General features: G+C 33.1%; 6 protein-coding genes, 1 non-coding gene and 1 pseudogene across 11 annotated transcripts in view; 4 read left to right on the top strand and 4 right to left on the bottom strand.

The window, feature by feature from the left end:
• The first annotated feature begins 3,680 nt into the window (after positions 1–3,680).
• Positions 3,681–24,055, top strand: LOC124354956 (cohesin subunit SA-1-like). Its single transcript, XM_046805784.1, has 8 exons — positions 3,681–6,576; positions 11,086–11,219; positions 11,795–11,971; positions 12,184–12,392; positions 13,766–13,926; positions 16,483–16,534; positions 17,986–18,054; positions 22,768–24,055. The coding sequence occupies exons 1-8, from the start codon at positions 6,549–6,551 to the stop codon at positions 22,916–22,918; spliced, it is 981 nt and encodes a 326-aa protein (XP_046661740.1). The 5' UTR covers positions 3,681–6,548; the 3' UTR covers positions 22,919–24,055.
• Positions 24,056–29,722: 5,667 nt separating this feature from the next.
• Positions 29,723–72,302, bottom strand: LOC124354957 (arrestin domain-containing protein 4). The gene is made up of 6 exons (XM_046805785.1): positions 72,110–72,302; positions 43,632–43,748; positions 39,572–39,789; positions 39,041–39,223; positions 35,452–35,637; positions 29,723–31,453 (listed from the first exon to the last, which is right to left on the bottom strand). The coding sequence occupies exons 1-6, from the start codon at positions 72,228–72,230 to the stop codon at positions 31,280–31,282; spliced, it is 999 nt and encodes a 332-aa protein (XP_046661741.1). The 5' UTR covers positions 72,231–72,302; the 3' UTR covers positions 29,723–31,279.
• A 1,297-nt stretch (positions 72,303–73,599) lies between these two features.
• On the bottom strand, positions 73,600–85,305 carry LOC124354958 (UDP-glycosyltransferase UGT5-like). The gene is made up of 5 exons (XM_046805787.1): positions 83,861–85,305; positions 77,129–77,938; positions 76,433–76,652; positions 75,401–75,620; positions 73,600–73,903 (listed from the first exon to the last, which is right to left on the bottom strand). The coding sequence occupies exons 2-5, from the start codon at positions 77,936–77,938 to the stop codon at positions 73,609–73,611; spliced, it is 1,545 nt and encodes a 514-aa protein (XP_046661743.1). The 5' UTR covers positions 83,861–85,305; the 3' UTR covers positions 73,600–73,608.
• A 1,742-nt stretch (positions 85,306–87,047) lies between these two features.
• Positions 87,048–108,445, bottom strand: LOC124354959 (UDP-glucosyltransferase 2-like). Of its 5 annotated transcripts, none has more exons than XM_046805788.1 (5): positions 108,192–108,445; positions 94,989–95,798; positions 94,242–94,461; positions 88,890–89,109; positions 87,048–87,428 (listed from the first exon to the last, which is right to left on the bottom strand). In XM_046805788.1, the coding sequence occupies exons 1-5, from the start codon at positions 108,219–108,221 to the stop codon at positions 87,134–87,136; spliced, it is 1,575 nt and encodes a 524-aa protein (XP_046661744.1). In that variant the 5' UTR covers positions 108,222–108,445; the 3' UTR covers positions 87,048–87,133. The 5 variants fall into 5 exon arrangements, with proteins under 5 accessions (XP_046661744.1, XP_046661747.1, XP_046661746.1 ...); XM_046805791.1 differs by having other exon boundaries at positions 108,185–108,445; XM_046805790.1 differs by lacking the exon at positions 108,192–108,445 and adding an exon at positions 103,380–103,489.
• Positions 108,446–109,139: 694 nt separating this feature from the next.
• Positions 109,140–117,264, bottom strand: LOC124356362 (UDP-glucosyltransferase 2-like). The gene is made up of 5 exons (XM_046807547.1): positions 117,238–117,264; positions 114,491–115,300; positions 113,822–114,041; positions 110,487–110,706; positions 109,140–109,427 (listed from the first exon to the last, which is right to left on the bottom strand). Exons 2-5 carry the CDS (start codon positions 115,298–115,300, stop codon positions 109,175–109,177), a joined length of 1,503 nt encoding a protein of 500 aa, XP_046663503.1. The 5' UTR covers positions 117,238–117,264; the 3' UTR covers positions 109,140–109,174.
• Positions 117,265–130,769: 13,505 nt separating this feature from the next.
• On the top strand, positions 130,770–132,227 carry LOC124355881 (annotated as a pseudogene).
• An 8,299-nt stretch (positions 132,228–140,526) lies between these two features.
• The window catches only part of LOC124354960 (UDP-glucosyltransferase 2-like), a 20,745-nt gene continuing 17,092 nt past the window's right edge, over positions 140,527–144,179 (top strand). The window contains exon 1 of the mRNA XM_046805793.1: positions 140,527–140,930. Within this exon, the coding sequence (XP_046661749.1) occupies positions 140,871–140,930 (60 nt within the window). The 5' untranslated portion in view covers positions 140,527–140,870. The remainder of the gene's footprint in view (positions 140,931–144,179) is intronic.
• Trnat-ggu lies at positions 142,385–142,455 on the top strand. Its single transcript has one exon. It is a non-coding gene; the product is annotated as a tRNA-Thr (tRNA).

Raw genomic sequence — 144,179 nt, forward strand, 5'->3', positions numbered from 1 at the left:
TTACGTACTTAAACATAAAACCCTCATTTACAGATTAATAGTTTTAGGTTTATATGTAATATAATTGTTCTATATACGAGTAGAATGAGTTCTACCGATGTATGCATTTAATTAGCGCTGTTTTAAATTCGCTCCACAAAACCATTGGCGTTGAAGTAGAAATTATATTTATACCATACCTACATACATTTATACCTACAGCACATCTGATTATTACTTTAAACTTTTCTATTTGTAAATTGTTTATTTTTAAAATATAACAAACGAAGACAAGGCTCAGTACGGTGCCACTACATGGAAGATAATAATTATAATATGTTTTTTTGCTGTAAGACAATTACATGAATTGTATAGCAAAGGTCAATTATTATTTTAAAAATAATTTAAAAATATATATTTAACGCATTTACAAAATATCTATGAAAGTCTCAGTAAGGTGCCACCACATGGGAAATATTTGTAACGAGTATTCAACAAACGAAGGCAAGGCTCAGTGCGGTGCTACTACATGGTAAGATAAGTGTAACGAGTATACAACAACGAAGACAATGCTCAGTACAGTCCTACCACATGGTAAGGTACATGTATTTTCAAGTGACTACTTCTTTTGAAGGGCTATGTAAGTTTTTCCACGGAGAAAAAAAATTTCGTTTTGTGTCACGGAATGAAGCGTTCGCTGGTTTGCTCTGTAGCCGCTAACAACAAGCGGCATTTTGGTGCATTTTGATGTCAGACAAGGCGTTTTTCTCCGTTCAGTACCTATCCAGACGTGCTAGTGAGAGTTTACTGTCGCTCCTTATTGAAGTGACTACTTATTTTGGCGGACTAGAGATTTGTTTGAATAAATCTATGAACTAATTTATTTATGAATGAATCCAGCGTAAAATTGATTAAGTCACTGCATCATTTAATAACAGTATTTAAAGCTCATCGGATTATAAATCGAACTTCAGCACGGTTAATAAATTCCTATTCCAGTTTACTACTAGTTTCGTCCTGACGTAATTTAAAAAAGGATTAAAAATAAATTGATTAGATTTTTTCAAGCTAAAAAGCCGTAGTGTAATTTAATCCTGGAAGAAAATAAGTCTTTCTGTTGATTAAAATTATTATAACCTTTACACAATTACATTTACCTTACATTCACTTAAAAAATAAATTACGTGAAAATAGTTTGTTAATACAAAATTTTACTGAAGAAACGTCAAAACCATTAGGAGACTTTTTAAAAGATAAATTATAATTCCCCCCCCACCCCCCCCCCCCCCCACCCCCCCCCCCCCCCACCCCCCCCCCCCCCCACCCCCCCCCCCCCCCACCCCCCCCCCCCCCCACCCCCCCCCCATCAATATTCAATTGTCCCTGTCAACTTCACTTGAATGTTCTTCTAGGTTTGAGTCACCCATTATTTACAAAATAAAATAATATTTCATACTGAAAGTACCGAAACAATAATATAACTGTCTACTCACACAAATGTAACAAACATCAAAGTGTAACAACACAACACAGTCTACTAATCGTAAACAATGACTCAGCAGATGCAGATGTTGTTCTTAGTAACAGCTGATCTTTTTACTCTTTCTTTAGGAGTAGTGTAAATGTTATTTAGTAACCTTTGACCATGTAATCATATTGTATATGTATGAAAATAACATTATAAGTTCTAAAACCACTGGTGTCGCTAAAATTAAACACTTAAGAGCCATTTATAATAGCTTATATCATGCCGATGACATATCGTCGGCTGGGGTTTCTCGCACTATTTTTACTGCCGGAATATCGTCGGCCTGGGGTTTTTAGACAGTGAAATTTACCGACGATATACCGGAGGCTGGGGCTCAAAGGGTTAAAGGTACACTTGCACAAGCTGGGAAACAATAAACATGTCTCAGTTGAGAGGCATCAAATTTTGATTACTTGTAAATCCCATAAGAATTTTTGTATCAACAAGAATTTGCAAAAGAAATGCTGTAACAAATCCAAATTTGGATGAAAATTATTTTATAAATATCTTGGCTATTGGCCAGTTTTGTTGTTTCAAACTTAAAATAATTCACAACTCATTTATGAGCCAAGAGAAAAACGGTTTCTGTACAAATATGGTTGGAATCCTGTATTTCTAAATTAAATCATATTAACTCTTATAGCTCTGCATACAGATGTGTCCGTACCATCAGAATTGCACTAAACATGGCATACATATTGTCTTATTTTACTTTATTGTGTACATTATAATTCACTAAAATACTGCAAGTGTGTAGGAATACGTAAATGTATTGATTTATGACCATCAGGAACCAAATTAATAAACGTGTCATGTAAAAAAATCAATAAAAATCCAGTGCCATTCATTTATTGACTTTTCATATTACGATGCAAGGTGTGACAAGCAGATTTAACCATACGATGCAGCCACTTATTATAGTGCATCGTTACACTTGCATATAGTGCAAGTGTAAAACTATTAGAACTTAAAAAAAGTTGTTTGCTATTTCTCTTTTCAAGAAATAGAAAGTATATTAATTGGTTATTATTTGAGATATTTGTAAAGTGTTAGTGACAATCTTATTCATGACCTCTTTACCAATTTTAGATATTTTATATCACTTTTGGATAGAGGGGTTTCTGGAAGTGGTCAAAAAATAAATTTTAAACTGAAAATAGTCTAAATGAGAAATATATATATATATATATATATATATATATATATATATATATATATTTGTGTGTATATATTTGAAAAAATGTCTGAATGGAAACTGATTACTGTAACAATCTGAAATGTAAGCAAATTGATAGAACAAACTAAACATATTTAACATTTGTCTGTGTAAAAGTTTAAATTTCATTTGTAGTTTTAGATTATTTTTGTATTTTATGTCATTATTTTAAAGTTATATAATGAGCAATTTTAAAAATCAAAAGTTAAGTTTGAAAATTACATTTTAACACTAGCACTACAAATCCTAAATAATTACAGTTTATGAATCTTAAAGAAAATAAAGACAGCTCAGAGGAGAGTATAAATATTTTGAAATTAAGATTTGGAATAATAATATTTTAGAAAAACTTGCCTTGTAAAGCCATTAAAACGAAAAAATAAAAACTAACTGTTACTAACGATTTTGTTGCTTGCATAAAGGCAATCCCTTGGATGTCCAGTGGTGGTACACCATAAACCACAAATTTCAAGATACTGGTTTGAAGTAGTTGATCAATAGGTGTAGTTTACTACAGAAAATAACTGTTGGTAGTGGGTGTGATTCTTAGTGTTGAAGGTTTTTGCAACTTTTAAACATTAGGAAGTACAATGACCTGCCTACTTGGAGTGAAAAAGGCTGGTTCAGAGCTGAAATATAGTGGCCACTACCTTCACTCATACTGGATGTAACAACAAGAGTTAGTCCCTACCCACAATCCTACACGTTTTTTCTCTCTGGAAGGAGGTAAAGGTTCTTTTGGGACTATGTACAAAGAACGTTTTACTCAGCTAGGGACTATGTACAAATAGAGTTTTAATCAGCTAAAAAAATGATTATTTAATAATGAAAACATAATTGTGTCATTAAATTCTAAATCCTGTTGCAACTTTAAAACGACCTGGTTGCACACTGTTTAATAGGAAATGACAAAATAGTAACACATAAACATATTAATAAAATATTACTTAAAACATTATTGTATTTTATTATTATTTTTAATATACTCTTAGAACATTATACACATATTATTGGAGTTGTATTGAGTCAATTGCTGCAGTAACAAAAAATATCCAATACTTAATTCATCAAAGTGATGTAATTTTACTAGAAGATTCAAGTGGACTACAAATCATAAGCAAAATATACAGCATGATAGTACTACCTGAAAATCACCTCACACAAATAGCTTTAGCACTAAAAATTTCAGTTTCACAATCTCCGTACGGTTGTAAATTCTATTCTCTTGCATGGTCAAAGCCAACACCCAAGTTTATAAAAAGGTAATCAATGTAACACTAACAGTAGCAGTTACATGTTTTCTGGATGGCAAGCCATTAACCCTAGAACTGGTCATTGATTTTTCCTGTGCTGGCAGGCTTATTTTGGCTGATTTGTAAAAGTTTTTTAATCTACTTTGTTGTTTTTACTCAAAAATATATTTGTTAATAAATAATTAGTAAGGAATTGTAAAACATGTAATAAGAATAAAATAATAGTATGCTAAAACTAAAAAAAACAAGACTTTTATTGGCCAATAAAAATAGAGTTTTACGTATTACCTCAGCATTATTCATAATAAAAGTATGACATGTTAATGTTTTACTGGAAAAGTCATTTATATTTATTAATTATTACTAATTTTTCTAACCCCGAGTCTGTATTTGGTGATGCGTAACCAGATATATCATTCTGACTCGGATTCACATAGCAGTATTTGTGATGTAACCTTTGAAATTGCTGGATTGTAATGTAATTTTTTAATACCAATGTTTACTGGCTTTGTTTGATCCTACATCTGTCACATCGGCACTTGTGTTTCGATGGTTACAGTACTGGGATCTGTTGCATTTTCACCTAAAAATTTTACCGCAACACATAAATAATAAATGATTCATAGGGAAAGTTTCTTCCTCATATTTACAAAATTAATCATTTATATCTCTATATTCCTTATGAAATTGAGCAACTTTTGTATATTTTGGATTTTTTTCAAAACATTTATGATACTAGAATAATGCTAGAAAGAAAAATGTTTATGTAAAATTTTAAAACAAGATTTATTGTTGCGTAAACAATTTTTTTAAGTTCATATTTATTATTTTATTCAACATCATCCTAATCCACATTTCCTGAGAAATTCTATGTGTAACAATGTATAATGGGAACTAATCATGTACGTGTGGCGATTTAAAATAAGTGAGCTTGTAAAGTACTGAAAATTGGGAGACCATTTTGAACATTTAACATTGCACAGATCTAGGGTTAACTTTTTTTTCTATAAATTTAAAAATATTTAACAGCATATAAACTAATTGTTAGTTCCACCTAATTCACTAAGAGAGTTGTAAAACCACCACAGCGATATGTCTTGGGATCTCTGGGTTAGAAAGGTCGTTTTTACAAAAACACTAAGTGAGGTTCAAATCTCAAAGTGTTTGAGAAGTTGTGAAGAATGCCAAAAAGTTTGTGGTACATGACCTGAAACAAAGAGCCAGGATCAAGAGTAAAAATGGTGATTTTTATCTCAATGAATGTGACCATGAGTTGAATGAAGAGAGGACTCATTATAGCTCCGTCTCTGTAAATAAAGACCTTTTCATGACATCAGATATACAAATATTGTTTTATAGAAGTAGATGAAATCATAACCTATTTTAGAGTTCTTTTCCATATAGTTTAATTACTGTATTTTAAATAACCTAGTCATATAAATATAATATGTCAAAAGATATATTTTTAATTAGTTTGAATACTCCAATAATTTTGTTGATCATAGCACCAGAAATTCTTTTGTAAATTTTAAGTTCAGTAGTTGGAAATGCCCAGTGTCTTGAGAAAGTAAACTTTCCATCCTTTAAACTTGAGTGGACCACAGGTGAGGATGGACGAATTGTCCTTAGTTATGCTGCCTCTTCAAAATAAATGTTTAGACTTCCTGTAGGAAACCTTTTATTTACATGGTTATTTGACATTTCCAACGAGAAGATGGAATGTCTACTTATTTAAACTTAAGGAGAAAACTCTTCTCTCTAGCTACTCTTCTAGAAGCTTAGCAACCAATTACTAGTATAAAATTTAAATATAGGTCTACACAGAGGAAAGACATTTTGAAAATACATTAATATCCTTGGCAAAATTACAATACAAAAAGTATTTTATAATTTGTCTTATTCAGTTTCCATGGACATTCTGTTTGTTTAGAAGAAGAATATGGCTTTTGGATTGCGCAAAAGAGTAGAATGGAGTACAAATCTTATTATAATTGATTACATACTTAGTGTAAAACACATTAATGAATATGTATACCATTTTTGACTCAAATATGTTTTAAGTGGACAAACTGTTTGATCTCTTACAGAACTTGCAGCCCTATAATTAGTATATTTGACAGATTGAAAAACTCAGGTCATGGTATTCTTTAAGGAACTAGATGTGGGACCAAAATTTATTGAAAACTGTGCTTTAAAAGAACCAAATTGTACATAAAATGATGAAAATTCAATGTTACTAGCAAAAAATTATGTTTATATGAAAACACAAAACTTCCTATAAAAATACCTTTTTGTAATAAAGTTTAATTTTTTATTATTTTTATTATTGATTTTGGTGTTATCTTTATTTTGTTATTTTTCAAATATAATTTTAATGTTTCTTTAATTTGACAAACTCACTAAAATTTAGATTTTTAATTCACGGTTTGCCAAGTGCTTCTGACAACTTAATTAAATTTCACTGAAATCTATATACAGTTTAAATTTTTCACCTACTACTTATTTGCGTGTACATAATAATGCTATTGATAGTACATCTGGAGCCTGTGATATTCTCACTTGTTACTGTTTCATGCTGCGGACCACATGTCGCCCAAATGGTATGTCTTTCCGTACGTTGCCATTCGTTACTTATAAAGTAAGAACACTCACTATCTACTGTTTGTGTGGTGTATGCATGATTCAAGTCTGGTTAGGACTTGCTTCCCCCTATTGTCATCATTAATACAAATTTGCGTAAAGAAATTAATGTCAGCTAGGGCTAGCTTCTAAAACTTATGAAAGGATAATCACCTAAATGAATTGTTCTGAGGCTCCTTAAATTTTAGTTTTTGGCTTCAAATAAAAATTAGTTATTTTAATTTGACTTGTTTTATTGACTTTTATTAATTCATTATTTCTAGTATAAATATTAAGTTTTTAATTTAATTTCAGATTTTATTATTTTTTTGTTAAATAACACCAATATTATGTTAGCTAAATCTGTAAAGAAACATAAAAAGGATGAAAAATTTTTCTGGAAATATTTTTTATTTTTATTTTATGTTTAATTATCATTTGGTTCAGTATCTGTAAGTAATGCTAAGAAATTATAATGGTCACATCTATATGAAAAAAATAAAAAGAATGAAAATATTCTTATGTAAATGTGCCTTAGTTAATTAAAAAAATTAACAGAAGTACATTTTTTCGATCTGCAATGAATTAAATATTCTCAGTTGAAAGAAATCTCTCACGAACATTTTGTAAGCAATTATAGTATCTCCACTATAATGTGGATTATGGTCACACTTCAAATCCATATAATTAAGTTTCATATGTGCATCATTTGACAAATGACAAATAACCATAAAATTATCAGATATGATGATTACTATTCTTTTAGTCCTTCGTTGTTATTAACGTAAAACAGAGAATATTGAGATGTATAATATTTACTCAAAGCATGTCCTTTGATTTTTTTGTCTGCTGTCAGAATAGTTCCTTGTAAACTGTATTCAATAGCAGAAATCATATTTTTTGTGTAAAATTAATTTTTAATAGTAAGAAATTTAAAATTTGAAAGGCTCTGATGAAAAAATGCTAAATTGCCCAAGATCTACAAAATGATTTATTTTTTAGGTGGATGAAAAACCAACATATTTTAACAATATAATTAAAGTTAAATAAACAAATGATAACATATCATTGTAACATGAGAATTCAATGCTTACAATAACGAAAATGTAAAGGACATGCTAACAAAATTATAAGCAATACAATTGGATGTCCATATTTATTACAATAATAAAAAATTACAACTGAAAATCATACTTTTAATAGAAATAAATTGTATTAAAACTTTTTATAAACTTATTTTACTGTGGCTTTATTTCTTTTTATTTCTAGGTAGATAAATTAATAAAAGTAGAAAAAAACTATATTGGAGAGAACATATTACGTTATATCATTTTGTTAGCCACAAAATTGCAAATTTTGATGAAACACGTTACAAATAATTACAAAATGATAAATACCACCAATTTATTGATTTTGTTGTGGAAAAAAAATGTCTTAAAACAATATTTTTCTATTGAAATGTATTAAAATGTTATATAAATGTTCTGGTAACTGTATTGTTTATTATAATAAATGTATATCAAACCGCAGTTATTTTTAAAGAAGAATCACAGCTCAACAGTAAACTGCTGCTTGGTTGTTTGGTTTAATATTTCTTTTAAACCTTCAAAATAATCTTCTAGTATTAGCAATAAATTATTAATATCTTACTAAGCAATTGATTATCTAAACTTTATTCAGAAGTTTTAATGATATGTCTTTGAAGAAAACTCTTTCTTATGAATTGATTATATTGACTTCGTTCCCAATCATATTTGTTAAATGGACTATATCTAAAATAAATTAGATATCCGGTCAGTAGATGATTCTGTCAGTGAGCAGCGCACATTTTATTAGTACTTTACCTGCTCTCCCCCTTATTGTGTTTTGATACTATCCTTGCACACGACAGTGAGTGCCTCATGAGGACGGGCAGAATAGGGCTAAAGAGAGGATTGGCATTTAAAAAATGTAATGTTTACATGCAGATTACGAGTGAAAGTCATTCATTATTGAGCAGTTTATAATTTTGTTTCTATTGTTAATGTTTTGGCTTGATATCTGAAAATACTGAAGCAAAAATACACATATGAGAGCAAAAATTTATATTTTTTGGTAGTAAACCTTTTATTGCTGATTAACTTAAGCTTGTCAGAAGTGAAAAATGAAGAGCATCTAATCTGCTCTTCCACCTTTAAATTTTAAAATGTACTTAAATTGAAAAATGCTGAATTGGAATTAAAGTTATATGTTTATGTTAGTTGTCAATAATGTTTTCTAGTTAATGTATAATTTATGTTTCTGTAATTAAAACTAGGAATATATATTATTAACTGTAACTCTGACATATTCAAGGTATTACAAACAGTTTAGCCATCTGTCCAAGATTTTTTTCAGATTAGTTAAGTTATAATCCGCCATTTTGCAAATATAAAAAACCGTTCAATATTTTTACGAAACTTTGCAGTTGTTTTACTAACTTGAATATTTAAAATGTTCAAATATACTTTTGATTTATTTTGTCAAATTTCAAAATGGCAAACTTTTAAACATCTTAAAGGAAATAAACTGATAAACTAAATATTTCCTTGCCTCATTTGTTCTTGAGTCTTTTTGATAAATATATTTTACTAGTTCCTAAGAATTTACATACTTTGCATCAGTGTAGTCAGAAAAAACAAGCTGGTATATTAAGTCGAAGTTGTCACATAAAGCTATTTGATACGTTCTCAAATATTATTTAAAATAATAAATATAAATGTGTTAAACTTTGTCTTCTTTTTTTCCTACTACTGAAAATATACTTGGCTGATTGAGATGAAATGTTGAAATATATAACTGTCTATTAGGTCACTTTAGTATATTTAATCATCCGTAGTTTAAATATTTTTTTTCTCAGAAAGTCTTAAAAATGTTGCTTTTGAAAAGAACTTTGAAAGTCGAAATTTTAAACGAGTCGTATAAACATACTAATGTTATATTATAGACCTATTTGTGTGTGAAAACAACTATGTTAGGAAAACATAACCGATATGAATGAATATGGTAAAATTTTGTTCAGAGTTAAATAGCTATTTTTTGCAACAATATTTATTAGACAACTTAAGTAGAGGAGTAATTATTTAATTATAATCTATTTCTTATTGGTACTGTGGTTAGCATGTCAGTTTTGTGGCATAGGTTCTGTCAGTGGAAACACTCAACATTTGATTACTCATATAAAAGATTCTTAATTGACCAATCTTGATGAGGTAAGTGGGGCCAAAGTTAGAAATCAACAATTGAAAGTTGAAGTTAAAGATGTTTTTTTTTTATTAATAAGATGACCGTCTGATACAAAAGTAAACTAAAAATTGTAAAATTACAAAAATTATTCTTTATTATATATTAACATTTATTAATAAATATATACACTTACTACCTTTAACCCATCAACTGTCAATGAGATAACTTGTATTCTTTTGTAATTTTTCTGATTTTTCATGTAACTAAAAACATTTAATAGTATTCAAATTTAGTGCCATGTATTAATATATTTTATAATTCAATATCTTTATAAAATACATTTTATGATAAAAAACAATTTTGTAATAATAGTAGGCAAAAACCTTTTATTTTATGGTGAAAACATGAAAAATTTATTTAAAACACTTTAAACTAAAAAATTTAAAACAATTACTTTAATTCATTCATTTACTTTCATTCAATACACTTTAAATTCATTATGTATTCCAGTACCCAGTAACATGTAATAATGGAATAATTATATTTTTCATGCATTTGAAATGTTTTTTTTGACATTAGTATGTCATACATTTGCCTAAAAATAGCATAACATGACCAAAAATCAAATTATGTAAGAAAAATACACTATAGGTTTCAATCTAGAAAGATTAAATTTTTTTGGTGACAAATATTACATTCAAAAAATTAGAAACAATGTCAAATTATATTTTGCTTTCCACAAATATTTTACTCCATTTTACCAAATAATAATACTGCAAATAATATTTATTTACTTGCAACAAACAATCTACCAATCACCATAACTTTCATCAATAAAAATAATTGTTTATTATATGAAGTAGCTATTTTATGGCAATGCTAGACTATCAAATTTGTTATCGTCACCAGTTGTTGAGAAGATAAAATAGAACAAAAGCAAAATTCATCAGTTCTTGGGTTAAATAAATTTACTAACAAATAGATTACGTTAAGGAGAAAGTTAAGGAGAAAAGAGTATAGTAATTAAACCTTTTTTTGTCTTCTTAAGTATACCAATTCGTGTTACATTTTATTATACTTACTAAAAGGTATAAAAGTAAGTACCTATTATTGTTTTTTTACAATAGTCAAATTAAACATATGTCCTTGTTCAACTAGGTTGAATGGTGACAATTGGTGGTTTAAGCTTTTTCTAACTGCCTAACTGTCATTTTAGTATGTTTATTCTGATTAGGTCTGTAATTTGATAGCTAATTTCTCTAGCTTGTGGACTTTGTGCTGTTTAGATGAACAAGATGAACATTCTAAGATAGAGGAGCTGCACAAAAGACGCAACTTCCTGGCCTCCTACTGCAAGCTCATCGTGTACAGTATGATGCCAACGTCATGTGCCGCAGATGTCTTCAAGCATTATGTTAAGGTGAGGTTTTGTTTTTGTTGTAAATGCACACATTTTTATGTATCAAGCATGGGTTTAGTATTATTAAGAATATGCCTGCTGTTGGTATTAGTAATGGTATTTTAAAATTATGGAATATTAAATTTTTTTGCATATTCTTGCGTTTTATATAATTTTCAATGAATTTAAGAAAGGTGGAACTACTAGGATGTACTGTTGTTATTTAGTTCCAGAACAGCTATATAAAATGTACTGGATACATAGTGTTGATAAACACCACTTACACATTTTGAATTATACTCCTTAATCGAGAAGACAAAAATACGATTTCCTAGCAAAATCATCTACTTCCAATAGTAGTAAACTTGTAGTGTCTTGGTCACTGATCCACACAGTGTCTCTAACGTCTCAATTTTAATGGTGTTGGACATTAATTAAAAACGTTTCATGCGAGTTTTGAATACAGAAGTGATCAATAAAAAAATTTGCTTAGACTAAAACAATCGAAATATGCAATATTAACTTACTATTTTTGACAGAATAGAATCTTAAGGAATATGTACCGACATTATAACAAGTATAAAATTGTGTTTTAGTCCTATAATGATTATGGGGACATAATCAAGACAACACTGGGCAAGGCCAGAGAGATCAACAAGACCAATTGTGCACGCACCATGCTGACCAGTCTGACATCACTGTTCCGGGAGCTGCAGAAGGAGGTGGGCCACCTACGCATCAATCGCCAGCTGGAGGAGTTTAGTAGTCTAAAGGTTAGAAATACAAACAAGCTAACTCTATACTATAAACTCACTTCAAAATTAGGTATAGCTCAACACACTCTGCAATTTTAATTTTTTTGCTCACCAACAAATTTTGGAGAGCCTGGACCGATGTAAACAATGTTTCTTGTCTCAATGATGACTTTGGTGACTAAATGTTATGAACGATATTGCGAGTGGTATTAAACATGACCTGTCTGCAGGAATTGGCCAAGAGGTTCGCTCTGTCATTTGGACTGGATGCTATCAAGAACCGGGAGGCCATCACAGCGCTGCATCGTGAGGGAATACTGTTTGCTGTAGAGAGAGCCGAATATGTGGAGGACCCCACTGGCCCCCCACACAATCTGGCCTTCCTGGAGATTCTCACAGAGTTTACCAACAAGCTGCTCAAGCAGGATAAACGCATCGTGTAAGCATCTTTATGTCATTTAGTAAAATCTTTACATGGCCAGCAAATAAGTTTAGCCTTTTTATAGCATTCAAATGTGTGATTTTTACATTAGAAGAGAAGTACAAGTAGCAAAATGAACTGAGAAGTGAAGCAAGATGATCATCAAAGCTGGAGGTAGGATGATAGTGTGGTAGGTTTGTCGTAGGTTGAATTGTAATTGGTCTGATACCGACAGATTTTTTTACTTCTATTGCTTCTAGTTTTCTTCTATATCACTTCAGTGTCTAGTTTTGAATAAGTAAAATAGTTTACAGGATAAACACAGAAGGAAAATCTAATAGATCAAATATAGTAGAAAATTAACAGTATAGAGTAGGAGTCTCCAAACTTATTTTTCTAAGGGCCAAAATAAAAGATATTTGTAGGCAGGTGGGTCAAAACTTTCACATGTATTTTATTGAAAGATAATGTGGTTATGGGTATGCATACTAACCACCAAGAACTGTAAGTTCAACAGTAACTGAGACAATGTACTGTGATTCTGAAGAAAACTATCAAAGATTTTCAGATAAAATACATTTATGTTGTTTTTACTAAAATTGATATTCTTTGCAATTCTGGACACACCATAAGTAAAAACTGTTATATTGAGTTACCCTTTGTCTTCTGTATGTAAGAGATATATACAGTAATCTTTGGTCAACAGTGCCATTCTATCTTGGCTTTAACTTTGACTCCCCTATTACCAAAATATATTTAAGGTTTTAATAAGAAAGCTTTGCTCTATAATTGGATTTCAAAAAAGTAAGTTTTGAGAAGTTTGTCTACAAATATAATATGTTGATAAAAAAATAAATATCTTTTCTTCTCTTGAAACCATCACTCGAAGACCTGCAACGAAAAATATAAAACCGTTGAGGTGTAACAATTTACTGATCGGCTATTATTACATCATCAATGAATGTAATTAATTAATTAACCTAGGCTTCAAAGTACATTTGAAATCCTACTTGTAAAATTGAAGAAGAATTGCATTATTGTAGCACTCCCATGGAAATGGGGTAGTTTGTGTTAGTCATGTAAACATCCCCTGAATTAATACTCTAGGTGGAACTTCTAACAATGCCTTTATGTTTTTACTTTGCTAGAAACAAAAATGGTAAAGTGGTAAAAGGAACTGTAATAGGGACAAAATAACAATATATAAAAGGCACTAGTGATCTTACAATATTTACCCCCTTTTAATTCACCCCACAATATGTGGTATGGGTGGATTTACTGCTTAACCCAGTACGGGCTCTCAGCTTTAGTCCACACTCCTTTTGTATGTTTTTTCTGTTATTGGAATACTTTAAGAGAATAATTTGACATTTTGTATTGATTTGAAATAGACTGAACTACTTGGACCGTAGACTGACAGCTGGGATGCCCTCCAGTAGAGGAGAGGATTGGCAACCGCTGCTGCTTTACAGGAACAGTCTCGTACACGGTGAGACTGACCAACCTCTTGTCACGTCCAAGCGGGCGTACTACCGCAAGAAGAAAGAAGCAGGTATGTTTCATTGTTCATTGTAGAAGCTCAGTAAAAAATGAGAAATGGGTGTGTTACAAAAAATTAAGAAAACAAGCAAGATTATGATTTTTATATAGTAAGTGAGCAGAGTAATACATACATGTAATTTTCATTTGCAACAACTTTTTTTACCGACAATAAAACGTACACTAGAGAATCAATTATTTGAAGTTGACACCAAACCTATTTTGGATGATAGAAATTTTTGATAAGACCATTAAAGCTTGAACAGCAGCATCATACAAACTCGCGTCTACACCAGGGATTGGTGTTGGCTATTCCAGCCTTAGAGTGTAATCAATTTCTAACAATAAGAATTTAGTAGCACAATAGTGTAGCATTCACTGGGTTTATTTTTTACACATAGGAAAGTTTACAAAGTAACCCACATTTATTTATGAAAACGTGACAGTGTTCTGACATGTGCACAGAAACAGTGCTACGAGTAACAACGCTATCGGGTTTCTAACACCATTAATTTATGACTTTTTAACTGTTTTTATGCACACTAAAGTACTTTGTAGTCTGACTAGTGATGGGTTTAAACTGAATCCCAACATTCGATTCTGCAGAGATCCGACATGTTATTAATTATCAGCTGATCAACAGTAAACAAATTACTGAATACCAAGATGGTATTTTTAATATGTATATTTGCCCAGCATCTGCACAGCAATAATATAAATAAATAAATAAATAATATAATAAATTTGCAGACAACAGCTGATCGGTATTACGCAAACTATCAATCGGGAGAACGTGTTTTCATTGTATTTTGTGAAAACCTGTAAAGAGATGACCTAACTAAACAAATGATCATTTTGTAAATAATACTTTGTTTGCAGTTAATATTTTCTATATTTTTTGTGTGTATTGCCGTTAGTCAGGTGTGTCTTTTTGCAGACGATTGCTGATTGGTAGTATGCAAATTATTTATCACTACAACATGTTTTTGATGTATTTTGTTCATGTACAACCGTAAATTTATAACCTAATTAACAAATTTTTGTGCTTTTAAAATAATATTTCGCTTGCAATTTTTATTTTCTCTTCCTGTTTATGCAATATCATGTGTCTGTTGCATGTATTCAGCAGCAAATCTTTGTTCTCTTCACAATTTTTTGGTTGTGTAAATATTTTCTCCATGAAATATATTATACAGTAGAACCCCTCATATCCGGCCTCGGTTTTACCGCACCTCGGTTTATCCGGCCACTTCCCGCAAGCCAATATCGAAATTTATTTACCACGGCTTGCAGACGCGCAGTTGCACGCACTAGTCTCCCACGACTCTTGCGTTATTTTGATGTATCTATTTGTTTACATTTTCCTGCGTTGTCCTCAGTTGAGCTAATAGGTTTAACCTGTAAACAGTTCGTTGATTATTTCCAGTGCGGTTAGTACAGTACAGTGTTTCGTCAAGTGCTGTGTACTGTAGGTTGGTTTATCCGGCCGAATCGTTATCCGGCCAGGGGCTCGGTCCCGTGGTGGCCGGATATGAGGGGTTCTACTGTATTAATATTTTTATCATAACTAGGGTTGGTTTACATTTTTTCAAACATTTTAGATTTAAAATATATTTAATAAGTGATAAAAATTTAAATCTATATTTTTGGCAGAGTAAAGGGATATAATGCATTAAATAACCATATTATAATCTATCAAATTAAAGTAGAAGATAGAGAATATGACTTTGTTAATATGTAGCTATTTCTCTGAACCTCAGTAAATCCCTATGCAGTAAAGTTGTTATTCTTATATTACTTTTTATATAATCAGATAGTCTCCAAAGGTTTAAGAATGACATAATTTGGATTAGTAGTGATTTTGTTTAAATCATACTTAAGTTAAAAAAAAGCTATTAGGATTTGAAATTTGAGAATCAAGAACCAATTTATTAAGATTCAGAATCAGATCGAGATTTGAAAATTCTGGATTGCCCATAACTAAGTCAGACAGTATGATTTTCGTGGTGTAGTAATAAACAATTTATAAAAAGTTTTAGTTCAGTAAAATGTGTTATTAAATGGATTTATTTCAATAAGGAAGGGATTATGTACAAAATGTAATTCCTGTAATGTGCTTTATAACCACATTCAAGAATCATGCCTGTAGTGTATTAAGTTTTTTGGGACAAGTTGTTTCTCTATAATATTTCATGGCTCACATTTTTTTTGATTTCCAAAAACTGTTAAGTTATATTTATGAACAAAAATAAATTTTTAAATATGGTATTGTTACAATTCATAAAATTGTTTTTCTCAACTTGATTTTTAAATCAAATGATCCATTATTAGTGTTGTACATAGATTCTACTAGCATTTGATATTGTATAAGGAAATTTATTAAAGGAAAACATTCCACTTTACTCACAATTCCTGAACCAAAGCTTGATTTTGGAGTAGGTTGTCACCAGTGATAGAGCTGCACTGAAGTTTGTGCTAAATAGTTTTGGTTTTCAATTAAAGTTTTATAATTTGGGTGCATAGCTTGTGTACTTTATGCCAGTGTTGAGTGCACTGTTTACTGTTTCAGATGATGAAATGGACGAGATAGATGATATGTCAGACCAGGAATTCAGTATGGGGTGAGTATCTCAGTGACTACAGAGTTACTACTGATGTATTCTCCATAAACATTAGAACTAATTTGTTGAAGTGTAAAATTGTTCAGTATGGGGTGAGTATCTCAGTTACTACAGAGTTACTACTGATGTATTCTCCATAAACATTAGAACTAATTTGTTGAAGTGTAAAATTGTTCAGTATGGGGTGAGTATCTCAGTTACTACAGAGTTACTACTGACGTATTCTCCATAAACATTAGAACTAATTTGTTGAAGTGTAAAATTGTTCAGTATATGGAGTGAGTATCTCAGTTACTACAGAGTTACTACTGATGTATTCTCCATAAACATTAGAACTAATTTGTTGAAGTGTAAAATTGTTCAGTATGGGGTGAGTATCTCAGTTACTACAGAGTTACTACTGACATATTCTCCATAAACATTAGAACTAATTTGTTGAAGTGTAAAATTGTTCAGAATATTTAATGGTTCGAAATTTATATCTGTAGAATGTAGTCGTGGTTGTTAAAAGTTTCAATTTGATTTTTAATGTGTTTAATAATTAGGCAGCCACAGATATTACCAAACAGATCCCAATGATTTGCTAAGCACAAAACTGTTAAATAAAACAAGAAATAAGAAATGAGTGCATATATTTTGAGCATTGTTTGGGTTTTAAATAGGCTTTGTTATCCAATCAATATAAATGTCACATGTTCTAAACCCAACTGAATCTGGAAATCTACCCATAGGTAATTTTATTCCTCAAAAACAAACATCTGGAAATTAAAGTACCTCATCCCAAAGTGAATGTGGGAGCTGAAACTTCTTAATTTTGACAGACGGGACAAGACACAAGACACTACCTTGGCCTTACACTACCTGCTTTATCTAAATTATAGCAACTAAGTAATGTTTGTTAGGAAAAGCCTAAGAGTTTACATATTGGCTTTCAATCTTGGTGCTAAGTTATAGGGGTATGATCCATAAAACAACACGCATCCATAATATACTGTAGATCATGGAGGAAAAAGAGAGACATCATTGTGAATTATTTGAGACTCATTATTTTGCTATTGGATTAGCTTTCATGCAAAATTAACTTCTTTGATAAACTAATACAAAATCAGTTTTATATTTTAGGAAAACTATTGTAAAAATATGTTTTGGAAATTTTTAAAAACATTTTGTATCAGTAGACAATAGTACATAAATAGTGGGATAAAAGTATTATTTATTACCAAGAGAATGTTTTTTCTAGTTGTATTTTACAAAATACAAAGTAAGTGTTGTGTTTCACCATTAATGTTTTTTTATGGTATTTAAGAAAGTAATGGTATTATGTTCAAATACATACTACAAACGTCACATATTACAAATAAGAATTAATCCTAGGCACGAAAAGGATTAATAATAAATTGTCAAATAGATTTTCACAATTCACTGGTTAACCAGTTTTACTTGTTTTCCAGACACCTGCCGCCGCTACTGGAAGACAGTACAAAACCCACAAAGAAGCGAAGGAGAGGACCAATGCCAAGGTGATATTATAATGCTTATGGTTGAATATCTTGAACATTGATGATGGCACTTTTCAATCCCCATATTGTCTAAAATTATTAGTACTAGATAATTGTGAGAAACATCAAAATTGTAATTAAACGTTACCTTCTGCTTCCATAATATATATAAATTTTGAAATTCAATAATTTTTTGGTTCTGGTGAGACTAATAATATATTAGTACAGTGTTTATTTTGTACAAATTTTTTGTGTATTTGTAAATATATTAATTCAATAACGAAATGAGTAAGTAGTTAAATTTAAGGATGAGCAAATAAAATACTTGGGTTTTCTGATCAACAAAATCCTGCTTTAAATTTGACTCTAATAGTTTTTGATCCAGCAAAACTTACAGGTCTTATTGTGGGTGTAAAATATAGTATTGCAAATGTTTGTACCTTATCATGTTTTATCATAGTTTGTTTTTATCTATTAATGGCTCTGTGTGTGACCAATCATCTGTGTTTCAGTTAGTTACATATCTATTTTGTTAAAAAAAACACCATATATATTACTGTTTATATCATGTAAAGCTTACCTTGGTTAGTTCTACAATTGTGTATTCCATGTTTATGAAGAAGAGTATTTTGTTCACTCTTTTTCGAATTGCACGTGTTTTTGGACCTGCTAATATTTATACCAGCACAAGCTGTTCTTGTTCATACCATCTTAAGTTTTGCCTTTTAGAGTTACACATTTATTTTTTACCATTATTGTTACCTTTTTGAGTAGCATGTTGGATTATAACTTACAGTAATTTTTATGGCACATAAAATGTTATGTTTTGTTCACACTGCCACTTGTTTTTAACTTTTATATTTACACTTATTTCTGCATTTGAGAACAATAAAGTTGCTGAGGTTAGTTCGAAGTTATTAGGATTATCAACCAGGAGGAAGTCGGGAGTTTTAAAATGGTTTATCTGGCCCATCCTGGCTGGGGGGAAAGATTAATTTAAGCATTGCAGTACAGGTCTGGGCCAAAAGATTAATGAGAATGAGGAAAGATGTCAGAAAGTTTGATATTCTTATTCAAAGGTTCAAGCATCTAATCCTGGACAGATCCAAAAATGTCTGGTAATACAGTACGCGCGCTGAAGGTTCGGCCCTGTCGTTGCCCTACTAACGAAATAAAAACATTGACTCTCCAATGATCCGTCACGGACGGCAATGTTTAATTCTCGCTCGACAATCAACTTATGGTTAGACCAACGTCCTGTACAAATAAAATTCTGAAACTTCGCAGATCTGTTTTCCTGTTTATGCCAATGCTAATGGATGTATTAAGTTTCAATGTCTTATTACTTTTCTTCAATAAAATATATTTTAAAATTAACTGTGCCAAAATTGTAATACAAAAAAGTTTGTATGTGAGGATTTTTTTTATTATTTGGTCAGGAAACTTTCACCAGCAGGAAAGTTTTTCTGAATGAACTGAAGTTATTTTTAGATTTAACTTTTTTCAGATACATAGTTTAGGTTAGCCGTAACTTAGTCTGAAGTGGAATGTATCACCGACACCGCTGCCCTACAGTTTATGGTCCATTCACGTAAATGCAACACGGCAATACCATTTGAAAGTTTAACATTGAATCACTTTGCAATAGTTTATTTCTGAAAAAAAAAAAACACTTTAAGCCATAGTGGTGATCTGTGATAACTAAAAGTTTTAAACTAATTATGTTTTCAATTATGTTGAATTTCATTGTATTATATTCAAATAGAAAGGGTTTTGGGGTGTATTGTTTATAAACTAATTTTATGACAGATGAATGAATACGAAACACTGTTGTATAAAGAATCCTGTTTATGAAAAACTTAATTATTAATTATGTGGCATGACAATAAATTATTTTTTTAGCATTTCTACGAATACACTATACATAGAGGCATTGGTTATATATGGATTAAACCGTATTACATTAGAGCATTCAATTAAAAATTCGAATACTACCTTAGCAATACATTGTATATTAATTGACTTTCTGACAGATAAGAAATAAAATGTCATAAATCTATTAGTGATTAAAAATCGTAAAATTACTAAACGTCTAACAATACAAATTAAGAATTTAAATTCTCAACGCATAAATGTAGAATCCGTTATTTTAAAATCGGCGTGGTGAACAGTATTTTCCCTAGATTTTACTTTGTTTACAAAGCTATTCTTACCTATAACAGAGTTGCCAATGGCGAGTTATTTCCATCCTCACCACCCGTTTCCGATTCTTCGCTGGCATTCTGTTCACTGTTGCTGCCGTTAGATGAGTCATTCAAACTAATAATAAATCTCTCTGTTGTGTCATCAATTAAATGTTCCTTTTTATAATATTCATCTTCAAATTTTACAACTTTCTTCTTTTGTTATTGAGTCTATCTTCTCTTTGCGTAACGCTATGGTATTTTTAATGTTATTTACAACATTTTTTTGACCTACATAATTTTTTATTATTCCCCAAATATTCTCAATCGGATTTAGATCTGGATGGTACGGAGGAAGGCGAATAACGCTGTGTCCGTGGTTTTCTAACAAATCGTCAAATGCAAATCTTTTAAATAGATCCTTATGTTGTTTTACCAAACTGTACAATTCGGGCTTAAGTGACATTGTATCAAACTGCAGTCCATGATCTTGTAGCCACTTGATCATTTCTGCTTTTTTGAACCTGAATTAGGTGCTTTATTAACTTGGACGTTATGATAGGCGGCATTATCAATAATTATTAGAGAGTTAACTGGTAAGTTTGGAATGAGCTGAGTTCTTGTCCATGTCATGAAGTTCGCATGGTTCATCTGATCATGATAATCTCCTTCGCTCGTTCCCGCTTTCCAGATTAAGCAAGCACCAAGAATAAACCCCATTTCACCCCCTGCGTGCAGTATTATGGCCCTCTCGCCTTTACTTATTTTCTTTTTAAAACCTTGAAGGCTGCGCCCATCCCTTTTCAGTCACATGAGATGATAGATAATATATACGATTCATCAATGTAAACAATAGGAGAGTTCTATGATCACGCTTGTTTTATACTTCGTAAATAGTTTATACGTTTCATTCTTATGTCACTAGCTTCAATCAAAATTTGCCTATTATTTTCAATTTTTTCCACCGAAATCCTAATGATGCTAATATTTTTCTGAGGCTAGTCAAACCCCCTTCATAGTTAATTTTTTCATTCAGCTTGTTTTTTAACAATTGAAGAGTTGGCAGGCAACTATCAGTTTTATAAAATTCATGGACGGTTCTTCGAACAACACATTTATCAAAGTCGTCTAGTTCTACTATTTTCTTTTGTATTTTTAGGGGTTGTGAACGAACACTCCCCTTCAGTGGAAGAATCCATAATTTGTTTTTAACGGCGAATCTCCTTAATCAGTGCCTTTGAAACACCACAAGCCGCGGCAGTTCTTTCTAAACTTTTTATTTATATTCGTTCATCATTAGATAGTTTCAACTCATTTGCCATGAACTCATTAACCCTCCATATAATTTCTCGAGCCTGGCTTCTCGTAGTTTTTCCTCGAGCCACTTTGGAAATGTATTTGGTGGGCCATTATACCGACTGAGATGATGAATCAAAACAAAACTACTAAAACTTGTAATATAACCTTAATAGCAAGGATAATATTAAATAATTTGTAACGCCCTACAACTACCAAAATTCACTAACATCACTACTAACTAAACTAATGAATTGTGTATAACGCACTTAAACCATTTGTCCACTTCTAACAACAGTGAATACTCGACTGTGAGGGAGAACAGGGACAATAAATATTCAGACTGCAGCGGGCCAAACATTGGCGGATGTCTACAGAACAGTTGTTATATCGGGCAATCCACCCATCCCCCGCCACAGTCCGCTCGGTTGACTCGGAGCCGAACCTTCAGCGCGCGTACTGTACCAAGATTGTCTAAATTAGTTGTATAGAATTTAACTCATGAGGCAAGAATCAAAAGAACACCATCCAGTATGATGATTCAGTAATTATGCAAACAGCTGAATCATCATATTTTTTTCAAAGAAATTCATGAAATCAATTGCAGATCAAATTCCAGTAAGTATCAAAGTGATTTAAAGAAAATTATTTACCCTTGTATGCACAATTATCTGCTGTGATTTTTAAATTTTGGTTGTTTCTAGAAATGCAAAACATTAATATAACAACAATTAAACCTTAGGTTTGCATATAAGTATTTTTCAACATAACCTACTAATCTTGTAACACTCAACATTATGCTTCTACCTACTATAAACAGTATTAATACTTTTACTTTATGATATTGTCAGTTTTCACCAATAAGATGTTAATTATTTAATAGAAGGGTCAATCCACAATGATTTCTCTATTTTTTAAATGCCTGGCTTTTTCTAATTTCATAGTTCAGGTAACACTTTCCTTCAATAATCACCCCTAGACAGCTCTTGAAATAGATGAACTTAGTTTTATACAGAGTTGTTTAGATGGGGTTTAGGAGGTAGATAACACATATGAGGGTGTAGGAAGAGATATTAATTATACTCATTAACAACCTATTACCATTTAAAGTTAAATGTTTAGATGTAAATGTGAATATAGTATTTTACAACGTAACAGCTGAATGCTGTAGTTGACTGCTGGGAAGACTGGTTAAAGATATCAAAAATTAAAACTGTTTTTCTGCAAACTAACAACTGTCTGTGTTGTTTTCCAGACTGGACTTTGCGGGTGTGCTGAAGGATGCCGACTCTGAGGAGCAGCATCACCACATGACAATTACATCGTCACGGCCCCAGCGCCAGTGCGCTCGATTCGCCTTCAGCTATGTGGAGCGTGATGATGATGAAGAGAGCATCATAATGTAAACATAAATATGACTCAATCGATCCATTCAAGTTTTGAGAATTGATCTAAAACATTAATTGTGTCCATACTGTGAAGATTATCTTTGTATAATAAGTATCTTTGAATAGTTCAAGTGAAAGAAAAACCTTGTTTTTATGTTACAACTCTTGTAGTTTTGGTATTTATATGTTATCCATTGTACTTAGTTATTTTACATCTTGAGTGCCTTAGTACTAACAACTGACATTCCGAATAATTGGAAATGAGTAGAACAGTGTGTTAGGACTGTTTGTACAATGGAAGTTAAAAGTTGGTTTTATTCTCCAACAAAAAACAGTTGATTGTATTTTATTTTGAATTTAAAATACGAATACAATCTTTAATGCACATTAAAGTAATGTACTATATTTTTCTATAAAATGAGTAGAAACAAAGAAGGAATAAGGACATTTTTCTGTTAATATTGATTTTGAATTTAATGTTTACAATAGATATTTAAAAATAAAAAAAACAAATATCTACACGTTGCTAATAAAATTTGGTAAGTTTAAGTGTATGAAAAGAATTATGATATTCAGCCTACTTCATTGAGTACTTATATAGGGCATACCTAGCTGCTTACTTAACCTCCTTAGTTCTACAGTTGACACACAGTGAGAGGTCTAGTAGCACAACACACTGAACACTGAGCTGATGAGGTTAAAAAGGTCAGAAAAGTTACCTTTTACAGAGTAATTAGAATTTCATGTTTATATGAATATTAACAGTTTTATTGGTAGAAAACACCAACAATTTTCTACTACATATCCATTTTTTAGCTTATAAACATTTAATAGTAATTGTAATTCTACTTAATATTAACAGAAAAATCACATTCTAAACTGTAATTCATGGCTTTCTCAATAATTGTCAACTATTTTAATTTACTTAGTGTAGATTTTGTTGATTCCATTCAACAATAAATAACTAGAACTTTAAGGTTTTTTACAATGTTTGTGAAATGTATTAAAATAAGTTACTTGTTTTGTTGTAATAAATTGTAAATAATAATTTTAATATAAACATATTTTTATTGAAATTGTTTATATAGACTTATTTATCCCCAGTATTGTGTACTATGTATGATTTATGAGAATATTAATATATTTGTTTGAAGATTTCTGCCTTTTTGGAGTGGTTATACTTGGCATATATGGTTTTATTATTATTAATCTTTATCAAGTGAAGGACGTGTGTAGAAATCATGCAGTGTGTAAAACTAACAATAACTGTAGAAGCAAATTAAAAATTAACCCTTGTAGCTCAAGTTGAATGTATGTAATTGTCCTCTCAGCTCAGAGTGCCACTATGGGTGCCCATAAGTGTTCTATCTTATAGGTAGGAGTTTTATGACCATGTCCTGTACCATCTTGTCCAGGCCACTCATAATCACCCAACCTTGCCGTTTTGTCCGTTCAGCTCATCAGGCCACTATATGTGGCCCACGGTATTGCACAGTTATAACAATCAATCTTTATCCAGTTGTGGCTGGAAAGTGCTGCAATCTCTCACCCAAATAAGTAACTGAATGAATATTTCTCTATTTGCATTATATATCATAGTAATCGTCATTTTGAATTGTTTATATCTGTGTCACCATAGCTGCTATAGAGTATCCTATCAATTTATTAAAATACTAGTGCCTTTAGTGGAGATGAACCTCAAAATATGGAAATGAGTATATTCTGTTGATACTAGAAACCTACTTGAGATTTATAGTATTTTTATCCTGTAAACAAAAATACTTTTAAGTACTTACAAATGACTTTTGGTTTGTTTAAAAACAAATGAAAAGTAACCAATTGATAAAGTTTCAAACTTGAAGCTAATAAACCTTGCATATTTTTTGAAAATTTTATTTTAATGTCATAATTTTTTAAAGAGCTGAAGGTCAAATACTACTATTTAATTACGAGTAGAAGTGATGTACATGGTTACGCAAGCGCCAAGTTGTGATGCAGATTCTAGCCAGGCCACTAGCTATGGTACAGCAAGCTAAGAAGAACTATCTGTATTCTACCTAAGTTGAGTGATAGATAAGTATGGACAACACTTAATGGCCTGTCTAGTGCAAAGGGTTAAGAAATCTTAATGTGCAACAAACACCTCACACTACTGTAGTACTGTAATCACCTCAACTTGTGTTTAGCACTGTAATCTAGTATTAGAAGTGATGTACATGGTTACACAAGCGCCAAGTTGTGATGCAGATTCTAGCCAGGCCACTAGCTATGGTACAGCAAGCTAAGAAGAACTATCTGTATTCTACCTAAGTTGAGTGATAGATAAGTATGGACAACACTTAATGGCCTGTCTAGTGCAAAGGGTTAAGAAATCTTAATGTGCAACAAACACCTCACACTACTGTAGTACTGTAATCACCTCAACTTGCGTTTAGCACTGTAATCTAGTATTAGAAGTGATGTACATGGTTACACAAGCGCCAAGTTGTGATGCAGATTCTAGCCAGGCCACTAGCTATGGTACAGCAAGCTAAGAAGAACTATCTGTATTCTACCTAAGTTGAGTGATAGATAAGTATGGACAACACTTAATGGCCTGTCTAGTGCAAAGGGTTAAGAAATCTTAATGTGCAACAAACACCTCACACTACTGTAGTACTGTAATCACCTCAACTTGTGTTTAGCACTGTAATCTAGTATTAGAAGTGATGTACATGGTTACGCTAGCGCCAAGTTGTGATGCAGATTCTAGCCAGGCCACTAGCTATGGTACAGCAAGCTAAGAAGAACTATCTGTATTCTACCTAAGTTGAGTGATAGATAAGTATGGACAACACTTAATGGCCTGTCTAGTGCAAAGGGTTAAGAAATCTTAATGTGCAACAAACACCTCACACTACTCTAGTACTGTAATCACCTCAACTTGTGTTTAGCACTGTAATCTAGTATTAGAAGTGATGTACATGGTTACGCAAGCGCCAAGTTGTGATGCAGATTCTAGCCAGGCCACTAGCTATGGTACAGCAAGCTAAGAAGAACTATCTGTATTCTACCTAAGTTGAGTGATAGATAAGTATGGACAACACTTAATGGCCTGTCTAGTGCAAAGGGTTAAGAAATCTTAATGTGCAACAAACACCTCACACTACTCTAGTACTGCAATCACCTCAACTTGTGTTTAGCACTGTAATCTAGTATTAGAAGTGATGTACATGGTTACGCAAGCGCCAAGTTGTGATGCAGATTCTAGCCAGGCCACTAGCTATGGTACAGCAAGCTAAGAAGAACTATCTGTATTCTACCTAAGTTGAGTGATAGATAAGTATGGACAACACTTAATGGCCTGTCTAGTGCAAAGGGTTAAGAAATCTTAATGTGCAACAAACACCTCACACTACTGTAGTACTGTAATCACCTCAACTTGTGTTTAGCACTGTAATCTAGTATTAGAAGATTTAGAATGAGAAAGTTTGACAGGGGCATTTACACATTGTTTATCTTCATACCGGTATTATTGAATTTTGTTTCTACTAGAGAAACGTACTTGTCCCGGTTGACTAGAATAAGGGAATTCAAGAGGGCTTGTCGATTAGCCTTTACAATCAGACTAATGGCTAAATGTTAAAGTGTATATTAAACACAGTTTCCCTGTTCACAGAGGTTTACCTTTGATAATCCATCATTTATTAAAAGAAAGGTTTTCATAATTTGAAATTGACAACCTTTTCCAAAAATCGGTTAAGATAGCAGTAGGACTACACAGACACTCACACCATACATCTCACAAACAGTCTTAACTCTATGTTCGGTATCTTAAAAATAATAATGTGCATAGAACCATAAATTAAGTTGTTAGCAAGACCTTAGACCCTTTGTGAATGCTACATTCACTTTGATGGTGACCATCTTTTTATTTACCAGATTCTATCATGTCTAAAACATAACGTTCTCAGTAAATAGGACATGTTATGCCCACTTCACATTATGTCAACCATAGAGAGGGTGGAGATGAGTGTCTGTGGATCTAATAAAGTACCCAGAGAGCACAAATATTCCATTTATTTGTGTGTTTATTTTAACATCTATGTTAAGAAGAAGAGAAACAAACTATCTGTGAATGGCTGTCTTTTCTGCTCAGTTGTCTTTTTAAGCTCGGGTATCGCGCATTGTATTCAAACTAATTGTTCAACATTTTAAAACTCCACATTATTTGTGATTTTATACCAGTTTTTCTAAAAATAAGCATAAAAGTTATTGTTCCTAAACCAAAGACTGCAATAATAAACCAGAATATCAATTGCTAACAACATTTATTAATAGAACTTAGAAACAACACACACTATAAAAGATTGCCATTGTAAGATCTGCCAACATACGCTCAGTTGACCAACAATGCTCAGCTGTTTATGCATCTATCTTGATTCGTTCTAGAACAGGGATTACTGATTACATATCAAAACATTAAGTTTTGGGATGTTATCCAAATAATAATGTACCTATGTCAATATCCCCCCTATAACACCCAAACTTAGTGAATGAATACACACAATATAATAATACATTAAATAATTACAGTATTTAACTCAAGTCTATTTATATTTAGTTCACTTCATCCTTGGTCAGAGACTGTATCTAGGAGATTTTACATCAGACTTTCCATCTTCCTCTTCACCATCCATGTTGCTGACTGAGTGGGAAGGCTTTTTCTACAGATTTCAAATCGCTTGCATGGGATCCTTGATTGGTGGAGTCACTTCTGACATGTATTACGTCGTAAGACCAAGTTACCAGGGTTGGAAGGTATATTCCTCAGCAATATAATCCTGTACTACATGTACACCTCTAGCTCATGCTTGTTCTTGTCTCCGTTGATATTCTTCCTGCTTGGCTCTCTGCCAATCCACTACGTTAACGTCTTCATCCTTATTTTGTGTGTTAATTCTCCAATCAACAGCTTGGCAGAGTTGACACCCAAGGAACAGCTTGGCAGGAGAGTAACCAGTTATGTGATTTACTTATTGGCGGAGAGCGAACAGTGACTGGGAAAGTTATTGTGTCCCAGGTTTTATGTTCTTTGTCTATTAGAAGAATTCACAATTAATTCTTAAGTTCTAGATTTCTTCATTCAGTTGGATTCACCTGAGGATGATAGATAGGAGGTGGTCCAGTGTTTTACCTTCCATTCTCCAAGTGTTTTCTGCCATAACCTGGAATTGAATTGGGGTACCATTATCTGTTAACAGGTAATCAAGGATACTTGTAAGGACTGAAGATCTTTGCTTTCAAAATTGACAGAATTCAAGCTGTTGTTGCTTCTGGGATAGCAAAAACTTCTACCTAACGGCTGAACAAATCAGTTATCACCAGAAAATATTTCCCCTCGTGAACTCCTTGGATATGATCCCACAAGCTTGAGTGCGACTACTTGCCAAGGTTGATAACATTGTCTCGCTTGCAATGATTAGTTAGCTTTCTGGTTACTGGGTTTTGTGTAGTTACATACTAGACATGTTTTGGATATAGTTTAGCTATGTCTTGACTCATATGGACCCAGAAAAAACGTCACCTATCTCCATAACTCCTGAATGACAAGCTTCTACAATTCATCAAAATATTTTTGAATTAATTCTTTAGTGCAACATTTTGGAATTACTGAACAGAAGTGTTTAGACGAGACGAATATTTTAAAATTTCGTTATCTACTCTATAACACATTTGAAAGTGTTTTGGAACTCCTTCAATATTTGTTGTTCTTTTAGCCATTCCATACCTTCATTTGTATACAGCCTTGATCATTCTCTTGACATGTTCTTATTTTATTCATGTATGATCCATCAAGAAATCGTTATCCAGACAACAGGAACGCTAAACATGTCAATTTCGACTTATTACCTTGAACACTATAAAACCATTGAAGGGGAGAGTTATCAGTGTAAAACTTGAACTTCCTACCATCAAAATATCCTTGATATTTCCCAGCTCAAATCACAGGTAAGGCTTCCTTTTCGGCTGTACAGTAGCGGTTTTCTGCTGGTTGAATTTTGGGGTTGGACTATTATATTATATATTTTCCACCATCAATCCCTTTCTGAAACAAAACTGCTCCTAATCAGATATTGTTTGTATCAGATTGAAGGCAAAGTTTTCTGTTTGGATCAATATAGGCCTAATCGTCGTGGTACCTGACAGATTACCTCCTTTATAGATTTAAGACTTCTCTTCTTTTTGTGACCTCTTAAATGGTTGATCTTATTGTAACAAGTTGGTTAAAGGATCGGCTTTAGACTCTAGAGTGTGGAACAAAACTGCTATAACAACTAGAGTCCATGAAATTGTTTAGTTTGCTGTTTTGTCTTTCGGCCTCCTTGATTGCTTTACTTTTCTCCAGCTGTCTGTCTAAACCTTCTGGTGTTAAAACATGTCCTTGAAACTTAACTCTTGGTGACATGAAACAGCATTTCCTTTACTGACATGTAAGACAATGCAATTTTAGTCTCTCGAGTACTCGAGTTAAGTGACACATGTATTCTACATTCTTGCTGTAAATTAAAATGTTGTTTAATTAAACCTGGCAAAATTGTCCAATACCATACGGTACTTTATCCATTAGCTGTACAAAAATTGCTGGTGCATTCTTCAAACCGAATGGCATGACTTTAAACTGATATAGATCTTCTAGAGTAGTGAACACAGTCAATGGTCTTGAACTCTCTTCTACTTCCACCTGCCAGTATCCAGAATTTAAGTCGAGAGTACTGAACACACACTTTTCCTTGAGGAAGACAAGTTAAAACCTATTGGGTGATCAATAACACTGGCAGAAAATCTTGAAAAATAAATTTATTTCATCTGCTTAATATTTTAACAGTTATATGTATTATGGTATTTATTACGTGACAACTAATATATGCTTATACTTATTGAATATGTCTGTATATTTTAAAATTAAACTTTATAATTATAGATAACTAAAAATAATATTATTATGATTGATCTAATTGCTCCTAGGGAAAGTCATTCAAAGCCTTATTAGATTTTGAACAAGTTAACAGCCTAGAAGATATTAGACATGATGTGGCTGAGTTAACATTAAAGAGTACAGTAGTAATTAGTCCTGTTTCATTTTGTGAAATAAAACAAAAAAAATTAAATAGGAAGATGCAGCCAAACCTCAGTATTGACAAGCATGGCACCAATATGCTATGGAACAATCGGGTTTTTCTTGCTATCAGCAACTTGTAATAAAAAGTTAAGTAAATAAAACAATTTTGAATTAAGAAAAAAATAGGTTAGTAAGATTACTATTTGTTCATTGAAAAATAAACATATGAAATAAATTATACACTGAAGAGAATAATATACTTCCCAAAGCTTTTTATTTGAAGTAGTAACAAGGTTTTCAAATGACCTTATCTTCTGCACCATTTTGTGATCCGTAACTGGACATATGCTTGACCTATTCAGTTATTCAACAAAAGAAATAGCTTCGCTCATTATTAGAAATAAGCTTTTTCATGTTTTTTAATTACTCTTCTGATTTACTATTAAAACAACTGAGAAAAGGTGCATGTTGCCTTCATAAATAGAGGTTAGTAGCAGTAAAGTATACTTTAATGCTCAGTGGCATAACCAAAAGGGTTTATAAAGGTTACATGGCCTCCATGAATTGTCATTATGAGGATCTCAGAATAATAACGTAGAGACAAGAAATTACAAATAATCAATTCACTCTATATCAATGTAACAATTGCCAACTAGCTATTTATTCTTGATTTGAGACAACAATCATGATATTATGCTAGGAATGTTCCTGGTAAACTCCCCTTGAAAATCCTGGTTATGCCACTGATAATGGTATGTACAAAATAAATAAACATTACAATAAAAGTAGTACTGTAATAACAATGTATAAAATAGCTAAGCCTATGGAACATACTAAGCAAAATTAGTATATGCTATTAATTTTTTCACACTTCTACTTTTGTCAGCTGTACAGGATAAAAAAATTCTTTTCTTTATTAGGGTTGTGAAAAATGTATTTAATGTATATGAAGCAGCATACTTATTAATATTTTCTTGGTCATGTTTTAGAGAAAACTTCACTAAAGTAGGCTTGTTATCGAATTATTTTGCTTTGTAAGTATAACATACACAATGTGCTTTTGACAAGGCTTGAAACTATGATATTCCTGTAGGTAATTGAACTGATAATCACCTGATTATAGTAAGTTAGCTGTATATTTGATCATACTAAATAATATAGTTTAATTTTAAATTGAAGAATTACATATCTAATTCAATATAAGTCTCTGATGCAACCAAATGGTTGAAAATTAATTAAGTGTTATCTAACTACAAAACATAATTTTGTAGTCATAATCACTGGAAGGTTTTCTCGTCGAGCCAGGGGCGAAAGATGGGTAGTGTGGAGGGATAGTGGGTTCCTTGTTTCCTCCGCAACGTTCCCTCTGATCCCCTCAGAGGATAAGTGGCCATCATGATCGGCAACTGCAGCTTCACCTCCTTCTCGAAACTCTTCGGGTCGATGATGAACTGTTAAGAATACATTTCATCAGTTGTGTGTCAAAAAGAGTACAACTTAAGAATTTGGAGGAAATGGGAGTCTCTGACTGGATAAGGTGGTAGAATGACATATATAGAAAGATAAAAATGAGAGCACATATCGTGCAAAAGAGTTTAAAAAATGTTAGACAGGTCACTCTTAAATTGTTAAATTTGAACTAATTAGCCAGTTTTACCTTGTTGCCTGATTTTGAGCATGGAGTTAGATTTTTCAAAGAAACGTGGTTTTCTGAAGTTAACATGGAAAAAAAGAGCTGCAGATTGAGAGTGAGTATCTCTAGATCATAATTGTCCTCGTATTACCCACAAAACTTCAAATATGACACCCAGAGGCTAAAACCACCCCATCCCTTCAAACATTTATATATACTTGCAATAGATTGTTTTTGTATATAAAATCTACTTGAGATAAGGTGGATGTGTCTAAGTTCCCAAAAATATCATAAAATATATTAGACTATTTTTTGTTCAAAATTGTTGTAAATTTGTATGAGATGATATTGTTTTTTTCTCTGCACCGCTTACCTCTTCCCCCAATCATCAACGATTGGATTAAATGCCTTCTTTGCTGCGTTTATCTATAACTTGTGCATGTGAAGGAGGTGGTGGGGTAGGGCGGCAAATTCTTGTATGGCCTAAGGGCGGCTTGAAGCTAAATATGGCCCTGCTCTTTCTGGATAATCTCTGAGTGAGTGTCCCAGAACATAGCAAGGAGATACTCACAGCCAATAAGATATCATAGTTGAGGAAATAAAACAAGCAGAAGTCGTTAACACCCAGAGTTAGCAAGTTGACTGGGGCTAAATCAGTATAAAAGGTTTTTCTTTTTAAATTGTAGCAGAATAAATGAAATGAAAAATTCTTTATTTATACAGGCAAAGTTAGGAATAGGCATAGATACAACATGGTGATGTGGACTCTGTCCTCACTAGCACAGCTGTTTGATCATATCTGCATAGGGTAAGGAAGGGGAGTTTGTTGCCTGAGTTTTTGCCTAGATTGTGGAACACACTTTCAGATACAGAGAGTTGACAGAAAATTAAGAAATTTTACCGTGTATTTGTGTACAGATTCAGACTCAGACAGCCAGAATATTGACAGGATATATCGTTAGAACTTTGTTTCAAGGTCTGGTGAACCATGGCAGCTAGTTCATGGTGAGCATTGAAAAGGTAAAAAGGGTGAGTCTAGTGAAAAAATTATTAAAAAAAAAAAAAACAAAATGCATGAGAACTTAAATAAGCTGTAATAAAAGCTTAGCCATTAGTATTGCAATTCTTGTTCTAGTAGTGGTAAACCGAACTTACTACCTGTGTTTTTCTCACTGTTCTTTTGAATAATAGGTGGACTTTTAACCACGATTCAGTTGAGAACAGCTCTTTATAGTGATTAGTCTGACACCACTCATTGCTGAACTGAACTGAAGGATGTTGTACCTCAATCCTCACTGCACCATTGCTGAACTGAACTGAACAATGCCATACTTCAATCCTCACTGCTGGCTGTAGAGCGGTCTGTTACACTACTGAATCTGATTCTGAGACATTTTCTGTTATCTGACAACCACTGTATTGAATTTGTGCTGTGAATTAATTTATACTTTCTATCATATACTAAAATAGATCCTCTCTGGAGGTTTTTTACTGCTATTAATGATATCTTTGTTTATTAGTAATATATTTAAAGCTTATTCCTACCAAAGATTTTTTTGATCCCTCGTTAAGTTATTTATTTTAAAAAGATAAAGATTTAAGAAATAAAGAATAATAATAATAACAGTACTGAAATAACACTTTTAAGTTGTTATGCCAACAAGCAAAAACATGATATTAAGGATAGGTAAATTGTTTGTTAAAAATGTAATTACAAATTGAAAACCTTGCTTAAGAATTCAAAGTAACATTTATTTTAATATTAGAAATTTTATAATTTTATATTCAGCTAATACAATTTCCATAATAAAACAGAATTGATACATCATATTATTATTCATTAGCTAAAGTTATAACAAATACCACATTTTCCACTTTAAAAAACACACCAGCTCATAGTAATACCAGCCTGTTACAGTGAGCAAATATTTTTTTAACTGTCAAAGCAGAAAGGATGGGAAGATTTTAACATGTTATATCCATTGCAAAGAAATCATAAAAGACTAAAAATATATGTAATTTTTAATAATTTACAACAAATTTACAAAATTTATTTAATTTAGTTTTTAAGTAAAGTTTTAATAACAATAATAAAATGAAAGGAGTAGTATAATTATTGTGGAGTGTGGCATTTCTTGTAGTAAAATAAAAAAATAACTTTCCCAGTCCCTGGCAGCTATGATATGTAACGGAAACAGCACATACTCTACAACCTGGTGGCCTTAACTGTAACTGACTATTCCAGCCTAAGACAGTTTGAAAATGAATATAATTTCATTGATGTTTCGTGAATTGATGATCTGTGATCAGTTGGTTGTATTTCATTAGCAGTCTCTTGAGCTCACAGAATAACTCAAGACTTTCTTTTTTACTTTGGTATACTAATAAATTAATTCTCTCTGTACACTACTTACACCATGTATACATCTCTATACGTTTGAACTGGTAAATATAAAACTTTGAAACTTTATTGTAAGTATTAAATAATGATGGTAAAAAATATTTAAATTAGTACCAGATAACAAGAGCCGCAAATACTCTTTGTATTCTTATAGGGAGGGTTGTATTCTGTACTGACTAAGCTCCTGCATCTTTGGATAAATATTAGGTGATGTCCTTGATTAGACAAGGATAAGTAGGTTCTAACGTATCATTTGTTTTTTTCTACTTTTAGCCTTAATTTTCTCCTCACTTTCTCCTTTGTTTTTGTTTAGGTCAATGGTAATATAAGACAATCTTGATATGGTTATAGGTTTATTCGGAGGGGAGGGGGAGATCTGGGGGTTGTACACTTCCCTCCATTGGTACATATATTCAAGATATATTTGAACTTGTGTTAAACTGAAAGTATACTCGTAGTCAAACAATGTATCATAGTTCAGTTTTATTTTAACTTGTTTTGATATTTTAACTATAACAGTTGACATTTAGTAAAACACAAGACTCATGCTTCGTATTTTTGGAATGATGAGTCCATCTGCGACTCGTGGGAGTTGACAGATATAATACAGACCTCACTTCGAGCGCTTCGGGCTAGAGAGACAGTGAGCAATGGCTATGAATGCCTACCTGCCATTTCTTTGAATGTCTAATTAATTGTCTTAATGTAGTTCTCATCGCTTTCTTTGTTGGCACTAGTTGTGTATTAGTGACTTCTGTTAATAGTGAATACCAATAATTGTAATACTACCTAATAAAAATAAAAAAGTACAAAGACCTGATATTGCTAATTTTATCATTTAGAAATATTATAATTCTTGTAAAAATGATTAAATTTTACTCGCTGTTACCACTACACTACTCCGGTATTGTTTCAACTAACATTTTGTAAGATATATACAAAATTAGATGCTTACCAAAATGTGTTTTATAATATTGACCTACCTATAAAAATAAAATAATGAACTTTCAGCCCTTAGGTGGTGGACTTGTAATATACGAGGTGAGGTATACATATCGTATCTGAGGTTATGGAATAACCCATTTAATTTGTGTTATAACATACAGTATTTTAATAAAATATTCACAAAAACTCTACAATCAAAGTAAAGAAATATTGTGGTCATTTATATAATATCTAACTTAAAGTTCTTAATTTCTTAATGTTTAATTTTACACTCTAGAACATGTTTTGTTTTCATCAATTTCTGGAATAAAATGTAAACAGTTAGGCTTCTGGCATAGTTAATTTTACTCTTTCCATAAGTTTCATGTTCAAACTTCTTTAATTTATAAAAACTATAAATTCTGGTGGGGCATTTATATGTAAAATATAAGCACCCTGTAGTTGTCGTCTTGAGAACAGAAAATACTTACATAGACATCGTACTGTATTTTAATGAGATGGCAGCCACGGAGATTGGTAGGAGGGAGGGGAGGGACATAGAGCTGTTCGTTGCTCCACTCGTCACTCTCCCCTGGTCGTATCTTTCCTCTTGAGAGTGACGCTAGCTCTCGTGTCTCTGACTGCAGCAGTTTACCTCTTGCCTTGTACTGGATTGTCTACAGACAATAACAGCATGAAAAGTTTATTTCTTACCCTTTATCATATTTTCAGCTATATGTGCATCCATTTGTTATTGTGGTTTAGCACTACAGGGAATGGTAATGTTTCTTCTTCTAAGAAACTGCACATTGGACGCATTTAAGTTTCAAGGAACTATTGCACACCGATGCTCATACTAATATATCATATAGCTGCAATGTACTCGAAATTACAGTGAAGGTTATCTATCATATAATCAATCCAAGAGATGCCATAATGCAGAACCAAACTCTAATTAATGCTTAAAGAGTTAAAAAGTTCTGCCACAATTAAGTGTGAGGAAGATCACATGTAAGCAACGAGAAATTGTACAATAGTGCTGTAGTTTCGCACTACAGCTAACGTTACTGTGAGAACAGTTTATTTGCCATTTTACAATATTGAAATATAAACAGTTTTATTAAAATAATTATGAGGATGCACTTTTACCAATATTCAGTGAATAAATTTCGCTAATTACAAATGCAAATCTAGTTTTTTGGTATTTATGATTTTTTAAATAAATGCTATATCCTAAATTTAACTATTAATAAATGAAGAACGTAATATAGGAATGAAGATGGGCTAGGAATTGGATCCTAATAACCTTGAATAAGACTGGACTGAATAAGATAAATGACATTGAACTTTCATCTCATTACATGAAGGTTCTCTGTTTCAAGACCTTCATTCTATCTGTAGGCTACAGTGTATATAGTACTAACAGTTACCTACGGCTTTGGACATGATTTCCTATTGAGTAACAAGCACGTCAAAGTCATGACCTTTTTAGGGGTCTATTAAACACTCTTGAAAGTAAGTGATTGTCACTCTAGAATATATATCCTAGTCTCCTGATCCACTTCTCGTTCAATTATTGAGTATTGTATGTATGGGCTGTGCTGCTACCTACCAGCAGTGTTTTGTGTTATAATGCGGCAATGTTGACTAATTTGGCATTTATGCGAATGTTGAGTTTAGACATCAGAGACACCCAGACAACAAAAAAATGGTGAGACAATGAGAATACTTCTTCACCTATAATACTTCACTACTTTTTTTAAGTCTGGGTGTCTCTGATCTAGAAACGATGCCGGGGGTTTCGATTTGAGCTTCATTCTAAGTCGCTGACTGTTTTTAGATCCCATTAGAAGAACATGACTTCAGATTTCAGGAGTCAAGTCTGCAACAGCTCAAGATCTCAGATGCTGCATGTTTTTAAGAGTAAGGTGAACTGGAGCTAAACTCAACATTTGCATTGAATCAATCCTTTCCTCCCTAGCTGCATTATGTGTAGGCATTTATATTGTTGAATAAAATAATGAACCATCAATTGGGGTTGTAGCCCCTGGTTCATACAGAGGTGAATGCAGCAGTAGGCTATGTATTTTTAAGGTCTTTTAATTTTTTAATGTAAAAACTGTCTATGATACATATAATATATTATTTACAACACAGGAACTTAATCTTTTCAATCACCCTGATTGCTGTCACAATCTCAGGCAGCAACTGGGTGGCCAAAAGTTTATGTACGTTTTCATTTTCATTATTGCATGTGTTGGAAAAACAAAAGTACACAAGCAACATTATCACATACATAAGTGTATTTATTATTTTAATAACTTAAGATATGAATAGTTATTAAGTTGCGTCAAGAACATCATATTATTTTGTGAATAAATCGATATTTCATTTCATAATTATCAAATATAGGTGTAGATGGAAACATGTTTGTAAAGAATAAACGATTTTTGGTTGAAGTTTAACATTAAGAGCTACCTTATGAATGTTAGTCCAATACTACTGCTACATTGGTATATAAGTACTATATAACAAATTTACGCCGTTTTTTATAACGTTTACAGCTAAATTCTAATATGTTAGTACCGGTACTGTTACTGACTCTTAAAAACATACATATATTTAAACGCTGTGGCTATAGCCATATATGGCCGGCTACCGTCTGTAGATTAGACAGACGGGCGATGAGTGGTGACGTCAACCGTGATGTAACGAAAGGGCAGCCATAACTGTCACCTTTACACCACTGCCTTAGAAATATAAAAAACACAATTTGTAGACTATTTTATTAATTACATATTATGCATTGGTAATGTATTGAACGGTAATGTAATAAAAGTGTACGCTTAAATAAATTAAAAAGAAGAAATATACAACTAAAAATTAACCATGTACCAGAATCTACACTTCGTAGTTTATTAAGATATAGTTTTGTTTCTTTCAATTTTACTGGAATGTTTCAATTAATAGTCATTAAGAGAAATCATAATTAATTACAAATAATTTTTTTTCATATTAAATATGTATGTCATTTAATAGCATATTTAAAATAAACTGGAAAATAAAATAACTGGAACATTTGTTTTATTTACTAATAACACTCAAATGGTTATGATTTCATTGTATATTGTATGTAAGTGGTAAGAGGGAAATTAGTCTCTGACGAGAGTCTTGAGATATTTGAAAATAAATTCTTCCATTATTTACCGATTAAAAATACTTTTATTATTAATCACTTATGTATTATCGGACTTTAGCAGGACTATAAGTTCTTATAGAAGGGATATTGGTACAGTTTAAAGTATATAGCATATCTCGAATCACTTATTCTTAATTGAATATGGTCCGTATTTTCTTTATTATTGATAAAAATTTTCAACTGGTCAAAAGAACTAAACTTTCTACAACCCGCCATTTTAATAACAATGCACAGTGCTAGAGCTACTTCAAAACCTTTCGCGTCACAGTCTGTGACGTCATAGTCTTTCCCGTTCTTTGAAACCAAGACCGGTGACCGGGCATATAGCCACTCCGATATCTAAAATATAATTTATTCTGTACATCATATTAAACTAGGTTTAAAATATAAAGTACCTATTTATTTTTCTTGTTTTTGAAGTTTATAGCAATATTAAGGCATTGTACATTTAACAGACAGCAATTTAATAATAAGTTTTCCATCCTTTTGAATAAATAAAACTCAGATTTGCCTGAGACATCCATCGGTAGTATTGTGTTGCACGTTTTGCCTGTTGCTGAATTAAATATATTTAGAATGTCCTTTGGGATTAAGCGTTGAGAAAACCTATATAAACTACGTATTTACTATGTTACCATTATTTCAAGAAATGTTCATTATATATCTCAAGATTCTCCAGCATATTATTCCTCCCTCCCTCAATATGCTTTCGAAGTTTCTGAAACTGTTTTTTTGGCGATAACATGAGTATAAACTACCAGGCAAAAATCCTAACATTTAAAAGAAACTTTTTTGCACCACTTTAAGTAGACGTGAAACTAGGACAAAAAAGGAAGTGTCTACAAAAGTAGATCAGAGAAAGTTTCAAAACAAAATGTTACCTCTGTCAGTGAAGCCTTGGTGAATTTAATGGTAACTTTACTGTGGTTCTCGACGGTTGCAGAGATGCCGATGGTCTCGCCGGGGACATAGCCTCCCCGATCCAGCGACACGCGACAGACCACAGGTCCAGAGTTTACACAACTCACGCCCAGCTTGTGCTCTATCTCGCACCGGAACGGTTGCTGGAATGTACAACAAATTATTGAACCTGCAGCACAAATCAGATATCTAAAATGATGACTGAAATTTAATATAAACCAAATGCACAGAAGTTCATTTCATAGAACTACAAAAATGTATGAGTGAGACTTGTGGAAAAATTAAAAAATGCAGTGTTATTAGAAAGAATATTTCAAAAGCAAAATACCCTTGTGTCAATAAAGCGTCTGCTCGTTATACACGATCAGGATACAATATAACGTAGGTAGTCTACAGTATTACTAGATATATAATTTAAATTCTATTATTATAAACAATTAAATTGAAAATTGTGACTCAACCCACACATTATTGTGAAATAATCAACTTACCGCTAGAATGCTGGGCTCCAGGTTGAGATCTATGGGGTTCATGACTATGAAGACCTGCTGGTTCTTGTGAGTAAGACCGTTGGGCTCCCTGAGAGCTGCCTTACAGAAGTACTGGACCCATCCGTGTTTGCCAAGAAAGGTGGACGGTAATCCCAATGGCAGTCCCAGTTTAAATGGGAAACTATGAATCCCCGGGGATAACAGGACAGGACCTTGCCCTGCAAAACACGCAGCATTTTATAATTGTGTTGATTGGGAATCGTACATCGTACTCTAGCAGCAAAAGTTGAAAATATGGATCTAACAAATTAATTGCGACTTAAATCCATATTAAATGACAATTAAGCAATAAAACTTTGCCTAATGGGCATTGACAATGCGTTTTATCCGTAAAACATAAAATTAAAAATGTAAGGTAAATTTACTTTTTATTGAAATTTTTGTATCTTCAGAGGAAATTTCTTATATAAGAAAATAGTTTTTGAAAAAGTTATGAAGGATCATATAAAATCTTTAAGGCAAGGAATCTGCTTATTGCAACCATGGCGTAATTCGCACTTACGCCGCTCTTGTCATGATCCCAGCACCTTAAAACCTGTGTATGTATCAATTCAATATTCATTAAATTTGTGTGAACAACAATAGTTTGGTTTAATTTCAATAAAGATTGAATTACAAAAAGTACTTGTTCTGCCGTGACTCGAACTCGCATTTCTCATTTGCCAGGCGAGCATGCTACCAGTACACTACAGAGCCCTTACTGTTTAAGATTTAGTTACTTTTTTATCGTTTCTGTCATATATGTATAATTACACAACAATGATGTATCGGTTTGATCCTCTGGTATAACTGAATTGTAACAAGTAAGGGGTCTGTAGTATAGTGGTAGTATGCTTGCCCAGGAATGAGAGTTTCGAGTTCGAGCCCCAGATTGAAATAAAATAAGGCTATTGCCTTTTATAAAAATGTATTTAATGTAAAAAGTTATTCGATAGGTATTTGGTCTTCCAATCATATGTTAGTTTTGTTTATTACAACATATATGTGACAAAAACGGCCAAATACAAAATATTTTAATCGCAAAAATTAAGGGCTTTGTGGTGTAGTGGTAGCATTCTCGTCTGGCACGTGAGAGACGTGTTCGAGTCCCGGTGGAGTAAGTACTTTTTGTGATTCAATCTTTATAAAAAAAACCCACACACACGTATATTGTTATATAAAATTATGCTATAGAATGCAGGCTTGTGAACATGATAATAACTGCTGTAATTTGTATTTAATTTATACTAAACTTAATACTTGCTAAATGTTTATGTGAGCTATTGAAGAACCTAACAGTAATACTATTAGGTTTAATTTTTACAACCTTAAATAATTTCAATAAAACTTCATTAAGAATTCAAAATTGCTGCATTTTAAAGTTTTCACAAGTTATGGGTACATCTCAGCTATTAGGCACTGTAAGAACATAATTAAAAGTAAAATAAGGTTCTCTAGTACTTTGAAATAACTTTTGTTCTTAAAAAGTGTTTTATATCTCGGTTTCCAGACAGTTGCCACAAAAAAAGGTTGAGAAATATTTAGTAACATCGCAGGATACGAATTAAACATGTCTACAAACATGGTTTAAGATTGTAAGTAAACCTGGGATGATAATACTTAATTTGCCCTGAAGACTGTCTATTCAATTAGGCCTACAAGTCTTTGCACGACAGCCTTATACACTAAATCTGAAAAATGTTTTCTCGGTAATAACTTAATATAGATAAAAAGATCTATTACTATAAACGTTCAAGATCATACACAATTTTTATACACGATATGACAAATAAAAAACAATATAGTCTAGGAAAAAACATTTATATATATATATATATATATAAATGTTATATTTATGTGTATATATATATATATATATATATATATATATATATATATATATATATATATATATTCTTAATGATTCTTAATGATTCTTGATGATTCTTAAATTATTGGTACGTTTATATTACTTTCAAAACTCAAAGAAGGGTTTTAATAGTAATAAATACTGTATTTAAGAATCATGTTATCAGCATTGTAATTATTTTTATCATAGTTAAATAAATATTTAACTATGGAATAACTGCCACAGGCCCATAAACATATTTCATTATATCACTTTATCAATCCAAGGAACAATGCTACAAAGCGTGGCTAGAAAGTTATATACTTTCTATGAGTTCCAGCTGCTATAGGTTTTATCTTTTTTAGTCATATTTAATTCATAGTTTTGTGTCAGTTAATACTATAATAGTCGATGTCAAGGACGTTGCCAGAGAGGGAGTCCAAGGGGTCCGGACCCCAAATTTCCAATCACTTTTTTAGAAAACGATTATTATTATTTAAATAATTCAGTACTATTGATATGTACTGCTGAAAGATCGTTCTCAACAAAGAAACGGATTAAGAACTTTTTAAGGAAGCCATCTAAAGGCTTTAATGTCTTGACCCCCCAAATTTCTTCCTGGCTACGTTCTTGGTCGATGTTGACTACTTTATACAAGACATAGACAATAATGGTAACGTTAAGTTTGATAAATTATGATTTAGACTGTTTTCCTTGTGTCTTTACTCGTTATGATCAACTATATTTCAAATGAAGATATCATGATACAGAATTAGGTAAAAGGCTACCGAATCTTCCAAGTGGTACATATCTTACAGCTCAGATATGAATTATAATACTCAACATAGAACGAACTATTTAAATTGTAGATTTGCATAATGACCGAACGAATGTGAGAAAGAAATGACCTACAGAACATGCAGAACAGTTAGATGATCGGGCCTCCAGCTATGCATTCGACTTTCACTGGCATCTACTAACAATGTACCGCAAGCATATAAGGCAAGAGCAAACAGGTTCCGTCGGTCTTTGCCGCGAGTGCATTCTTCTTCGTGCCATCTTGGGTCACCGCAAGGCAAAAAGCGAGATCTAGTCCGTGTGATAAAACTCTTGTTACCATAACATCCTTGATAGGTTCAGTACATAGTGAAGTGCTATTGGTTGAAGGTGGAGTGCCACCTGCATCATCCACCGCGTTGAGAATGTGACGATAACACGGTTAGTGTTGTAAAATAGGATATTACACTGACACTTCAGTGGACCTACGCAGTGTTCAAATTTGGTACTTCAGTGTGGAAACACTCAGTTGGCAAGACCAATACACTTGCCACGAGGTGGAGGGTGCAACTAACACAAGCGTGTAATAACCGTTTCTTCTCTTCAGACAAGGGGAAATCGAATCGTTTAATTAAATATTCATTTTGAGTTGACCAATTTGATATAATCTTTGTGACTTTGCCACCTTTGTAAGTGGCCTATATACGTTATGAAAATGTTTAATGGGTTTATCTAAGGAATTCAACAAACAAGGAGATTTGCCTTTGAAGCCTTTAGATGGTGAATTGAAAATGAATAGATGATTGTTCTTAGTTAACTGTGATGTGTGTGTGTGTGTGTGTGTGTGTGTGTGTGTGTGTGTGTGTGTGTGTGTGTGTGTGTGTGTGTGTGTGTGTGTGTGTGTGTGTGTGTGTGTGTGTGTGTTGTATTAGCTGCCCTAAAAGTTTGATTAAAAGCGTCTAAAAATAATATAACAAGGTAATAATCAAATGACAAAGTACTTAAAAGATATGTAGGTTAAATATGATATGACATAAAAGGCATTTCTTTCCAAACTATAAAGTGAAAATATATTCGATTTGCTTGAAATAAAGAAACATTATGAAAATTGAAAAATATTAAATACCTTTAATAGGTAGTATAGTTGATCATAGTATGATAATTAACAACAGAACACACTGTGAAATTATTCACTTTACTGAGCACAGTTGTCCGTTACCATGTACGCATATGAGCGAACTACAATAGCTCAAAACGGAACCAAAATAAATAAGTTTTTCTGGTTTCGTTATAGCTCAGTGAAATTTAAACCAATTGCAATACTTCCAATAAAAATTATACTACTAGCTCAAATACGGATAGAGACAGATATGGGATGGAATTTATTCAGCTTACCAGGCTCTCCCAGGAGTCTCATCCTGAAGTCGATGTAATTCTCCCGGTCGTATATCCTCTCCTGTCTCTGACTGTGTAGCCGCACCACACCCTCCCCCACAACGTGGAAATGGAGCCCTGAAATAGATAAATTGAGAACAGTGGTAACAAAATGAAAAGTATTAACTGATTGGTGTGCTAGAAAAAACATAGATACATTTAAAAAGATACATTTAGAGATGAAAGAAAATTTAAGTTTGGAAAGCACCATCATTAAACGCATTAAGTTTTTTAGGTAAATTCTTCTCAAGCATAAATGAAATATTTACTATTACTCTCAGACACCCCTCTAAGAGCTTTCTAATTCAAGTGAACACAATACTATATAAGTTACATGATATATTCTTTCATGGCAGTAATAGTTACAATTCATTACATTTAATATTCTGCGGGAACACTAACTGACAGATTCAGAACATGTTTTGAATCCACGAACAACAATGGGATGGGTCTCGTGGTGGAAGTGTGACATGGAGGATCACAATGTGCGGTGTCATGTCTTTAGACGATTCGAACAAGGCCTCGGCATTCATCTTGGCCTGGTTCACAGTAACAGTTAGCCTACCGCAGCGCTTTGTTCATGCTGGTCTGTGGCCACTGTCATTGTCACTCATTGTCTACTGGCTACACGAAACCTGTCCTGCCTCAACAACTATGGACTATGATGTACGTGTATTTTTGTTACTAAAGTTGTATCAAGATAAACTTATGTCGGCTCAGGTTGTTGTCATAGTATTTATTGTTCAGGCTGGTCTGATCCCATTTTGTTGCTACTGCAAGTCACTCTTTATATATTGGCTACACGAAAACTGCCCTGCCTCAACAATGTAGACTATGACGTGATGCATATGTTTACTACTAGTTGTATGAAATTGACACTAATTGACACTAATTGAAAACGAAAAAAAATATAAATGATAACGAATATTTAAAATGGTTTGTGTTAATATAACGATAAAACATCATACACAGCGCCTCGCAGAATTATGAAATTACCGTAAAATAAAATTTGACATTTGAATAAAGCATTGACTTGGCCACAACCTACAAGATGTTCAGGCTCACTTAAAAAAATCTTTAAATTTTATGAAATTGAAAATTTATTTCATCTCAATGAATAGTAAACACTTAGAGATCAATAAATCAATCACATATTTAGATAGCACTGTTAAAGAATGCGGTTACTCTGTTATTAATTTTTAAAGAACGCTCAGTGTAGAGCGTACAAAGTACTTCAAGTACTAGCAGATATTTCACCAAGACGCAGGTGTGCCCATTACCACAACGATGAGCGAGATTTCCCAAACGGACATTTTCTGATCGTAGGGTTGGTAGAGGATAGTTCATTGCATTATTTTAAATCTTATCCCTCTCCTCTTTTCATGAGGATCTGTCAAATATTTCTTATAACAAGTAACTGCCGTATATACGGGAAGTTAGTCTACACGGCAGTAGTTTCCTTCAAATTCGGCACAAACCCTCCTTTCTGAATTATTTAAAATTTCGTTTACAGGACTTTTCGATACAGGAAAGAGGTTTCTGATAATATAACCACAAAAAATCAGTTCTGAGGTATTTTATTATGTAACAACTTTTTTCGCTGTGGTAAACAATACAAATTATATAGGTTCTGTGCACACAATTTTTAAACATTTAATGTTTAAATGAACTGTACCTGCATAGTTAATAAAAATAATGATTTCAAAAGATTTTGTTAAACTATTTTATGTATTATTTATTTTGTAAATATATTGCTTATACAATATCGGAAAGAAGAGCTCTGAAAATAGTATTTGCTTCTTTTTACTCAGATGCCATAAGCAACGAATAAAAAAACTAATTCAGTTTATTCATCAAATCTAAATGATGACATTTTAGAAACTGTTGAAATAAATTCCTTGGAAATTATGAAGGACATTCATGTTACCTCATAAGTAGCCGAAGGCATTGATCGTTCTTGACTTCACACGTTCTGTTACTGATCTTTAATACTTGGTATTTATTTACAATACCGTGACCATGAAAAATGGACTTTTTTTCATGGGTTGGGCATTTATAGCCAAGTATTATTATCACAGGTGCATATAAACTGGGGGGAAAGTATATCATTGTATTATATTGATGCCTTTCGGGCATTATTGTATTAAGGATGGAAAATAACCGACAAAATTTTGTCGAACAACACTTGGAGGGTTAAGGATCAGGGGCATCACGTGATCTGGGATTCGACTTTTGCAAGCTCGAGTTAATTTTTTTTTCTAAAAGAGCAAGCACTGCGCAGCGGGCAGGCATCGTTGACAGGATTAACGTCATCATTTCAGTAAAATTGCCAGAGGTACTGTCAAAAACAGAGTTTTCAGAGGATTTAAAAAAATCGTAACTCCTTTGATTTTCGTTGCCGACGAATTTTTTCTTCACTATTGTTTTCAGGAAAAATTGTAGTTTTTCAGGAAAAAAAATGAACATACCTTTCCATGGTCACGTTATTGTAAATTGATACCTAATACTTTAATAGCGAGTTCTGAAATCTAAAAAACTATCGTAATAAAATTTGCCAAAATTCATGTCACTTCATGGTGTTATCAGTTAGAAATGAGTGAGCTTCATGATCTAGAGGCTTCACGATGTATTGTTCCTTTTTAAAAGTTAATTCTTACTAGAATAGCGTGAAGTAGTAAATAAACACTGTGAAATATTAGACAGATATTTCAGCTACCCTGTTATCCACTAACAAACTGCTATGATCTCATAATTCAGGAATTCAAGTGGTGATTCATCTTTAATCCCCAGGTGGGTTCATTTCTGTCTGGTTTATACCTGCCAGTAGAGTCTATGATGCGTACAGCAGAAATCGGCGTGTCACTTAATCTGGGCAACTCAATGGGTGTTAGTACAGCAGAAACCGGCGTGTCACTTAATCTGGGCAACTCAATGGGTGTTAGTACAGCAGAAACCGGCGTGTCACTTAATCTGGGCAACTCAATGGGTGTAAAGGAGCGGCACACCACTAACCGCGAATGTCGAGTTATTGGAGTGACAAGGGCTTGTCGTTAGGTCTGGTTTACTGGAATGAATTTTGGAGTTGGTGTAACTCCGTTAACGGGGGGTTTGAAGTGAATGTAACGTAACGTCCATCTTTCATCCACTCAAATCTTAGAAATAAATGTTGCATATTACCTGATATGTGTGCATAATAATTAGTAGTCATAATTAGGAGATAATTCTGGAGATTGATTCATTTTCCGATGGGATACCATGTATAAAATGCGATATATATGAAGACTTAGGTGTAGGCTACTGTGATGAGATAAGTTACTCTACAAGTATGGAAATAATAACTCAGCGCTTCAGAATTGCAAAAATGATCAATTTCGAATGATCTAATCGGACGTAAATGTTAATGTACGATTAGTAGTTAATTTTCATAGATAATTTGGATAGCCAGAACTAATAATTATTAGTGGTGATATAAATAATTCTTAATTTTCCCAAAATTTAATATCCTCCGTTTTGTTTACTGCCAGTTTCAATTCATATTGCACCGACTTATTATATTGGTCTGCACAACAAAAATCTTAAGATAACAATACGAAACAGTTTGTAAGACCTTGCCAACTTTATCAATTTGGTCTATTGACTCAATATGTCATATTTGTGTAGGCAGATAAACTAATGAACTGCAGCTTCTCAACTGTAAAAGGGTAGGATGAACTGGCTCAGCCCACAGCAGACTACAATCGAGACAAATTATCTACGGTGTTCTCCTTCCATCAAAAGAAGTCTTATAATTGACCAATTCTTTCGAGATAGAGATAATTACGTCTTTTGTTAAGCTAGACGTAATTTTCTTCGTTTTTTCCAAACGAGGAGCTGTCCATGTTCTGTGGAGTTGTACCATACAGTAAAATGAAGAAATGTTGTTATACACATAATAATATTTTGATATTTACATTTACATTTGTGGTGCATTGGAATCAATTTACTGTACTTACAAACACACAACTGTACGGAAGCAATTTGGATTTCAAAATTGCCTTTCAAAAGACCTTGTTAATCTGGCCCAAGCCGGACCGTCCAGTTACAGCATCAAACCGTGAGGATCACGACCGGGGAAGAGAAGAGCAGCAAGTGATCGTGAAATGCCAAACGGCAGTAAAACATCGTCATTATAGCGGTCATCCCCCAGGCTTACGCAAGTGCAGGTCCTTGGTAGCGCTGTGTGTCCTACATAACGATACGATGTAATGTTCTACCGTGTTCCCTCTAATGACCGTAGCCAATCATTGTGACTATTTCATTACAGTTTGGTATGTACACTAACACTGATTTATTTAGAATATATTCAGACACCAAGAAGGTCACAATACAAGACTTGAGGTTAGAAATTATAAAATAATACTCTAGCTACCACTTTTATTAATGTTTCACGTTTCAATACACTAATTTCATTGCACAGTATTTATAAATGGAAATGATCAAAATAATAAGTAAATTCTGTCACATATACGCTTTGATGGGTGAAACTTCTATTCAAATCGTATGTACCTTAGTATGAAACTTCTATTCAAGATGTACTCTCCAGTAAAAGTTCTACACCGATTGGTCTGAAAGTGATTTTATATAATTTTAAAATAAACCCACATTTGGCCGCATTATCTGAAGAACTTTAGTTTCATCTAGTTTTTTATTGTTCCGATATATGATAAAAATGTATTGATTTTTCATTATCTTGTCGATTGGTTGAAAATGATACGAAAAAGGCGTGGTTACATGGTTTTTTTAATCCTAAAGTCAATATTTAGAAGTTTGTAAATAGAACTTAAAATCACAGTTTTACAATAAAAATCTAAAGCAATAAAAGTGACCCTTTGTTCACCATTCTTTGGTTTGTTACTCGCCAATGATATTGCACCGACACGACTACGGGTGGAACAGGCTTGCCAACGCAAGGCATGTGTTGCATCAACTGTTACCTGGGCTTAGCCGGAGTGGCAGTATGGCGAGTGAGTGAGGTTAGGCGACCTACTCATCAGGTGACGTAACAATATGGCTGCCCGCCACCAACCGTACCTACACTTCTGTCAGTGGCGGGTTGGCGGCAGGCGGCTGCGGTGAGGCGGTCGTCCTCGGACCCTGGTGCGGTCGAGGTGAAAGTTGCTGCCCTAGGTAGACTGCTCGTGTGCGTCTCGAGTTACCACGTTTTCTCGTGCGAAACCAAAACAAAAGACAAAAATAGCTGCCTGACATTGCGCACTTGAAGCACTAATAGACTTCAATTTAGCTTTGCAAACCTCAAATAATGAGAGCAAAAGGCATTTCAGTAATATAAGTTGAAAGTTTACATATTGTGCAGAACTATTCCATGATTATCGCCTATTTCGATTATGCTCTTCTTTTTTAAAAGACCGACTTTATATACACTTAAATAAGTACAATTTGTTTATGATAGTTACTGTGAAGATTTATCTAAGGTACATGCAGTATTAACAAATATAAGGAGTGCCTATCATAATGTTATCGTTCAGTCCTTAATAGAATGATCGGAATAGTTTTATGCGATTTTTGTTCCTTCAATCCCATCCTAAATGATAATCTTTGTGTTATTAAACCATTAAGAAAATCGACTTTAAACCTTCCCATAAATAACTAAATAAACGGTGTAAATTGTGTAATAGGAAAGAACTGTACAGTGGTTTGAACAGTAAATGTTAAAACTAATATAAGAATAACAATGAAGTAGAATGCCCGGCTCACCTAAGCTGTCAAATACTCTGGCCTACCCACCGTTTAAATTTCCATATTTTGGCGCAAAAATCCTCCAACCCAGAACGCAAATGATTAATAAACAGTTACTAAACACTTCCAGAGTATTTTAAAATATAATGAAAGAGATACATATTTACTTCAAACAAGTTATGAGGGATTAAAGAAACGCATCAGGGATTTGTTTTAAAGTAGATATCGATTGCCTAACTCTGTCCATTACTCATAGACCATGGATTGCGCGTTAAACAGAGTAAGAGGATTGGGAGCTGCACAGTGTAAGATGGGCTGAATGTAAGTACAGTAGTACAGATAGATACAGTAAGCACTCCGTACACCGGCATTTTTGCTGTATTAGATGTTGGTCTCCATACAGAACCCACGTGTGAATATTGGTTTGGCATAGCTTTGATTAGGGATGTCTCCTCATGATTCAAGGCAGCCATAAGTCTTTTGACTTAAGGGTAGTTCTAACACAGGCACCGAGTCTAGCATGTTTAACTAAGCATATCCAACCTTCCATAACATATGGGATAATTTCTATGTTATACTATACATCTACTATGAATGAGAATTTGGGTGAATGAAAAACTGTAAGTCTGAATGAGAGCCACTGTAGTGATGAATGCAAAATTTTAGCTTTAAAATGTTATGACGATTGCGATGCAATTTGTATTGTTTTTATGCAATAAAACATTGAATTGAATTGAATTGAACTATACTGGTGAACATTTACACGGAATCATGAGCCCACAGCAAAATACGGATTCTGGTAAAACAGGTGAACATTTAGCCGGAAACATAAGCCTACACCAAACTACGGATTCTGGTAAAACTGGTGAACATTTACATACTGATTAAAAAAAAAACTAATTTGCTTTGGAGGTGTGAAATTGATGTAACCTCAAGATTAAATTTAAATAGAGTTAAACAACCATCAGTCAATACAAGGCGACTATTAAATGTTGTAGAATTATTATTATTTTATTTGAGTTAGATACTAGGGATGCGAAAACATCAGAATACTTAGCTCAGTCTCACCATCTGTGAGGAAGTGATAAACAAACAGAACCGTTACACTCCACAGGTCGGACCCGCTATAATAGCAGTAAGTGGTTGGCGGACAGGCGGCGAAAATAGGCCCTATGCGTGAATTGAAACACGGACACTGTATTTCACAGCGCGGCATTCTTTACTGGTCGGCGGCGGCTCTGTGTAGCGTTAGTGTGACCCACTAACACATGGGATCACTCAGACTGGTCATGGGGGTTCGGGGTAATTTCGTGAATACACAGTTGGCATCTCCACAAATGAAATGTTTCTAAGAACTAGAATATCACGAGTGACCTGGTTAGAATATAGACGAACAGCACCGCAGATGCCTCTCTCACTATCAGTACACTTAAAGCTGTTATCAGGTCCAGCTCACACGACCTGACGACCAGGGTCAAGCTCGCACTCTCGCCGCACCAGCCGCACCTTGGAACCGCTATGGACAACCTGGTCACTGGTCAGGTAACATTCTTGTCCGAGTCTTCGTGGGTGCTTCGTATAAGTGCTGATAAGTACGTCTGATTGAGGGCTAAGAGATCGCCTGTATGGCAATTATACGTCACATTTTCCGAGAAAGAGTAATTTTCAGGATGAATATACACTATAGCAACAATCCTAAAGGTTATATAAATAATGTATCATATTTGAAGAGATTGGACATATGTATGTACGTAATCAGCCATTGTAAAAGTACGAGTATATTTTGGAAAGCATTGTGTAAAACGTGTTTAATTGATATTGATTTGTGATTTGAAACAAAAGCTATTCTTGGATTCATCCTGATAATCCGTGCTTGCTTTGTGTCATGTATACTACATCTTGCTTTGACTTTCTATGAAAAGTGGTTTTGTGGTATACATCCATGTTCCTCAGGTTCCCGGTAAGCCGTGCTTGCTTGGTGTCATGCATACAACATCTTGCTTTGACTTTCTATGATAAGTGGTTTTGTGGTATACATCCATGTTCCTCAGGTTCCCGGTAAGCCGTGCTTGCTTGGTGTCATGCATACAACATCTTGCTTTGACTTTCTATGATAAGTGGTTTTGTGGTATACATCCATGTTCATTACGTTCCCGGTAAGCCGTGCTTGCTTGGTGTCATGCATACTACATCTTGCTTTGACTTTCTATGATAAGTGGTTTTGTGGTATACATCCATGTTCATTACGTTCCCGGTAAGCCGTGCTTGCTTGGTGTCATGCATACTACATCTTGCTTTGACTTTCTATGATAAGTGGTTTTGTGGTATACATCCATGTTCCTCAGGTTCCCGGTAAGCCGTGCTTGCTTGGTGTCATGCATACAACATCTTGCTTTGACTTTCTATGATAAGTGGTTTTGTGGTATACATCCATGTTCCTCAGGTTCCCGGTAAGCCGTGCTTGCTTGGTGTCATGCATACAACATCTTGCTTTGACTTTCTATGATAAGTGGTTTTGTGGTATACATCCATGTTCATTACGTTCCCGGTAAGCCGTGCTTGCTTGGTGTCATGCATACTACATCTTGCTTTGACTTTCTATGATAAGTGGTTTTGTGGTACACATCCATGTACCTTAGGTTCCTCAATAAAGCCACTAAACGCCAGTGAGCGCTGAAGATGTCCTCAGTGATTTCGCAAGTTCTTCATTAATGGCCGTAATTTAACAATAATGGAGTCCTTGAACAGAAACATAACGGATGTGAAGGACGACGCCGTCTTGCAGCAACCTTGTCGCCGTCACGGTGGCTTGGTAGACCGTGAGCAACAATAAATACGAAACAGAAGTTCAACGCCAACAGTAACTGTTGTCTTATTCGTACGGTTACTGCTACGCTTTAGAGTAAATTTCCAGTGGTTTATCCAATAACTTGCGTCAAAAACGTAAACGATACTACAGCCAAGGTTATAGTAAATGGTGTTTATAAATACGTTCACTTCAGTTTAATCCGATATAAATTAAAAGTAGTAATAGATATAAAAAACTACTGTACGAAATGTAAAAAAATATGTAAGATAAGAGAGTCAAAAGATACACGTCTCTAAAGAACTAAGTTCTTTGTAGAACAGAGGTTTCAAAAACTCAGACCAAACCCCCTTCAGGTTTGGGGGGGGGGGAAGAGGTCTTCATGGGCCATTTGATCCGTCGGTCAGACAGCCCGCCATTTGGCTACGGTCCGCAGCACAGGCCATAGTCGGCAGACATAACTGTGTGTTTCGAGTGACAAAAAATAAGGAATAGGCGGTAAAGCCATCTCAAATGAACCGAGAAGCGGTCGAACCCGAGACGAAAGTGGAACACGGTCCTGCCGGTATTGGGACCTGGAGAGTACAGGTCGGCTTCAGGAATACAAGAATTATAACTGTGTTCTCAGTGAACGTTATGTAGTAAAACGTCAAATGCAAACTGAGGGAAGTTTTTACTACCCAGACAAAGAACTAGTGTTATAACGCTTGCCTGGGACAAATCCAACAATTTTTATCAAATAGTTAGGTTATTTGAATCGAGTAATCTGAAAATGATAGCAATATACTCAAAAGGACTTGCAATTTGGCCAGGAGGCTCAAAGTCTTCAAGTGACCAAATAACCTGCAGGTTCATTGCAAATACAGTAATGAAATTACAAATAAACATTGTTTGCATTTTTATGTGGGTCAAATAATTGTGAGCTGAATGTGACGTTTCTAAACCCATTTAAAATCTCTAGAAAGTATATTTTTTATACATAAAACTATTTCTTCTTTCCAGAATTATAGTGCATCAAAGTTAGGCTATACAAATAAGTTACAGCAACAAAATAAGCAAGTTTTCTTAATCAACAATTAGTATTGGTTAAAACAGTAGTCTTTTATACGCTCAATCTTGTTTTATAAAATTATACTTACGTGGATTAATTGTGTACCGTTGTGTACGGTCTCGTTATGCGCTCCTCAGGCCACCCTCCTTTTCTTCATGAGAGCAAAAGTTTGTCTTAGTAGAATGAACATGAAGATATGAAGTTATCTATTTCGTTTTCGTTTCAACCAAAGTTTCTTCGTTTCAAAATTAACATCAAAATAAAAAAACCCTCTTCATCAAATCAAATCAAAAAGAAATTAGGCTTCGAGAATTCATATATTTGGCAAATATTTAGTATTATACTTAAAACATAAGGTACCAGATTTTGTAATGATTAAATAATTCTTTTGGTATCATCAATGAAATAGTAATTTTTGCTGTTTAACTTTGTGACCCTATATCCTTAAAAGATATTATTTGTGGACCCATGTTCACCATTAACAACATTTTATTTCAAGTTTTAGAATATCCTCCTGAATATTTTAAATGTAACTCTAGACCGGTCATAAGCCAAGAAACTTAATTAAAATTAATAAAACAAATTCTTTCCTGATATAATAATTAAAGATCAATCTATATTGATTGATTGTTTTAATTAATTTTTAACCACTTTTCTATTATACAAATTACATGCAGTCCTCTGAAGAGGGGAAAGGAATTCTGAGAAAAATGACATTACAAAACAGCACGATTCTATATGAAGATAATGTTACTTTAACTTATTTCAAAAGAATAAATTTTCAATGCAGTCTGAAACAAGATATATACATCGCTGCCTATAAATGAGTCTCTTCGTCTTAGGTGAAATCCCACGTTTAGCCAATCCGTTATTATTCATCTTAATACATCTTTCCATCAAAGTATGTTTCTTACGACACTGAAAGAGCTGTAGTAACTCAGTGTTTAAGAAACAAGATGCATTGAAAGCAAATAATTATCGGCCAATCTCAATCCTACAAGTGGCGAGTACAACCTTTCTTGCGTAGGATGCTAAACTTTCATATATTCTCAACAAATCAGTTTGGTTTTAGACATCGTAAATCCACAATCAATGTAATCACGCACTTAATTGAGCTGCTTGTTGATAACTTGGTCAAGAAAACAATAACTCTCAGAATTAGACTTGACCAAGGCTTTCGATTACGTGGATCACAACATGCTCCTCAATAAATTGCACAGTACGGTATTAGATAATTGCCGCTGAAGTGGCTTCAGCCATACCTCGCTGACAGAATACTACAAGTGTCAGTGCAAAATTCACTGTCACGTACAACTAGCCTTAGATATAAAGTCCATCAGGGTTTCATCCTCGGACTAGTTTTGTTCTTGGTGTACTTGAAAGATTTGAATTTAAAGCTTCATTAAGGATATATAGTCCAATATGCAAACGGCAAGACTCTCTCTTCCATTGTCAAATGAAAATATGAAGTTTAAGTTAAAGCTTATAGAGAATTAAATGTTTGTACTTTAAAAAACATAAATTGAAACTTAAACATTCGAAGATAAATTACATTGTTTTGGTCGAATCACTGCACCATCTTAGTAAAGTCCTGCAACTGAAATGGACGAGATGGTCGTGGATGGAGTTTACAACGAAACTCCTGTGACTACTTCTGGATAGAGGGTTGACTTAGAGAAACCATGTGGATAGTTTTTGTGCGAGACAATCAAGTTATATCTATTTCGAGAGAGGTCTTGCGAAACACTATTTATATCACATAATGCAGACTACATATTACGGTTTGGTCTACCCACAAGTGTCCCATATTGTGATTGGTTATTCAAATAGTGATTTCCATAGAGCATTTGTCTTGCAGATGAGGACTATCAGAAAGTGAGTCGTGTAGGAATTCAATAAGGAAGCTCAAAATATTAATTGCCGTGTTTGTATATACTGAAAACTAGTATAGCCTACACCGTCGGTTTAAGTGCCAAATGGTTCGAAGGCGGGGCATTCACAATTACGATGCAATGTATCGTTAAAATCTCAAACCTGCTCATCACAGGTTGATAAGATACGAGCAGCTTCCTTCACTAGCCCATAACATTTCTAAAAGGGCTCTCTGAAGAAATAAAATTAAAAATTGATGTAAATTGGTTCAAACATGCATTGTGACACTTTTTAGTGTCTCATTCATTTCATGCAGTTGGTGAATCATGGGCCAACTCACTTCAATCGGTTTGTGCGATGTTACAGGGACGTTGGAATCCAATTAAAGTTAATTTTTATTATACATTAATTTTATTGTCTGACAACTGTGTTATTGTTAAAAGACAGCGACAAAATATAAACGTTAGGATTAAGACACAGATTACATTTTATAACTTTTAATGTATCTAATAACAATTATCAAATAACTGTGACGCATGCTATGCAATATTTACATTGGTTCTTACAATAAATATCTATTGTAATTGTATCGTAAATCTAAATTTTGCAACACCCTGTATATGTTGCAGTTTGTGTTACATCACTGTTGGTTGTCACTGATCAGTATTGATAGTTGTATGTTTATTACATATAAACTGAGATTTTCTAAATAATTGCCTCAAAAATAATTTAATGGGTCTTCCCATGGGCTTTGACATCGCAGCTGCCTTTATTGGCATATATTTGTATGACTTTTAGGTAGTTTTCATAGAAACCATTCTCGTGACAAAAGTTCAGAGAAATGTTTAGTATTTATGCCGATGATGGTCTCCCAGGCACAAAATCGTTATAATTTGCAAAATTTAATATTTAAAATGCAATACGTAAAAGTAATCACGGTAACTTCCGTAATTTATAATTATTTCAAATTGAACTTCGTAAGAAGATAATATTTGCACATATCTTAGACTAGCCTAAACCCGCGGCTCCGCTCGCGTGGCAGTAGAGAGGGCTACATCAATCAAGCATCGAAAAGAAATACTAATTTTATTATACGTTTTTCCAATTAATTTATTGCTCTACTAATACATCGTAGCATATCATAAAATCTATTATAAAAGTTTTTTGTTTATTTTAATGCGTTTTGGTAAACAACGTTATTAGTTGTATTAGGAATCACCCTATATTTGTCAAACTTGGGGGGGGGGGGGACTCCTCCACGACTATGACAATGGATTATCCATCACTGAAGTCAGATCAGAATGACAGCTTTCTCCAGAAATGTGTTGTTTTGATGCATGAAACATGAATGTATTAGATGGATATTTAGAGTCCATGTCACTAATAGACCATATCATACATTGGCTTAGTTATAAATAATGAGATCGTGCATGGATATAAAATACACTGGAATATTTACATGAGAAAACAAAAATACTTGCCTATTTTTTTAAACCTTTTACTGATGGAAAATAACACTGTTCTTGGAAATTGTAAAAAAGATATCAAACCACGTTTATCAAAAATTTGACATTTGTGACACGTTGTAAATGTCAAAAAATGTTTGTTTACATAGAAACGTCAAAAATATTTATGTTTACTTAGTTACTGTCAAAAATAACAACAATTTTTTTGTCGCATTATATATGTTTACAAAGAACAGCTGATTAAAAATTTGAAAAGACTCTTTCACTTAATAACATATGTTTGCTGCAATGCATTTCTTACGGGTATTTCTGTAACCAGTGGGGCGGAATCCTGAATCGGGAAAGGGATAAAAAGTATCCTATAACCTTCTACAGATCAAGACGAACAAATTAAAAAAAAAATTAGGCGAATCCGTCCAGCCGTTTGTGAGTGATGCTGTTACACACGAACAGTTTCATTTATATATATATAGATAAATAGTAAGTACTGACCAACAAAGGAGTTTTATTTATGCTGAAGTTTAGACTTCACAATATAGACAAACACTAAAATGTGTTTTAATATCAAATAATTGTACAAACTTTGTTACCAAGTTTTCTTTTTATATCTTTTAAACTTCCAAGGTGGCAGTAGTTTTTAAAATAGATTGTTACACCTCAATTATCATGCAGATAGCAAAATTAACACATTGACTGCGGCGGACCATCACTACGACTCCAGCTGCCTTAAAGTCGGTACATAAATCGTGTAGTAGTGAAGATGTTAACAACATATTATACTATAGCTAGAGATGTATAATATTTTAAAAAGAGTTTCACGTTTCTTAAACAATTTACGATATAGTTTATTCTTACAAGTGTTTTGTATCAAGGTAAGATTTTATCACAACGGACTTACAATTTTTTGGGCATTATATGATAACATCGAAACAATACAAATTCAAGCGTAATTTCAAATGGGTTGCAACCAAACAAATTGCACCTTTTTAAAAAACTACTAATATAACTTTAATTATTTAAGGTTTTAAGATAATGAAGTTTATATGAATTTAAGAGTGTTATAATGACATATCAAGCAATACAGAGTCAAACCACCATTGTATAAGTCTACTCTGTTAAATAATAAAGTCTTCAATATGATACTTCGAAAGATGACGGCCACACATGAGACATAACTTTCTGCAAAATATGTCTGAAAAGATAATTTATTCTTATTTTTCTCCTAGGACCTTCAACTTATTTTTTATCACTTTTCTGAATAAATAGAGTTTGTACTTTGATAAAATAAAAATCAAAGAAATAGAATTACGTAAGTTGGAGAATTATTTTTATTTAATGGTAATGTATCACAATAATTAGATTTACACATAAAGAGCCACGTATGTGAATATTTTGTAGAGCTCTTAATGTGCGAGTACTTCTACGAGTAAATATTTGACAATAGTTGTTTTGTAGTCACCGAAATGTATGTAATAAATGCGTACATAAAATGGCATGTTTTTTTATTTATTTTATAAATACATATGTCCTAAAAACACACATACATATGTACATGTGTTTTATTCTTTAAGTTGAATTACTAAGCCTGATTGCATCTGAACCGCTCAGATTGGCGAAAGCCAGGCAGCCCCACTGTGGCAAGGCCGTAGGCAAGTGTCCGAGTTTGGTGTCGTATATCCAGGACTTGCCCTTAGTTGTCGGCTGGGCTTCCTTTCCTGGCTCCTGGCTCTCAATACCTCATCATCATGTCATTCATGGCCTTCCTTTTGTGGGTATCTACAAACACTTTAGACCATTCAGCGACCGGTAAAATGTTGGTGATAAAGAGGTGATAACTCTTAAAACGGTGAAACTGTGAAGGTCTAAGGGGGTTATACGTTTAGAATTGGAAGAGGTTATATAATGATGCGGGATTTTCTGACATGTTAACAGAATTCTAAATATATTAGATATCGACGTCGTGTATGGCGCAGCCTAAAGCGTAGCTTGGTATTGCAGGATCGAATCGATTAAAAATTAAAAACAACAAAATACAAAGAACACAGTGAACCCTAAGCTTTTGATTAATTTTTGTAGTTAGCTGTGGTTCTTCCAAACATACTGTAAATCAATTTTACTAAACACAAAGTTATTATCACTCTGCCATAATATACTCGTACCACGATGTGTAGCTGATCGACCGATTTCAGGTGGTTTATGGCTCTTCACAATTACTTCAGGTTCTCAAACATGGCTTACTGCTTAGGTGAATTTTCAGTTTAGCTCGAGGTCACCTTCCTTTTATTGCAGCGTCTGGTATCTGACGCTGTCTCAGACGACTTCTGGAATCTGGGGTCATGTTCGTCTGAAGAGATCCACAAACAGTCGACGACGAAGAAGCTCAAAACGAAACATTTACATCTTTTTGACATCAGAAACACATATAAAGAGGTGACGTGTCAGTCTCATAGTCTCATCAGGTACACAATTGAGTGCACTACAATGTGATAGACACGATCTCTAAGCACGGTGGAGCAACCGAGTTTTCTACACATAACGTAGCTATTGTAAGAAGGGTTGGTCCAATTAAATTTTGAGTTTAGCTTCAGTTCACCTTCCTTTTATCCTTATTATATCATATTCTAAATTAAAAGAGATCGTGATATGTTGTCTTTGGTAGGCGACATAGTGAATTTACAGTTGTTTAAGCATTTGGTATCAAGGTTTTATGTGCAGCTTAGAGATTTACAGTAGTTCAGTCTCAGACAAAAGCTTTGAGTGGTGATTTTCACACCTACGTCAAATTGCACGTAATTACTTTTGGAATGTAGCTCTCTCGACTGTGCTAAAAGTGTTAAGAACATAGGCTACTGCAGAGTTGTTGACTCGGGTCAGCCGCCCAGACTCTCGATGTCCTTGATATGCTTTAGTTGGCCACACACAGAGAGAGAACAAACACTCACCACATCACGTCCAAAACTGGACTTGGTTCGGTTTAGAAATTTTAGAAAAATTTTTAGAAATTAGAAAGGTTTATGAAAAGATGTTCCATAATGGAATACCACAAGTTCTTTGCAAGTTACGACCAGACCTAAATTTATCTCTACTATATTGCATTATGTACTAGAGAGTTTCAGTGATTAAGGTCGCTAACGCTTCCTTGACGAGTGTAAATTTGTGAACATTAATCATTTGTGAATTTATGGAACGCTCTTTGTACTGGGGATTGCCGATTTGTACCTGCTGCCCGTATCTGCCCAGCAGCTGAGAGCCACTTTGCAGTACACTAATACAACCTTATTTCAGAGAATTTAATGGATAACATTTTCCCAAGGAGGAAATACGAGTAGGACTTAAGTTGAGTTACATTAGAATGGTTTGAAATAGTTTTGACAAACCATATATTTTTAGCATGATATAATTAAAACTAACTATAAAGCAATAAAAATAACAATTATGTTAGGATTGTCCAAGGGGATGTAAACTAAAAAGGATTTGAAGATCTCGATAATGTTTTAATTTTGATAAAATATGCTTCGCTATGATAATGTTTATATTTTTATATAATAACCCACTTATTATTGCCAGGGAATTTCGTAACTTTTACATGAAGAACTGGAAAGGGTATAAATATGGTTTTAAGTTTAAGTTATCATATAAATATAGTTCTAGAAGTGTCTATAAACAGTGAATTAATTAAACAGTGGTCAAGTCATATTTCAAGATTTTCTGCTGCGCGATTACAGTCAAACGTATTAACAGCTTCAAACTTTGGCATAAATTTTCATTGTAGCGGATCAGTTTATAAATCACATAATGCGTCATTATACTAGTTCAGTGTAATACTAGAATAATGATCATAATTGGGTATCAAGTTTAATGGCAGCCGATTAAGTTTGCCTTTTGACCCGAAAGTTTCGAAAGATTAGTTTCAACACTTTCATTAGACCTGAATTTGGCGCAACGATAGGCTTAACGGAGCCAAAACAGATGAATTTGAAGAGACATTCGCCATGTGAGTTATGTGTCATAGACCGTAGTCACAGACAAGTAGAGTGCACGCCCTACATTGTCTTCTAGGCGGGGTTTCTTATTCTATGATAAGTTATGTGGGGAATGCCCTTGCCTGAATATCGCGGTTGCTCTTAATCCAGCAATAACCGCTCTGGAATATATTCGAAATTCGAGACCTTCTTAAAAAGTAAAAATACAGAGAGCATACAAAACAGAAGCGAAATCGCTGTGATTATAACATTTCATCTATTTTCCTATCTGTATATATATATATAAAGTGAGATCTCTGTGGTAGCACATTCACATGGCAAGTGAGAGATCCGGGTTCGAGTCCGGCGAAGCAAGTACTTTTTGCTATTCAATGTATTTTTACGTTGGTTTTCCAATATTTTAAATATAAAAACTTTTTGATTTTTGTTTTAAAATTTATAGTTGGTCTAACATATGCTGTTTAAATATGTTAACAATCTTAGAGGTCTAACTCCAAATCGACCATACAGCGTGTACCTAAAACAAAAACAGGCAATTTTCATAAAATCACGTATGCGTTTAGCCTACGTGTACATGGTAAGAAACAAAGTATTTACACATATTAAAATAGGCCTCATTTATAGGATACATTTCCGATATCTTTCTTTTTCTCTTAATTTTTCACTTTTGTATCCTAAATATTTTAATGATTGCAAGTCCTGTTTATCAGCTTGTTATCAATTGTGTACGGGCTTAAACACAAATAAGATTGTGTGGGTGATGGATACATTCTAATCACCGTTGGTTACATTATTTTCCATAATTGAAAATTGATAAATAGGGTTATAATTAATTCAATATTATGATTTAATAAGAAAAAAACCAACATGTATAGCCTTCTACGGTTTTGTTTATAAACTTTACGACTGTCAAAACTAAGGGTTATAGACATAAAAAGCACGAAATGCTCATGCTCATACTTTTGTAGCTAAATATTATATAGCCTAGTAAGGTAAACAAACTGTCCATTATGTATATTATATATTCTTGTGTTCGGGATAAATGTTAAATACATTTAAAACACATTTTTTTAAATTATACGTCCGTTCTCCTTAAAATATATTCCTTCAAAACAGACTACTCGTATTTTATAACTCTACCTGATAAAGATGGAAACTATAAGCACAACCAGATTAATTTTCAGCGGAATGCTGAGACTAGTTGTTATCTTACATCAAATTGAGTTGCTCCAAAAAGCAATAAACAACCAGATTGATTTTCAGCGGAATGCTGAGACTAGTTGTTATCTTACATCAAATTGAGTTGCTCCAAAAAGCAATAAACAACCAGATTGATTTTCAGCGGAATGATGAGACTAGTTGTTATCTTACATCAAATTGAGTTGCTCCAAAAAGCAATAAACAACCAGATTGATTTTCAGCGGAATGCTGAGACTAGTTGTTATCTTACATCAAATTGAGTTGCTCCAAAAAGCAATAAACAACCAGATTGATTTTCAGCGGAATGCTGAGGCTAGTTGTTATCTTACATCAAATTGAGTTGCTCCAAAAAGCAATAAACAACCAGATTGATTTTCAGCGGAATGCTGAGGCTAGTTGTTATCTTACATCAAATTGAGTTGCTCCAAAAAGCAATAAACAACCAGATTGATTTTCAGCGGAATGCTGAGACTAGTTGTTATCTTACATCAAATTGAGTTGCTCAAAAAAAGAAAAAATAGCAATATTAGTTTTGAGCGGAATGCTGGGACTAGTTGTTCTTACATCATATTAGTTGCTATAACCGATCAATAAACAGCCAGATTGATTTTATGTGTTCTGGCGTAAATATTTTTTTATTTAATCCCTTGTATAAACTACCCAAGTATAAAGCTACTATTTTGATTTTTCCTTTCCAGGAAATAGGCATTACACATCAGATTACCATACGATATCTATCTAACTATAGCACATAAATTAAACGATAATCTTCAAGCATTTGTTCTAGCTAATCCACAAAATAATTTCATGATACCTTTTCGTAACTTGAATGAAAAATTAGTTAATGAAAAATCTAAACAACTTAATTAGTTACGCATCTTTTGTTTATTATTCTTTTATCTTGCAAGTTTCTGTTACTAACCGCATTGCTCATGTTGCTTTTATATCACTCATTTTCTTCTGGTTATGGGTATGAAAAATCATAATCGGTTTGTGAATCGTCTTACTAGTCCAGTATTAAAATTTTGTATTTTTCTAATTTGCTTCAGTTATTCTGGAGTAAACGTTCACAGTAATTATATAATATATTTTTGAGACCAAAATATAAGAGTGTAGGCAAAATAATTTCGCAGAATTTTTAGACAATATTTTCAGAATTAGCTCTTATTAGTATTGGATGTGATTATTTATTAAACGCTTACTTTTATGGCACCATTGTTCTGTAATTATATTTAATGCAGTGATATTTATATTTAATGACATACCCTGTAGTCTAGCATCATTCACCGTGATGTTGGTGTTAGATTCTTTTATTGTAAGGAATTATTGTTTTCATAGTAGTAAGATTGAATAATCGTGAAAAGGATTTATCCGCATATTAGGAAATAAGCTGAACCTTGAATAATGAGTCTTTGCATTACACAATGGCCTATCATTCTTGAAGGTGCAATGATGTCATTCTATGAGATCATAAATGAAGACGTCATTTTTTAAGTTATGAAAACTAGCATTTCTAAAAAATATTGTGAATAATATTACAAACATATAAAACTCCATAGTAAAATATAACAACCATTCAATTAATTTTTAGTTTAAAATTGTGTTATTATTTTAGCAAAACACTATTATATTTTTATTGTATCTTTCCTAGTTTTGTTATTTTGCATTTCTATAAGATAGCAATAAGTTTTAATTAAGTTTCATACACCTTTAACAAAATTTATGTCAATAAGGATTGCGTGATAATTATTGGTAAACAACTACTTCACAAAGGCTATTTAAAAAGGCATACTTAATAAAGGCACTGGTCCAAAAGTCGGTTAGAAAGAAAATTGCTAGGGTTTACCCGTAGAATAGGCCACCTATTCCAGATTCCGTATTTTTTAATTCATCGTCTTTTCTAATTGGATTGAACCATTAAAACTAAAGAAATATTTATTGATTTAGTCTTACATCTCTCCATCTTTCGACAGTTTCGACAGTTTCAGCAGCATTTGTAAATTTCTAATTGCAATTTTTTCAGTTTTCAGTTTGAGACAAAATACCTCAGCTGACATCCCTTATGAGGAATCACACCAGGACCTTTCTGTCCTACATAGCACATCTGCATACGACTGACCTTTTTCCTGATCAATCCCTCAGGGATCTTTGCTCTCTCCAATGTTTTCTTATCTCATAAATCTCGAGTGGTCGATTTCTCCTCCCGCTCCCATCTGTCGTTCCCGCGCTAGTCTGATGCCGCCGTGCCCGCTGCTCCGCGCCATGGCGCATTGTTACTGGTCCAGTTTGCAGAACAGCTGTTTAGTTTACAAAATAAAATTATAAAAGCCTTCCTCCTTTTGAAGTATGGGATTGTTGTTAAATTCAAATATTTCTAATTTGACGTTTGCAGCAGTTAAATCTGAAGAATAACAATGAGAGTGCCTACCAATAATATGACAGTTGATAATCTATTTTTACGTTTTAATTTATATGTAGTAAAGGAGAAAGTATTGTGGTTGAATACAATGATTATTTACAAAATAATGGTTTTCTGTGGAAATGTCTATTTCGAGTCAAAAAGTTAATTTTCCAAATATCCTACAAATATTTTAACGTCTCAATTTGTAATATATTTTAAACTCAAAGCCGTTTTATCGAAACAGTAAAATTACCGTAAATTAAAATTCACTATAAATACATGTTAGACATTTGTAGCCTGTTGGATCCTAAATAATCTTGCACTAACAGCATATCTATGGAAATTCTGTTTCAGTAACAGCTTTTTAAAGAACGGTTTGATACTTTTTAAAGAAACAACATACATTCCTTGGTTCGGCACAACTTACAAAGATTTAATTTCGTTAAATGAAATGCAATTGAATGGTGACTATCATGTGATTTGATTTTCCTCATAAGACAAAATGATAATTCAAATTGTCATAATTTATAAAATTCTGTGTAAATACCTCAAGAAATCATTGTAATTTTAATCCAAGAGTAGATTAGCATTTTTCTTAAAATAATTTCAAAAAAGAATTGCTGTTTCTTGGTCGATGTCCAGCTCGTACTTAGTTGCAGAATTGCATAAATTGCAGAAACTACAAACTGCATAAACTTTCTATAAAAAAGTAGTTTTCATTTAAAAAATTATTGAAATTTTATGGTAATCCAAAGGAAATCTCTAAATTAATTTCCCTGGACCCTCTAATTGTATGGATACGGTTAAATGTATATGAGGGAAACAGGAAAGGCTTCATATTCTGGCCTTATTTATATGAACTCAGCTTGTTACTGATATTGGCAGCTTTTCACAAGTCCAAATGATGGACGACCTAACGTATTACTATTTCAATCAAAAAGTTGAGGATTGTAGAACGGATTGGAAAAGTAAGTGGCCAAATTTAATTTGGACGTTCTTTTCTCAACCTTCTACAGTAATTCAAATTGAAGTAACTAATAAATTGAAGTGTCTTATAAAGTAACACATATTACTTTATAAGACATTAACACTTGTATTGTCTAACTTTACCAATAATGTGCTTAATTCTATCTGTGGAAGTGATAAAAAATCGAATTGTGATATGGGGTCTACGCAATAAAACGGTTTTGAAAAACGTCTGGCATGTTACTCCATTGGCTAATTTGATAAATCAACAAAGCTAGGTTTGGATACAAATAGTAATTTCAATATTAAACTTCCAGCACTTTTTCAAATAATATTTTTTTACTTTTCTTATATTCTGGGTTGTGTTCTTCTGCTTTTCATTCACTAGAATCAAATTAAAGTTTTATTTGAAGATTAAACCGACACATATTCAGTAATTAAAGTTTTAATCATCCATTATAAATGGCTTACCATCGACGTCCATGTTGTAAATTATGACCTTCCGGCCTTGATCAAATACGAATAACTGATGGCTGAGTATTTGTTAAGATTATCGGTCAGCGATATTAGTAGTGAAAGACCAGGGGTTCCATTTTGTTATATTTCACTGTAGAGCAATAATAGTAAAGCTGTGATAACTAGGAAAAACTTTATTAAAAATGTCCATCTTAGTCTTCAAGGTCATAAAAATCTAGAATTAGAGTTTATACAATAATACAAACCACATTAGAATCCATCTGTTTGTTTTAATTAAATTACGCAAAAAATTTGCAACAATGATAATGAACTTGCAAATTTGTTGCTGCAATCCTGGCAACTACTTTATTAATTAATACTGTAAGAATGCTTGTAACATAACACATATATTTGTTCCAAAGTATCTTTATCGGATAAGATATAGGGACACGGAAGATCAATAACAGTGCAGCGGTAGTCAATAAAGTCACTGCCCCAGTGAAGTGTTGTCACATTAGAAAGTGTGGCCGGCGACAAAGTAGTTCACAGCAGCTAGCTGTTTGTTTTACAACGTGGAGATTGCGAAACAGGATTTCCTTGTAAGTGGTATTAGACTGCATTCGAGTGCAGCGTGAGCTTCCAAGTCAACCGTAACGATCTGTGTTTTTATATAAGTAATTATAAGATTGAGTTGAGATTTACAGTTTAACATAAGGATTTGAGAGGAAATTAATTTAATCGGTTTTGAACGCTTCAGAAAAGACTGAGAGTGGTGTATTCGAAGTGGCACAAAGCATTACATGTGCATGATTGAACCTGCATTATTGATTCTTCACATCTTTTTAAAATTTGAATATACTTCTTCTGTAGTTTTTAATGACGGGGGGCTCATAAAACTTACTCTCCTTCGGCTTGTTGTTGATTACGCTTCCAGTTGGCCATTGACGAAATCCAGGGTTTTGCGGAGTTGTATTCTTCAAATTACAGTATACTCACAAAGCAGCAAAATACAATGGTTGGTTTGTTACCTGTGAGTTTTGCTCAAGTGCACACCTAGGCGCTGCCTGAGAAGTATTCAACTCTGCAGGGGCGATCAGCTTTTTTTGTTTTCTTAGGGCAAAAAGCTTATAAATTGCACTTAGTCCTATACGAACCTTAGCGTTGCTTCCGGAGTGACTGGATATTCAGGATGGGTGAGGTTAGGGGTAGGGGCCGCCTCCTATCGAGATCCATGAGGAAGAATTAGGGCACTAATCTCAAAGTCATGCCTCCACGGAAGAAGGGGAGGCCAACTCTGAACCAGCCTCTCCAGTCAAAGCAGGCAGGGGGTGGCATACCCTTGTTGAGGCTAGCAAGAACCTTTGATAGTTAGGGAACAAATCTCACCAAATTCCAACAGTTATACCTCGCAGTAGACTAGACATATCGAACTGTCCTTGCACCCCAGAATCTCGACATTTGCGGCTAATGATGTGCCGCTCCTGAACATTCCTAAGGTTGCCCAGATTTAAGTAATACATCGGTTTTTGCTGTGTCCAGTGGTAGGTTCAACTGGAAGGTATAAACCAGCCAGAAGTGATCCGTGCTGAGTTAACGGCAAGTCCCCAATGCCGTCTCTGGTGGCCTGACGTAGAATGGGTTGACGAACAACCGGAACGTCCATGGACTATAGATCTCTGGCAACAATCCTCTTTAAAACTCAAAAATTATAACGCTATCTCGGCGAATTACTCTAGTGATTCCTGAGGCTCACACTTTACACTCCCAGACCATCAAATCTCCAAAGTGATCGTGTAAGACAAAAAGACATTACTAACGCCAGACACGGTGGCACGCAATTTTCGTTAGCTTAAAGATGAACTTGGAGTACAGTGCCCTTGACAAGCAGCACGGTTGCTAGCACAATATTATACAACACTAATTGCCTGAGAGGTTTACGTAGGAAGTGGTCGGGCCATGTCCAAGGCCAGGACCCACGCTTCTGCCCAGCCTTTGGCCTACTTCTACCGGGCGTCACTCTCGTTTGTGCGACTGCCATATGAAGAAATTTTCTCACAATTTTCCAGTTTTCATTCTTGTGTATTTGGTCAAGCACTTATACCTCTATAACAGCAAATCGTCGCTTAACGCTAAGTAAGGCCGTGTATTTAAGGTGAACATTTTCATCTCGAGATTGTCATGTTGGACTCGCTCGCCGACTCACCTCTATGAGCATATAACTAATTTAGCCTGCCCGGGTTTCCCAAAGAGCGCTTTCAGGAACCTGGAGCTTGGGGATTGAGGGTCTACCTTGTTCCAGGAAATGTCATCAGATGAGCTCACGAGAGACTCTTTAGTGTCCTTGGCCATTGAGCCTTAACTAATAACCTTTTCTAAGTACCTATCAACCTCAGATAGCAACAAGATTACATAACGCTTCAACACTAATTCTATGCATTATTAATCTCAAACACAAAGTTTGGACTTTTTCCAAAAGGGTAAAAGTTATCATTGGTGTTAGCACCTGAAATCAAAACTGTATTTTAGCCCAGACATGATTCTGGTTGAACGGTGAAGTTCAACCAGAAGTTGTTCCGTTTTAGTTCGTATGCAGTTGATATAATCAGCCTTTTACACTCTCAAACAGGTTTTTAAGTTTCATTATTTTTCCATTTTTACTGTGTGATACAGACTCAAATCAATTAATGGCGTCGAAAAATATTCATTCCGTTCTTGAATCTCGAATTCAGTTAGAATGTCCAGACAAGTGATCGGGATAAGCGGCTTCTCTACATTTGAAGAATCGGGTATTCTAAATTTTTATATTTGATTGCGATTTGATTACTGGATAACGTTATTTGAATATAAAGTGCACATTTATAACTATTTAGAAAAGTGTAAAACTAAGCAATTGCGGGTAAATTGTAATAAAGTTTCTTAGACTAAAAACGTGACAACATTGTTTTAAAACTAGGATTTGATTAATAATTTGCATTCTCAAACAAACAATTTCAAGTCAATGAACATGTAGAATGTCAGTCACCGTTAGAGAAAATAATTTCTAATACTGAAATAATTTCACTATTTATGTTGAGAGACTATACAGGTCGTCACAAACACCGCTCTAATGGCAATGTTATTACAGCTTCAATTCCTATTACTGCTTTCCTGCAGAAATAAGATAAGTAATTAAATGATAATAAAATCTCGTGGATTGATGTAGATCGACTTCAAAGCCTTCATAACTCTGTTATATTTTAATCGTGTAGATCACGTATTTCCCGACTTGTTACTATACAGTTGACAATAGAAGCCGTGTGTAGGATGCTAACTAACGTGATACATGCACCATTCATTGGATACTGCCACAAAAGGAAGTCATTGAGTGAGATAATATTCTTCTGAGAAGACGTCCCTTAATACATTACCCCTATAACTGGTTAAAAATTAACAGAAATCATGGAATTTGTACAATTTAATTACAATTACTCTAAATGAATTGATTAATTAAAAAATTTCCAATATATCACACTATTGCTAAATAATCTCTCTCCATAAAAGGCAGAGTCCTCACTTACTCATTACTAATTCTCCAACCCGAATCTCAGAAAGTTACAATTTGGAAAACGTATACCTCATGATGAACTAAATAGAAAACCTGAATTATTTTCATGAATATCAATTATCCCTAGGATTTAAAATGCAATCCCTAAAAAAATAGTTAGTTTTTAGGTTTCTCTATGTCCTAGAAGGATTAAATTGGACACTTACGCTCTCAACAGAAAAACAACAAGTTTTTCATGTATATCAGACACTCATAGGGGTTAAAATGGAATTGCAAGCTCTAGAAGAACTATATATGTTTTCAACTTCCCGATGGCCTAGAAAGGTGTAATTTGGCATACATGTATCTTGTGTTCTCGACAGACATATATTGTTCATGACTATGAAATATCCATGGGGTTGAAAAGTACCCTCTAAGAAAAATATTTAGTTTTTTTACCTTCCAGGTGTCCTACAACGATGAAATTCGACACATATATGCCTCATGCTCTCAACAGATATATACTACATTTTAATTAAGATCACCCACAATAGAAGTTGAAATCGGGTTGCAACCCCTTGAAGAACTACGTATATTTTTGTTTATGTTATAAACTTAGTGAGGGCTTAGAATTACGAAATTTGAAATGCACGTGACATTTTCCCATAGAAGATGGGAACTTCGGTTTCAAACTTTCCGATGGCTAGAGCGATGAAATTTGAAATGCGGGTGCCTCATTCTCTTAAAAGACATATAAATAATTTTCTTCAAGATCAACTACTCACAGGGACTTAGGGTTTTTCAACTTCCCGCTGTCCTAGAAAGGTTAAATTCACACTCATGTGTCTCTAGAGGCTACGAAATTTAAAATGCGCTACAATGATGACTGGAAGTAGATTACAAAGCAAGGAGTACATGTGTTTTTGTATCGAAGAAGATTTTCTAGCCAGACCTATGCATGTATATGTTTTCTAGGTCAGGAAAAATGTAAATGCTACTAAGTCACCGGGAATAACTTAGACCGGAAGAAGATTATATGGGATTATATGATTATACTTCTAAAACCAAATATGTATACATTTTTTTAACGTGGCAATTATGAAAATTCTACTATGGCGTGTAAATTATAAATTATTCGTACCAGAAATGTTTCTTCAAACACTAAACCTAAAATAAGAGCCAGTGGAAATTTTGTTTAGTTTTCTATCTTTTCTTAACAATAAACTCTAAAATAATATCTATCTTTAAAATGTATATTTCCGATTCAAAAATAACTTAGGGCTCCATCATATTACACCGTAAGTGCTTTCACTAAGATTTCTGCGGACTTTAGTAATTAATTGTTCCAGCCCAAACTCTATATGTACTCGTGGACTTTGTTTCTGCACCAAGCACATTTACGTATGTACCAAAGTTTTTATAGGCGGATGATATAGGCTAGTTCTTAACATTACCCGTAACAATACTGCATAAGCTTCAAAGATCTTTAGACATTGTTTTGTAATTAATTCTTGCGGTTTTAAACAATCTTATAGACCTGTGGGTTTCTTGCCGCTGTCGTTTCAGGTCCCGACCAATGACCGGTTCGCCTACTTGAATCCGTGTGTGTCTTTAAAAGGATACTGGACAAAAACCTGTCACTAGTAAGCTAAATTTGTCGAATACCGCTAAAAGAAAAATGAAAGCTAGCTGCAATAAATGTTATACCTTTTGGGTTATGTACAGTAACATTTCTTTAAATATTCTTTCTCAGTCACATTCTTTTTTAATGTTTGGTTGGTGAGCTACTGCTTACATGGATTTCAGTTTATAAATTGTGTTTTGAGCAAAACACAAAACTGTCATGAGAACAACCTAACGAAGGAAGAATGTAAAGATTTATATCCAGCAGCTAAATAAATGACAGTATAAGATTAAATCTCTGCAATTACCGTGTTATAAAAAAAATAGATACCAAGCTGCAATTGTTTACAGCACTAATAATATTCATTAACACACACATTCACACTAACATTAGTTTCGTAGAAACGAGTTTATTTAATTCAATTTGACTCATATTTTGTAAGCCATTTTTTATAAAATACTCAGCACATAGTAATTTGTTTCCAGAAAACGTCCTAAAATCACAAAAAATTATATACTGTCTTATACGAAGAGTTATTCTGAACTCTCCGAGTACTTGTGTTGCACACTGAATTTGAGATAATGTGTAACTAACAATTTGAATTAACAGTTTCCCTAGTTCATGTATGATTCAAACGATCCCACACCAAATGTAAACCCTAACCTCTCCCTCAGTCTTGTTCTTACTCGCATTTATGGATTCTCCAATTTAATGAAATCTATAGTTTTTCAAATCTAGAGTTCGCTCGAGTTTCGTAGTTTATTCAGACGTATATGCGATTGTAACATTATTGTCTGCTTTTCTACAACGCACCTTATTTCTTGTATTTACTGTTGGTCCTATCTTACTTAAAAAGATCTTCCTTTTAAAGTAATTGGTGCAGACAGCTGAACTATTAAGTACATTAGAAAATACCATATTGTTGTATGACTATATGTTTTAATAAACTGTAAAGGCCTAGTGTTATCTTAGTAACAACTTAAAATTGTGCTTTTTATATCAAGCCAATGTCTTTAGTTTTGGAAATATATGATCTGTTTTGAAATTCAAATTTTAAAATTCATTTAAATTATTTTGTAAAGTAATCCGTACTCTCATACAATACTTATTACGAATCTCACTTATTAAAAGAATACAAACTTTATATTCCATTATTGATCAGAAAGCTAGATATCCGACGGTTCGAGGTTGTTTGGAAAATGTATATTTATGGAAGAAAACGTTTCGGTAGGCAAGGTCCAACCCCCTTCCTATTCAAGTGTATAAGAAGCTGAACACCATAATTAAAAGCAAGATGTGGGGTTCCACCCACACTCAGACAGAACTCCCTAATGGTCATCGACCTTGAGACTTACCCAGTGCCGGAGTGTCATCCTTCAGCTCCACGAGGACCCGGCCTGTGAGGAACTGTCCAGGAAAGTAGAGGAGGTTGGTGTTGTCGAACAGAATTAGGAACTTAATGAGTTTCCTCGTCATCTCGGCTCACAAGGAATACGCCGCACACATAGCACCTGCCCGCTGGCACTACCGAGACCGACTGAGTCACTTCACCTCTCTTCTTCTCTCTCTGTCTCTCCTCAAGGCTCACGACTGGAGGTGGGGAGAAAGTGTTGCAGCCGAGCCGCTGTTGTCACACTCACAACCATTGTGTCCGATATCACGTTCGACTCCCCGAACAGAGGGAGGCTCCCCAGGGCTTGGCAATGTAGAATAAATAGCGAACACATTGAATATGGATACAAATTTCTCGGCGCGATCAAAAGAAAATTAAAATTTTATCTTACTGGCCTCGAACTAGGAAACGAGAAGAATATCAAAGATACAATTTTAGCTCATCTAAGCTTTTACTGAAAAACTCACAAGACCTTGAAAGGCAGTTGTTTGTTCATCCGTAGAATTAGTAAGATATCTATCTATAGTATACTATCTAGTAGTATAGTATACTATCTATAATCCTTTAAAACAAGTTAGCGCGTATCTTTGATGGTTCTTCAGTAATTTAACGCTAAAAGCTTTAAAAAATTACAATCTTCTAAACCTGACTGAGTTAGACAAGAAACATTACATAGGAAGTTTAGAGTAACAGGTACAGCTGCAGGTTTATCTTTTATTTTAGCACGAATAGAAATTAATAATTTTTTACGGTATATGGGGTTGATAAAGTCTAACTAATTTGATAAATTGGTTAAGAAAAATATATTTTAAATTTGATTCTGCGTAACTTTAAAATTATATTCTAGTAGGAAAATGTTGTACATTATACAAAAACAGTATTTTAGATTGTGTAAACAGTAGAATAAAGCGCATCAAGCAGCGTCATAGTTTCGACTAATTTGTAAGATATATGATGTTGAGTTTATATACTTATATAATTACAACTTATTCTTTATTGTTATAGGATGTTACAATTCTTTTTTTACTACGGTCTTAATTATTTTATGTTTTAACCATTAAAGGAGATAGGCCCCTTTTACCTACGTCTCTGAGTAGGAAGTGTGTTCCTCATATTTTATTCTGTAACACTCATAAAACTCTAGGTATGTTATTGAATTAAACATTCAAATTAAAATTAAACAAAGTTTATTGGAAACGATGTTTGTCTAAACTCAGAACATTTACACATTTTTTAAGGTCATAAATGGATAAAAAACAAATTAAACACATACAACCATACACATTTCTAGAAAAAGTATGTTCATTATCTCTAAGAAACATACGGTAGCCTCCTGTATAAATACAAAAACACTAAAAACTAAATTTTAACTAAAGAAATAAACTGCACTTTTTTATTTAAATGAATCCAACAATTTTGGTCTCAGTTCTCAAATACAATTCATAGATCAAGTGATTTTCATCAATTATATTTCTTTACATTTACAGTTTTCTTAGACGCTATTGGTGTTCTTATATAAAAGGTAAATCTTATTAGCCAGTACAATACGAGAAACACAGAGGCCAATAGAACGGCAAGAACAACGATGACGTCAAGCAGCAAGTACTGATAGAGCGGCATACTGACAGAGGCTGGCTGCAAGTGTGGTGCCCCCTGGTGTCTGATGACGTACTCTGTCCAGTACACTGCAGTCTGCAGCGGTGTCATCGGCCGGTCTCGGAACTGGCGCGATAACTCTCTCATGTTATCTTTGTACCTGTGATAATGATTATGTTTACTATTAAGTCCATAGTTATCCCGATAATACGTACATGTTAACAGTCGGCTTTACTGGCAATCATTATGATTTTTCTCATTAAGACAATGTGAAACTCAATTTATTTTACCCTTACTTTTATTGTTTAACTATGGGAGAGGACAATTAAAAAACAATAATTTTAAAAGATATGATAAAACATATCAAAAAGCTTTTAATTGTTTAGATCTCTTTTTGTTTATTTAGAAAAAATTTCAAGGTTTTATGAACTTTATAGGTTAAACGTTAAAAATATATACACTGTACATGATATAAAACGAGTTTGAATGCGTATTAATTAAGGGATCATAAAATGAGATATATCTCATAATTATATAGTATAAAGGATGTAAAAGAGTTTAGCATTGTTTGATGTGAGGCATAGCTCAATGTCATTATGTTACACACGAGTATACTGATACAAATTAGGGCTGTACCTTAAATAAACTGAGGCATCTCCCATAATTCTAAAGCTAAAAACAAGAGTGAAAGAGTTTAGTATTGTTTGTTGTGAAGTAAAACTCAAGGTCGTTAAATTACATAAGGTGTGTATTGATACAACTTTGGATTGTGCCCCATATAAACAGTATGAGCTGTCATATAAACCTCAACAAGTTTAGGCCTTATTTTGGTCGTAGAAACGAGGTATCTTTTTTAAAAAAATAAAATCAACATCCTAGTGCTCTTTAGTTTTTCCTTGTAAAGTAGGCACCTTTCAAATGTTTAAACGATTAAGTTAAAAGCTTCTGAATAAGCGATAACAATATAAAAACGAACTAAATAAGACATGGATTCGTATTATACATATCTTTAAAATGACATATCTCTCACAGTTCTTTAACAAAAATTAAGAATAACAGGTCATAAAAGTTAGGCTTAATATTATTCTTATGGAGCTAAGATCACGAAGCCCTCAATACAGCCAACAAGAGAATTCAAATTATAGAACGATGTATATTTAATTGGATTTATTTCAAACAAAATTACGGTTTTAATGTATCCTCTAAAAGAATAAGTAAATGTATTTGACTTTCATTTTAGGCTTTTAACAAAAACATACTTATTGAGTAAGCAAGAAGAATAGAACGAAATTACTTGGTACATACATAAATTTAGCCTATAATTGCATATCAGTAAAAATATCGTTAAGTAAAAAAAAAAATTAAATTAGGAATTTTGAAATTACCATAAGTTATTAATTGCCCTTAATAATGGAAATATAGAAAAAATTATATGACTATATATTAAGGTTATTGTGATACAATTATTGAACGTTAAAATTAACATGATTACACACACACACACACACACACACACACACACACACACACACACACACACACACACACACACACACACACACACACTGTATATAACAATATGTATGTATAAATTATACATACCATGCCTACAGCAGGAAGTAAATATAAGAGTATGATTACATATATAAATACATACTTTGGATTGTGCACTATCTCATTCACTGCTACTCTAATCTTCTCCTCGGACAAATCGTCGTAGTCCAGCTGTATTCCAGCACCTCTTCTGACGATATTTTCGATATTGACATACTGATCAGCAAATAAGGGAATTCCAATCATTGGTTTACCAACATAAACAGTTTCCGTTAAACTCCCCAAGCCTCCATGGCTAATAACAGCTATGACATTTTTGTGCTCTAAAACATTCCAAATTAATTCTACGTTAGCTGTTACATTTATGTTTGATTATAGAGTTTATATCATTAACTATGCTCAAGATAACTTCAAATTATTTATATTAGATATGTAGCCTCGAAAAATGTTTGATATATAATATACAATAATACACCTTTTGACACTTTTGATTGATTTTATTGTGTACAATGTACATCTTCGACATGGCAATATGCCGTCCCTTAGAAGAAGAATAAACCTCTCTACTCAAATTGAGTGTCCGAGGTAGAGCAGAGAAAATTTATAATTTTTTCATGGGCAGCATTAATGGGATAGTGCCACTAATTTCGTTGGCTCTATCGCTGGATTGCGGAAGAGGTGGTTCTAACCCTCTTCACTTACATATCCCAAAAACGTAGGATGTGAAACATGATTCTTTCCAGAAGCTGCAAAAAAGGCTTTATAGATTTAAGGGTTACTAACATTCCTGTCTTGGTGAACAACTAAAAACTCTTGTGTTAGTGTCGTAAAGATATTCAAGAAGGAGGTGTACTTTTAAAAGAAATTCATTATTTATATCCACATCAGCACATGTTCCTCTATGTAACATAGGCCTATACACGGTACAGTGAGCGCAACCTACTGCTATTAAGAAAGTTTTTGAATTTAGGAATTTCTTCTGCACTTTCGGAACAAGTCTCGGATTGTAGATTGTTTTTTTTTTAACATAAACCCTCTTATTATTAAAATTATTAAATTTATGTAAATAATCTTATAATTATAAACACGTTCATCATTAATATGCTTGATAGAAAAATTTTATTTAACAACTTACCCATCATATCTCGCTGTGGCAGCCATTCCCGTATAATAACATTAGGCGGCGCCTCTGACAGAGGCTCTTCGTATTTTAAAATAACGGTTTCAGAAATATTTGAAAACACGTTCATGAACATTTGCGTTATTGCTTTCGGTAAAGCAGACATGCGGACCATTGATCCAAAGCTCATTATTATTACACCATTCATGGAGTTGTCTAAAATTTGTTGCATGTCCTAAAAATATACACGTTATATAGTTTGAGTATTGGTAAACCATGTAATATTGATATAATATAATATACAAAAATTATTTGATTTCAGAAGTAAATAGGAGCGTTCAAGTTTGATGAACTTTTAACTTAATAGAATGTCCTTTTCTTTTATAAATGTTTATATCGTATTCAAGCTAAATGTGGGGCTAGAAAGTAATTTTACCCTTTTTGTGAATTTGTTATTACAGAGTAATTGTTACAATAAAAAACGAATCTATTAATTATATAGTATGCAATAATGTAAATAATCACGTGTTTTTATTAACCAACATAAGAATGACAGAATGTATTTTACTGTGTAAAAAGGCTATCTAATAGTCTACATTGGAAAACCTTTGTTTGTTAAAAAGTTAATGTAAATATGCAATTTCACTAAAAGCTATTACTAGCAAATTACATATTTTATCAATTGAACTGAATAAAAAGTCATCGTATTACCTTTGTGAGAGGTTTACTTTCTTTTATATGAATCCCTCCAATTTCAACGACACCGGGAGGAAAAGGTCGACTCTGAGCGAGGGTATGATAACTGTTGACAAAAATCAGAGAAGTGTTCTCTAAAACTTCACGTAGAGGTGGCAAAGTTTCCCCGAAAAAATTCTCTACAAGAGTTTGAGTATGTTTATCGTATACACAGAGGTGCCAGAATTTTGCATACACGAGAATAGCAATATTATATACTTTTTGCCACAAAGTCATTTGTGGACTAAAGTGTACGAGATAGTTAGGAATATAAGAGGGGTTGTCAGGTAACCCAACCCTCTCTGCACCCCAAGGAACGGCCATGCTGGTAGTGTAAGAAATCAGTGGAATCTTTAGTTTATGAGCTACGTAAGTAAAACAATCACTTGCAAACAATTCGGTAATCAAAAGATCGTATTGCTCTTTTGACTTCCACAGATGCTGAACTTTGGATTCTCCAAGAATTTTGCAGCAATCTTCGTGTATTTCTTTCATAAAATGTACTGTTTCCCACGGAGTTGGCATGACCTGTCTGATTTGGTCAATAGAGATTGCACTTATGCCGGGTGGTACAGTAGCAGAGCAGTCTACATCATTATAGTTCGGCAGAGGTTTCTTCTGTGGAAACGAAGAGAACACAGTGACCTGGTGCCCTCTGGCTGCTAACTCTTGGAACAGCGGCTCTATCACAATCCAATGACTTTTTGATGGAAACGGTACAAGTGCCAGAATTCGTGCACCATCACACACAGTAAAAAATGGCAGTAGTATTACTCCAATGTACATCTGAAATAGTCAAATAAAAGTGATCAGCTTTTAAACATAATGTATATTTTATACGAACCACTTAGTAAGATGACTTCAAACCGATAATTAAGTGAGTTTACAACGTGTCAACCTACCAGTGATAATACACTTGCTTCTATAATCTCCATTGTCTTGTCAGCCGACAGTAAAGAGTGAGTATTGGGACACCTATTTTCGCTGTTTTGTAAACATGCTACACTACAGTAAAAACCACTTTTCTGGTATCCACACGCAGCTCCACATCTCTTATTACAATAACATTTGCAACAGATTATACATGTCAGGTAATTAGTTCCTTCTTATTGGGCTGTACATGTTATTGAAATTCCATCCTTAACTTTCAATAACAACGTTATTTCCTAACCATATATGTATTTGCAGGTACACTCTGTTTAAGTGTTCATATATTTCATTAGATTTAGGAGATACTGGTAACAAAAGAACACTTGTATTTTTGGCAGTTGCTTTTTGGATAGAATTAAATATGAACCTAAACCAAGCTACACGTAAATCCAATATATATATATATATATATATTGATATATTTTAAAATACTTCTGCTAAATCTTCAAGTAAATCATTTCATTTCTTAACATTTCTGGCAAACTTAATTTTTTTAAATTTAAAAACACAGAATAAGGATCACAACTCTTGAAAGCATGTAAAAATAACATGTTCTTTGTATTTTTTTAGCGACTTTTCTAAACCTTTCCATGATACTATATTTCATTGAACATTATCTTCAGACGGTTTTAGAAAATATATTTCACAATCTAAATCCACCAATATCGTTAATAACATCAAGACAACGATATCTTATGAAACTGTAACAACATTTTAAAATCCCTAATTAATAGCTGTATCAACATAATTGTTCAAGTAGCGGTGAAAATTAATATTTGTCAGCACCGCTTTCTGCTTGGCGTGTAAAAATATTGTTATTACCTAATTTAACCTAATTTTTGTTACTAGTCACAACAACACATTTCTCTTGAGTGATTTTCAAAAGCATATTTTCATCTTATTCAATATCTGCACATTATTTTTCAATATGCGACTGTTCCTTCCGCCAGATATAATACGGTTTTTATACCTATCAAATACCACATAAGTGTTAGTATTACAGTTATTATTTAACATCTACACAATGCTCCCATATCTTTGCCAACGTTTAATTTATTTGCCATTTACAACGATATAGTAAGACGCCTCCATCAATGACATCATAACCATTTTGAAACAATTTTAAATTAGTAGAAATTTTCAGAAATAATTGGTAAAATATTATTTTGTTGTCTTTTACAGATCGCCATCTTTGAATAGAGCAAAGAAATAAGGTGCCAGTTCATTAGTTATATAATTTTTCAGGTCTTCATAGGTTTTGTTTTTTTAAAAACGATTGCATGAATATTGTCATAAATTGTAATTGTGTTATTTTTTCGCTATTAGAGGATTTATTTAATTTTTCCTTAATAATTTGAATTTGTGTAGAATTCGTCCCTGGTATTTACGTAATTGCATTCAAACCTTCTTCACAAGAATCGTAACAATTTAACTCTTTATCTCCAGTAATTTTGCTAGATATATACATAATAGGATCAGTATTAAGAAAAATTTGTGCTTTGTGAAAAAGTCCACCAATATATTTTACATCGGTACATCGGTACTATCCTTTACTATTCTAGCATCTGTAAAATCAGTGTGTCGATGGATGGAAAGATTTATAATATAATTTTCTATGGCTTTAATAATATCTGGCTATAAATATCTCTCCTGATCCATTGATATACTACACTTTCGGTGGCATCACGTTTAATAGGACCTCCCTCAACACTCATTCCTTTCATTAAGGATTGCTCAATAGTCTGATCACTTGCAATGCTAGAACAATGTTTTTCCGAACGCCTTGATGTGAAGTATACTTCCGTAAACTTTATAAACTCCGTAGGATCCATTTTATACTGCCATTCTTTCATATATTGCAGATAAAGGACGCTTATTGTCCGCAAATGAAACAGTTTTTTCCCAATCGAAGTTAGGTAAATTCAAGCTACTTTGGAGCTTTTTTCTGGGGAGAAAATGAATAAACTTGACGTACCTCTTTCTATGCATTTCAATATATTTCTTATAGATATATTTTAACCGCTTATTGTCCGCAAATGAAACAGTTTTTTCCCAATCGAAATTAGGTAAATTCAAGCTACTTTAGAGCTTTTTTCTGGGGAGAGAGAAAATGAATAAACTTGACGTACCTCTTTCTATGCATTTCAATATATTTCTTATAGATATATTTTAATCGAAAACTTGTAAGATTTATAAGTAAGTTTTTCTTATTTATTTTATAAATAAATACAGTTTGTAAGAAGGTACCAATCCATCCTGTAGTTTGCTTGAATCAGTTCTGAAGGAGGTTAATTCTCCACTAATTTTTATTATTTCGCCAAAACCTGAATTTGTTTCGCAAGATAAAACCAGATGTTTACATACAACGCAGCTACGCTTATCGGTCGTGCTGCTGGTAGTAAGTTTATTTATAGTTAAAAATTAATAAAACAATAAGTTATTCATTGTATTTTATTCATAATTTTATAGTTTTTAATTTAATAGGTCATTATTGGTTTATTGTAATCGATGTAGGCCTATGTATTATTTAATTAATAATCCAAAAATGAACTGCAGTTTCGAATCAAATAAAAAATACAATAAAAAAACTGAGCAATACAAAATGTTTTGTAACAGTTTAATAGGAATCGTCTTGAATACAATTTTTGTTAAAAATATACAAGAATTCTACATTAAAACACATAATTTTCATTGTTATACGAGTATATAAACAACATATACAGAGCACATATCATTTTATTACTAAAGAGAATTTCTATAAACATTAGATGAAAAAGTCCGTTGTACTTTTTACCTACCGTTCCGCACTCGCCTTCACGTTTTACTACATTTTTAAGGGCCATACGATCCTTCATGTACATTAGAATCTAATAGATGTTTCTCTATATCTATGTAGGTTAAATTTCTCATATGAATTTAAAAAATACTGTTTAAATAAAAACTATATTTATTTAAAAATTATTTCTTATAGTAATTTGTTTAAACAATGAAAATATAGAAAGTACAAACAATTTTTTTGTAAACACTGCAATTTATAGTTTAAAAAGGAAAATACCACATCGACTATTAAAATTCATTCACTGCAATAGTAATAGTTTCACAAAATCCGAAATAACGTATAATTGCAAACACTTGTATTATTTACGTTTTAAAATTACATGTTAAAAATTAAAACGTATATAGTTAGTTAATAATATTGCCATTTTATGCGTTAAATCAGTATTTGTACTCTCGAACATACTCGTATTTAGCATTATGTATATCTTGGATGTGTTACATTACATCCGAACACAATTTCAAATTTGGGGCTCTGAAAATAACAGGATACTATAAATCTTCCGTATTGTATTGAGGTTGGCAAGGAATCAATCACGTAGGGGGTTGTTCCGTTCAAACAAAGTACTCACACTCCCAAGCCTATACATCCTTGAGAGCTAAACCTTCATTACGAAAAATATGCACTTTGATTCATTTAAACATTGTACATTTAGAGAATTTGCCTTTTTACCTACTCCAAAGCACTAATCATAATTTTTGAGACAGTTGTACTATTCTGCAATTACATTATTTACCCGTCTCCCTTAGAAATTAAAAGCAGAAACTGTAGTCAGTAACTTTAGAATAAGATTTAAATGTTATCGATTGAAAATTAATTCTACTCTGAGAGGAATTATTTGATGTCCAAATATAACTTACTTAGGTTTAATCCCTCCCTCATAATTTCAACCTTTGACATTATATTTATACTGACCATTGTCATGCAATGTATTAGTATTAATTGACAAATACTTTGACTTTGACTTAGTTTCATTTGCATTCTGATGACAATTAATTTATAAAGAAGTTTGAGTTATTCTTTTATTAAGAATTTATTTGAAAACAGAGAATGTTTCCATTCGTTCAGAGAGTTCTTTTAAGTTTAAGAGGAATAACAATAAACTTTCTTTAATAACTTTTTGATTTATATTTTGAATATAAACATGACGATTAACTTTAGAAACTATTTTTATTGAAATACAACTTGATTTTTCAAATGTAGACGTATTATTGTTATGGTTTTTATGGTGGGTGCGTGTTTAAATGCGTGTGAAAATTAATTTATATAATTTGTATTTTACTATCAAAATTAATATCTGAAAATATTCTGTAATACATTTGCAATTTGGTTTAATAAAATACCAAAATTTTAAATTATATTTCAGGAAATACATAACCCATTTATGCATAATATTATCCACCCTGCACGGTATATTCCAATAATTGTTTTGCAGAAAGTTTGTTAAAATTACAGATCCACTCAAAGTTAAAATACACAATGATTTTGTGGTAAAATTTATGCTCGCGGGAAACAATAAATTTAAAAGTTTGTAGTCAAGCAATAATGGTTGAATGTTTGATATAAATTCCTGTTTTTGATAGAACAATTCCAACGATACCTTTGTGCAATTCATTCAACACTTAAGTGCTATCTGACAATGATAATATGTTAGCCACGTGTACGTTCACGGCTAAAATTGTGTGAAACCAGTCATATCAAACTACATAAGAGAAAATATCACATTACCATCTTGTGAGTTTTTTTTAAACAAAAATAAGCTCAAACGAAACCATGTATCTACCATGCTACCCACAAAATAACTACTGAATGATGAATATTCAATAGAGCAGGAGACAATAAAGGCTACGCATTGTCAAGAGTACAGAACGACACTACTTTATCATGCTATAATTATACCTATGTAACTCATAACAAACCATGTATCTACCATGCTACCCACAAAATAACTACTGAATGATGAATATTCAATAGAGCAGGAGACAATAAAGGCTACGCATTGTCAAGAGTACAGAACGACACTACTTTATCATGCTATAATTATACCTATGTAACTCATAACAAACCATGTATCTACCATGCTACCCACAAAATAACTACTGAATGATGAATATTCAATAGAGCAGGAGACAATAAAGGCTACGCATTGTCAAGAGTACAGAACGACACTACTTTATCATGCTATAATTATACCTATGTAACTCATAACAAACCATGTATCTACCATGCTACCCACAAAATAACTACTGAATGATGAATATTCAATAGAGCAGGAGACAATAAAGGTTACGCATTGTCAAGAGTACAGAACGACACTACTTTATCATGCTATAATTATACCTATATAACTCATAACAAACCATGTATCTACCATGCTACCCACAAAATAACTACTGAATGATGAATATTCAATAGAGCAGGAGACAATAAAGGCTACGCATTGTCAAGAGTACAGAACGACACTACTTTATCATGCTATAATTATACCTATGTAACTCATAACAAACCATGTATCTACCATGCTACCCACAAAATAACTACTGAATGATGAATATTCAATAGAGCAGGAGACAATAAAGGCTACGCATTGTCAAGAGTACAGAACGACACTACTTTATCATGCTATAATTATACCTATGTAACTCATAAAAAACCATGTATCTACCACGCTACCCACAAAATAACTACTGAATGATGAATATTCAATAGAGCAGGAGACAATAAAGGCTACGCATTGTCAAGAGTACAGAACGACACTACTTTATCATGTTATAATTATACCTATGTAACTCATAACAAACATGATACTGTGTAATAAGTATTTATAACTACTGTAGTAATAATCTAGTACCTATTTAAGTATGATCTTCTTTTACATATAATAATAAACATTGCGATATTATATCTTTTAATTAAAATAATGCATTCAAAATAAGACTTACCGCAAGTAGATAAAAATAGGTCAAGTAATAACCACTCTCCTCGTTACTTATTCTAACCAGACTGAAGGATCTTTGAGAGTGAAATATGACAAGCTATTCAGTTTGACATCACGGGTCTGTTGATAACTTAAGATAAGCGCATTTAAAACAAATGAACGCTGTGTAAAGCAGATACACTATCGTATACAAATACGATTTTATTACCATAGAATGTTACTATGTTCACCCCAAAGTAATAATTGTAACTCTGGGTGCTTTTATTCATGGGCATTCGCCTTCAATCACAATTTTATTCCCAGTTGTGATTTTTTTGAAAATAATCCAGTAATAACACTTTTAAAAATACTAGATAACGTAGAAACTCTTCCAGGGAGGGTTCTAAAATAGCTTTTTCTTTTTTTTACGATATTTGTAAACTGTGTAGTAAAATTATAAGAGTTTGTTACGGCAGAGCCCTCAAATGTATATAAATATAAATGAAAAATTTGTATTTAAAATGTAGTAACATTTGCACCCAACAAGGTCCTTAAAAGAATCTTTTGTCTAATTAATAAAGGATGCAATAAGGATAAAATATGTAAAAGGAAGTCAACCAACATACAGAGCCATTACGTTTAACTGTTTCTGAAACATGAAACTTCCTTATCTTATTTAAGTAATTTAAATGCTAATAAAGCACGTTTTCATTTTTAAAAAGCTTAATAAAACATCTAACATCCTGTAAGATTCTATAATAAAGGCCAAATTTCAAAACTACTGGCAACTAAACTGAAAATAACGATTATTGTATGGACACATACCTAAAAGTAACTAGACATGTTGACATGTAGATTTTATCATATTAAAAACTTTACGAGTGAATTGTATACACATAAAGAGTGTATAAATTTGTAATGTTATGGGATTAATAGTTGCTTAAGCACTTTTTATGACAGTAATTGTATAGTCCGATATCAGTAAATTAGAATATTAATTATAAATTAAATAATAATACAACTTTTTCACCACCAATACGTTCATATTCACTTAAAAATATATCACGTATTTATAAACCAAACTACGCATTTGTTTTTAAATCCACAACATCTATAATCACCGTCAAAATGAAAGGAATCATGTCAAAAAACGTGATATGCTAAACGAGAGTACTGAATAGGAGTGTATTTATATGTTCAAGTTGATATGATAAATCTTGAAGTTGATGGGTTTTCAGGAATTGCTTGATTTTCAAGCTAACACGTTTTATCCCCTTAAATACATATATTTTTTATTTTGTTATGATTTTAATTCTTGGTTTAGGTTCTGTTTATTTAATCAGTGTGTTTCTGATGAATGGTTCTGGGAATCCGAATATTACTACATGAACACTGGTTTATCTGTTTTTATAGGCTATATTAGCATTTGTGTTCAATATGAAATATGTAATTCAAAACAGTATATATATATATATATATATATATATATATATATATATATATATATAGTGTATATATAATATGTTTTTTTTTGTTATGTTTTTATTGTATGTTTGGGTTCTCTTTATTTGTTTATTTATTATTTAATCAGTATGTTTCTGATGAAGAGTTCTGGGAACCCGAAAATTAAAACACGAACACTGGTTGTACTGTTTTTTATACGTTAGTATTTGTGACGAAGAAAACTTGGCGAGCAGTAAAATTACACGTAATCGGCAAGTGCCTCGGTGAGGCGATGCTACGGCAGGCAGTGGCGGTGCAAGCGGCTGTGGCTGTGGTTGCGATCAGGAATGACCGATTGATAGGAGCTGATGTCGAGTGAGAGGTGTGGGAGATGGGAGTCTTGTTGGAGAGTTTGTCCAGTATATAGGTATGTGTACGCCGTGGAGTAATTTTTTGGAAGTCGAGTTAAGTATTGAAATTTTGCAGAAGAGAGATATAGTTCTGTGTTACGGTATTTGCAGATTATTAAAAAGTATGTTATAACGATAAACAGCAAGAGGAATATACTGAAATAGAGGGTGAAAATTCAGTCCTTTTTAAACCATCTACTATTATTACACCAGCGCGATAGTTTGATTCAGGTCATGTATATGTACTTGAGTATAATTGGTACTAAAAACTCAAGAAGTATAATGATCTTGTCAGACATTGATCATGCATGAGCATGGACGGAAGTAATATATCCGAGGATGTAACATCAAGCCGCGTTTACACCGGAATTGGCAACTAAAAATTGCCAACTCCGATTGCCGACGCTAGTTGCCGATGGAAGTTTGCAATTTGTATCTGCAACCATGAACACAGTTTGCTTAATTTTTACTGCAACTTGCAACCAAAAAATTAGACAGTATATAGAATGTCGAGTGCGGAAGAGGTTGTACTTGCTGCGGCAGCGTGTGTTGTTCTAGGTAAATTGAAAAGACGAGAAGATTATGGGTTCGACCTTCATTGCAGGTAAGAGCAAGCGATCTATTGAATGCCTTAAATAGAGATGATACAAATCCTTTGACGGGAGAATTGAGATGCAATGGCAGTATAACGAACTTTTTAAGAATGTCGAGCAACGATTTTGAATGTTTAATTGTTGGTATTGGACACATAATTAGCAAAAATTATACTAACTACAGGAAAGCAATTCCAGTGCGTGACAGGTTAACTATAACTTTGCGATTTTTGGCAATTGGCGACTCTTATACAAGCATCAGTTATTTGTTAAAAGTTTCAAAAAGTGCGATATCTCTCTTTGTGCCGGATGTTTGTGAGGCTTTGATATGTTTCCTGAGGGATTACATACAGGTGATTAAATGTTAAATACCTGTCGACCACGTGGAGCCGATAGGTGGGAGGGGTAGCGGGGTTAATTGCAGACTCAAGTTGCCGCTCAATTTGGCGCTGCAACTCGTATTGCCGACCGAGGTTGGCAACCGCCTTTGATCTTTACCGACTTCAGTCGGAAAACCAAATTTTGGTTGTCAACTCGGTCTATATCTGTTTTTAACGTCTGTTTATCTGTTTTTAATAAAGTTGCGTAACGTAAAATCGGTCTGCAACTACAGTTGGCAATGCGAGTTGCAGTTTTTTTTAAGACGTTCAACTAAGAATTGCCGATCAAAGTCTGCAATCATTGGTTGCCAACTCCGGTGTAAACGCGGCTTCAGTGTTATACATAGGAACTGCTGAACACAATCTGGGATGTTGCATATAATTAGTCAACATCTGATTTTTTTATTGATTATAAATAACTTTCTCAAAATATACAAAGTATTACGCATTCAATGCATCGGTTGCGTAGTTATCACTTGCATTTCTCTAAATTTACAGTTTTATTTGATATAACTAATTTTATGGAGTAAAAGGTAAGTCTTATCAGCCAATAAAATGCGAGCAGCACAAATGCCAACAAGGCGGTGAGGACGAAGATGACGTCAAGCAGCAAGTACTGGTAGAGCGGCATATTGACAGAAGCTGGCCGCAAGTGTGGCGCCCCCTGGTGTCTGATGACGTACTCTGTCCAGTACACTGCTGTCTGCAGCGGCGTCATCGGTCGGTCTCGGAACTGCTGTGATAGCCGTCTCATGTTATCTTTGTACCTAAGATGACCCCAATTAGATATTTGTGATGTAGCTTATTTCTTCTACTAACAGTAATTATGTAGGTATATTTTTATCTAATATGGTAGTTACGAAAGGACCTAAGATTTACCCTATAAAATATTGTTAAACCTTAAAAACTACTATATACCCATTTGGTATAAAAATTATAGATGACATCTAATTTTAAATATTTAATTAATACACGTTCACACCATTTGTTGTTTTTGTAAATTATTTAAAGATTTAAGCAAATTTTAATATTTTAACAACGATATAAACATTATTCCCTAAATAATCAATAAGAAAATAAAAAGCACTGAAACCGTGTTAGTTATATCTTTAATATGAGATATCTTCCAAAATTGTAACACTAAATATAAGGGTATAAAGGTGTAAAAGTCTATCACGTTTTGAGGTTGACGTGTGTTTAAAATCAAAATAGACTCTGGCATAACTGTTTCATAAGGTGAATTTAAATCATAGACGTAAACGGCTAACTTTCACTAGCTGTATGTGTGTTTACAATATAATTGTTTGAAGAGCTGACTGTAGTGAAACGACTTTTAGTTTTAACCCATGAGAAAGGTGTTAAGTTTAAAACACTTTTACGTCCTTATATTTGGACGGAGAGTAGTGAGAAAAGCATTATTTTAAATTAATATTATTAATACCCATCCAATCTATTTTACTTTTGTTTATGAAATAAATTGTTTCGAATTTTTTCTGAATAAACAATTAAATTATAAAACACTAAAAAGCATTTGGATGCGTTCTAATAATACATTAAAAATTAGTTATCTTCCATAAATTATACGACTAAATTCAAGGGCGTTGAACACGTTCTTCTAGACTTAAATAAAAATAGACATACATCAAGTGAACATTTGGTATATTAAGACTCATTACGGCATAAAAAGTACAGAAAAATAAACTGATACAACGGAGTATCAAAGGCTCAGACAAAACATAAAGAACAACAACAATAATAATAATAATTAGGAAATAAGGAAAGACAGTCGCACGGACAGCCCTGTGACCTTTCGACCCTTATACTGTAATTTGGGTGCTTCCTTGGACCAAAAGAAACTATGAACCAAATTCAAATACTCCAGGACCTTTCTATCCTTCTATCCTACATACGAGTAGACGGACAGACAAGCAGAGAGACGGCCTGTCCTTTCACCTTTAGATCCAACAATCAATATCGTTGATATTAAATGGTTTTAACAATGAACACCAGAGTAAGATAACATAAATTAATAAGATTATAATAAAATTGGTTTCTTTGTCACACAACCTTACATTGATAAACTCTTTTTGTGCTTACGGAGTGCAATGCACTATAGCTTTCATGGAGCATTCAAAAGATATGGTTATATATACTTCCTACCCATAACAGAACAGGTTGGGTACATGTAGGAATGTATTTATAAATTAAAACATCAAATTATAACTTACTTTGGATTGTTTAGTATCTCATCCACGGCTATTCTTATTTTCTCTTCGGACAAGTCGTCGTAATCCAGCTGTATTCCAGCACCTCGTCTGACGATATTTGCGATGTTGACATACTGATCGGCGAAGAAGGGAATTCCGATCATGGGTTTGCCAACGTAGACAGTCTCAGTTAAACTGCTTAAGCCTCCGTGGCCGATGACAGCTACGACATTTTCGTGTTCTAAAACATTCAAATTAATTATACATTAGTTGTGTCATATTTTTATCATAAAGGCAATTTTGTTAAGTAAAAATAAGATTATTATAACATTTAGTAATTTCTTCCCTTGATTTTAAGAGGTTCCGTTATTCATGTCAAAATGTAATTTTTGTGTTAAATTTAAACGATAGTGGGCAGTCTAAAGGATACATGACCTATATTTGTTCAAATTATCTAAAGACTTTTAGTTTCCAAATAATTTTCAGATTATCTGTATACAATAGATGGATTTTAACAGTAGAATTAATCAATAGAGATACAATTTATTTGATTATGTTCAATATGTTACTACGTACTTTATTATTTTAAAGGAGCTAGGCCTATATTACAAAATTATACTAATAAATTCATTAAAATATAGACTGAACAGTCAATCTGAGATTTAACAAGTATCAGATTGGTTTGATAATTTATTGTTTAATGGTAAAAATTAAAGTATCATTTTAAAGACCATAACGGCGTTCTTGAATCTTATCAGACCCGTGGCGGCTTAAACGCTTAAAGACTTATTTAACCAATAACGTCCATTCAATGAGTAAAAGAAATAATTTAATATCAAACTTAGAGCTCAGTGTGTTCTATAGACCTCTTAACAAAATTCAAATAATGTCAATATAATTATCCATTGTAGTCGATAGGCCACATACCACATTTCAAATAAATTGACAGTTGGGAAAATAATGTAAATTATATTCTTATTTGCCAAATCTATGGGCTAATAATTTTCATTCTATGTGGTACGGTGTCCGTACAAAATTACGAACAGTGACAATTTCGGACGGTTTCGGCAAGGATACCACATGCAATTCAAGGAGGTGGAGGACAGAGTGACGGTATACCTATCATAATGTACAGTTACAATTTTGGGTATTAGGAAGATTCTGACAATGGTTGAAGATATTTGACCTTCGTAGTAAGGGCCAGAGTGACACTTCATGAATGCAGAGTGCAGGAAAGGAAAGGGCAGGGGTCTTATACTGATTCCTAAACTTGTACTGGAATATTCCAAAGCACAACATATACTAATTTACAAAACTTATGGAAGCTACAATATTTTAAAACAAACAAATTTTCGTTCTAAAATAAATGTTTCAAAGAATAAAGTTACAAAGTGACCACTACTTTCAAATAGTTAGTAATTCAAATATTCTAAACTATCTACTGTAGAAAATACATTTTAGTGTTTCTTATGTAAAGTGATGCAATAATATTAGTAGATATATCACAACATTTTTACTCAGATATAATCCATGAAAATTTTAAAACAAATTGATGGATAACGTAACTAGTAGTAAGTGCATATTTTAAACTTCGATGTATTACTCAAGTGTTAGGACAACACAATGATTTTCGCTACTCTCCCGACTCAATGTCTTTACATGTCTCAGTGCTAAGCGACTATAACTAGGTACTCATAAACATAGCAACACTGATTCTTACTACTTTAGTCTAGTTTGTTTCTCTTTTTAACGCATACGGTTAAAACAATCTTGAAATCCAAATCTTAACTTAGGGAGTACAGTAAGTAAATACATATCATGAAGTGTAAGTTATAATACAAAATATTTTCCCTTAACATCAAAGCTTTGGTTTTTAAGTAACCATTCGTAGTACGTGATTGTTTTTGGAAAGCCACTGAAACACATGTTGTACAGTATTAAGAAAATAGCAAATTTTTGCTGTATGGATTCCGTATATATATAAATTTAGGAGATTACAGAAATTGAAGTTATCCAAAATGGAATATACATAAAGAAATAGGGAAAAACGTTTTTGCAATTATAAGTGAAAAGTATTGTTAAAGACGGTAACGGTTTAAAATAATATTGCAGTAAATAATTAATACGTCCATATTTCGTGTTTTACAAAACTGCAACAATGCAATATTTTGAACACCAATAAAACAAAGTTGAAGATTTAAGGTTTTGTTTTTTGGTATCAAAGATAATTATACTTGATAATACAAAACACTTTCTGCCCTACCCAATGTTACACTACGGTAAGGGTAAAACTAATTCCCACTAATCACTACGTGCGACTGAGAAGGCTGAAATATAAGGTAATAATGTATGTTCAAAGAATACTATATTTATTTATTAGTAAATGTAATATCCGTTATCATTACCATGGTTTTGGTGGGTGAGCTATAACGGTGAATAGTTTTACGATAGAAATGGATTTCAAAGTTGGCTCTTAGAAATATTGGCTCCGAGACTAATACATTGCACTCCAAATGTTGTATGCTATAATGGGCAGTTCAAAAGGTGTGGTTCGATTTAAAAATAATACTAAATCTTGTTATTCTAAAATTGGTGAACTATGCACTGTGTAAAATTGGTTCTTAAGTTACGGCATAACTGTTTAACGTTAAGGGTACAATTTTGTTATTGCTGAGTTATATAACGTCCAACTGTAAAATGTCTTCTTATGTTACACGGCATAGCTGATTAAAGCTAAGGGTACAATTTTGTTATTGCTGAGTTATATAACGCCCAACTGTAAAATGTCTTCTTATGTTACACGGCATAACTGTTTAACGTTAAGGGTACAATTTTGTTATTGCTGAGTTATATAACGCCCAACTGTAAAATGTCTTCTTATGTTACACGGCATAGCTGATTAACGCTAAGGGTACAATTTTGTTATTGCTGAGTTATATAACGTCCAACTGTAAAATGTCTTCTTATGTTACACGGCATAGCTGATTAACGCTAAGAGTACAATTTCGTTATTGCTGAGTTATATAGCATCTAACTCTAAAATGAGTACTTGTGTTACACGGCATAACTGATTAACGCTAAGGGTACGATTTTGTTATTGCTGAGTTTTATAGCATCTAACTCTAAAATGAGTACTTGTGTTACACGGCATAACTTATTAACGCTAAGGTTACGATTTTGTTATTGCTGAGTTTTATAGCATCTAACTCTAAAATGAGTACTTGTGTTACATGGAATAGCTGTTTAACGTAAAAGGTATGTTATTGGTGAGTTTTATAACATCCGTTTTTTAAATTGTTATTATATTTCAAAAGGTGAGTTTTTAGCATAATTTCCTACTTTTATTCAAACCGCTGTTAGATGAAAAAATTGATTTTGGAATTTATAAATATAATTAATACTTTGAACTTTTATATACTTGTTTTATTTTTATTGTCACGGTCTTATAAATAAAAAGGTATATACATTTTTTAACAGTAACTGAAATGCTGAAAGCTAACACTTGAAGCGATGTCTGCCCGCTACTCAAATGATTTACTTGTGCACTCCTCGTGTATAATGATGAAACAATTTGAATATGAAAACTTCTTAATAATGGTTACCGTTGAAGCTTTTAAATAATGTATACTAAACAATCTGAATAACTTTTACACGGGGATTACGGAAATAAAGCTAAAAAATAAATTTAAATTAAACAAGACTTACAAAAAAAAAAAAAAGAAAATCTGACACATGTCAAGTGGAGCTTGCTTAGTAATTAGTTTTTACTTATTAAGTTACTTATGGGTTTCCACCACTCCAAAATAAAATAAAATAAATATTTTACGCTTGTGAAAATTCTAATTATAAAAAGTAACCACCATTATCATAAACTGATCTGAACAATACAACTTAAAACGGTGTAATTTCCCTAGTGTCGGTGCAGTAATTATATACCCCCATGTTTTAATTATGTTTTTGGCTAAACAAATAGTCCTATACAATATCCCATCATTTCACACATTTCCACGTCCAGGTTATGTTAGCTTATGAAGATAAATTATAAATCTTTATTTAAATTTTTATAAATTCATCATAGTTGGAATTTGTTTCTTACTTTTTTTATCACTCACGACGAGATTAAGGGAAACGTTTAATTTTGCACAACATTTTATGATGGTTACATTGTTAACGAAATCGGTAATGTATTAGCACTGAAGAATTAAATCGTTTGTTGCACAAGTTCTTTCAAGTATCTGTGATTTTTAATGGTATTCACAAATCAAGCTATGACCGGTAAATAGTAAAACAGGAGACAGTTTTGCTCTTTACTGGATATTTTTATATACACGCCATTTCAAGCATATTAACATTCTTACCCCAACTCCACATCTTACAGGATCATCATTAATGTATTTAATACGAGTATTTAATCGTACTACCTCAGCAATCAAGGACAGGAGGCTAGTCAGACCACAGACTGAGGATGCATCTTCTTGAGCTTTTATTTGGTTTAAATTTAGCATGGTTATATTCTTTTTACTTTGTAAGTTACATCAAAGTCGGTATTTATAAAATTACTAAGGCCGGCGTGACTTCCCTTTGTGTGTTTCTCGCGGCACGTAACGTACAAAGAGAAATCCAAATCCAAATCCTAATTTATGACACCCAAGAACATTTATCAAGTAATTTCTTCCTCTTTGACCTGTTAAATCGCAACCTACCATAACACGCGGTAAACTACAATTGGAAAACGTACATAGCTTCGTTTCTAGATCTGCCTGAATCGAACAAACATTTTAGCGTATGTTATCAACACATTCCCTACCCTAGCTGACAGTAAAAATATATAGAGTTAATGCCTCTATTAGTAATTGGGAAGCTCAAAGTTCAAAGGTAGCCGAAATGCTAATCCTATTATCTTTTCCTGATTAAATTTATACACTGCATATTAAAATCGTTATAACTAACGAATTAAATAAGCGATTGGCACGTAACTTGGAATGTTTATAAAATTAACTTTGCAGTAAAAGAGGGCAATTATGTTCATGACGCTCTGTGTTTTAATTATTTCAGCGTTTTTGTTTCATTACTTATGAGGCAGGTCTCTTATTATACGTTATTTTTGTTCAGACATCAATTTCCTTAACACTAAAATTATTCTTATCAGATGATTGGACAGACTAGAAGAGACTACCATTTGCTTGAACTTGAAGTAAATGATGATCCATCCTGTTAGTTTGCAGAATATACGGTAGTTGCCGTACATAATTCATATATTATTAACTGTATGTAAGAACCCCTTGTATTATATAGTACAATTATAAAAAGTGTATAAACAAATTTTGTATGTAACCTACGTACATGTCTGAAAAAAGTAATTTTGTAACTTACCTATCAAATCTCGCTGTGGCAGCCATTCCCGTAAAATAACATTAGGTGGTGCCTGTGGGAGAGACTCTTCGTATTTCATAATAACAGTTTGAGAAATTTCCGAAAAAACGTTCATGAACATCTGAATTATTGGCTTTTGTAAGGCAGACGTACGAACCAGTGATCCGAAGCTCATTATTATTACACCTTTTTTAGAGTTGTCTAAAATTTGTTGCATATCCTAAAACATGTTTACAGTGTATAAAGTCAAAGTATCGGCCAACCTTGAAATATTGTTTTAAGTTATAATATCAATCACGAAAAAGCTTCATCTTTATACAAGTTAGAAACAACAAGCATTCATAATTTTGAGGTTTCCTTTTTTAGAAAATTAATTTTTATGTCACATTATGAATTCATCTAAAGCTACAGGACAGGTTTTCGTTTTACACGTGAAGTATCATGTAGATATTAAAATAAAATAGCGGATCTTAACACTTAATATGTTCACAAACTCACTTCCCGATAACAATCTTTTTTTAATTTCTAAATCGATTAAGAAATAATCTGTGTACATATTGGCAAAGAAAGCTTGATAAGACCACCATTACATCTTTCGGAAGAGCTTTGTTTAGTTGAAAGTTTAACTACATATATTCTGTTTAGCAGAGAGGTACCATAAATTAATGTAAGTAAGTTAATATTAGTGATTTAACTAAAATCTATTACTAATAATTAACTGGTGTGTCGAGAACAAAAGATATTTACCTTCATCAAAGGTTGACTCTCTTTTATATGTATTCCTCCAATTTCAATGACACCAGGAGGGAAAGGTCGACTCTGAGCAAGAGCATGATAACTATTGACGAAAACTAGCGATGTATTCCCCACAACTTCATGTAGTGGTGGCAGAGCTTCACTGAAAATCTTCTCTACTGAATTTTGAGTCCATTTTGCATACACACAGAGATGCCAAAACTTAGTGTAAACAAGAACAGCAGTATTATATATCCTTTGCCATAAGGTCATCTCAGGACTAAAGCCTACGAAAAGATTAGTTATATAAGAGGGGTTATCTGGATAGCCGACCCTATCGGCACCCCAAGGCATTGCCGTGCTGGTTGTATAGGAAATCAGCGGAATCTTTAGTTTATAAGCCACGTAAGTAAAACAATCACTTGCAAACAATTCAGTAATTAAAAGATCGTATCGCTCTTTTGATTTTAAAACATTCTGAAGTTTTGGTTCTCCAAGAATTTTGCATGATTCTTCATTATATTCTCTTATAAAATGTATCGTTTCCCATGGAGATGGCATGGTCTGTCTGATCCTCTCAATAGAGAATCCACTTACACCGGGTGGGACAGAGCCGGAGCAGTCTACATCAGTATAGTTCGGGAGAGGTTTCTTCTGTGGAAACGAGGAGAACACAGTGACCTGGTGCCCTCTGGCTGCTAACTCTTGGAACAGCGGCTCTATCACAATCCAGTGACTTTTTGATGGAAACGGTACAAGTGCCAGAATTCGTGCACCATCACACACAGTAAACAATGGCAGTAGTATTACTCCAATATACATCTGAAAAAAAAAAAACTAAATGCGATTAACTTTATTGTTGTGTCCTTTCGGTTGAATTGACAGTTATCATTATTACAAACTGAAATATGAATAACCATCATTGAGTTATCACAGTGATATATTTAAGGTCATGCAACTACCTAAATAATAGCCATTCTCGAGTCATGCGACACTAAAAAGACAGGAAACGGGAAAATCAACACATTTAAATGAAGTAGGATGTTAAACATCAACATACATTTAAAATTATTCCACATTTAGATTGAACTTGAAGAAAAGTGGAATATTTCTAAAGTGGAGTTGTGAAGAATAGTCGTAAGAACCTACTGAAAACTATAAAACAATCCGTTTATTATTTAGTATAATAAAACTAAAAAAGCTGCGGTTTGAGTCATAAACAAAACACACACTGACTATTAACTTAGAAAAAGTTATCATTATAGAAATAAATGTAATTAAAATTTTCCATCCTAAATCTCAAACATAAAATAATAATAATTATTATGGTTGTAACGAAATTTTTAATTTTTGACGCTATATATATATATATATATATATATATATATATATATATATATATATATATATAGGCCTAAGTAAATCCAATATGTCAGAGATATATTAAGATAAAGCAACCCAAAATCCCAAAAAACAGTTACATAGTTCCTGTTTATATATTCTATCCGATTACCAATTTTGAAAAGGTTTGTTATGTTACTTGTAGATTTGGATGAAAGGACTAATTAACACGATGAGTACGCCATATCACGTGTCGTAACAGGCTTCACTGAGGGTGTATGAAACATTCAAGTCTATAGCTACATGTGTTACTTTATTAAACATATCATTGCACCCACTTTGCTTGCACATTTTTGTACTCTGTGAGTTTATCGGTACCGTCATGGTTTACCATAAGACCAATGTAAAAATACTTTTGCTTAGCCAAATCTCATACAGTTACATGCACCATCATGTAAGGAGATGTTGCTTATATATAAGTAACATACGCTTATAGTTACATATATAAGCTTTGGCTACATTAAAAATGCCATTTCTGTAGGTGAGTTATTTTTCGAGGAAGGACAGAAATACAACTTTTCAACCGTTCGCTAGCGCTCAGCCGATAAGTTGTTTTCCTACAATAACACATCAGAACCTTCCTGCTCTCTAAAATACGAAAACTAAAAAAGAATTACCAAAGTACACACTTTTTTCATACACAAGGCTCAAATGTTATTCTTATTGCAATGGCCACAATACTTTGTTTAAATAAGTAAGAGAGCGAATATTAATAATAATGTATTTTTGATTTTATATTTTACTAATAAATAAAGCTCGTAAAAATAGGGTCTGTTATTATCGACACTGTATTTATGTACTGTAAGTGCCACAACCATTTGATAAATTCTGTAATGACTAATATTTGGGAAGTTCGGATACTCATGTTTTGTCTAATTATTGTAAAAAATAAGTCAACTACACCAAACTTAACAATTTTAAATACTTTAATAATATTTATACATGGGAAAATAAAAATGTTTAAGCAAGCATGTGTTTTTCGTCCAAAGACACGGACTTTACTTAAAGGAAATTGATAATCATACTTTACAGGTTAAGAATAAGGGTACATTTTGGATGAGAACCTTACTAGTGGATACACTTTGTCCTGCTCGTATTGTGTGGTTAACTTACACAATACAATTAACATAAGAATGGTGTGGTGGTGTGTAATAGTCTCACAAATAAGAATTACTCTAGGCAAAATGAAACCTGGCTCGAACTTACATTATTGACGTAGGTTATCAATATTCAGTCCGTTATCACTCGGAACAAGCTGAGTGTATTGTGTGGTTAACTTACACAATACAATTAACATAAGAATGGTGTGGTGGTGTGTAATAGTCTCACAAATAAGAATTACTCTAGGCAAAATGAAACCTGGCTCGAACTTACATTATTGACGTAGGTTATCAATATTCAGTCCGTTATCACGCGGAACAAGCTGAGTGTATTGTGTGGTTAACTTACACAATACAATTAACATAAGAATGGTGTGGTGGTGTGTAATAGTCTCACAAATAAGAATTACTCTAGGCAAAATGAAATTTGGCTCGAACTTACATTATTGACGTAGGTTATCAATATTCAGTCCGTTATCACTCGGAACAAGCTGAGTGTATTGTGTGGTTAACTTACACAATACAATTAACATAAGAATGGTGTGGTGGTGTGTAATAGTCTCACAAATAAGAATTACTCTAGGCAAAATGAAACCTGGCTCGAACTTACATTATTGACGTAGGTTATCAATATTCAGTCCGTTATCACTCGGAACAAGCTGAGTGTATTGTGTGGTTAACTTACACAATACAATTAACATAAGAATGGTGTGGTGGTGTGTAATAGTCTCACAAATAAGAATTACTCTAGGCAAAATGAAACCTGGCTCGAACTTACATTATTGACGTAGGTTATCAATATTCAGTCCGTTATCACTCGGAACAAGCTGAGTGTATTGTGTGGTTAACTTACACAATACAATTAACATAAGAATGGTGTGGTGGTGTGTAATAGTCTCACAAATAAGAATTACTCTAGGCAAAATGAAACCTGGCTCGAACTTACATTATTGACGTAGGTTATCAATATTCAGTCCGTTATCACTCGGAACAAGCTGAGTGTATTGTGTGGTTAACTTACACAATACAATTAACATAAGAATGGTGTGGTGGTGTGTAATAGTCTCACAAATAAGAATTACTCTAGGCAAAATGAAACCTGGCTCGAACTTACATTATTGACGTAGGTTATCAATATTCAGTCCGTTATCACTCGGAACAAGCTGAGTGTATTGTGTGGTTAACTTACACAATACAATTAACATAAGAATGGTGTGGTGGTGTGTAATAGTCTCACAAATAAGAATTACTCTAGGCAAAATGAAACCTGGCTCGAACTTACATTATTGACGTAGGTTATCAATATTCAGTCCGTTATCACTCGGAACAAGCTGAGTGTGTTGCTATGAAAATTCAACTGGCGAACATGGGTTTATATCGCAAGTGGGTACTCATTTTTATCAGCACTTGAAACTGGATATCTGTCATACCTTTTTTGCGCTGATACACTCAATAAATCAGTGTCGCCAAATGTAATATTGTTTAGTACCACTACTTTTTTATCAACAGCATACGGGTTAGTTAAATTTATAATCTGCCTATTTTAGTTTTATTAGTCTAAGTAAAGTTATATCTATTTATATATCTTCACAATTAGGACCGTAGTTCTTTACGCATCTTTACAATAACATTGACATTGATATTTTACAAGAAAAATAAAACTAAATTTCGTTCTTGTGACAAATCTGACCAAAGGGCACGCAACCACAAGGAGCTGAGCGTTCTTGTATTCCACTATGTTTAAAAGTGCTACTAGTAAATGTCAATACAAATTCGTTGTTGTGACAAATCTGACCAAAGGGGACGCAACCACAAGGAGCTGGGCGTTCTTGTATTCCACTATGTTCAAAAGTGCTACTAGTAAATGTCAATACAAATTCGTTGTTGGCACTAAAGATCACCAGGTGGAGCCTTGGTGCCAGAATAGTTTGCTATATAATTACTCTTGACGTCTTGTGGTTGAATTGTCTTATAATAAAAAGTGGTTTGAACATCAAAGAGCAAATGTTAATTAAGGGCAGTTTTTGAATGACTGGATCCAAGGATGTAGATTCCTAATAACAAAATCGTTATCTAGAAAAATACTCTCAATGCCTTCTGATTGCATAGATTTAACGCATACTGGCATAAGATTTCTGAATATTTATTTATGGAATATACATGGAATCACCCTGAATATTATTTCGCCATCCCTTGTGCAAAAATGGTTCTCATGCAACTATTCTATTCTCGGTTAACATTTTCTTTTTCACGAAAATTTCATATCAAATTAATGCATACATATAGCCAAATATATGTATGCATTAATTTGATATGAAATTTTCGTGAAAAAGAAAATGTTAACCGAGAATAGGTTATGATCTCCTTCGGAGACAAGAGCGAAGGAGGAACAGGAGAAGAATAAGAAGCACCAAGGACAAGGATTTGAATCCCCCAGGGCAATAATACGAAGTTCCAGGACAAAAGTACTTTTCACAACAATCAAGACAAGTATTTACAGTTTCTCAAGTCACTTCTGAATAGTGACTTAATTTATGATTAATTTACAAACATAAACAGTCGTACAGTCGTGTAATGTGAAACTTATTATTGTTAAGCCCTAAATCCCTCTACGATAGTAGGCCATTAAACATGTAAGGACTCTCTATACTTCTACTTTAAAATTGAGATTCTTTCTTAGTTATGTAACTAGAACCTTCTGTTGATTTCGTTAAAATAAATTTCCATTCTCCCATATAATTAAGGATTGTTGAAAAAGATAAAGCTTCTACTTTTGCTCCTCCATACATGATTGTTGAGGACCTGTTCTATTTAGAACAGATACAGTTCTCCCAAAACTGCAGTTTACTTACAGACAAGGTAAGCTGTCGCAGTATTTGGGAATATGATTCCTAAAAGGTTACAGTATTCTAGATGTAAGATTAGTGTTGCAGTTGTTTGTTAACATATTTCGTTTTTAAGAATGATTGAAAGTGTACGTTCGTATTAACAAAGCTACTTCCGATGTCTTGTGGATGTTAATTATTAATATTGATTAATTGCATCCTCGGTTTCCGTAAGCCATCACTAAATATTTGGAATCTATCGATGATATTTTCATATTGGTAAGTCGAAATATTTGAGTTTTAACTTTATTAAATGTGTATATATCTGACTTAATACCTCTACTGTCATTGCCACTTAACTTATGTTCTCTAGTCCTTTCATAAGTAGCCTTTTGTCATCCAGTCAGTTTTAAGGCAGCTCTTTAGTAATTATTAAATTGGTCTCTACATTTCTCTGCCTACATATGAAATTTTTAGTTGATCCAAAGAATTATAGCTCTTATTTTTAAAAAAGCTCACTATTATTTCCAAAATATAGTATGAATAATTCTATTTCCTGGCTTTGAAACTTATATCGTTGCGTTTCTTAATATTCTTATTTCAGGTTTCTAGCAACTGTCTTTAGTTTTAGTTTTTTATGAATTGTCAACATGACAATACCTAGGAATCAAAAGGTTTAAAAACGATCTCTCAGGATAATCACCTAGTTTTGCTTAACGATTTAAGTACCTTAACTTTGGAATGTCTTTCTATATGCTTATATACTTTTTAGCTTATCTTCATGACTCAAGTCTCAAATACACTCTATCTGCAATTTGAAAATACAGTAAATGCAAGCCTCCAAGCAATGATTTTCAACGACGTGAATCCTACAAAGTTTAAGAAATCCGTGTATGGCTTGCAGTCAGTAAACTTATTTATGGCCGTATTTCTTGTCTACAAGCCACATAAATTTTCAGCGACGTATCCTCCTACAAAGTTTAAGGATCCGTACATGAAATGCAGTCGGAAAACTTATTTATGGTCATAATTCTTGCCTACAAGCTACTTAAATTACCAAAGACGTAACCTCCGACAAGGCGTAAGGAATACTTACATGGCTTGCAGTCTGCAAGCTTTTTTATGGTCTTACTTCTTTCCCACAAGCTACATACATTTTCAACGTGTTATCGTTACTATGCCCATGACCGCTTCGAATGTCCATTTGTTTGCCTTTGTCAAGTCAAGTTCGTTTGCAACGTTTAACATTGTGTTTTCTAAGATTTTAGATTTATCGCAAAATACGGGTAACAACGGGAAAGCACAATTGTAAGCACCTTAAGCACAAGTTTCAGAAATAAAAAAATGTGAATACTACTGTCAGATCGACCAAGTTAAATCAATAGAATCTTCAATTAAAAAAAGAGTCTCTGATTTCTAATACTACAGTCTTGAATACATGATTAACCACGTTAACTCAGAGAGTGAATTTATAAATTATCTTTTACTTCCGTATTTCGCTCAAAACGTTCAAAATAATATAACAATTCATACGTCCCTAAAAAATGTAGATCCCCATATACGATTATAAAATTTTGTGTTAAGCTGCTAACAATTTGATCATAGACGACTGTCTGTTCACACATAATGCTAGTAGTATTAGTAGTTCAATGATTGCTTCATGTTCATTCTGAGATGTCAATAAAGATTCTACCTATTGTATATTAGTCCTCACAATTCAGATTAAAATATTTTGAGGTTATTCTTATGATAGTAATGCTGTATAACTGGGTGTAAAGCATGCTTCCAGTTATTAAAGCAAAGGATTTATATTTAATCCCAGACTGAAAAAACATACTTTTATGGAATAGCATTACTTTTATGGAAACAAATTGAATCGGACTAGCCGGCCAGCAGTATTTGTTTTAGGTTGGATTGGGTAATTTATTTACTATAAGGATACTATATAATTTGTGTCTCACGCTGCATAATCTTCCAAAAATGTACCTCTGGCATTTCCTTCAGTCAATTTAATTATTCACACTGTATTCTATCATCACGTTTGCTAGAATCTAAACCACAATTTATTTGCTCATTATACCTCGCCAGACCATCTAAAAATCGTATCTTCTGTCTGTGCGACACACCCTGCTGTTATATTATAATTTTGATAACTTAAATGATTGATACTATTAAAGTTTAAAGTCTTATATAATACACGGACAAAATTATCAATTATATTTCGTACACTTTTAGGACAAGAATGAAACATAGCAGTTATCACAATAAAAAAGGATTTATAGGGTCTTACAAAATTAATTGCATGTACCACTCACCAAAGCAAAAAGAGCCACAGACGCTTCGCTTATGAATTAGTAATGCACATATCACGGTAATACTGTAGCGCGAATTGATATATAAACATGACTCATGGAATCTAGTCTGGTCTAGTCCACAGCCTGGAAGAGTGGGGGGGAGAAAAATGTGTTGTATGTACACCTGTGGCTGTGCTGTGCCTACGTAAACTTATAGTCAGAAAACAGAAATCCTGTTAGACAGTAAAAGGCAATATTCCAAAGCAACCCTTCAGTCACACAACTGACAGATGTCGTTCATCTTCACTTAACATCCATTTTATTTCAATGTTATCAATACTTACAATTTAAAAATACATCTGCAAATATATACTTCGCAAAAATTACTCTATTTAGAAAGTATTTTTACGGTTTGCATAGTTTGTAAAACAGGTTAAGAGAATTGCATAATTATACATCTCAACTGTAAAAAACTATTGTATTAGACAGCCGGCAGGCAAAAGAAGTATTATGCCGGCCTACTGGGTGATACTCTTCAATAACGCTCAGAAAAATGCCTTGGATGGAAATGCACCATCATGAAACCATGCACCGGTTGATAAAAATAGATAAACAAGAGTGGGATTGCTTTATAAACGTTAAGAACTATTGCAGTAATAATCTTGTAGGTTACCTATATAACATTGATCCTATAGATACCTAAATATCCAGGATAGTAGATATTGAAATAAATCATATAGAATCATTAAATTGCTAAATACAAACCATACACACAACACTTACTTCATTCAACGAAATAAAATCATAATTAGTAGACTTTGCTGATATCCCGACTAGACTGAGAAAAAGACGGACGTTGAGGCGAGAAGTAAAGTGTGATAAGTTGCACAACTTGCAACTAAGCTCTGTTGATATTAAGAGATAAGCTTATTTGAGACAAGAGTGTGGTGTGTAACACAGATGGTTTATCATATACAAACACAGTTATGTAACCACTGTGTTATTCATAACATCATCATTAACTACATCTAACTTTTACACGAATATTCTTCTATAATGATCGTTTTTGACTAACATAAAAGAGGAACCGGGCATTGTCTAATTTAAGGTTGTCAACAATATATTGCAAACAAATAAGATTTGAAATAAGCTGATATAAATCAGCTGCAATAGTGATTGCACACCTCATTTACTATGTTAACGCTTTAAACACTGAACTATATATTTATAAGAATTTTAACAAACATCACATCAATAATTGTAATGTGGCTTTATAATTATTATTAAATTAAAAATTTGAAAATGCTTCATTCTATCTAAACATTTATATATATATACATATGTTAAAATTAAGGTAAAATATAGTATGGAATAAATCATACTAAGACCAAAAATAAACATAAATATACACTTTTTATGTATTTTCTTGATCGTGGTAACAAGGCAAACTCAACATTGCCGTCGGTAATAAAAATCACACACACTAGCAGTGATCATACACGTGCAACGTCTACTAAATTGCGTGCAAAGCAGCGGAAAACTGTTAGGAAACCTACATTAGTTGTCTTTTGACACAAGTAGGCTTCTCAGAGCTGTGTATGTATATATATTATTGATCGAGAAAGAGGCCAAATCAGCTATGAAATAAAAAAATACTAAGATCGGATTAAACTACAATGACCATAAATATACACTTTATAACATATCATCGTGATCGTGGGAAGAAGGCATAATCAACATTAGCGTGGAAATATAATTCACTTGTACCAGCAGTGGTCATACATGTGCAACAACTACTAAATTATGTGCGAAGCAGCACGTAACTGCTAGTAGTGTAGACATAAGAGACAATTTCTTTAATTTTTACTTTAGGTTTAAATTATAACACCTAAATTAGTTGTTTTTTGAGAAAAGTAGACTTCTCAGAACTGTGAATATATATATATATATATATATATATATATATATATATATATTTTATTGACAGGGAAAGAGTCAAAATCAGCCATGGAACAAAATAAATACTAAGATCGGAGTAAATTACAATGATCCTAAATAAACACATTTTAACATATTTTCTTGATAGTAGGAAGAAGGCAAACTCAATATTGGTGTCGGATATATAATTCACTCGAACCAGAAGTGCTTTTACAGGTGCGAGCGAAGCCTGCAAACAAAATTTGTCCGTGGCCTCTAATCGGCAAAAGGACGGGGTATTTAATAATATAATAATCTAATAATCGGTATCGAATTCAAGATATTATGACAAAAAATATGGTCAAGTGGGTTTTAAACACACATTTATTCCTTTAACAATATGAATACTTCCACGAACCTAGATTTACTATCATAAAAATTTTAAATAAACATAAGATTTATGAGAAATTAAAGACAGAATGCCAACAATTAAAAATGCAAATATAGTTAAATTGAGTTTACTGTAACTATAGTAAAGATTTTATAAAACATCGGAATATACAAAGGTTTCTAAAACTTTCAGTTAGAAATAAGGCGTGTTCAATCTATAGAGCCTAGTTATAAGAAACGACTATCGATTGGTGGCCGTATAACTAACAATGTTACAGGAATCATCAAAAAAGCATAAACAGCGAGGAAAGGTTTCTTGTAAATAATAAGTTAAAACAACTTTGTTCTGAGAGAGGAAAAAAAATAGGAATCTAATTGATAAAAAAGGGAAAAGGGAAACTTGCAACAGACGTTTGGCAATGTTAGTAGCAAACCACGCATTCACATTTTTAGTAACACCACTATCCTTACTAGACTAGAATTTTCTCTCAAGGCTCATATTTTTATGATTATGTGGGCAGTGACCACGTTTCTGCCTACATCTAAATAATACCTCACAACTATCTCAGGGATAGGCAATTAACATATACGATTGCAACGGGCTGTGCTGGAGGGAGATTACATCATGAGCTGTGTAGGACTCGATCCTAACCTGTGAGATATCACCTACAATGAAATTCTCCTAATGAAAATGTCTGAAGTAAGCTTCTTTGTGGGATACGCCACGAAATTGTCGCAGTCGTCACTGCGAGGATCTTTGACGAGGCACAATGGCTACTCGACCGTTTCATACTGGGAGGGCTGGGGTGGATGATAAGTACGGCCTGACTCTGGCGACGGAGAAGACCGAGGTCGAGACGGAGACCAGAGGAAGAATCGATAGCGACCTTCTGGTTCAGGTTTCATTGGGAGATTATCGAGGCGAAGACCGTTGTGAAGTATCTTGCCGTAACGCTTCTTGCTATTAAGCTCACATTCAGGTAACAGATATCTGGTGCGAAAAAGAAGGAGCCGGTTGTTAGGCAATTGCCTCTTTGAGCTAATTGATGAAAAACGTCTTGGACCTATGGCGAGTAAATGGTGGCTGCTCATGTTGATCACGCATTTTGTGCTCCTGTCGGTTGTTATATATGGGCATATGATCTACCGAATTGGCCGTCCTCGTGGTGAAAGCAGGTGAGGGGAACGGTGTGGTAACACGCATGTAAGTACACATCACGAGGGACTGGCAAGAACGATAGCTGCCAGACAGTAGACAATGAATACAAACCTTATCATTGCAGTAGAGGACGTTGGACGGCCAAGGTACCCTGAGATAAGTGGTGAGGAAACACAGGGAGCCTCATCGGCTATGCCAACTTTCGAGAGTCCATGATTACAATTGGCAAGTTTGAAAGCTCAGAGTGTCCCTATGGGGTCGCGGAACACGACCACTCCAACCACACGTTCCTCTTTTGCAGACATTGGAAAACGAAATAAGGTTTAGAAATTGCATTAGGCCAACTCTCACCAGTCACCGTTGTTTAGAAATGGTCTCTACAGACAGACTTGGAGACTCTGCCAATGTAGAGAGTTCTGTAAACCAAGAAATTAGGAAAATAATGGTAATACAGCTCTGATGTTGCCTAACCGATGGCCTGTTACTGTAGGAGCCATCTGTAGGTTAAGTTGGAGTACTTTTGAAGTCCCAAGAGGGAGTGATGCCTGGGGCGGTGGGGAGTTAGTGGGTGCGAGTCCTACTCGCTAGCGGAATACTTTGACGGTCCATTAGTCCATTCCTCATCGCCACAAAAAAAACTACACTCGTATTAAGTAAAGTAAAGAATTATACGAAGTGTTTTTAAAACTCAAAATCAACATAGAATTCGAAAGTCAAAATATGTTGGAAGTTTCAAGCAAAAATTAGTAAAATAGTTATACAATGACCAAGTGACTGTTGTGTAATGTAAAAGCTCAGTCAGTGAATCTTCATGCAATATTTCGGTTCGTTTATGAGGTATTGTGCGGACAGACAGGCAGACAGATACGGTATGCAATTTTTCTAGCTGCTCGAGTCATAGTTCTGGCTATCGTTCACCCAATGAATAGCTTTAGCTGGAACGAACAATTTGATACAATGTAAATGTACCCAGTTTACATTGGAGCATGTTACTGGAAAGCATTTTTATAAATGAAAGTAGCATAAACATATATTAAGTGCAAATACGTGTTATTTTATTTTCAGGCCTTATGATGATTTTCAATTAGGAAGTAAGGTATACTAATCGTTACTAAAATTTAATTAAAGTTTACTTCTTCTAAAATAAGCCCACAGGGAATTTGTACTGAAATTTAATATAAATTTAGTGAAATGTTTTACTACAAAAAGAGACACACTTTATACTTCAAATTCAATCTTAAAATAAAGGATGATAAAAGAATTCTTAAAAATCCCTCACAGAAATTAAGTAACATGTAAAAATTCAATTCGTTAATTCAAGATTACGTGAATGAACAAAGAAAACACAAACATGAAAAGTACAAAAGATAAATTAGGAATTGTCTATGGTAATACAAAATTTATCTTATAAGTAAATATAAAAAAGATATATATTGAGAAAAGAACAGAATAATTATTTAAGTAAATAAAAATTTAAACTATAAAACAAACAAGGACACTAATTAAAATAGATGTTGGGTACGTGTGGGCTAAAACTCCTGTGTATTTTTAAGCCCAATCCCAGTATTTTTATAAAAGGTCAGCAATGTAAAAATAAAACAGATACTTAATAAAATAAAATAAATTCTTATTAGTATTTAAAATTTCTTATGTATAAGTAGTTAACGTATAAATAACCCATTTTAATTTTGTGTTAATATTGTGTATACATAAATAAAATAATATTGTTAAGATAATAATAATTCAATATTCTTAAGGCATGTATTAAAATAATTAAAAAGTAATATGAGATGAGTTTGGAAAATAACTAGATACTGAAGAAAGCATATGTTGGTCAAAGTTTAAAGGTAAATAACGTATTCGTTTATTGGCAAAGATTTTGTGGTATTCCAAAGGATGTTGAGGCAAATTGGTTTTAGGCAGTTCAGACGATCAAACATAAAACAATGTGATTGGATGGTGAAAATAAGAATAAAAAGATACTATGTGTAATTGTAAATTTCACGAAATTGCTATGTTATAAACATATGTTAGTATGTGTAGGGATATAATACACATCCAAATACTTTTTAGTGAATATACAGAGTTGTATTAGAGGAGTTATGTTGAAATAAAAGGTTACTTCTAACTTTGATGCTGTGAGGAGAGCCCTTGGACATTCCTTTCAAGACGTAAAATCCAGCCGCGCGCGGGAAAGGATGTGTGGCTGCGTAGTTTATCACTTAACACGTTATCACTTATCACTTTTCACTAATACTTGTGGAATGAATTTAGAGAGAAATTAAAGTTAAATATTAATTGTTCAATATTTAAAGCTAGAGAAAAATAATAAACATGACCGCGCAGACCAGATTCAGTATCATGAATGGGCGAAACGCGAACAAAGCGATCAGCTGGTACTGAAGGTTGATCCAAAAATAGAAGTCCAGTTACAGAATCAGTAATGTAGCGAGTCGGGGACCCAGAGGTAGCTCAGTGCCCTGTCCCATTCACTACAAGCGCCCCACTGTCCACTTCGAGTGATAGTAATAAACTTATATGTTGTCATAAATTAACTAATTGTCAGATTAAAGAGTTTTTAAAGCCTATACAGATTGGGATAATAATGTAAAATTATATAGATAATAGAAGTGTACAAATTGCAATATATAAAAGCAGTCTTAACTATTTATCTCACTGATATACGCCAAGCAAAATGTGTAAAATATAAAAAAACGACTCTTAATAAATAAGTTTATCTTGTATGACTGCAGTTACACCAAGCAAGAATTTCTCCTCTGATATCAGGGCTTCGTCCCACTGAAACCTAACTGAAAGAAATGTACAAGAAATGTTGTCAATCGTACATATAACCTATAAAATATATATTTAAAATTATTATTAAATTAATTTTATATACATTTATTATAAAGACCTTTCACTTATATATAACTTACTTCATCGGTAAACAAGTAATCAGTTTTTTTCTGAATTGACTTATTTTAAATATTTATTTAAATAATTATTTGAGTTTTTATAGTAAAATGTTTGAATTTGTATTGATTAAAAGGTTTTTTTAATATATAGAGTATTACCCATTCATTGCATCCATTAGAACTTTATTCGACATAATTTAGGGTTTTGTATAAAAGATGAATTTCATGAGCCAGTACAATGCAAGAAGCGCAAAAGCCAAACAGGTTGTAAGGACGAAGATGACGTCAAGCAGGAAGTACTGGTAGAGAGGCAGACTGACAGAAGCCGGTTGCAAGTGTGGCGCCCCCTGGTGTCTGATGACGTACTCTGTCCAGTACAATGCTGTCTGCAGCGGCGTCATCGGTCGGTCCCGGAACTGTTGTGACAGTTTCCTCATGTTCTGTTTGTACCTAGAAGAATCATTTATATGTATGAAACACATAATCTAACTAAGAAAATTATATGAATAATCTAAACTTAAAAATTCTCATTCATTCTTTAAAATATTATTTAAGTTTATAAAATTTATTTTTACAGACATTTAGTTGAAGGTCTTCTAAAAAGGTTGAATATAAACTTTGTCACTAGCCTAACACTTGTAAAAAATAAAAATAAATTTAAATAGGAAATGTGATATATAGCACGTGTTTGACATATGCTAATACCACGTATAAACTATAGTTAAATGTAATTTGACAATGTATATATGAAAAAATGCAATGTAATTAAAAGATAGAATAAACGAGGATTATTCATGAAGTAAGGAACGTTTTCACCTGACGTTACCAGGTGCGTGCCAAACGCGTATATATTAGTGTGCTCATGCTCGGCACCTCAGTCCGAATCCAGCCGTGACAACTGGAAAATCATTGCACTGCTCGTTTTATATCTTAAAAATTTAAATGTGTGCTGCAATCGAAAATACCGCCAGGTGTAAAGTGCAATCTGTGATTGGTTTTGGTTGGCAAACAACTTAAGACCAATAGACATTTTTCGGGAACTGTGTGAAGTGTACGAGAACAACGTAATTTTTCTCATTCTTCCTACAATTCTGATCTTGCTCCAAGTAGTTTTCATTTGCTCGAACAAATGGGGACCTGGCTAACAACACAGCATATAGGCCACGATGGGAGCTCCAGATACACATCAGTGAGATCACAGGCGACATAATTCAATGACAGGAATTTCAAAGCTTCTCCACCGCTAATAGAAGTGCCTGAATTTGTATGGTGATTATGTAGAAAAGTAGTATTTTAGTCCCCTTTCCACAAGTATGTAATGAAATGTTTTTCTTGTACTTGGAGATTTTAAAATTCAGAAACGTTTTTTACTCTCTGAATAGCTCACGTATAAAAAAATCAAATTAAAATGAACATGAATATATCATACTGTTAAATTTCTGTATTTGTATTGATGTGCTTAAAAAATTATTTACTTAATATGTAGTAAAATATCTGATTATTATATACTTTGGATTGTTCAGTATCTCGCCCACGGCTATTCTTATTTTCTCTTCGGACAAGTCATCATAGTCCAGCTGTATTCCAGCACCTGGTTTGACGATTTTTTCAATATTGCCATATTGATCAGCGAAGAAGGGAATTCCGATCATGGGTTTGCCAACGTAGACAGTCTCAGTTAAACTCCCCAAGCCTCCATGACCAATAACAGCCACAACATTTTTGTGTTCTGAAATTAAAGAAATTAACTGTAAATTTGCTAAGTCAGACAGAATATTTAGCATACAGATAAATGACTTGTTTACATTTACTTTAACTTCAGATAAATTAAATTTTTTATAGAAGTGTTAATGTTTTTTTATAGAAGTGTGCAATAAGATTGCATTTCATAATGTTGAATTGTTGTGATTGATTGGAACAGTAGTGACCAAAGATGGGATGTATTAAACATACACATTCCAAAGAATATTAATAACGGTTGTTCATTCGTTTATTATTCTCACAGAGAAAATGCCACTTTCAAGACTTATTACCTTATCTTACTACCACGTCATATATTAATGAAATATGAGGCTTCATTATGTCCAAGTCAGTGGCTCCCAGTGTGTTCCGGCGCAGTGCCATCCACAGCTACTCACATTGCCCTCCTTCTTACTGACATTTGCCAGCTTTCCTGATAGTGATTGACTTCATACGGAGATTTGACTTCACCAAATTGGAAATGATCAAATTGGAAAAGAGTGCAGAAAAGGTAAAATACGCTACCGTCGAGGAATGTAACTGGATATCAGATAGGAGTACGACACGACACACCACGTAAGAGGTTTCACTGAAGTTACATGGTCAATTTTAAGCCTATAGTTCAATTCCCTCTCGAGATGTCGCGCACAGTCCCCAGACAGATAGAATAAAAAAAATCTGTCAGCCTACCGAGTGGAATAACAATTTAGTCGAATCCTATGAATTGTTATACAACTTCATCAAACTTATTCTTTAAAGTCTTCTGGTAAAATCGTTATTGAGATATTCCGTGGGTATTGATTCTGCATAAAGGCTCAGCCCAAGTCTAAAAAGATAATTGTGTATCACTAAACACGACGTTGCCTAACTGTAACGGACATTACATTCACAGTTTAAAATCTATAGCTCAATTTGTTCTTGAGATATTCATTGTGAAACATACATATGGCAGATATACATACAGACGTAAGAGGAATATTACCTTAATCCTTAGTGGTCGCTTAGAAAAACATACAAAATTTCAATTTCTTAGCTCAAATAATTCTCTAGATACTACCCTGATTTGTAGGCTTTGCTAACGTTCAGCCAGATCACATGAAGGAAACATGGATCACTATCGAATTCTATCTTCTATTGATTCAACGTAGTATCGGAGGACCTAATAAAACAAAAACCTTACCAACTCATTCCCCAAATATGACGTTAAAATTGGATTTTTATCATATTAAAACTTTTTCCTATATTTAATTTATGAATTCACAGATAAAACTTAATTTTTGTATTTATGTATATAAGTTTGTTTATTCTATGATGTTCTCGTAGCAATTGTGATTACCCATAACACCAATTTAAAACGTATGTTCGCTAACGTCCACCCGTACTCCCAAACCCCTATAATATAATTCTAAATAAATAACTTATCCATATTTTATTTTACAGTGTTTTCAAGCGCTTATATGTGCTTCAGTGAATGTTCTAAGCTTTTTCTTGAATGTGCTGTGTTGATTATAATGTACCATGTATCACATTAACAAGACATGTCTTTCAAACTTTCAAAAAATCAAAATAAAGTTTCCCCAAATTTTAAGAGTCATGTATGTAACAGTGAAGATTTCAGACGATGCACTAAGTGGAAAGTGAAATCGAGCTATGAAATGTTATGTATTTTTGTATTAAAAATTTGTAGGAAGAAGAATAGAAACTTATTACACAATATATTTAATTAATTTTTGGTTTCCTTAAACACAGCAGCAAATAAATAGTATTTGAGCAAATTCCTATTGTTATCACTAAAGTTATAAATGTAGGCCTATCAAAAAGTTTCAAAGTTTTGTAGCGAATAATGGCTTCAAACATTCTTCCATGACATAGTTAGAACATTAAGTATAATTTGTAATAAGTTTTTTACGTTATTCATTGTTATATTCTGTTATTATTTTAGTATCTCAATAATAAATAATTCTTAATTTCGTTTAAAATTATTCTATTAAGTTGTCTTAATTTATTTTTGATAAACGCCAAGTTTCCGATTATAGTAATATAGCTGGTAAATAAAAGATATTTAGAAATACTCCTTGGTTATATCAGAGACAACGAGCCAAAGTGGGCTGTACTGATGTTGCCTAGGGCATGAAGTTTAGGAGTAGCAGGAAATACTACGAAAAAACAATTACGATAAAACGAAACGTTAAAGATTCGTGTGTTGGTAGATAGTATGGCTGTAGCAGCTGACAGAAGTCATTACTTTACGAACTGAAAGTTGTCGGAAAACAAGAGATATCCAAGGATTACAGTATACAGTCGGAATGTGTTTAAATACTGCTAACGAATGGTAAAACTTGTAAAATAGATTAAAGTTGTTATTTTATAAATAAACGTATAAATTAAAACACTAAATGTTTGTGCGTGAATGTGGTGGTGGATTTCTGTTAGGCCTATCCATATATAGCTAACATATAAACATACACTTGAAACTAAATGACCAATTCTGCTATGTGGTGGTTTGACTTGACGTGGCATGTCCTTATACGTGAAGATGGAAACAAAATTAAAGTAAGGAGGTATTGGGGCGGTCCGACTGTTGTTTTTGGATTCAAGGGGAGTGGGATTTATTTGCCTCAATTGCACGAGTGAACTCAACATCACTTAAAATATTGGCGCGTCATTTTTCCTCTTTTAACACTTCCGCGAGGCCAAAAGCTAAATAGTATAAGTAAACTGGAATGTATCAGGTATAAATTAACGTATTTTCATAGACACCTCGATTAACGTTCGTCAAAACCATTAGAATGAGATTATTTAGCTTGTAAAACATAAGAATAATAGAACATTTCTGTTTGTCAGCATTATTCATTATGATGTTGTGCTTTAAATTAAAATTCGTCTATGGTGGTTTAAAAAATTCTAACCATACGGACATTCTACATGTAAAATTTTGGCTTAATGGCTTAATATATATTGAATAAAATTATATGCATAAGGAACCATATAGGCATCAACATTTTATATCCACTCATATCCCATTATCTTAACTCTGAACAATCTTGTACTAATAAATTGGAATAACCTGCATTTTAGACTGAAACATAATCATAAAAACTTACCCATTAGATCTCTTTGTGAAAACCAATTGCGTAGGACAACATTAGATGGTGCCTCTGGCAGATCCTCCTCGTATTTAAAAATTACGGTTTGAGGAATTTTTGAAAACACATTCATGAACATCTTTATTATTGGCTTTGGAAGGCTACAAGTACGAACTAGTGATCCAAAACTCACTACTATAACACCATTAGTAGAGTTGTCTAAAATATGTTTTAAATCCTGAAAACAAATACTATGTTAAAAAACCGATCAACAAAAGTAATCCTAACTCACAGTAAGTCATTACTTTTTGTTTTTGAAAACTACAAGCTAAGTAGAGGTACAAAATATTAATTTACTTCTTAATTTATTTTGTATTAGACTTTATTTCAGATTTTGACTATTATGATATTCCATGGAAAAAAAACGAATAATATTGTAGTCAAAATCTTTCACAGTAATGGTTCGTGATATTTTATGTTTTTCCTACAGACACTAATAAAATTGGTTACAGTTGCCCTTTACAATACTTACATCACTAGTAGCTACGTATTTAGTGTAATTGAAAAAATGATGTTTTAAGGTTTGGTTACTATACCATATCATTCGATGAATAAATTATTTTGAACCATTAAAACTATTCATTAACATATGAGACATAAATTGTTAATATATTATTATTGTGTTACCTTTGTCAATGGACGACTCTCTTTTATATGTATTCCTCCAATTTCAATAACATTGGGAGGGAAAGGTCGACTCTGAGCAAGGGCATGATAACTGTTGACGAAAACTAGCGATGTGTTCCCCACAACTTCATGTAGTGGTGGCAGAGCTTCACCGAAAATCTGTTCCACTAAAGTTTGTGTCTGTTTGGCATACACGTGAAGATGCCAGTACTTGGCGTAAATAAGTACAGCAGTATTATATATCCTTTGCCAAAAGGTCATCTCTGGGGTAAAATGTACGAGATAGTTAGGAATATAAGAGGGGTTGTCAGGTAACCCAACTCTCTCGGCACCCCAAGGCATGGCCGTGCTGGTAGTGAAGGAAATAAGAGGAATTTGCAGTTTATGAGCGAGATAGGCAAAACAATCGCTAGCAAATAACTCAGTGATCAAAAGATCGAATCGTTCTTTTGAGTTTAACACATTTTTAACTCTCTGTTCTCCCAGAACTTTACAGGATCCTTCATGTAATCGGTTTACAAAATGTGTCGTTCCCCATGGAGATGGCATTGCCTTTTTGATCATTTCAATAGAGAACGTGTTCATGTTTTGCGGGATAGTATCGGAACAATCAACATCAGTATAGTTCGGCAGAGGCTTCTTCTGTGGAAAAGAGGAGAACACAGTGACCTGGTGCCCTCTAGAGGCTAACTCCTGGAACAGCGGCTCTATCACTATCCAGTGACTTTTTGTCGGAAAGGGCACCATTGCTAAAATTCGTGCACCATCACATACGGTAACCAGAAGAAGGAGTGTAGCCTCAATATACATCTGTAAACAGTTTAACTACAGGTAATAACATTTCATATCAATAGTTCAGTTGTATATATTAATATCTTACAAATATTAAGGCGTTACAAATCATTATTGAGTTAATTTTAGAATATCAGGTGGTGCTTGATACAAGAGATAGTAAATTTTGGTGTGTTTTATTTCAAGTAATTATTATTAGATGTTATGAATTTATAGTAACTTTGTATTAATTTGTATTTATTAGATGAAGCATCACTGGCATAAGTATCTAGAATTAAATTGAAGAAAGTGCAGAGGAATTAAAATGTAACTTAAATATTAATTAATGTAAGTCTATTAAAAAACCCGTAAGTTCAAATACAAGAAAAAAATCTAAATTAGCCCGATACTATGTACTAAAATGAAAAGTAAATACATAGTACAAGTAATTAAATTTTATTTCGTTTAATCATGAAATCGACCATAAATAATACCTACTGGGCCAAATAGAACGAAAGAAAAATTATAAATCTTTGAAAATGGCACATAAATTTACAACTTGATTTATCCGGGTTTCTATAATTACGTAACTTAATGTCTTTGGAAATTTAATTAGTAATAAATAACCCCAGTGAAGGCACAGTAACTGAGTCAGCAGACTGTTATCTGTCTTGCCTGACTGTATGTATGTGTTGATAACCCAGTGTGTATAAAAACCGTAGTTTAAAAATATTTTCTGGTGTTCGGGCATTTTTATTTGCTTTGCGAATAAAAGTCGGTTACTTGGCGTCACATATATATATATATATCTATATATATATATATATATATATATATATATATATATATTATATGTATATATGTCTAGGCTTCATTCAATAAGTAGTAGATATTGAGGTAATTCTCAGAAATCGGACGAAATTAAGTGAAAACAGACTAATCTATTTTGAGTGAAACGTTATCAAGGTGCTCGTATTAAACGCTCCAATATATTCTGGGAACAGGCAATTGCATGTTCTAATTTGTGATTTGCAATGAATAAGAATTACAACTGAAGAAAATGATGAGTAGTAAAAATCGTATAAATCTCGATACCTTAAAAATTCTAGTACATAATTTTGTCTAATAACTGCTGTGACTTTATTGTAAAAAGCATTTGATGAAATATTTACTAAACTTCTTTACATTACTCTTAAATTATAGATGAACGAGTGCTGAGTACTAAACCAAAAACGATGGAAATCCGTCTATGTGGTTTTATTTTGGTTGGGTATAATTGATTATATGATAAAAAATATTACACAATATTGTTTTATAGAAATGTCCGCTGATAAAATAGAAATAAATTATTGCAGCAATCATTATATGCAGACATTTCTTTGCTAAACATAACGCACTGTGTATCTGTAACACATGTTAAAGGAACAACAATATCCGGCTAGCTATATTATACGTAGTTAACAGACATTTGGTAATATTTATATTCACTGACTAACTACTGAATGATCGTCAGAAACCTGTCCGCATATTCTGAAAACAGTTTTAAGGCAAAGAAATTCCGAAATTTTTATAGTTAGTAGATAAATGATCACTTCAAAGAAAACTAATTTTGTTCTTCTTAAAATCAATAATTAAGTGTTCAGGTTTGTTCTAATTCTTACGGATTAATTAAATTATACAATTTTTACTGCGTTGAATTTTAATCTAACTTACCCACAATACCAATCTGCTAACGACAATTCTTTTAGGCAGTACATTAAAAATAATATACCATTAAAGCAATGAAAAGATTATATGTACTGTTATCGACTGGATTCAATGAATGTTTATTTAATTAATCAACACGCCGAAGAACAATAATACATTAAAATAAAACTAGAAACATGCAAATAATACATTTTACTAGTCTAATATAAATTTGAGTTATTTAATTTTAAATCAGTCCAATCCTTAAGTTCGAAAAGAAAAGAACTTACAATCACGTGGTTATAGCTGGACGGACCCCTCACACATACTGGCGTTTAGTTCCATTGTGGCTTATCAAAATTATCAACACTCTCAACGTGAATCTTAACCTTTTACCTCGTTTTCGCAAGATCACTCTATAATTCCAAATTAATAAAATCTTTTGACCCTAAAAAATATTAATAAAAAAACTAAAACCAAAGAAAATAAATAAGTTTATCTCTAAATAAAACTATATCTGTTTTTGAGATGGTAGAGTTTGACTGAGCTATTACTATCACTATACTATAACTTCTGAGAAGTTTCTGAGATGAGATCAGAATTCTTTATAAAACTTTAGCCCCAAATATGAAAGTAAACAGTCTTTTTAAGATATGTGCAATGATTTATTTTATATGTTCCACAACAATGCTGAATAGTGTCTATAGCTTAAATATAACATCTAGATCTTCATTCCCGTAGTTTTTGTTTTGTGTTGCTTACAGATCCAGAACTACCTTACACTATCACTGCCGACAACGTCTTTTGACGGCGGCGACTTTAACAAAAATAAAAATGCATTTCAAAGTATTTGGACTTCGGCATTGATACTCATTCGCTATTTCTATTTCTTTCTCTATGGATTATGATCTATAAAATATTGTTGGCAGACATCTGGAATTTGGGAAAAAGGTGGTTTGTTTACGAACTTGTCTTCACGTCGTGTCGCCCGTTTATTGTTCTGCTTATCGTCATCTGCATTGTTATTGTTTTGCTTGCTGTTACTTTAGTTTACAACAATTGTTTTGTGAGTAAATACAATGAATCGAGACAGTCTTGAAGACAATCAAGTGCTAGAAGAGTTACTCAGATTTTCTAATGACAGTGAAAGTGATGATTTATTCTAAGATGACAGACATAATGATCAGATTTTACTGCCGATGGATTTGTTGAGAATTTCTTTACTAAAGTAAAGAAACATAAGCAAAGTAGTAAAAAAACCTTTTATTATGGTGTTTTAAAAATGATTGAAACAATTGGGTTAGGCTTCCACACAAAAACAACGTTTAAACATAAGTGGATTTCAATTGTAAATATGTGTAGCTGTAGTCACAGTAATTAAAATGATAAATACAGTAAATAATAATGAGAAATATATTTATGTTGTCGACTAGTACATAGTGATGCTTTTGGCAACTTTTTATTTTTTGCAAAAAAAAACTTATTTTTTAAAGTTTAAAAACAAGACATTGTGTTTGAAATGATTTACGCATGAACATTTATATAGAAAGAGGAACAACTTAGCTTAAAAAATAAGTTAGTCCCATGGTTTTCTTATAATCTTACCAAATTATATTTATTTAAAAATTATTAAAACGGGTGGCAGTGTATTAAAGTTGCCAAAATTAGGAGGTGGCAGTGAAAGCGCAATACCAGGACTACCAGTACTGAATTGGTGCAAAGAAATTTATTCTATGAAAATAACTTTCAGAAAGTGTGGTAACGTTACTTATAATATAAGAAGTATAAAATTTTAAGTCAGTTTGTTTATGATTTTGTTTATAATTTTTAAATATATATATATATATATGTGTGTATATATATATACATATACATATATATATACATATATATATATATATATATATATATATATATACAGTATATTTATTTCTAAAACATATACCTTAAAAAGAACAAAACCCCAAAATAAGTCGTGTAAATCCCACTGTTATCAATGTACGAAAATCTCCAATAAAATTAACACTTACCAAATATCACGCAGAACTAGTCGGGAAAAACTAAGAACTTCTAATAAATTAGACGCTGAGACTAAAACTACGAGAAGCCGACTACAACCTCGATCTGGGTATAAGTACCTCCCCTTTCCATTGCCCCATTACATCGTTACCGATGCCCGTGACTGGCCCTAGCACGCTTTCAGTCATGAGGAAACAGGATTCACAAACCTTTATTATTACCTTTCTCCTTCCACCCTGAACTAAGTCCTAGCCATATTGTTACTTTCTACTGTGTCCTTTCTTAAGGAAAAGAAACTATTTTGACTTATCGTTATTGCTATTAATTAAGTTATTGCTCTGATTAATTTTGATTTCCTTTCAATAACAAAGAGAGAGTACGCCACATCACACGTCGCATAACGGGCTTGGCTAAAAATTATTAAACATAACATATCATATATATATATATATATATATATATATATATATATATATATATATATATTGCTCCTTTCATTCTCTAGATGCGTACTAATAGACACGCACACCATCATAGAGAAAAGAAATGTTTACATCGTCCCGGCAGAAAAATGAGAAATTGTGTTAGTCCACGAGTGATATGCACCATCGGAGAACCTTTTCTTTCTTTATTGAAATGAACTTTCATGCAAAATTTAAAGTGTACAGATGAATGTTTCTCAAGCTATCTGACCACATGATACATTCACATTTTTGTTAAGTAATGTAGATTTACAGAAGAAATAAAGGTTCTGATAAGCTAGCGAGGGTTCTACAGCATAAAAGTACTCTGAAATAAGGTATTGTCAGTACTATTTTACACTGACTGCAGTCTATTATATTTATTTTACTCTGTAAATAAAAGTGTTACCTGTCACAATTATTGTTCACAGTTTATTTTAAAATTTATGTATACAGCTATTTATCGTTTTTAATCATGGTTACCCATAAAACCAATTTAAAAATACTCTCTATCGCTCAGCCCAATCCCATGGAGTTTTTTTTTTTTTTTTTTTTTTTTTTTTTACGTAGGGGGAATGCATTTGCGCACGGAGTGTGGGACTCCCTTGCGGACTACCCACTAAACCCCCTACGGGCCACGGAGAGCCCAGGCCGGAACCCTTTCGGATGACATCTTGCCTGGTCCGTGTGTCTTATGTCTCAACCAGGACAAAACTACTTGTTTCGGAAGCTAGGGGTCAGCCAGGGCATCCGTCTTCACGCTTCTGATGAAGGATCGCATGTACGTGAGTGGTGACTGCATTCCAGGCGTCCTCATTTCTGCAGCATCATCTCCACAATGGTCTCTGCCGTAACATCACCAACTGTGGTGGCGAGCGTTTGCCTGGCCTCGGTGAAGCGCCCGCAAGCGAAGAAGGTGTGATGAACATCATTCATCTTCCTCCGGGCAGTAAGCACACCGAGGCGACCTGACTTTTCCCATCCTGTAGAGGTACTTCCTAAAGTAACCGTGCCCCGTCAGGAACTGACACAGGTAGAAATCTATCTCCCCGTGGCCACGATCTATCCAGGATTGAAGCTCTCGAATGAGACGGAAGGTCCAGCGGCCCGTCCAATCCTTCCGTCCACCTCCGCTGCCAAACCTGCAGAGTCTCCGCCCTGGCAGCAGCCAAGGCATCCTTTCTACCCCGCTCGGCAGCCTCCCGGAAGACGGTCTGTCTCTCGATGGCCAGCAGGTCAATAGGAATCACCCCAGCCACGACCGCCACGGCTGAACCGGAAACGGTGCGATAGGCGCAGGCGACCCTAAGTGCCGCTCTTCTCTGTACCGATAACAGCTTTTGACTGTATCGCCTTATCCTCATGACACCCGCCCAAACCTCTGCGCCATACAGAAGGGTTGAGTTTACAGTAGACATGAGGAGGCGTCTCTTACTTGACCTAGGGCTTCCTACGTTAGCCATCAGCCTGCCGAGAGACATAACCACCTTAGAGGCTTTGTCACACACCGCCTGAATGTGCTCCCAATACCGAAGACGGCAGTCGAGTAACACACCCAGGTACTTCGCCGCAGTCCTTGTCCGAACCTCGACACCCCCCACATTCATTAGAGATCAGAGTGGGGGATTCTCCGTCGAGTGAGCATAAACGATTTCGGTCTTGGAGACCGCCAGCTCAAGTCCATGGCTCGTCATCCAGGCATTGACCCGAATCATTACCTGATTAAGGCGTAACTGTGCCAAGTCCGGCGTCCTCGCCGTGATGACTGCAGCCACGTCATCAGCATAACCCACGAGGTAGACGTCGTGGGGCATCTCGAGGCGAAGCAAACCATCGTATGAAACCATTCCATAGGTCTGGGCCGAGAATAGACCCTTGAGCCGCACCGGCAGTGACCTCTTTTGTTCTCCTTCCGTCTTTGGTTTCATACAATAGCCGTCGGTTCTTCAGGTAGTCCTGCACAATGACCAGGAGATAGTCGGGCACACTGAAGTCCCGCTGCAACGCCTCTAGCATGTCCTCCCACCGAGCAGAGTTAAACGCGTTTTTTTACGTCAAGTGTAACCAACAGCACAATCGGCCGAGCCTGGTGACAGGCTGTTTCGGCCTGCTGGACGGCACTGATCACCTCTGAAATGGCGTTTCAGAGTTGAGTGTCGCTTTCGAAAGCCATGCTGCCGGGGAGAGAGATCTCCGGCGGCTTCGATGGACGACAGCAAACCTGGGTTTCAGCAACCTTTCATAGAGCTTCCCCGCGGTGTCAAGCATACAAAGTGGCCTGTATGCCGACGGGGAGTTCGGATCACTTTTGCCTTTGCTGATCAGCGCCAACCTAGCAACCTTCCAGCGCGACGGGAACACACCCGCTACCAAACATGCATTAAACATGTTCAGCAGCAAGAGCGGATAACTCGCCGCCACAATCTTCAAAACCTCAGCTGGAATGCCATCAGGTCCCGGAGCCTTCTTGTTTCGCATGGTAGACACCGCCGCTACAAGCTCCTGCTCCGTAAAAATGGGAACGTCTGGTACCGGTCTCGCTACTCTCTCCTCCCGCCTTACAGGGTGACTTGGGAAGAGAGCTTCCACGATCGTCGAAAATCATTCCAGCAGGCATTTTCCGTGCTTTTCCCTATTCCTCCTAGCTTTTTTCGCACAAGTTTGTATCCTCTTCCCCAAGGGTCCGAGTCCACTTCCTGGCAGAGCTCACGCCAGCATCGTGCTTTGCTCAAACGAATTGCTGCACTCAGAGCTTTCTTAGCAGCCTTGTGCTCTGCCGACCTAGTTATAGCTTCAGGCCGGTTTCGAGCTCGCTGCGCTCTACGTCTGCACATTAGTGCAGTTCTCCTGAGCTCGCCAATTTCGTCCGTCCACCAGAAGGCTTGGCGACGGCCCCGGTAAGGTCGTTTCCGAGGCATTGACGAATTGCAAGCGTGTTCTATCAGTTTCATGGAAGAGTCGATATAAGCCTCAACCTCAGCTGTTTCAGTGGACTCGGGAAACCCCAGAACACCAGCCTCGATACTACGATCTAGCTGCTCGACAAGTTTTCCCCTGTCCAGCTTAGCCAGATTCCAGCCAAGAGTGTTTCGGGTATTCGCTATCCCATGGAGTGACATTATCGAACTCAATGTTTCTCACATAAAATGAAGCTTCATGCAGAGTTTCAAGTCTGTAAGGTCAGTTCGTTTTCGAGATATCGGCCTTGCAAACAGATGGACAGAAATGAAATTTTTCCAGCCACACAAGTGATCCACTTCGCTAAAGCTTGAAATAAAATAAATTTCAATTTAATCTAATGTAGCGAAGAATGCTACATTGAGTACGCTAAGATTATTAGTAGTTATACTCGATAACGCGTCTAGTTATCATATTCATAATATGATTGGTAGTCGGACTTTTGGACTCAGCGAAGTCTACGATATTCGTATAAGGTTAGAAACTCGTCACAAATGTTGAGTCTTTTTACGGCTTGTCGCTAGCCAGAATAAGTTATAATACTGATACCGAAAGACAGACAATACTTGTAAAATAGATTAAAGTTGTCTTTTAATATTTATTATAAAAATTGTTCTCTAAGAAAACTAGAGTTAATAAGGAACCAAGTTTGGCACATACGTTTGAAAAAACATGAGAAATTGTTTAAGGTGTTATTTTTTAATAGTCAACGTTACTGTTATATTTGGACTCAGTAACGTGTAAAGAAAAGATTACAGAAACTAGATAATGGCAAATATACAGTTTTTAAACAAAAAACATTACTAATTCATTTGGGATGAAAAGTAGCGAACACCTTAAGAGAACACCAAAGAATATTTTTAAGATAAATTTACTCCTCACCATTCCAAAAGCTCCTATATGTATAGCGTTCCCAAAATCCAGAAACCTAAAATCCGTCTCCGGCCTATAATCAGTTTTCATAATTCTACCTTGTAGGGAATTGTCTAAAGTCATTTTGGTTATTTTAACACCATTGATAGGGGAAAAACTAACTCATTTTTTAAACTTTTAGGGATGTTGTAGTGAAGTCAAAATCCCTGAAGTTGACTAAAATTGACAAGCTAGCTATAAATATCCCCCCCCCCCACCCCCCCCCCCCCCCACCCCCCCCCCCCCCCACCCCCCCCCCCCCCCACCCCCCCCCCCCCCCACCCCCCCCCCCCCCCACCCCCCCCCCAAAAAACACACTGTCAAACACTGGAACTGGAATTGGGCAGGTCTGCTCTTTGTACACAGATGTCAAAGACTAGGCTTCAAGCACATGGTTAAACCTAGTGATTGACAATGAGGTTACTTCTGTATTGTTAATTTATTTTGAAAATGTAGCATACCAAGATAAAGTTTTATTTCATGGGTAATCTACTTGTGTATTTAACATTTTATTTTACATGTAGAAGGTGGGATGGATTAGGATTATAAAACTTACTTTTTTAATGTAAGAATTATTCTAGTTTGAAGTTTTTATTTCACTGAAATTACAAGGATATATAATATGTGTGACGTGTGGCAGACATTAAAATTCTAACTGTCAAAGACTGGGTTGATGTCAAGCACTGGTTGGTTTACCCTTTTTGGAAAGATTTGGTACCTCTGGTAGGCTTAACAATATATAAGTTTAATTAAATTAAAAGTAAGTGTTCTCCAAATATATAATTTTGTTTTATTGGATTATTAAAACATTTGTAAAGTAGCGTTATCTAAAACGTATTATGATTGTTCTTATTTACATAAAAGAAGCAAAACAAGTTTTGAACATCGGGAACAATTATCATACAATGTCTTATTAATATCAACAATATATAATAATGTAATTAGCAAATTAAAAACTAAAATTTAATTCAAATTGGCTTTGTCGAGCTAGGATTCAAATTTATCGCATTTCGTTCGCGCTTATTCTCGTGTAATGATGATAACCTATACGCTGTCTAATAAGTACCAACAACTTAGAGTAAACTAATTAGCCAATTCAATTTAAGAACCATTCCAATTTGGCTTTCTGGAGCTATGTTTTAATGCAGTTCGTGCTTATTGTGTGTGTGATTATGATGACCTAGTGATAACCCCAAGTGTGATTGTTTTCAACAAGAACACACGATCTATTTGAAAAGTCCTTCAGATCTATAATAAAGACACACTACAATACGAGTGAGTAGTTTTGTTCTTGACCTATTACTTACATTTTCCTTATAATATTTAGCTTAAGCGTTATTGTACGTTTTGTAAAAATCTTAGTAAATCAGGGTACTTCATTTTTTCCATTAACTAATATTAATTCTTAACTTACTTATACTGATTAAGTTATATTAAATTTTTGAAACATAAAACAATACAAACTTGTTTAATATTCCTAAAAGGTTGATAACGGTATGAAATATTAGTGTGTTTGCAATTTACTTATTCGTACAATTTTGGTAATCATTTTTAACGTTAAAACATTTATGCTGGCAAATGTATGAAACTATTTTGGAAGATTTTTGCCTTATCTCTAAGTTGAATTCTTTTTATGTAAAACGTTTACTGTTTTGCAATGAAGTAAGACATTATTACAAACAATAGTTAAGTTACTGTTTTAATAAAAAAATAACTTGTTGCTGTCAGTGAAATAGCCTATACTTGAAACAACTACCATATTTGTCTGATAGTTTGTTATTCATTTTGAAACCGAGTTTTTCTGTAGGAGTTGTTAAGTTTTATATATTTAAAACAAATCCTGCCTGACTCAGACTCCATAATTTTCATGTCTGTTAGAGCATTTCGTGCAAATTTTAACATGTAGGGGGATCCAAAATAGCACAAATATCATAATTAACGATATGAAGTTTTAAAAAATGGCGCTTCATGGAATTAACTACCTAAATGTTTTAAATCCCTGAGATTAGTGCTTATTTCGTGAAAGGTCACACTTTGAACATTCATGTCCACTGCACTCAGTTTTAGTATAGTCACTAATTAGTTGCAACAGGAAAATTGATGAAGTTTTAATTTTTAAAAAGTTTTCTATAAACACATCAAAAATGGCCTCTCATTGAAAAAATTTGAAAAACTACAGTTTTTGTTGTTTTTCTTTTCAATGTATACTTTAAATCCTCCAAGATTTACATATCATATGTTTTTCCCCAACTGCTCGTCATATACTCTCTGTTTCCTAATACGCATTATATAGAATACTAAACTTACATTTCTTAAGTAATTTTGTTCTTTTACATGACGATTAAAATTTATAAATGTTTCTTCCAAAAACCCTGGGCTACAATTTAATTATGAGATCCATTTCCTTATTGTGGCAGTGTTTGGTAATGGAAGCCCTCAAAAATATATAAGCTTTTGATGAATAAAAGTAGAGTGTAAGTGCAAACTCTTCACTTTAAACTCTAAAATGTTGTTAACTTTGTCTGAAAAAGTCTGTTTATCTTTACTTTTATCTTTGTTTTTAAGATTACTTACCAGCAACCCGAGGGAAAACCCTGTAGAATTGTGTTCCAAACTGGCGCTTTTAATGTAAGAAATCTTCTTGAGTTGCTCAGAGCAGATGTCTTGACGTAAAGAACACGAAGGGTAGCCAACAATGCAAAATCCAGCGTTAAACGATGATTCGTGTTTATACATGAAAAGGCGGATGCCCTTAGTCCCATTAATCGCCACACACATTGAACGCCTGCGTGTCCGTGGATACACCCGCAACGCACAGCTGTATTCGACTAGAAAACACGGCATGCAGGTTATGGATTTCGAGTAGTATAATTCGTTGATGGGTACTTGAGGCTGTTGACTTAAACAAGTATTTTTAAGGATTTTTTGTATTGGGAACGGGCATCCATCGTTTTGTCAGTTCCTTGCAATTTATTTTTCCGATCGCTCAAAACAAGTATACACTTTAGAAGGAAAACGGGAAATATTCTTGATTCGTATCGAACATATCTTTAAAATTAAACCCATACTATGATGATTTTATGACTTAATGCATGCAAGGTTCAAAATTGTTTTTCCGCAAATTAAATATCGAAAACCTAAAAAGCGCTTCAATGTGTATTAATCTATATTTAAAATTGAGTATACCTTTCAAGAAATAAGCACTAATCTCAGGGATTTAAAACATCTATGTGTGTGTGTGTGTGTGTGTGTGAGAGAGAGAGAGAGGGAGAGAGAGAGAGAGAGAGAGCGAGAGGGAGAGAGAGAGAGAGAGAGAGAGAGAGAGAGAGAGAATACCTAGTTTTAAGCAACGCAAAACTTTGATATTCTATATTGGTAAATAAGTTACATTTATATTCAAATACCATTGTTGGAAATTGCATACTCTACAAAAAGGATGCTGTACATTCTGAACGAATTAACTAAATACTCTAATTAATTAAATGCCAACAACTTAAAGGCTACGAACGTATACTACGACATTGGAGAGTATAACAAGATTATGGACGTAAATCGGTATTCTCCGAAAGTCTATTACTAACTACAGCAATGCCTGGAAGAAATCTCACTATCCATGACAAGTGCCAGAAAAGGTATGAAAGCTGGTCCGTTTTCATTGGTAATTACTTTAACAAATTCTCTAGATCTGACCAGTTCAGTCTTTTTTCCAAGCTCTGTACCGTGTAAATTAGAAGTCGTAGCTGAAATACGAGGTTAAATTAAAACATCAAATTAAATTTCTGACAAGAAAGGTCCAGTCGTTTTTCTCCTATCTCTAACGGTTTAGCCACTAAACGTCCTTAGAGTTAAAACTTTGTTTAAACAAGGAAAAATCAATAAAATAGGTATACTTTAAACTTCCAGAATCCCTAATATAAGGAAGGGACTATACCTGTACCCGAATTCCAATTATCCTCGAATTCCGTTTATCCCTGAAATCCGCTTATCCCCGAATTCAGCTTATCCCGAATTTTGCTACATCCCCTCTAAGGGGCCTGGGCGAGTACCCAAATTATACACCTAACAGAAATTGTACCTGTAAAACAGAATTAGGTCTGGGTATGGCAATTTATCAATGACAATGTTTATTACCTATAAACAAGCTTATTGAACTTCTCAGACATCAGGTAAGGCGGGTCATTTACTTTGCGCCATTTTCACATATGATATGACGGGATGGGCTTGTTTTAGATGCCATTTTCCAAAACATAATAACGGACAACATGGATTGTTTAAGGCATACTACTATCCTGCTTATAACCATACTGGAGGCAACAAACTTACATTGTATTTAAAATGATGAAAATTACATTTATATTTTGGCCGAAGCGGGGTTTTCTGATGAAAGTCACGAACATATGGGTATGAAATAATAAGTAGAAGACGGAAGGGAATGGGTTTTCCATCAATGCCTATAACCCAATTTTTGCACAGAATATAACCAAAAATACAGACAGATGGGGTCATATATTACGACTTCTTTGTTAGTTAATTGTAACTTCTCAGATCCATTTACTCAAGCAATATACGTCAGGTTTATTGCTTGAACTTGAACGAGCTTACTCTTGAACTTGGTTTTTCGTCTTTCATCATGCCAAATTTTCCACGAGTCTTTGTCTGTGTCGTACTTTTATGTAAAATAGGTTATTTTCATGATTACTTTATTGTTTAAATCACTTTTCACTTCTAAAAAAAGAAAAAGATAAACACAGACATATTTCTCTGATAAAAGAAGCAATAACTTGATTTCAAATGCTGAGAATATAGTTGTTCCTTTTATAGCTTTCCTTTCTTGTAATGGTGTATATCTTTCCAAAATTATGTTTCAAAACCGTATTTCGTAGACGCCTAGTGTAGTAGGTAACTTGTGAATTTGAAGATCGCTCAAGCAGAAGCGACTACCTTTCTTTTACTCTACCGTATCAACGCGGTAACTTGAACCATGTTTAGAGAGTACACGGGGTTATGGATGTATTCTGCCCCATTGATACACAGAAGCATATATAAATTAAAAGGGTGCTCAATCTATTGAAGATTTATGTGACAACTATGAAGTATGATAGATGTGATGACAATGGGAACAATCTGAAGAAGACTGTTAAAGGCTTTACGTGTTGTTTATAACCGGATACACGCCTTGTCTTATTGCTTTTATTTTAACGTACTGCATTGGACCTTCTCAGGAAGATTCTACTTTGAGCTGGAATACGAAATAACAAACTGCAATCAGTTATGCAAGCAGTGCCTGTATTCGGTTCTTAATAATAAAAGTGAAACGTTGATATTCTGTGCAACCGATAGAGTTTAATACCCAAAAGCAAACTATGTTTTGTTATAACAACTGTAAAACTATGGAGTAAGTTCTACAATAGCGGTTGATTATATTTGTAATTTTAAGCGATACTTATTTGGTTGAAACGGCCACAAAACTAATACGTATTAACACCTACCTTTCTGTAAGATATTATCCTTTTTTCTATGTTGTTTTATCTTTGGTCCTGTAAGGTTTGTAAGGTTGGTTTAGTTTAGATTAAGGTTGTGAAATATTATACTGTATTGTGAGCAAGGGCTGCAGTGAGAGGAATTAATAATAGGTTAGATTGGCAATACAGGTACAACACCCTCAAATGAACCAACACATATTTTATTTGTGACAGGATCTCATCAAATTGATTAAAATTTTAATTAACAATTGATAACGTCAACCGACATATTGAGCACAAATTTTAATACATTAATACTTTGAAGACATGTTTAATAGTAAATTATTCATTACAATTTATTTTTAATTTAATTCACTATAACATTTACTAGTAATTTTTGTAGTGTTGCAACAAATATGAGTTCATGTACTAACGTGAGAAAACTTTCTTTTAAAATATCTAAACAATTACATAAACAATTTCTGAACGTTAAGCAAAGTGTGAAGGGGGTGACTCGCCAGTGTTCTAAACTTTTTCTAGATAATTATCTGTTTTACATAAGAAATAATACAAGGCAAAGAAAGCGGATTATTCTGCAAAATATACACTTGATTGAGATGTAATTTTTTTATAGGCCTATATGGTATTAGGGGAGTGATAAAGTTCTTAAAAATGTATAACCTATCACATAATTACAGTCGGTGATGCTGAGCGTGTTTATTAAGTTCAAACATTCTCCGGCTTATTAAACATCGAGTCTTTTTATATTTTGTATTCTCAAAGATGTTAGTCCATTATTAACAACAGTGAGAATTCCAGTTAGGGAACCTATCAGCTGAAATGAGCTCATAAAATGCCACTTGTTCACTAGCAAACGATGGGATGCAATACTAAAAGAGTATAATGTTAATTTTATGTTCAATTTTAATTGTTAAATCAGAAGTTTCATCGTGAAGTCCAGAGATCAGTTTTAGAAAAATTCTGGGAATGATCTTTTCTCTGACCATTATTTTTTTAAATTATAGGCGATTTTCACCACTTTACGATCGCAGTTATTCTAATGCACAGTAGTTAACATGGATTGTACTTGGTCATGGATTTTAGTCAGTCAAAATATCTTTATAGGTCTCGAGATGAATGACTTACTTCGTGATCTTGGTTAAATTAGTAATTTTCTTAAAGGAATTGTCTGTTTATGCTTTACAATTTATAATTTCAAACATTGTCAAAACTTTCATAATTTCAGAAACAAAAAGTTTTCCAGTTTAAGATAATAGGTGTGCAAGACAAACTGTTTGCAAGATGTATGATTCACTAAACATAATAGATGTCACACATATGGTGATTACATAAAAACTAGAAAATGCTTGAATAAGTCCACAAAAATGAAAGTGGTACACAACAGTTCCAAACATAATTTGCGAATAAAAGGGATGCGAATAGAATACACACACAATCAAATAGGATTAAATTATTATTTCAATTGTTATAGGTGTTACTGTAAAACTAAAATACACAAATATTTGTCATAATTTAACTGAATTAAACTATAAAAGTGCAATTAATGTTACAAAAACATGACAGTATGTAGTAGAAAACAAAAACCTTTACATTTAGGTTGATTTGGTATACGATACGTTTATGTGTAACAAAGTTTCTAAGTTTATAAGAGAGAAAATTAATTCTTTAGAGCTAAGTGAATAAAATAGCTTGTTTTCGGATTGAAAACACATCTTGTTACTGGAGCTAGACGAACATATTTTATGCTCTGCTCTAATATAAAATAATTGTTAAAGCCTATTATCAAAAATTATACTTTATATATTACTTCCGCTTGTTTTTATCAAAATTAACCTATATTTTACATTTATTGGTAAGTATATTATGATCACAATCCAAAAATCAAACATTCAGATTAAATATGTCATAACAATAACCTAAAATAATATGCCTATATACTCATTTTATATTTTATATATATTATCTCATAATATTGTTTTTTCTGTGTAGATGTGGTGCCTGTACTTCATGGCATTATGCCTCGCTGTGTGGAATGTTGACAGCGCGCGCATTTTGGTATTCCAAGTGAGTGGTGCAAAGAGCCACACTGTTGTCATGGAGCCTCTGTTTGAGGAACTTGCCGCCAGAGGCCGCCAGCTCACCGTCTTTACTTGTTTTCCACACAAATCACCCATACCGAACTTGCGAGAAATCGATGTGTCTCACAGGTGGCCACGCACTGTCAGCAATTTTAGCATTGGTCTAATCAAGAGCACTATGTCGAATCCCTTCAAAACTTCGATATTTATGATGGACATCGAGTTTAATGTGTATAAACACGTCCTGCTAGATGAGAATGTCAAGCAAGTTTTCGAATCCACTGAACATTTTGACTTAGTCATGACTGAAACGTTTTCTGCAGATTGTTTTGTCCCCTTCGCTTATAAATTTAACGCACCTCTAATCTCCTTTGTCACTAGTAGTGTTCTGCCGTGGCTCTCTGAACGGACTGGTCTTCCAGACAACCCCTCTTACATTCCAAATTATCTCTTGGACCTCTCTCCAAATATGAGTTTATATCAGAGAATACACAATTTTGTTGTTCAGGTGTTTGCCAAGTTGGTTCACAAATACTAAGCAATTCCCAAATCACAAACCTTGATCACCGAACACTACGGCTCCTCAACTCCACAACTTCACAAACTGATTCTAAACAGTTCACGTCTGTTCGTGAATAGTCATATTTCTCTTGGTAAAAGTCGTCCATTTCCCCCCAACGTTATTGAGATTGGAGGCATTCATACAAGTAAACCATCAATAAATTGCCAAAGGTATTAAAGTGATCATGTCAATCGTTTAAATTAAGCCATCAAAGCATTGCACACTGATACTCATTTCTTTAAATAAAATAATTTAAAAATAATAAATTCTTGTGTATACATTTATTACATATTTCTGTACATAAACTATTTCTTTTCTTTATGACTAAAAAGTGTAACTTGCCAATTTAATGTAACGAATTTTATTATTAAAGGCCACAAATCAATAACTAAATAAATTACAATTAAATAATTAGGAATGTCATAGATTACATTAAATTATTAATATATTATTTTTTGTTTTTTATTTCACACGCTACTCTAAACCAACTCTTTTTCGTCTACTTTATTTAGTACTACTCGTATATTCTGAATATGTATATTTGTATTGCAGGACCTGCGGCGAATTTTAGACCAGTCACCACAAGGTGTAATTATGGTGAGTTTCGGTTCGCTGGTCCAAGTATCCTCTATCCCTGATCACGTGATCCGTATCTTCTTGAAGGCGTTTTCTTCATTTCCCCAAAGAGTCATCTTCAAGTATGAATCTAACCTTGTAGAAGTTCCATCAAACGTAGTGATAAGGAAATGGCTACCTCAACGGGAGATTATTGGTAATGAAGTGCTTGAAGTCGATTCAAATTTATAAAATTTTATATCAATAATATTATTTTAGCCTTATAAAATTATTCAGATTTATATAATGTTAAATTAAATAGTATAGCACTAAAAGTAAGTTTTATACAATTTGCCCTTAAGGCACGTATTTCAATCCATTACACACTTAATTTACCTAATTTTTCAATGAGCCCGGCCATCAGGCACAATAATAATAATTTAATAATTTTAATGTTCACACTATTAGCCTATATGCCTTTTATTTTTCACTTTGGGATATGTTTCGGGATAGTTGCCGTTTGTCTTCGGTCAGCTGTATGAAGCCAAAGATGAATGGTTGTTAAAAGTTACGGCAGATGTAGATAATATGTATGATAATGGTTTATGTGACTAGGCAATTAAAGTCTTTGTAATAAGAACGAAAGCAAGCCAGAATTTAAAAAATATTAATTAAGTGTTTAGTTGCTAAAATCACCAGACATATAGTGTACAGAGAACCAAAAAGTATATTGCTATCCGAATTACCTGCTCTATGAGGTGTAATTGTTCAGATTTATTAACAGGAATGCACTGCTTTGAGGAACTGGAAATTTTGAGGAATCACCGCCACTTTTACACAAAATTACACCATTTCTTACTGCCGTTCTGATGATAGTTCTGTAATGATTGTAAAACCTACCAGAACACATATAAAAATACTCAAACAACCTAATTAAGTTCTAACGCAACAAAGTTTATTCTAACCAAACAAGAATATAGTAAATAACTCAATTGTTTTAGTTAATAGGAATGTAAACAAAAAGACTCAATAACGCGTTTTAATCACACACATCCACAACAACTTCAACACCGCTTGTTACTCTGCGCGTATAAACTGTGCTGGTGACTTATTCCCAAATAAAAATATCCATTGGTGCCAAGTCTCGTGAACGTGCAGGCCAGCGGACTTTTTTAGTTAGAGCAAACTAAACTGCGATCAAATATAATTAGATTGTTTAATTATATTTATATGACGATTTCTATTTTTTATAAAATTATTAATCATTATACAATTTGTAGCATACGTAATATTTAGCTAATAATCACAACAATGTCAGTAACAGTCGTTTTTAGACCGACCTTGAATGATATTTTCTATGATTTACCAAACGGCTGATTCCATCACTGTGTGTAATCAAATATTAGTTAGGTTTTAAAACTAAAATAGAATAAACATTCCCTTCACTCAAACATACAAAGACGGATGTTTATGGATTATGTAAAACCCGATGAAAGTATAATATATATGGTATATTTGAAATAAGTGAAAATGTTATTTCTTTAAAATGAGTCATTACATTAAAAAATATTGATTACGAACTATATAACAACTGCTTGCTGGTCTTGAACCTTTGTTCGTTATCATATTTCAACTAGAAGATATTTCTTGCAGTTTTCATGTAAAACACGTCTCAATATTGGTAATAATATGAGAGCTATGACTGTTTGATCATTTTAACCAAAAGCAGCTATTTGAGTTCAGTGAGTGAGCGGCGCAACCAAAAATCACCTTGACCACATTAATTTGCTGATCTTGTTATTACGCATAACTTTGTCTATTATAGTGTAGTTTTTGTCTCTTATAGTTTTCAAGATCCCGTCAGTACTTATAAAACTGGAACACACTGAGTATTAATAAAATACGAGTGTAAATTAAATATAAATTAATAAAATAGTATAGGGCACAATAACACCATACGTCACACCAGCACATGCAAAATTGGGATTATAACATATAACGTAATATACAGTATTTTGTAACGACGCTACATGTCCGAGATACTATTATCCTTTCAAATAGGATACTTGTTGATGTTTAAATTGTACGACAAAATATAATTCCAGCTAAATTTCTTTAGGAAAATCATTTTAAAGAATTAAATGTCGTTATTTCAAAACATAAAGTGATTACGTTTATTTAATATTTTATAACTCTCTCATTGATTACCATAACAGAAATGCAAAGTTTCAAGTTATTCGTATTAACCGATTAAGAATATGATTTTTTTTAATGAAACCCCTCTTTGCGCAGACAGAAATAAAACAAACCCATATAGGAACTATGTTTAACCTACAATAGTTATTTTTTCTGTCTTATATCATTTTCAGGTGTATTGACCTTTTTCGGAACACTATTAATTTGTATATTTTGTTTCCTATAAACTGTATAACCTTTTATACTATTCCTAAATTAATTATTCGGTACGAAGGATACTTCTTATTTTTTAAATACACTTAAAATTATTTTGCAAAAATTGTAGTATTCAAAGTACAGTATTCTCCAAAACAAAGTTTATATATTTTTTTGAAATTACAAGGGTTTATGTTATGATAAATTACTTTTGTTATGAAAATAGCTTATAGGATTTTAAGAGGAATGCCCCTGGTGACAGCTACATACGTTGACTTTTGACAATCGAATTCCTGACATTTCCATTTCGTGTGAATATACGAACCATTTTCTATATTCTATTGAAAGAAATCATTATTAATTAAAAAATTCAAGTAGGCCTGTACTCTAGGTTTCATATATATTGGTATCGAATCATAACATTAAGATGTATTTTAAAATCATTTTAAAATAATCCGAACTAGTAATTCATTACACGAGAATGTATAAACATGTTTATTGTTACAGTTTTTATAAGTGATGTTTATTTCTGAAATATTTCAAACAAGTCTTAAATAATTACAATTCTACGTTTTATGAACAGCAAGCTATAAAGAATTTCTTGTACAAATAAGAAGGAATGCGATAAGACTGAGCCTGAATTTTTATAGTTTTCATGACATTGGATTTACCATGTAGTGATATTTTTTAAGGCTAAAACTCAATGATCATAATGAATCTCTCGCTAAAAGTACTGACAACCTTTGGACAACTTGCGAGGTGCGCGGGCCCTGCTCGGCTACACGTGGCATATAGTTATCGCTACTGTCATGCGGTCTGCTTGTTTAGATAAGCAGGCGCCAGGTGTGACTGAAGAAACATAATTTTAGTGCTGGTTACAATTTGTATTCTTATTTAATTTGGTTTTCATAAAGCATATTCTGAATAAAAATTACATTAAATTTCGACACCCGTTTCATTTTGCATAAATAGTCGAATCAAAGACAATGGTCGACTCACTAGTTTTATAACCTTTTTTTCTGTATAAATTTACAAAATTAAAATCACAAAGTTGATAATTAGACGCTTTTTTATTATGAATTTTCATTTTTGTTATTAGATGGTATAGCAAGCTTATAATAAATTTTAACTGTTATAATTATATAACTTTCATAATTATGGTTGTAATAATGAATTCTTACATGCATAGGGGTCATGGATAGTAAACAAACAAATTGTTAGTTTGACTGAGTTAATAATGTTTTTTATTCTTCCTTTACACTGAAGTGTCTCTAACTGCAGAAATATTGTATATATATATATATATGTGTGTGTGTGTGTGTGTGTGTGTGTGTGTGTGTGTGTGTGTGTGTGTGTGTGTGTGTGTGTGTGTGTGTGTGTGTGTGTGTGTGTGTTGTGATAACAGAGGTAATAGCACACCTGAAATGGCTTTAAGATCTAAGATGTACAACGCCTGTAATTCTTTAACTGCACTCTAATAATATATATATATATATATATATATATATATATATATATATATATATATATATAATGAAGTTATGTGTTATTTGCCGTAACAAAAGTTCAGTATTTCGGTTGATACTTTTGTAGTACGCTTCCAGAAAGTACAAAAGTACAAATACACTTTTAAACAATTACATGCTAATAATAATAGTTTTATAATATGAGTTTCATACAAATTATTATGTTTGTATGAATGTATATTTTTTATTACGGTATGTTTATATTTTGGGAATATGTTACGCACTATTAAGGTGTGGTCTCTGTGATAACAACATTTATGATTTATTTCCTGATAAAATGGAAAATAAATTTTAGTCTATTTGTTCACATTTCTCTTGAAACCTTTTTACCAGTTCAAATACATAAAATGTGTAGTGGTGAACATTTCCCAGATATCATGCTAGATCTCAATAGCACCCGAATAACTATTTAAAGTTCTAGCTAGGCTTACCGGTGATTGTTGCCAAAAACTGGAGATTGACGTTCGTCAACCTCCGATGATCTCTACTGAGTAAAACTCTAAGTTATTCTTCGACTGTGTGTTGGACTACGTAAAAGATTCTCATCTATCTAGTGTGCAACATTAATAATTGAAAGAACGTTCAGTTTTGCACCACCGAAAAGATTAGTTTATAAACTGGGCAATATTACATTTAAGTATTACAGTTAAGGCTCATAGGAGAAAACTTCTGTCTTTAGTCCAATAAAAATTTAATATTAATTTTATTAGTAATAATACTTATATTCGTCAAAATATGATACATCTAAGGAAACACTTCATTACCATTTATATTGGATTACTCGTACTATGTGCTTCGAATCAGCTATTTATTAAGATATCGATTACATAGTCCTGATCGGATTAATAGACTATTACGGCTAAAGAATGTTAGCCTACATGAGTGACTAACGATATTTATATTCTAAATTTATATTATTCTCCCTGAAGAAATGGTTCGGATCGACGACTGGAGTTTTGGCGCAGTTCTGATATCGGCATCCCTAGCATATTTGATATCTAGCACTACAAGCATTCTCACAAATAGGAGAGATGAGTGACCATGATTTGACGCTATCACTTTCTGGACCTTATCAGACAAAAACCGATAAGTCATGTAATTCACCACATTTAAGATGGATTATAATTGCATGTGGTTAAATAAATGAGGTCACATGGTTTGGACATATTTAACAATATGATCTTTTAAAAGGAAGTCTCTGAACTGGCGTTGAACTTTCATCTCTGGAGCTTCCGTCATTGTATAGTGTAAGATTAGAATGTTAAGTGTTTACCTTATTTATCTGTATTTTCCTTTCTCGGTAGCCACACAGTAATTATCTTGGAATGAAAAAGTTATTATTGTTTGTGTTTATAATACAAGTTAATCTGTATAACTTGTAATTGATGTGCATAACTGTAATTAATTTGTCTCAATTTTATTGAAAATTATCAAAACAATTTTTTTGTTTTCCCAAGTTCTATATATATTTAGTTAATTATCATATTTTGTTTTTACAGCATTAAAACTCTGCGAATATTTTTGATAATCTTCATTTTATCTTTGTATGAAGCTAAATATTAAATTAAGATTTGATTAATCTAAAATTACGTCCAAATGATCTTATTGTCAAATCACTTGCAATTCACTTGGATCTATTTTTTCATATAATCCTATCATACTGGTAAGTAGGCCTACCATGCCTAGTATTAATCATCCTGTTCACAACCAAATAGATATATTGTAAAGATGATCTTAGCCAACTCCGATAATTTACCTTTATAGCTACTCTGAGCTAAACTAAACTAAGCATACAGCGACAATTTCCTAATTTAACCCCCAACATAATGCAAATAAGGTGGTGCCCTTAAAATAACTATAAATTGTTACCATTATTCTGACCTTTACTTCTTTGAGCTAGTACTTTATTATATGCTAAAGAGTAGATTATAATGTATACACTTTTATTATTTTTAAATACACTAGAAATATTCTGATTCCAGAAGTCAAGTCTGTGCAAGCATCAGATTCCAAACGATGCAATAAGGAGAACTGGAGCTTAATTCAACAATGCCATCAGTCGAAAACGTGTGACGGGCTACTGGTTCATAAAGACTGCCTGTTCTTTGAGTCTTTAACTGCTTGGATATGACTGTTTCATTAATATGAACGTTTATTTCATTGCTTTTCTAGTCATATAGCCTATATGAAACCTTGTAAATTTTTTAGTGTTATTTTAACGACCATGAAAACAACGGTCTTAGATTTCTGTAAAATAACAGACATTTTAAATTTATCATTATACTGCATGATTCAAAGGAACGTTCGTATTATTATAATTTAGTACAAAAAGTGTTGCACTTCAAAAGTAGAGCTGGCTTAAAATTAAACTTCGCAGCCTACAATTCCTAGAATATTCAGCCATAGTATATTACCTTAAATACCTTTGGATTAATTGCTTAAGTTTTCTTTCTTACATTTAGAAAAGAAAAAAGATACTATGTTTTTAATTAAATTGAATCTGTATTGAGTATTTGTTCACAATAATTATATCTTATGATGAAAACAACCACATTGATATACAACCAAACGTCTTTAATATCAAATAAGTTCTATTTTTTGCCATAGTACATTATGTCATTAGTTCGATTTGAGATTTGAAGTAATGGGTTATAGTACTAAACACTTTAAATAAATCGATACAACGAAGAACTAAGGATCCAGCATAATGTAATGACACACAGACGGTAAGCTCTAAAATCAATAGGATTCTTTCTTGGACCAGGAGGAACCTAAGTACCAAATGTTTGAAGTCTCTAGGACTTTCTGACCCAAAATTAATAGCATTTCTTCTTGGACTAAGATATATATCATCATAAATATGATATCATCAATGACCTGTTCAGATCGTAATAAATTAATCAAATATGCTAAAGGAAACAAAATTTTTACTTTCCTTTAAATTGTATCTATGTATTACGCATAAACCTCTAAAATCTGCTTCTTTTTTCTTATTTCTTCTATCTGAAGACTTATCTACTCTCAGTATCAGTCATAACAAAGGACAGTTTTTATTAAAATGACTTTGATGAATACTCTTTAGTGGATGACAGTGGCCGACTTAATTGCCTAATGGGACTGTATTGCAAACTTTAATTACTGGCAGTAATATAATATAAAAATAAATAAATAAAATAAATTTTAGACGTGAAATTATATTTATTGTTTGAATCCATGAGTACTTTCACAATAATAATGTATTACTAATCCGTTAATTTTTGTATAAAGCCAAATGAAAAATTGTTGTATAATATTAAACATTTTACAGATAGCAGATATAAAAAACAAATCATGTAATGAAATAAATACTATCAGAAACAAAAGTTTTATAACAACTGATTAGTTAGGTTTCTGAGTTATTTTAAATACTTTGAATAGAGTCTAAAAATATATATAAAAGAATACGATTATATATTTATACAGTAGGTTTATATGGTTCACCCTATGTAATACGGTGTATAAATAACGTTTCCGCTTTTCTTTTGTTTGCTTCATATCAACTTTGTTTTATTTTATCTCTCAGAACTTCACTTTTGAAGATCTGTTCATTTTGTGTAGAATTATTATTTTACAGCTGCACGTTGCGTCAGCTGTGTCATAATATTGAAAAGCAGATGACTGAAGCAAACACGTTTTTCATCCTGTAAGGCTATATGAAATGGAAGAATAGTTAAAGGCTGTTCTCCGTTTCTTCCCACAGTTATTTTATAGATACGAAAATAATAAAACTTTAATATAAACACATTTACAGGTCCTATTGTATAAATAAATGGTTTAAAAGTTTTTCTTTTTAATAGAAACCTCCTCTACTAGAATTCCATTACAGAGTTTAATACTATTCTCCTGAATTCAACTTAACCATCTCAGACGGTTACAATCTTAACGTTCCACAAAACACTGAATTGGTATACATGGTATGTTGCATTTATTTATTTTTAGGTAGTTGACTTATTTTATACAGTAGTTGTAGCAATGAATTTTGATACAGTGTTTTTAATGCCTTGAAGGATTGTAAAACTTTATTTTGTGATCACATTTATTACTTTAAATTCAATTTACTTTGGTTTCCATTCACTCACGAGTCAGAATCATGAATGCAATCTGCTTTCATTATCTTTTATCTGTGTTAACATTTTCAATAAAAGATTTCAATGTTATCACGAAACAAAACTATTATTTAAGTTCATTTGCCTTTAATATTGATCTCCCTCTGAGGATACAGTAATTCCTAAAGTTAGCATATAGTTATGAAAGATATACTATGTATATAATTTTTTATGAATATTTAAATTAACAGTATTTATTGCTTAGAAACTCATAATCCTAATATGTAAAATTTAATTAAACATTGTATCTATAAATTACATCGATAAAGTACAATTTACATTAATTATGTATCGAATTTAATATTTAATATTAAGACCACTTCAAATTAATTTATACTATGTACACATGTTAATTCAGGCGGCTAGCTTGGATACACGAAAATGCATGCTTGACGAACGAGTTAAGTCAAGGTTAAACTGCGAACATTACTGTCTCAGCTGACTCAGTTTGTGGTCGGCTCTCATCCGATGGGAAAGTGAGTTCCAGCTCAAATCTCGTAACCACGTGTCTCAATGGAAGATCTTTATTAAATGTTGTATATTTTAAACATAATATAGTAACTATTTATTGAGACAAGTGGGGCATCTGTTTGACGGGAAAATTCTACTTAATACAAGATTCCTTAATTTACTCTAAATTTTACTTACTCAATTTCGTCTTTAACCAGATTTAGGGGGAATAGTTGGCACTAAATAAACGAGTGTGGCCAGCTGAAGATAGGCTACCCGCATTAGGTCACTGGCTTATTGTAACAAATTAAATCAAACAGATAAACGGGCAGGTTATCTGAGTCGAGGCGTGGCCTTGACCATGCCTTCACGATCATCCCAGAATGGTTCACTTCTTCCCGACCATCACTCTACGACTGGGCTGCCCCGGCATTTGTTACGAGGTAAATTATTCATTATTGCAATCATAGTTTGATGCATTAATTAGCATTTAACGTGATGTCTGTTTACTCTCACAAGTTAGCTATGAAGTAGAGTGGTGGTGTTAATGTAATAAAGCTTGTAAAACAGTTATATTTCACGTTGTTACATTAACCTACAATCTCATACCGATAAATGTAAATAGGTCTTATCCAAAATGTTTTTTTGTTGTTGTGTATTTATTTTTAGATCTTCGACTTGTTTTTTTTTTCAAAGTCTGCACGGATTATTTTACGGAAATGCTTTTCAAACTCAGTGTTTTAGACTATATTTCTTACATTTTGACACGAGTATACACAACGTTGTAGTAGAAATCGTGATGCCTAGTGATTAAATGATTGAGTGATAAATACAGTTTTAGTTATAAAAGTAATTGTGTTTATGTGGATGTACTCAAATAAGTAGATGCACAGTTTTATGAGTAAATTGAGTAATATCGAAATTGTGGTTTGCTTGATTCATAGTTTATTAGTAAAGGCTGTTAACGACACTGTGCCAAATATTGTAATGAAATAAAATATTATAAGTTATTGTTGTATATGTAAACATTCACGGTTTTGAAACTCATAAACTTCCAAGAAGACCTGTTATTATACCTTCGTATGTTCCCTACATTTGCTTTAGATTTGGGATAAAAGCTTCCAAATACATATTCTAGCTAAATTAAAAATATATCATAATGTAAGTAATATTCATATTTGCCGCATAACACTCACAGTATTTATTTAAAACTAATCAAGGCTGAATGTCACATTTTGTGTGTACGAAATTGTATTGTTAAGAGAATAAACGACCGCTTATAAGCAATAATAAGTAATAATAATACAATATAAATATCCCTTTTCGATATCATGTGCAATAAACCGTTGGCCCGATGTTTTTTGTTTCGAAAAACATTTTGTAAAAGAAATAATAAGCACAATTTTGCTCTAATTAGGGTGTAGAACCTGTTACAACAAAAAAACATTTTTTTCGATACTGGCTTAATTTTCAATCTTAGATTTACTGTACTTATATTATTTAATATTTTATGAAAATGTTATTTAAGGAACAGAAACCCTGTCTCCCTGGAAATTAGTACAAACATAAAAAACTATATATATATATATATATATATATATATATATATATATATATATATATATAATTTTAATAAACATTGAATCACAAAAAGTACTTGCTCCGCCGGGACTCGAACCCGAATCTCTCACAAAAAGTCCCGGCAGAGCAAGTACTTTTTGTGATTCAATGTTTATTGAAATTAAATTAGGCTATTGCCACTTATACAAATTTAATGAATATAAATAAAAGTCCTTTGACAGGTGTTTGGTCTTCCGATCATATGTTAGTTTGGTTATTTAAACACATACGTGACAGAAACAGCCAAATACAAAATAATTGAATAGTAAAAAGTAAGGGCTCTGTGGTGTAATGGTAGCACATTCACCCGGTAAGTGAGAGATCCGGGTTCGAGTCCCGGCGGAGCAAGTACTTTTTGTGATTCAATGTTTATTGAAATTAAATTAGGCTATTGCCACTTACACAAATTTATTGAATATATATATATATATATATATATATATATATATATATATTCTTAAAACTAAAGACTAAATAGGACCAATAAAATAGTTATTTTTAATTTTCACAGTTGATTTCAATACGAAAAATAAAACTAGTGGAATGTTCAGTAATGAATAAAATTGTAATTAGATTGTTTTTTTCTTTCCGCTAAAAGAAAATGCTTGTGCATGATATCCAACTATTTCCTGTAAATATAGTTCCTGTAAGAAACGCTCAGTATTGTAGAATTATGTGATGTAGAGATTAAAAAGTTGTTATAGTTACCACTTCGGTTTTCTTAAATTATAACTTCCTTTCGAGTGATAAAAAAATAATTATAACAACCTCCGTAGTTGTTTCTACAGTTTTCCGGATGGGAAGTTGCATCTTCGCTTTTGGTGTGAGAAACAACTACTCTGCTATAATTATAATTATTTTGGAATTTGAGGACGGGCATCAAACACGTGAGTTATTGTATCATGGATAAAACTAAGAACTGGATTAACTTTCCCATGACAGTTCAAGAAATAAACAATGCAAAATAGATGTGGCAAACGCGATTTAATTTGCTAACTGTTATAGAAGCATCAGACTGCACCCACGTTGAACTAAAATAGAACCATCAATGTTTGGAAATGAATACATAAATCGTTAGGGCTACGCCAGCATGAATTTTCAGGCATCGTGTATATACACGACATCAGAATTTGGAGAGGAAGTCATGTTATGGACATAATTTCTCAATATGATGCTCTGCTTGTTTGATTGGCGATTTTGGATACAGTATCTCTCCATAATAAATCACACATTGAAACCACCTTAAGACAATAATCAGCACTCATTAAATCGCATTCATGCTAAAGAAAGAGTGATAGTAGAAAGAGTGTTCGGGCACCCCAAGAAGAAAATTACCAATACCTGAAAACAGAATGCGAGTGCCGTTAGAGAGAGTACCAAATTTAGTAGTCTGCTGTGCTGCACAATGTTTCAAGGCACCTCGAAGACCCACATTTCAGGATTTTGATGAGGGTGTGGATGAAGTCGGACTTGTTGAGGAAGAGGGTATAGAGAGGTTCACAAGAACATAGCAACGAAGCGACATAGTAAACAAAAGGGAAATGATACGTTAATTTTTATTTAAATGCAGATATACAGTACATTTATACATTTACTGTAATTTTATAAAATATATGTGGTTTTTTGTGTTTCTGGTTATTTTTTTCATGTTTAATTGAATTTAAATTTAAATGGTAGTAAATTTTTAAATTTATACATATAAGTTGTATCTACCCGTAGATATATCTTTAGTTTTCCTGGACAGTCGTAGTTATATCTAATAAGTGTTTATCGTTTGTACAATCACTTAGATTCGAAACAAAGCTATTTCTACAACTTATACTTTTCCTGTCATTTTATAAATCTTAATGTAGTTTATTTTTCCTATTATATATATTTCTACAACGTTCTTTCTACTAATTAGTTCCTCCGTTTTAATAACTCCTGCTTGTTTAAACTTTGGAACTAAACGGTTCAGTTCATATTACTGCACTTTAAGGTATAGTGTTAGATTTTTATTTATAAGTAAATATCAGAAATTGTATACCCGTATGTTGATGGAATATTGGTATCTAATTTGAGTAGTGATATTG

This window comes from Homalodisca vitripennis, chromosome 2 (genome assembly GCF_021130785.1).
Source record: "Homalodisca vitripennis isolate AUS2020 chromosome 2, UT_GWSS_2.1, whole genome shotgun sequence".
In the NCBI taxonomy this organism is placed as follows: Eukaryota; Metazoa; Arthropoda; class Insecta; order Hemiptera; family Cicadellidae; genus Homalodisca; species Homalodisca vitripennis.

Bases quoted from the DNA above. Each gene is read 5' to 3' on its own strand.
- LOC124354958 (XM_046805787.1), bottom strand. From the start codon at position 77,938: ATGTACATTGGAGTAATACTACTGCCATTTTTTACTGTGTGTGATGGT. The intron at 76,653-77,128 runs GTAATACGATGA...GTATATTTTTAG, and splicing joins AAAGTAAACCTCTCACAAAG to GACATGCAACAAATTTTAGA. The intron at 75,621-76,432 runs GTAAGTTGTTAA...GGAATGTTTTAG, and splicing joins GCCACAGCGAGATATGATGG to AGCACAAAAATGTCATAGCT.
- LOC124354957 (XM_046805785.1), bottom strand. From the start codon at position 72,230: ATGACGAGGAAACTCATTAAGTTCCTAATTCTGTTCGACAACACCAAC. The intron at 39,790-43,631 runs GTAAGCTGAATA...CGTGTTTTGCAG, and splicing joins GAGACTCCTGGGAGAGCCTG to GGCAAGGTCCTGTCCTGTTA. The intron at 39,224-39,571 runs GTAAGTTGATTA...TGTACATTCCAG, and splicing joins TGGAGCCCAGCATTCTAGCG to CAACCGTTCCGGTGCGAGAT.
- LOC124354959 (XM_046805788.1), bottom strand. From the start codon at position 108,221: ATGTCCAAGGGCTCTCCTCACAGCATCAAA. The intron at 95,799-108,191 runs GTTAGAAGTAAC...TTTTTTTTTCAG, and splicing joins GCTCTCCTCACAGCATCAAA to ATGTATATTGGAGTAATACT. The intron at 87,429-88,889 runs GTAAGTTATAAT...GGGTCATCTTAG, and splicing joins GAGATACTAAACAATCCAAA to GTACAAAGATAACATGAGAC.
- LOC124354956 (XM_046805784.1), top strand. From the start codon at position 6,549: ATGCTGCGGACCACATGTCGCCCAAATG. The intron at 12,393-13,765 runs GTAAGCATCTTT...GATTTGAAATAG, and splicing joins AAGCAGGATAAACGCATCGT to ACTGAACTACTTGGACCGTA. The intron at 13,927-16,482 runs GTATGTTTCATT...TTACTGTTTCAG, and splicing joins CCGCAAGAAGAAAGAAGCAG to ATGATGAAATGGACGAGATA.
- LOC124356362 (XM_046807547.1), bottom strand. From the start codon at position 115,300: ATGTATATTGAGGCTACACTCCTTCTTCTGGTTACCGTATGTGATGGT. The intron at 114,042-114,490 runs GTAACACAATAA...ATTTGTTTTCAG, and splicing joins AGAGTCGTCCATTGACAAAG to GATTTAAAACATATTTTAGA. The intron at 109,428-110,486 runs GTATATAATAAT...TGATTCTTCTAG, and splicing joins GAGATACTGAACAATCCAAA to GTACAAACAGAACATGAGGA.